Source organism: Panthera pardus, unplaced genomic scaffold (genome assembly GCF_024362965.1).
Source record: "Panthera pardus isolate Hobbes unplaced genomic scaffold, ASM2436296v1 HiC_scaffold_13, whole genome shotgun sequence".
In the NCBI taxonomy this organism is placed as follows: domain Eukaryota; kingdom Metazoa; phylum Chordata; class Mammalia; order Carnivora; family Felidae; genus Panthera; species Panthera pardus.
Genome location: NW_026526688.1, coordinates 150,075,328 through 150,219,506, shown reverse-complemented (window position 1 = coordinate 150,219,506; position 144,179 = coordinate 150,075,328). Strand labels below are relative to the sequence as shown.

General features: G+C 37.1%; 1 long non-coding RNA gene and 1 pseudogene across 2 annotated transcripts; one reads left to right on the top strand and one right to left on the bottom strand.

The window, feature by feature from the left end:
- Window positions 1-58,695: 58,695 nt before the first annotated feature.
- LOC109278327 (uncharacterized) lies at window positions 58,696-110,797 on the bottom strand. Of its 2 annotated transcripts, XR_002085610.2 has the most exons (6): window positions 110,683-110,797; window positions 79,484-79,579; window positions 78,273-78,348; window positions 77,639-77,729; window positions 66,145-66,235; window positions 58,696-58,919 (listed from the first exon to the last, which is right to left on the bottom strand). It is a non-coding gene; the product is annotated as an uncharacterized LOC109278327 (long non-coding RNA). The 2 variants fall into 2 exon arrangements; XR_008421759.1 differs by lacking the exon at window positions 78,273-78,348.
- Window positions 110,798-112,936: 2,139 nt separating this feature from the next.
- On the top strand, window positions 112,937-119,594 carry LOC109275104 (Y-box-binding protein 1-like; annotated as a pseudogene).
- Window positions 119,595-144,179: the final 24,585 nt, after the last annotated feature.

The following is a 144,179-nucleotide window of genomic DNA, read 5'->3' as shown; positions in this document are numbered from 1 at the left end:
CATTCAAAAATATTTATAGATGAAATGTTATGAGGTTATTAGATTACTTCAAAATAATTTAAAGGGAAAGAGAAAAATTAGCAAGTATAAAAATAAGTTAGCCATAAAATGATAATTTTTTTAAGCCAGTGATACATTCATGGTGGTCTATTTTCCTATTCTGTCTACATTTGTGTATGTTTGATATGTCCCCAAATGAAATATTTTTCAAAAATATATATGTAATATATGAACTATAAATTCAATAATGAGGACAAAAAGCTAATCAATAAAGTCCAAAAACAAATTAATGGCTGAAAGATTAGATTGAGGAACTTTTCAGAAGATACTGGGAAGAAAGAAAGTGACACAAATAGAAATGTTGAGAGGTGTGAAGGATGAAAGAATTTTCAGCATTTATATAAGAGAAGTCCCAAGAGTGAAGATAAAATGACTGATATTTGAATAAATAATGACTAAGAACTAAAGATGTGAAACACAAAATTTAAAAGAAAAATGGAATACCAGATAGAAGAGATTATTAAACAAATTTTCAAACAATAAAAATATCCATATTTAGACACATTATATGAAATGTAACAGTATCAAAAAGGAAGAAAAAATTGAAAAGCTTTTAAAGAAAGATCACTCATAAAAGATGATTATGGATTAAACTTTTTAATAATAACAGTCAATAAGACATTTGAGCAACATGTTAAAGTTTTGAAAGACAATAAATTTCAACATAAAATTTTATATTGCAGTTAAACTATTATTTAAATTTTGTGTCTATAGATTTATCTCAATGTAATCATATAGTATGTGATCTTCACATAAGTGACATTCTTCTTTCGATTAGCAAAATATTTTCAAGGTCCATCCATGCCTTAGTATAGTTCAGTATTTTATTTCTTTTTATGGCCAAATAATATTCTACTGTATAGATTCACCACATTGTGTTTATCTGTTCATTGGTTGACGGACATTAGGTTGGTTCCACATTTTGGTTATTATAAATAATAAATTTACACTTAATTACATATTTTGATGATGATGATGATGATGATGATGATGATGATGATGATAAATGCTGCTGTGGACACTTATGTTCAAGTTGTTGTATGGAAATATGCTTCCATTTGGCTTGGATAAATGCCACAGAGTTGAGTTTCTGGATCAAATGGTAACTCTATGTTTAACTTTTTTTGAGAGAGAGAGAGAAAGAAAGAGACAGAGTGTGAGCTGGGGAAGAGCAGAGAGAGAGACAGAATCTGAAGCAGGCTCCTCTGAGCTGTTAGCACAGAGCCCGACACAGGGCTCAAACTCATGAACATGACATGACCTGAGCCGAAATCAGATGGTTAACCCACTGAGCCACCCAGGCACCCCACTATGTTTAACTTTTTGAGGAATTAACATGGTTTTCCGAAGTGACAGCACAATTTTACATTCCCACCAGTCAGGGTGTGAGGGTTTTAATTTCTCCAAATCCTGACCATGTCTTTCATATTATCTCTTTTCCATTGTAGCCATCCTAGTGGGTTTGAAGTGTTATCTCACATAGGTTTGATTTCCAAATCCTTGATAGTTAATGATATTAAGAATCTTTTCATTTATCTATTTGTCATTTGTATATCTTCTTCAGAGAAATTTCTAAGCAAATGTTTTGCCTAAATTTTATGTCACTTGTTTTTTTGATTTTGAGTTCTAAGAGTTCTTTGAATATTTTAGAGACAAGTCTCTTATCAGATACAAGATTTGCAAATATTGCCTCCCATTCTATAACTTATCTTTTCACTGTCTTGTTGCTCTTTGATGCACATTAATGTTAATTTTAGTAAACCTCGATTTATCTATTTTTGTGTCATATTGCTTGTAGTTTTGATGTTATATCTAGAAGCCATTGCCAAATCTAAAGTCACAAAGATTTACACATATAATTTTCTCCTAAGAGTTTTATAATTTTAGTTCTCATGCTTAAGTCTGTAATCCAGTTTTAGTTAATTTTTGTATTCAGGATGAGGCAGGAGTCCAACTTCATTCTTTTGCATGTGGATAGCCATTAGTCCCAGGATGATTTGTTGAAAAGACTATTCTTTCTCCTTTGAATTGTTTATGCACCTCTATTGAAAATCAATTGACCTTAAATGTAAAGGACTCTATATTCCACTGATCTTAATGTCTATCCTTATGCCACTACCACACTGTGTTGATTACTGTTGTTTTGCAGTAAGGTTTGAAATTAGTAATGTAAGTCCATCAAATTTGCTCCATTTTTCCAGATCATTTTGCCTCTTGGATCCTTGAATTTCAAAATGAATTTTAAGATCAGTGTGTCAGTCTCTACAAAGAATAAAGTTGGGATACTGACTGAAATTGCATTGAATCTGTAGATCAATTTAGGGAGTATTTTCAGCTTAAAAGTATCAATCCTCTATAAACATGAGATGTATTTCCATTTACTTAGATGTTCTTGCATTTATTTCAGCAATGTTTTATCACCTTCAGAGTATAAATTTAACATTTCCTCTTTTAAGTTTATCCATAAGTGTTTGTTTTAGATGCTATTTTATTTTTTTAATTTTTCTATTTGAGTGTAGTTGGCACACAATGTTACATTAGCTTTGGGTATACAACATAGTGATTCAACTTCTCCATATGTTATCTATGCTCACCACAAGTGTGGCTATCATCTGTCACCATACAATACTATTAACTAGCACTGACCATATTCCTTTTGCTGTAAAAACCTATTCTCAAACAATTCCAGGAAGAAGAAGAAGAAGAAGAAGAAGAAGAAGAAGAAAGAGGAGGAGGAGGAAGAGAGCTTCCAAATACCTTCTACAAGGCCAGCATTGCCCTGACACCAAAACCAAAGACATCACAAAAACAAAACAAAACAAACAAACAAACAAAAACACTACAGGCAAAAATCGCTGAGAAACATAGATGCAAAAGTCCTCAACAAAATATTATCAAACTGCATTCAACAAAACACTGAAAGAATCATTCACCAAGATCAGGTGGCATTTATTCCAGGGATGCAAGATAGATCAGTATTCACAAATCAATCAACGTGATATACTACATCAACAAAATAAAGGATAAAAATCATATGATCATCTCAATACATGCAGAAAAAAGAATTTAACAAAATTCAACATCCATTCATGATAAAAACTCTCAACAAAGCATGTTTAGAAGAAACATAATAAAGGCCATATATACAAAATCCACAGCTAACATCATATTCAATGGCGAAAAACTGAAAGGATTTCCCCTGAGATAAAGAACAAGGTAAGAGTAAGTGTTCATTCTCACAATTTCTATTTCGCATAGTACTGGAAGTCATACCCACAGCAATCAAACAAGTAAAAGAAAAAAGAAGGATCCATACTGGTAAAGAAGAAGTTAAACTGTCACTATTTGCAGATGACATGATACTATAAATAAAAAACACTAAAGACTCCATCAAAAATATATCAGAATAAATGAATTCAGTAAAGTTTCACAATACAAAATTAATACCCAGAAGTTGTTAGTGTTTCTGGGGCACCTGGGTGGCTCAGTTGGTTAAGCATCTGAGTTTGGCCCAGTTCATGATCTCATGGTTCATGAGTTTGAGCCCCATGTCAGGCTCTAGATTAACAGCTCAGACAGAGCCTGGAGCCTGCTTCACATTCTGTGTCTCCCTCTCTTCTCTGCCCCTCACCACTCATGCTCTGTCTCTCTCTCAAAAGTAAACAAACATTAAAACAGATATTTTTAAAGAAAAAAATTATTAGTGTTTCTCTACACTAATAATGAAGTAGCAAAAAAGAAAAATTAAGAAATCCATTTACAATTATACTAAATAGAATAAAATACCTAGCAATAAACTTAACCAAGGAGCTAAAAGACCTGTACTCTGAAAATTATATGCTATTTTAATTAAATTATGTTCTCAGTTTCACTTTTGGGATTGTTCATTGTTAGTGTATAGAAATACAGTTGACTTTTGTATATCGATCTTGAATCCTCTAAACTTGGGGGACCCATTTATTACTACTAAAAGTTTTAATGAATTCCTTATATTCAATATCATGCCATCTTTGATTAGAGAAAATTTTACTTCTTCTGTTCTAATTTGAGTGCCTGTCATTTCATTTTGTTGTCTAAAATTTCTCTGCTAAAATCTCTAGAACAATATTGCATAGAGGTGGCAGGAGCATACATCTTTGTCTTGCTTCTTATCTTAGGGGTAAGATATTCAGTCTTTTACCATTCTGTATGATCTTAGCTGTGGGTTTTTCACAGATAGCTTTTATCAGGTTAAGGAAATTCTCTTATATGCCTAGCTTGTTGAAATAGTGTTGGATTTTGAGAAATGTTTTTCTGCATTTAATAAAATTATCAAGTTGTTGTTTTTTTATTCTTTATCTACTGATATGATGTATTACATTCAGATGCTAAACCAACTTTGCTTTCCTGGGATAAATCCCACCTGGTCTTGGTGTATAATTACTTTTCCTATATTCCCAGATTCTTTTGCTGGCATTTTGTTGAGCATTGTTTCATCTATATTCAAAAGAGATATGGATCTACAGTTTTCCTTTTTGTTGTTGCTTTTGACTGTTTTCTTATCAGAACAACTTATATTCTTAATACAAAACTTTAGATGCCTTCCCATTAAGATAAGGCAAATACCATATGTCCTCAAATAGCATTACTATTTAACATAACATTCGAGGGCTTAGGCAACTCTTTATTATAATAAAAGGGTGAAAGAATTTTATGAATTAAAAGAAAATAAATTTAACTTTTGTTGTTTGCAGATGTTATCATCATTTATGTAGACACTGAAGTATGCCAACTGTTAAAACTAATATGAATGCTCAATAATATTGCAAGCTGCAAATCCAACCTAAAAATAATACTATTCCTACATACTAGTAACGGCTAACTGGAAAATCTTGTGCAATCTGAAATATCATCCAAAATAGCAACATAAAATTTAAATAATCTAATAATTATGTAACAGTCTTTTAAATCAATCAGGGGAGCCTGGGTGGCTCAGTCAGTTGAGCGTCCAGCTTTGGCTCAGGTCATGATCTCGCAGTCTGTGAGTTCAAGCCCCATGTCAGGCTCTGTGCTGACAGCTCAGAGCCTGAAGCCTGCTTCGGATTCTGTGTCCCCCTCTCTCTCTGCCCCTCCCCCACTCATGCTCTGTCTCTCTCTGTCTCAGAAATAAATAAACATTAAAAAATTTTTTTAATAAATAAATAAATAAATCAAAACTCTATTAAAACACATGAAATTAGCCTACACTTTGATTTAAAAAGCATATCATCTACAGATACATACCACATACATAGAGAGAATGACTTAACACTTATTAGGTCAATTATCTCAGATTAGTTCACATATTCATTGCAATTTTGATCAGTATTATAGTCAGATCTTTGGAGGAATTTGGCAAACCTATTCTTAAATTTATATGGAAGGACAAATGCTATTAAATAACTAATTCAACTTAGAAAAAGAAAAATACATAGATGAAACATTTTACCAAATATCAAGGCAGACAATAAATGCCATAATAATAAAAACAATTATCATGCTTACTCAGGAACCAACAAAACAAACAATGGTACAAAATAAAGTTTAGAAATACAATCATAAATTTTACTTCCACATTTAGATATTTTATTTTTAGTTATTTTATTTATTTATTTATTTATTTATTTATTTGAGAGACAGAGAGAGAGAGAAAGAGAGAGAGAGAAAGAGAGAGAGAGATGAGAGGGGCAGAGGAAGACAGAGAAAGAATCTTAAGCGGGCTTCCTGCTAAGCCTGGAGACCATCATTGGGCTAGATTCCACAAGCCTGGGATCATGCTGACTTGAAATCAGGAGTCAGACACTCAAATTACTGAGCCACCAGTTGCCTCCTACATTTAGATCTTTAATCAAACTGGAAGACTTTATTTAGGGTGCCAAGTAGGCATTTAGCTTTATTTCTCTGCATTTATTGAGAAGGTTTGCCCTACACCATCCATCAAACAATCTGTCTTTCTCCTACTGGCAACTGTGTCATATATCAGACTTTTACATACACATGGAATATTAACATATAATCAATTTGTAAACAGGAAAAGATGAAACATTTGTAAGGTAATGACAGCTTTCTGAGGTTTGATATTTTTACTTCAAGGGCTCTATCTCTGTAAAAAGTTTATTAAAATATTCAAGTATGTACAATATGAGCAGAGGAACTGAAAACAGACATTTTTCCAAAGAAGACAGGTATATAAAAGATGCAATAGGCATCTTGCAATATGCAAGATGCAATATGCAATAGGCGACAGGTATATAAAAGATGGTCAACATCACTAAACATCAGGTAAGTGCAAACTAAAAACATAATGAGTTATCTCCTCACACTTATTTGAATGGTTATCATCAAAAAGACAAGAGAAAACAAGTGTTAGTGAGGATATAGAGAAAAGAGAATACTTGTGGACCATGGGAGGAACACAAATTAGGGCAGCCAGTGTGGAAAACAGTATGGAGATTCCTCAAAAACATTAAAACCAGAACTACTATATGATCCAGCAATTCCACTTCCAGATATATATTTTAAAAATACTAAAATAAGAATTCAGAGATAGATCTACATTCTCATGTTCACTGCATTATTTATAATAGACAAGATATAGAAACCACCTAAGTGTCTATCAATGGGTGAATGGAGAAAAAAGATGCAGTATATATAATGAAAGACCTTTCAACCATGAGAAAGAAGGAAATCTTGCCATTTGTGACAATATGGATAGATCTTAGAGGCATTATGCTAAATGAAATAAGCCAGACAGAGAAAGACAAATACTGCATGGCATCACTTACATGTGGAAACTTAAAAAAAAAAAAAAAAAAGTGTCAAAGTCTTAGAAACAGTGGTTGCCAGGGACTGTGGGGTGGAGGGAATAGAAAGGTCGGTTAAAGGGTACAAAATTTTAGCTATAAGATAAATATAATCTAGGAATCTAATATAAAACATGGTGACTATAATTGATAACACTGTATTATATAATCAAAATTTGCTAAGAAAGTAGAACTTAAATATTCTTAGCAAAAAAAAAAAGATAAATATGTGAGGTGATGGGTAAGTTAATTAACTAGATGGTGGGACTCCTTTCACAATATATATATATCTAGTTACCATATGTACACTTTAAATATCTTACAATTTTATTTGTCAATGATACCTCTATAGAGCTGGAAAAAAAATTTCAAGCAAGGATAGCATTGGGATCACACACACACACACGCACACACACACAACCAGTAAAATGAGGTAAAATGATACCAGAAACTGAAAAGATAATATTGTTAGAAGTGGAGGAGAGACACTGAAGTATTCCCCAAACTGAGAAGCCATTTTGAGACCAGTTTTATTCAGGGTAACTAAGTGACAGGAGTGGGGGTTGGTATCAGCTGGAGGACAGTCCATGGCAGCTGCAGTTATTTTCCACAAAGCCCAGACCTTAGTCCACACATTTTATAAAGAGGACATGCATGGTAGTGAGGGCAAGGGTTTCCACATGCACCTCAAAGGACTTGCATGCACCTAATAGATGGCTAATCTTTAATTAGATCCTGTGGCACCACCTGTGCATCAGGAAGGGGCAACACTACATTATCTCTAACAGATTCATGGGAGGCCAGAGCAAGCCTTCTTTGTCCCATTCTTAGCAGGCATTTCTAAGGTACATATAATAATCTTCAAGGACCCTGGAACACGGAGCCCCGAGAGAGGTGACCAAGCAAACATGAACAAGATTGAGGGCCAGAGATGGAGTCAGTATTATTACAACCCTACGATTGTCAAGAGAGTACTTCCAATTCATTTATTCAAAGTTCTTGTTAAGGAAAACTATATATAAACCTTTTAGGATTTGATTTTTTAAAAAGATCTTGAATTAGATACAAGTGAAAGTAACGTCTTTTATTGAAACATCTAACCTCTAACATCTACCACAAGAGAAGAAAATCTGTTCTTGCATTCAGTAGCATGTATCAAGTATATTAGCTGAATCACTATATTCTATTCCTGAAACCATCATTATACTGTATGTTAACTAACTTGGCTTTAAATAAAATTTAAAAAATTAAAAATTAAAAAAAGAAAAAAAAATGTCCTAGCTTTAATTGATTCAGCTCTAAAATACCAGAGTATCAGTAACAAGATGGTGCAAGGAAAGGAAGTTACAGATGAATGGTGTCAATATAAAACAATTGATAAGCATGGAAGACTAGATTTCAGGAGAGATCCAAAATAGCATCCAAACTGTACAGTGAACTCAAATTCAATATCTGCAGGGGTCTATAATTCAATATAGTGGGTGGGAAGCAGAGGAAATTTTCAAGAAATGGCAACATTTAGAGCTGAGCAAGTAACAATAGGACCCAGAAACCACAGAAAATGAAGAAATGGTGACAAAAGAAAACTATACAGTGTCACAGCCCTAACCTAGCGTAGTGACATCCTGCCAGAAGTGAATGAAAAAATAACAAAATCAAAGCAGAAAGCCAACCACGTGAATTTGGAAAATACAATGGAGATTACAAAAGCCTTCCTATCAGAGACTATAGGGTCCCAGGATTAACTTTATGCACTATAAACACCAGGCCTATTACAGCACGATGAATAACAGCCTCCACTTATGTCTGGCCACGGACTTCCTAAAGCACAGACTGCCATCAGGGGTGGAGAGAATTGGCAACACTAGGTCTGCAAGCCAAAAACAGCAAGGACTGCAAAGCCTAAGGAAGGTAGAATTCTATAACAAGGTAAACCATACCAACTGTATTTCAGTGAAAGGTTTATCTATCCAGATATTTTATTCTACCTGAACAAACACATAGAATAACCCTGAAATGTGCATTAGTTCAAGTCACATGTTTCTAAATATATATGACATAAAGGTGACCAATAGCCAAACGATAGATTGAAACTTCACTGTTGGTTATGGACATCTTGGTGCTATGGGAAAAGATAATTGTGACTGTCTTACATATACTGTGTTGTACTCAAATAATCTGTAAGTGCCTCCTCCAAATATAAAAAAACAGTCCACCTAGGAAAGAATAAAAGTGGTGTACCATCTACTTTTGGAAATTCATTTTCAATTATTTTATAGTGTCTTTGTGCTGTAACATTTTTTATATTAATTCTGAATGAAATCAGAGTGAACAACAGGACTGTTTTAAAAAAGTTAATGTACAACCTACCAAAGGTGATTCTCATGTAATTGACTTTGTCTTTCTAGGGAGGAAATATTTTACTCATTTAAAAATTCTGATTTGAGCCCCATTTCCAACTCAACCGGAAGATCACAATTTGGAAATGACAAGACCACCCATCAGAAAACCTCCCTTTGAATACTTGTTCCACAGGCTTCTGCTCATTGAGTTAGAAAAAGGAAGCCTAGGAGTACAGTGACCTTAACTTCTAGAGAAGGGGGTTCTGAAGCCTTTGAGCACATACTAAGTTGTCAGTTCGCTGAATCTTAAGTGAATCTATATCTCCGTATCTTTGCAATAGACTTATTTAATATTGTAAAAAGAGGAATCATGAAAACATTTTGGGAATGAGATAGAAAGAAGGACTACTATCTACCTGCTTTAAAAAGGGGGTTCTGGGGGCACCTGGGTGGCTCAGTCGTTTGAGCATCTGACTCCGGCTCAGGTCAGGATCTCTCAGTTTGTGAGTTCGAGCCCTACATCAGGCTTGCTGCTGTCAGCCTGTCAGTGCAGAGTCTATTTCCGATCCTCTGTCCTCCTCTGTCTGCCCCTCCCCTGGTTGTGCTCTCCCCCAAAATAAATTAAAAAATTTTAAAAAGGGGGAGGTTTGATAAGAAGATCAATACAGATTTAGAAAACTATTAAAACTTCAGCTACAAAGGAAATGAAAAACGTGAATTGTCTGTATTCCTGCCATCTCCTCATCCATCCATCTTATAATAGCCTTATTGCAACTAGACATAGGGTGATGAATGCAGAAATGTCAGACAAAAAGGAACATATAAAGATAAAAGACTAAAGGGGGAGGAAAAAAACCCACACAACAAAGAAGTGACTGCATGTTGCTTTTGTCATCATTTTGTTTCCAAAAGCTGCCTGGGTACGAGTTAAAAGCCAGAATTCCATAAAGACAGAAGCAATCCACAAAAGAACCCTAATGTGTCTGAAAAAAAAATTATAATACAGAAAAAAAAAATGGATAAAGCTACCACCAAAAGGTTCTCTCTCTGTCCCTTTAAAGTAAAGCTCTAAACTCACACACTGAAAGCTTTTATTTAAGGATCTCAAAGCACTTTACCAGCAAGTAATTATCCTAGCATTTCCTACTAACAGTTGAAAACTTGGAAATCTTGAGACAAGTTCAGTAGTGTCTTCAAGTCCTATAATGCAGAAATATAGAGTATAAGTTACTTACTTGAGCACCGCAACCATCAATAAAAAAACCTATTGTTGCTTTGCTTCCCTCTGCTTTAACCACTCTTTTCTTCCAAAAAATTGCTCATTGCAATCTGCCAGAGATTGGGGGGGGGGGGGACTCACCTCCTAAAGAGTCTTTTCTCTGCCAAGACATTAACCTTACACACCAAATATGTATCATCTGTTATACTATAGATTTTAGTTGAACCAAATTGCACAGAGAAGAATTTCTCACTGCTAAAAAAAAAAAAAAAAAAGTCCTAAAGCTCATTAGCGATGTTTGTAAGGACTCTGCTCCTTCCAAATTTTCATTGATCCATAATACAAATATTTAAATAGGCTTTCTTTTCCGATTTTACTCCTCCTAATTACACAAGAATTATCTTATGTAAAAAAAAAATAATAATAATAATAATAATAATAATAATAACACTGTTCCATTTTTTCCCCAAGTAGTACAACATATCCTCTTAAAGGGAATTTTTTTTAGGAAAAATTCATCGATTTGTAATATTAATAGAGAGTCTTCCACAAGAGACTGAATATAATTAGTTGAAGTAAAAGTTCAATAGTAAGGGGATACATCTCTGCACAACAGAAAGAGAAGTCTCTGGAGCTTCTGGAGAATATCTAGGACTGAAGTGTAAGAAGGGAAAAGGGAGAGAAAAGAAGGGGAAAAGAAACCAAGCTGGGGACAACAGTCTGTGGATTATGAATTGTTACTCATTCCTAAAATCTCACTACTCAAAATAACTTCACCAAAGTCAATTTGATTGTCCACTCTAAGAAGTAAATGAAGGCACTTGTCATTGATCCCCGCCACTGCACCAAACCCATCAGATTAAGAATCAGAATCAAGATGAAGCATGTTTGGGGCAGTGGGGAGAGAAGAATGGAATTAAAACTGAAACTGAATTGAGGTTGTTGCTTTTCATTGATGGGAAAAAATAAATACAACTATGGATCTTAAATATAGTGGTAATGAATAGACAAAAAAGAGAATGCACTCTTTCCACCCAAGGATCCAGGAAATAAAAACAAATCTGAACAAAGGAAATTTTATCTCCAATCAAAAGTGGGAAAGAAAGAAAGCACGGTAAGTATGAATACAAAATAAAGTGTTAGAAATAAGTCCTGACTTACATTAATTATAATAAGTAGAGTTAAGCTCACTTTTTTTTCATTTTTTTTAATTTTTACTTATTTTTGAGAGACAGAGAGAGAGATAAACAAAGAAAGAAAGTGTGAGCAGGAAGGGTCAGAGAGAGTGAGGGAGACACAGAATCTGAAACAGGCTCCAGGCCCTGAGCTGTCAGCACAGAGCCCAACACATGGCTAGAATGCAGGAACCATGAGATCATAACCCGAGTTGATGTCAGATGGTCAACTGACTGAGCTACCCAAGTGCCCTGAGTTAAACTCACTTTTTATGAAATAAAAACTTTCAAAATAAATTTTTTACAAATAAATCCAACAATGTTATTCTAGAAATCTCAATAGCAAAGAAATAGATGTAAAAAGATGGAAAACAAATGGATTAAAATATACGTTAAGCAACATGTACCAGCCAAAATATAATTTAAGGTAAAAAATTCCATAAAAGATAAAGATGAGCATTTCACCCTGGAAAAAGAAAAAACACGCTAATAACTTAATAATCATAAATACAGACACTCAATAATAGGGCCTCAAAACATGCAAAGCAAAAACTTAAATACCAGGAATAAATTAATCTTTAGTTTTAGTAGAAATTCAAACACATTCATCTAGAAATAACAGATTGGGATGCCTGGGTGGCTCAGTCGGTTAAGTGTCCGACTTCGGCTCAGGTCATGATCTCGAGGTCTGTGAGTTCGAGCCCTGCGTCAGGCTCTGTGCTGACAGCTCAGAGCCTGGAGCCTGCTTCGGATTCTGTGTCTCCCTCTCTCTCTCTGACCCTCCTCCATTCATGCTCGGTATCTCTCTGTCTCAAAAATAAATAAACATTAAAAGGTTTTTTTTTTTTTAATTTTTTTAATGTTTATTTTTACTTTTGAGACAGAGAGAGACAGAGGATGAACGGGGGAGGGTCAGAGAGAGGGAGACACAGAATCTGAAACAGGCTCCAGGCTCTGAGCTGTCAGCACAGAGCCCGACGCAGGGCTCGAACTCACGAGCCGTGAGATCATGACCTGAGCCGAAGTCGGACGCTTAACCGACTGAGCCACCCAGCCCCAAACATTAAAAAGTTTTAAAAAAATAAAATAAAATAAAAACTAACAGATCAAGCAAAGAAAAAAAAAAGATTAGAAGCATAACTTTATGATTTTTTGTTGAAGTATAGTTGACACAATGTTACATTAGCTTTAGGTGTTAGAATTATATTTTCAACTTTGAGCTAATGAATATATCAAAAAAAGTAGGTCCAGTAAACATAGAATGTACATTCTTTTCACATACATAGAATATACTCAAAAATCCATCATGAATCAGGTTAAAAAGTAATCTGATGAGGTAAGCATTACCTAATACTAAAACAAGACAGAAAAGAAATCTATAGACCAATATCTCTCATAAAGAGAGATGCAAAAATTACCAACAAAATATTAGCAAATTGAGTCCAACATGTATAAAAAGAATCATGCATCATGATCAAGTGGGATTTGTCTCAGGTATACAAGGCTGGTTCAATATTCAAAATTTAATTACTATCATTCATTACATCAATAGGCTAAAAAAGAAATGTCACCATATAAATAGATGCAAAAAAAGCATTTGACAAAATCCAATACCCACTCATGATAAAAACTTTCATGATATGAACTAGGAATAGAGGCGAAATCCTCAATTTGATAAAGAATATCCACAAAAACCTATAGTTAACATCATACTTAGTGGTGAGAAAATCAGAGCTTTCCCGCTAGATAAAGAACAAGGCAAAAAATGTCCTCTCTCATCAATCCTTTACAACACCATACTGAAAGTTCTGACTAATGCAACAAAACAACAAAAGGAAATAAAAGATATACAACTTGGCAAAGAAGAAATAAAACCAGCATTGTTTTCTGCAACTATCACTACAGATGACATGAGAATATATGTAGAAAATGTGAAGAGATCAATAAGAAACTATCGGAACTAATAAGCGATTATAGCAAGAAGTGAAGGATACAACATTAATGTACAAAAGTCAATCACTTTCCTATTTGCCAGCAATGACCAATGGAATTTGAAATTAAAAACACAGGGGCGCCTGGGTGGCGCAGTCGGTTAAGCGTCCGACTTCAGCCAGGTCACGATCTCGCGGACCGTGAGTTCGAGCCCCGCGTCAGGCTATGGGCTGATGGCTCGGAGCCTGGAGCCTGTTTCCGATTCTGTGTCTCCCTCTCTCTCTGCCCCTCCCCCGTTCATGCTCTGTCTCTCTCTGTCCCAAAAATAAATAAAAAACGTTGAAAAAAATAAATAAATAAATAAAAATAAATAAATAAAAACACAAGGGGCGCCTGGGTGGCTCAGGCGGTTAAGTGCCAACTTTGGCTCAGGTCATGATCTCGAGGTTCATGAGTTCAAGCCCCACATTGGACTCTGTGCTGACAGCTCAGAGCCTGGAGCCTGCTTCAGACCCTGTGTCTCCTTCTCTCTCTCTCTGCCCCTCCCCCATTCTCTCTCTCTCTCTCTCTGTCTCTCTCTCTCAAAAATAAAATAAACTTTAAAAAAAATTAAAAACACAATACCATTTACATTAGTACCCACAAAAATACTTAGGTATAAATCTAACCAAATATGTACAGTATCTGAGGGCAACTACAAAACTGATAAACAAAATCAAAGAATTAAATACATGGAGAGCTATTCCATGTTCACAAATAGGAAGACTCAATATTATCAAGACATCAGTTCTCTTCAACTTCATCTTGGGATTCAATGAAATCCCAATCAAACTCTCAGCAAGTTATTTTGTGAATATTGACAAGCTAAGTCTAAAGTTTACAAGGAGAGGCAAAAACCCAGAATAGTCAACACAGTGTTGAAGGAGAAAAAGAGGACTGAGGCTACCTGACATCAGCATTTACTATAAACCTACAGTAATTAAGACAGTGTGGTTTTGGTGCAAGAACACACAAACAGATCAGTGGAACAGAATAGAATACTGAGAAATAGACACACATAAATGCAGTCAACTGATCTTTGACAAAGGAGCAAAAGAAATATAATGGAAAAAAAATTGGCTTTTAAATAAATGATGCAGGAACAACTAGACATGAACATTAATTAAAAAAAATGAATCTAGACACAGACACTACACTCTTCGTAAAAATTAGTTCAAAAACAGATCACAGGCCTAAATGTAAAAATAAAAAAACTATAAAACTCTTAAAAGACAAATAGGAGAAACCTAGATGTCCATGCATAATCCGTGAAAGAAATCACTGATTGGCTGGACTTCATTAAAATTAAAAACTTCTGCTCTTTGAAAGACACTGTAAAAAGAATGAAAAGACAAGCCATGGACTGGCAGAAAATATTTGCAAAGAGCACATCTGACAAAGGACTGTTACCCAAAACATATAAAGACCTTGTAAAACTCAACAAGAAAACAAATAACCCAATTAAAAATGAGCCAAAGACCTTAACATATACCCCACCAAAGAAGATAGACAGATAACAATGAGTACGTGAAAAGGCCAACCACATCACATGTCAACAGGGAAACCCAAATCAAAACAAGAAAACAGCCAAAATCTGGAATATTGACCAACCCTAAAAGTTGGTGAAGAAACAGAATAACAGACACTCTCATTCATTGCTGGTGGGAGTTACAAAATGGCACAATTTGGAGGACAGGTTGTTTCTAACAAAACTAAATAACTTTTACCATGATATGGCAGTTGTGTTCCTTGCAGTCACTGAAAATTTTGAAAAGTTATATCCGCACAAAAACCTGGTCATTGATGTTTGCAGCCACTTATTCATAACTGCCAAAACTCAGAAGCAACCAAGATGTCCTTCGGTGAATGGATAAACTATGGTGCATCCACACAGTGGAATACTACTCAGCACTAAAGGGAAATGAGCTCTCCTTTGAAGAACACATGGAGGAATTAATAAGTGAAAAAACAATCTGAACAGGCTACATACTGCCTGAATCCAACTATATGACATTTCTGGAAAAGGCAAAACTATGGACACCACAAAAAGGTTATTACCTGCCAGGAGTTAAGGGGTGAAGGGAAGACTAGGCACAGCATAATTTTCAAGGTAGTGAAACCATTCTCTATGATACTACATAGATACATGCCATGGCACATCTGTCCACACCCATGGAAGGTACAACACCAAGAGTGTACCCTAATGTAAACTATGGACCTTAGTTGATAATAACGTGTCAATGTAGGTTCATCAGTTCTAACAAACGTTCCACTGCAGTGAATCCTAGAGGCCCAATCCTCCAAATGCCGATGTCCAAAGCTGCATGCAGAAACGTGATGTGCAATGCCATCCTGAAATCATCAGATAAGGTATGTCAGGCCAGCAGAGGACCAGAATGGCAGCTTACCTGATAACACCCGGGGTCTGGAAGCTTCGGCCACCTTCCAAGGTCAGTCAGCATTCTCCTCTTTCTCGTCTTCGTGCAGCCCTGTGTATGGTCCCCTCCAAACCCCATTTGCTCTACATCCACACAAACCACAGGCAATGGAGGCAGGTTGGGCTGAGGTCTGGTCCCGGTGAGTGGAGGGTGAGGTTTCCCCGGGAGGCAAACAGGATGTAGTTGGAGCCAGCGGGGTCTGCATTGTGGCTCTGGGTATGTGAGAGGCAGTAAGTGTGATTCCAGATGGAAGGGCAAGGAGAGGAAAAGCTGAAATGAGCAGAGCAATAGAGGCAGCTTACAGAATGGCAGGAGAGGGCCCCAGCCACTGCTGCCGACACCACTCTTCCCAGAGGAAGCCTAATCTCACGGGATCTCAGAAGATCTGTGGGGACTGGATAAGAAACACCTGAGTGCCACAGGTGCCAGAGGTCTCTCATCACAGACTCATAGTTGAGGAGTTCGACACATGGCACCTATCAAGCAAACCCCAGTCCTCATGGACACCTCCCCAAATGCCCTAATCAGAGTCACGATGCGGTGGTGTCTCGCCCCACGGGCCCAGTCAAGCGTAAGGGACCAAGCTCTAGCCCAAAAGCAGTTCAGGGGCAGGACTACCAGAAATCGGAATGGGGGAGTGAACTGTTCATACTTGCAGCGCAAGCCTCTCACCTTCCAGAGACCAAAGGCACCGGGATGGTAACCCAGGCTGCTGGCACTGAACCCTGGGTCCCCAATCCCATGTCTGCGAAGGTCCAAGGCCACAGAAACCTGAATGCACAGTGCCAATCTGAAATCGGGAACGTCAGGCCGGCAAAGGTCCTGAATGGAAGCTCATCTGGTAATACCCGGTACTGTCATGGCTTTGGCCGCCTACCTCAGTCTCCAAAGCTCCTCCTCCTTCTCCTCTTCCTGCAGACCTGAGAATGGTGCCTTCCAAACGCGACCTGCCCCTACCACAGACTGTGTCACCCTCGCCTGTTAAGGCCTCCAATAGCTACTACAGTTTAAAACAATTAGAAATCAAAAGGATAGCAAAAGAAAATGAAATACCATATAATTGAAAACCCATTATCCTACATCCCAAAATCAATGGGTCAGAGTAAATAGCTCATATTATGAAATACTTAAAGTATCATGAAAGGACTGCACACCATAATTTTGAAAGCAAAGTTACATATATAAAGTAAAATGTAGATGAAAACATCTAACAGGGAATAAAATGTCTAAAATTAGTTGAGCACTCAACTCAAAAATTAGAAAATAAGCAATGGAAGATTTTTTGCAATAATACTTTTTAAAACTATGTACGAAACCAATAATTAAGATAAGAGCAAAAATCAATGAAATGGAAAAAGAAGAGAAAGGATTAACAAAACTAAATCTATTTTTAAAAGGCAACTAATAAGGCAATTCTCTACTAAGATTCATGAAGAAAAAATAAAACACTGATAAATAAGCAAGATTCAGAATGAAAGAGGGAAACTCACTGCTTATAAAGCAGAGATTTTTTTTTATTATTATTATTATCAATCTTTTGATTGCCAAGATTGGCCAGGAAATATTTCCTAAGAAAAAGGACTAGACAAGGTAAGTAACAATTAAAAGTAATAGGATGATTGGGGCACCTAGGTGGCTCAGTCGGTTAAGTGTCTGACTTTGGTTCAGGTCATGATCTCATGGTTTGTGAGTGCAAGCCCTCCATCATGCTCTGTGCTGACAGCTCAGAGCCTGGAGCCTGCTTCAGATTCTGTGTCTCTTTCTCTCTGTTCCTCTCCTGCTTGCACTCTGTCTCTCTCTCTCTCTCTCAAAAATAAATAAAGACTAAAAAAATTTGTTTTAAAAAAAGGTAATAGGATGATAGATGAAAACACCTCTTCAAAAGTCTCCACCCAGATAGTTTATCCAGGCAGTTTTTACTAACCATTCAAGGAACACATAATAACCTAGCAGCTTCTATAATTTTTTTCTAGAGTACAGAAATAGAGACAAAGTGGCCTCTAATTTTTATAAGACCAGTATAACATATATGACAAAATTAGACATTTAAAAAATTAACATTTTAAATCATTTCCATTTGTGAATATATTTATAAAACTTCTATGTAAGGATTACCTAAATGAGTCCAACAGTATTTTGTAGACACTATAAGTTCCATTGCTTTTATAAATTTTTTGTATTTTGTATAATATTGTTTTATAAATTATACTAATTTTACAAATTTAAAGATGCTCCAAAATTAGGTAACTTATTAGTTACAGTAAATGATTAAAGGGGAATAATATGTCATTTCAAATAATGTAAAAATGAAAATATTCAATAAAATGTAACTTTTACTTATTTTTACTTATTTTACTTATTTTTTAAAAACTCTTAGCAAAATAGACAAAGAGGAAATCTTTAACTGTGTTCAGGTGCCTAGAAAAACATACTGCAAACATCATGCATACTTCATGGAGACCAATACAATCAAACAAGATAAAAAGAGTCTTAAATATTCAAATAAAGGATCAAAATGTCATTTCAAAAAGATAGGATCATGAATATAGAAAAAAAGGAGAATCAATGGATAAACTTCTACAACTAACAACAATGTAGCAATAAGAAACTTAACGTCATACACAAAAAAGCAAAGTTATTCTATGCCAATAGTTACTATTTAGAGTAATATGCCAGTCATAATAACAATAAGATCTGTAAGGGTCGGATTTAACCTAACAAAAGCTTTTACAAAGCCATTCTGGAAAACAGGTAAATGGCGTTAAATGGCATTTAATATACATCCAGATAGACCAAAATAGGTGGAGAGATATCCCATACACATGAATCAATGAATGAATGAATGAATGAATAGAAATTCATTCAGCAATTATTTATTGAGTTCCTGCTGTGTCAGACTCTCATCTAGGTTGCAGCAGTGAAAAAGAAAATGAAGGAAAATTTGTATCTTCATAGATTATATATAAATATATAACTACATGAAGCCTATAATAAAATAAATATGTCTATTTCTGCCAAGTTAGCCTTCACATTCAGTGGCAAATGCAGTCAAAACATTTAGAGTTTAAAGGAATTTACCATATTGTCACAGGACCATATTGTCATAGTTTGTATTCCACATGAATGGTGACCCTTGGACTCATGCGATGTAGCAGTCATAATTTGCAAATTTTAAAATAAAAAAGAAAGTTCTAAAAATAACTGTATAATTCTGAATAAGTAGAGAAAATAGCAGATCTTAAATCAACAAGATATTAAGATATTTCACAAGGCTATAGTAATTAGGGCAGTGTTATAATAATAGGAAAGAAGCCAGATCTAGAAACAGATCCATGTGTGTGCAGAGATCCATCCATGTATAGTTATCATATCCACTTTACACCAATGTGACTCACAAATATGATAATTTAGACAACATGAAATGTTAGAAAGGACTGTGGGGTTATGAATTATTGGGATCATTTTGAGGTACACGAGTTTGATAGACTAGTGAAACCAAGTACATGCACACCCTGTGCCCTACTCCACTTTTGGCATCTTTTTTTTAAGTTTTTATTTAAATTCCAGTTAACACACAGTGTAACTCTCACTCAGGTGTAGAGTGTAGTGATTCAACACTTCCACACATCACTGGGTGCTCATCAGGACAAGGGCAGCACTCCTTAATCCCCATCATCTATTTCACGCATCCCCCCCACCCACCTGTCCCCTGGTAACCATCAGTTTGTTCTCTATCACCAAGAGTCTGTTTTTTGGTTTGCCTCTCTCTCTTTTTCCCCTTTGCTTGTTTGTTTTGTTTCATAAATGGAAGCATCTTTAAATATCCAAGTTGAAAGATAAATAAAATGTTGTGTTAGGTATGATTGCTAAAATTACATATATCAACATAGATCTTAGAAACTAAAGTTTTGTGAAAAATATCAGATATAGAATGAGAAGTACATCAAAATGCCACTGTATGAATGTTTTAAATACATAACATATACATTAAACATATTACAAACATAAAGTATATTACATATTACCATACATTTTATGATATGCATTTGTATAAAAATAAGGACACAGAAGGTAGATTCACATGGAAAGTAGATGTGAGTGGGAAATTTTATACAAAAAGATTTTTTTTTAATTTAACGGAGAAACACAAATAAAGTCTATTGTATTCATGAATACTTGCTCGAGTGATATTTTGGCACTGAAAAATCAATTAAAGAGCTAGATTTCACCTTGGAGCGATACACTGAAGAACAAAAACAAAGTAAGAAGAAAAAAAAACTGAAGAATTCCAGGCTGCCTAAGTTTTTCATTGCCCTCTCTACACAAAGAATAAACAGACATACTGATAGAGGCTCTGAATTTCTACAGACCATAGAATCGGAGAATTGAAGTCACCATTCTCAGCTAAGTAACACAAGGCTATAGTAGCTCCCAACTGATGTCACACATTTATAACAATCAACCTTTTATTGAGGGCAAAGGCTGTGTCTTCATTTAGTTAATCTCATGAACTCACAGTATGTTTCTTATGCATAAGATATTGTGCTAGAAGTTGATAGAAAGAACAGAAATGATGTTTTTTTAATTGAATCTGTAGAACTTTAATTTGTAGAATGTTCAAAATTGCCTCACATGCTACGTATCAATCACACTCAGAGAAGTTAAACAATTACCCAATATCCCACAGTTAATAAAGGGAATGAAAATGAGAAGTAGAAATGCCCAAAGTTCTGGGCAATTTACATAAATACTAAGGATAGGATCAGAAGAGTAAATTCATAGCAGTATTCTACTTAACAGCAAAAACAAAATACACAGTATTCATGGACATGAATATATTGAATGATGTGAAAACTGTGGGAAAATATGATATTGGATGGGAACAAAAGATAGACACTGCAGAATTTTTTTAAAAAAAGGAAAAAGACTATAAAGTATGGCAATGACATCTACACTAGGTGACCTATTTTTCTCTATGTCTAATGTAAATAGTTTGATGTCACTGGGCTGCCTTGCTCATACTCAACCTGTCATCACTTGAGTGCTCTTTCAGCACAGGGCCTAAATCAGCATGGTCTTTTCTAAGTCAGAAAACACCACTGTTCTTTATCATGAATCACAGCTTTGAGGTTACTGTGGTGACTTTGTCTGGGCAATAGTAATTACATTATCAGTGCCAGCAATAATTATTCAATTAATCATCTAATTGTCAAGGAACCCAAATTTGGGATCAATAGTAACATGAGGTGCTATTTTTCAACTTTCCACCAGGAGTTTGGAAACTATGGATTTATTGGTGAGGAGGTGAGCACCAATTGAGAATGAACAGTAGTCTCAGCTTTCATCATGAGCAGACTCTGGGGCAGCATTTCCATCCTTTGGATGGGAAATAGAAAATTTTATTCTCATTTCCAGCTCTGCCCAGGGCCACAGGCAGAAATGTGAAGATTATTGTTCTCCAAAAAAGAGACATGAATATAACCACAGGCCAACAACATCATTAGCCTCCCATTCAATACCCCGGTAATGATTGATGGGAAAAGGGAAGCTTTAGTCTCCTGGGATTGTCCAGAGTGGCTCATGACAGGAACAGCATTATATCAGCCAGCCATAAATCACCAATGTTACTACAGTTCTCTTGAAAACCTGTATAGCCATGGTCTCAAGAGTTTGCACAGTGAGTCTGCGTTGCATTTTAATATTGGCATTTTGATTCAATCTCTGAAAGAGGTCCTGGTACAATAGGAATTACTTTAACTTCCTTATTATCCATAAAAGTTTATTCAACTTGATGTCTTTAAAGTTTGATGTGTTTAAAGTTCTAAGCCAGGAGTTTTCATATTTACTTTAAAGGGATCTTTATTTACTTCTTTTCCTGTATTTGACTTCTTATCATGGTGTTCTACAGCCCAAATTAGAAGTAAAGTTTACTTCTGAAGAATATATTTAGGATATATAGGACCTAAATTAGAGTATAGGGTACTTGTCTTAAATGAAGTAACTTTTTTTTTAATTTCCCAAAAAAGAAACAAATAACAAATTTTCTATAATGTCAGAGGTGAAAAGTATAATTTGTGAGTAGTAAACATATTTTTCCCCACTAAGATGCTACAAAAGTGATAGGAGAACTGATGGCCTCATGGATGGTAATTTTGTTTGTTCTGAGGAACAAGAAAAATATGATGGCTTAGTGGAGCCCCTAAAGTTGTTAACTGAATAAATGGGGGGAATCATATAAGAAAGAAAGACATTTAGTACAAGAAGGAGGTAAGAGTAAATGTGTTTGCTTCCCTTCCTTCCCAAAATCCCACTGAAATGACAGAAAACATAACGAAAATTAATTCAAATGCTCTTTAAAATATAATTACCCAGGAAAGTAGTTATGAGAACTTTCTGGAAGAGAGAGACAGAGCTTCTGGCAGTAGGTAGATGGAGAAATAAGAACCCTGAAAAATGTAGGCCAAAGACATAAAAGATCTGAAAAAAATAAGAGCTATTCTTTCCAACAGACTTCTGGATTAACTTCTCACAGAGTCATCAAGTACAGAAGGTGAAAGCAAATTGTGGGTAATTAATAACTGTACCAATGGAAATTCTGAACTAGTAGTTCTACTTCTCATGTAGGGGAGATGGATGGAGATGTGAACCGCAGTTTCGCCCTGGACAAATACAAAAGAAAAGGTCTATAAATAAGTAAAGCTGATGGATCAGTTATTTCCTAGCATGAATATATATTAACACACACACACACACACACACACACACACACACACACACATACTCATATACTTATAAAAGAGGAGTTTGTCATTCTCTGTTTTATAAAATGGGACAATATTGTACAAAATTTTCTGAAGCATTGAAATAAAAAGTAGTTCTATTTTAGGATATAAGATGCCTGGCATGTGCCATAATTCAGAATATGTGAAAGAATTTCTAGTGAATAAAAGTTTTTATGTAATTAGTTCAAGTAAAATGAAGAACTACTATTCTAACCATTACATCTATTTAACAGGACTCACTGGTTGATTTTTAAGAGAAGCTTTTTAACTAACTGTGACATGCCATTCGATTAAGAAAAAATTAAAACTGCAAGTTTTACCAAAGAATAAACCTTGAGATTACTAAATGTGAATATCATATAATTGTAAGCTTGTTATAATGCTCAAGATTGCAACTGTGAGCTAAGAAAAAACTCTGGGTCACCGTGATGGCATAACTGCCAATGTCTCACTCTTCCATTGCAATGGTTGAAGAATATAGTTTGAAATTATACAGCTAAATCCGTGATGTATATCACATAGCCTTCATTTAGGTACAAATAACATAATCCCAGCTAATGGTAGGCAAAGTGATAAAGACATTTAACTATCTCACACAACAAGTCTTCAAGTAGACAATACAAGGGCTAATGCAGAACTCAATGACTTTAAATGACAATTTTTTGTATAAATGTATGCTACTATAGAAATACATGATGACACTATTACATAAAAGTAGCTGAAGCGATCATCAAATAAATAACTTCAACCATCACTAAGGTCTGCATCAACTTGGCTGTATTTATTTTTCTACCTTCTGTTTCACAATTTACGAGCTTTTGTTATTGATTAAATTTTGTATGCCAATTTCTGTATTTTAAAATGTGAAAGAATTTGACCTTACATATAAAGAAGGAAAAACAAATGGATAAATACAGTACATTATACCTTAGTTCAACATAATACTTTCAGATATTCAAGGACCCAGAAAGTTCACCATCCACATACTCCTTCTAAAAAGGTTTATTCCTGGACAAAGTCCAGCAAAATAAAAACGCAATCCACAAGACAAACATAGGATCCAAGAAATGGTGAAATCACCTAATGCATCAGTCAGCCTGGGCTGCCATACAAAATACTATAGACTGGGTGGCTTAAACAACAGAAATTTATTTTCTCACAGCTCTGGAGGCTGGAAATCTGAGATCAGGGTTGTCAGTTTCTAGTGAGAACTCTTCCTAGCTCACAGATGGCCACCATATCCCTGTAACTTCTTTGAACACTGTGGAAAGAATGAGCTTTCTATGGTCCCTTCTTATAAGGACACTAATCCTATCTGATAAGTAACCCACCTTGAAGACCTAATTTAACCTTACTTATCTCCTAAGGTTCTATATCCAAAAATAGTAACATTGGGAATCAGGGCTTCAACATCCGAATTGGTTGGGGGGTGGAGGGGCAGGGAAGGACACAATTCAGTCCATAGCACCTAAGAAATGCAATTTAAAAAAGAAATCTCTGTAGGAACACTGTGTCAGTGCAAAAAATGGTTCCAACCAGAGCAGGAAGTCTGAGAACTTTGTGAAAACTGCCTTCAAGATTAGACTAGATACTACTATACAAATTTTTGAGGAAGAGTGTATAAATTATAACATGCCCTTAATGAGAAAGTATTTCTCTTCTTAATTCACAAAGAAAGTTTTTAATTATCAACAAATAAACATAAAAAGTTATGATCCAAAGTAATACATGGTATAATTTTGAGCAGCTAAGATGATAAGAACTTTCAGAAATAATGAAGCCACGTAGTCATGTAACTCAGAAAGACAAATAAGACCAAGCTGATACTCACAATGTATAGTTCTTTGTATGTTTCCTAAAAGTGATTTGTCATTTTACCATACATTTTTCTTACAGATCAGTCTTTTCATATTAATTTCCCTTAAAGAGTGATCCTAAAAGTAGTCTTAAATTTTAAACTTGTTTTTAAATTAACGAAGGATTATCTGATTTTTATTAATAACTGATAGTACCTTAAGTTTTATTATCTGGAAACTTCAGTCTGTGCTAAAAAATGCGTAGTTCCAAGTCTCACTAATAACCACCACCACAACGGGGGTGCCTGGGCGGCTCAGTCAGTTAAGCGTCCAACTCTTGGTTTTGGCTTAGGTCCTGTTCTCACGGGTTGGTGAGTTCAAGCCCTGAGTCAGGCTCCACGCTGGTAGCAGGATTCATGCTAGTAGTGGGCTTCAAGCTGTTAGCATGTAGCTGGAAGCCTGCTTGCGATTTTCTCCCTCCCTCCCTCTCTGCCCCTCCCCCACTCATGCTCGCTCACATGTGTGTGCTCTCTCTCCCTCAAAATAAGTAAATAAACTTAAAAAATTTTAATAAACACCACCACAACAATAAAACTTTATCTAAAATCTTTTCATTTTTTTCTTAGTATTTTAGTTTAACTTTAGTGGAACTTCTAGCAACTGATAATACATATCTTTTCAAGTAATTAAAGCTTGTTATCCCCTTCAGTTACATTGTAGTATCTTTTTCCTTCTGTCAAATCCAAGTAAAGTTAAACTTAGTGTTTTTAGTTTAAAACGTAAACTATCATTCTTTAGATAGACTATGAATGATTTCAATTTTATCCTTTTTCTTTTTTTATTTCCAAATCTCCCACCATAAACATATTACTCTTTAAATCAGAACAGTCTAAGGAATGCTATTCTATTTAAAGCATTAAAAAATATGGATATTAAAAATGAAATATCTGAGGGGGTATGATGTGGTCATCGATTTAAATCAACTCTGAACCAGAGACAAGAAGAGCAGAATTTAAAGAAATAAGAAAGAGAGATCCCTGAACTAAATGTTTCCCACTGTTGGAAACAACTGAGTAGACTAGAATCCAACCTCCAAAATGTGTGAACATCGATCATTTTGGTAAGTAAAACATAACTGCCATAAATGCTTTTATACTTTGGAAGATATCTGGACCATTTCCTCATCAATTTTATCTTTTTTGCTTGTTTGTCTTCTTTGATATTTCCTAGAAACAATTTGGATTATTTTTAGCAAAAAAATGTAAGTAGAGTGGCCAAGGTCAGTCCCTGAGGTTTATCCTAAGTAATAATAGTAACAATCGCAACTGACATTTGCTGAGCACTGACTATATGACAGGGACTATTCTAAGTATTTTATATTCTTTAGCTTATTTACTCCTCCCAGGTCTGCCCTGAGGTCAGTGTGACTACCCTCACCTTACAGATGAGAGAATGGACACATAAAAATTTGTCACTTGCCCCAGGTCACTCAGATCAAGTGGGAGCTGGACTCTAATCCAGACAGTCTGACTCCTGAGGCTAGCTCTAAACGACTACGACCTCGCTAAACTGTCCCTTTCAGGACAAAGAAGACTGATCAATACTTGCTCCAAGATGAATCAAGAGCCACATGAGAGTGAAAGGAAAGCTCAGTTTTCCATTTTCAATTTGGTTTATTAAAAAGACACAAAGCTTCTCTGTGTGAATAAACTTGCTACAAGGAAAATGAAATTGGTTAACACTGGAAAAGCATTTTACGCTTTACAAAGAAGTATTACATGCTAGAACTCATTTAATGGGCCTCAAGATTGGGGAGCATTAGTAGGATCATTATTTTGGAGCTGAGAAATATGAGCATCCAAAAGCCAAGATCATTCTACTGATTATAACAGAGTCAGAACAAAAGCGTGCTTTCTAACCTGGATCTTCGGCTCCTTCCGTCATTATTTCCAAGATGAATGCCAATTTTTTAAAAAAATGACACAATACTTCAAAGTCCATCTTTGTTTGAGAAGTGCCAGGAGGAAACATAGAATTCCTTTTATTTGTTTCTGTGATATATTTCCCCATTCATCTTTGCTCTCCACTCCTGTCCCCACCACCCACACTCCTGCCCCTCAGGCACCTGTTTACTGCGTTCAACATCTGTCCTTAACCTAGCATGTTTGCTTACAAAATGATGCATGGAAAAAACTCCCGTATTTCTCTTCAACTACTCACAATACTTCTGGCCACCAAATGTGTGGGTTTTTGCCCCACCCCAACCAATTCTCTGACACCGGGTGGGTGCCCTCCGATTCAATTAAGTTCTGACACTGTCTAGCTAGAGAGAGTTAATGTCAGATCCCACAAGGATCGTACAAGAGCACTCCCACTTCAGATGCCAGTTGCAAGACACAGGTTGTCACTTGTACTTCTAAACAACTGGCTATAAATTAAAGTTCTCATGATGCCCTCTTCTAGTCTGATCATTTGTTAAGATGACTCCTAAAACTCAGGGGAATACATACTATGTTTACTAGTTTGTTCATAATAAAGGATGTCATAAAGGATACAGATGAACAGCCATATAAAGTGATACATGCTGTAACGGCCAGAAGGGTTCTGAGCATAGGAGCTTCTGTCCCTGGGGAGCTGGGGTACGACACCCTCCCAGCATGTGGATGTGTTCACCACCCTGGAAGCTCTCCAAACCCCGTGGTTCAGGGATTTCTATAGAGGCTTCATCACATAGGCACAACTAATTCTTAATTCGATATCCAGCCTTTCTTTCCTCTCCAGAGGATGAGGGATGGGGCTTGAAGCTCCAAGCTTCTAAACATGACTTGGTCTTCCTGATGACCAGCCCCCATCCTAAAGTTCTCCAGGAGCCCACCAAGAGCAACCTTGCTAGAAAAAAGAGATGCTCCCAACACCTAGGAAATTCCAAGAGATTTAGAAACTTTGTCTTGGGAACAAGGGCCAATACCAAATATTAGAACAAAAGATACTCCCAGCACCTATATCACTTAAGAAGTTACAAAGGTTTTAGGAGCTCTGGCCAGGAGCCAAAGACAAAGATTAAATATATATTTCTTTTTATAAATCAAAATATCACAAATGGGTTTCTATGTCATGCATTAACTTTTTTTAAATTTTTATTTAAATTCCAATTAGTTAACATAGAGTGTAATATTAGTTTCAGGTGTACAATTTAGTGATTCAGCACTCACCTACAACACCCAGGTGCTCACAAAAAGGCATGTATTAATTTATAAAAATGCACTTATTCTGTGACTCTTATTCTGCTTCCTTATCTTTGTTTTGTCCGTATCTTGTTCGAGATTTGCACGTACACCTAGTTCACCGTTTGCAGTTGTTATGAGATTTTCCTTACTGTGCAGCCACCAGATTACTCATTTATCTCCTAGTGATAGATGCCTACTCTACCTTTATCTCCCCACTACCACAAAACTCCTATACAAGTTTCCTTAGTGACCTGTGAAAAAATTTCCTGGCATTTATCCATGGGGGTGAAGGGGTCCTGAAACATGCATATTCTTAATCTTACTAAGGACCGGCACTCTGCTTCCAGGAAAAAAAAAAAATGCACCATTTGCATTCTCAAGCATAGCACAATAAAAATTGTAGTCTCCTACATCCTCTCCAACCTTGGCAGCATACTTCCTTCTAATGATGACTAAACCAATGTATATGTAAAATTGTATCTCAGTGTGTTAATTTCCATTTCTTGGATTACTACTTTGTATACTCAGTGGCAAATCAGGCTTTCCCTTATGTAAATTGCTAATTCTTATCCTTTGCCTATTTTTCCATTTGATTCCCTGCCTTTTTAAAAGAATTTTATTTTTTAGGGGTGCTTAGGTGGCTCAGCGGTTTGGCATCCCGCTCTCAGTTTGGGCTCAGGTCATGATCACAGATTTCATGAGTTCAAGCCCTGCGTCAGGCTCTGTGCTGATGGTGCAAAGCCTGCTTGGGATTCTCTGTCTTCTTCCTCTCTGTTTGCCCCTTCCCCACTCACTCTGTCTCTGTATCTCTCTAAATAAATAAATAAATAAATTTTAAAAAAGGAATTTTATTTTTTTAAAGAATTGTTTTCTAAAGAATTCACTTTATAGTCTAGAAATTGAGCCCTTCTTCATCTTACAAAATTCAGATGTTGTCTCCTGAGGAGCAATTTATCACTTTATTTGGTCAATGGCATCCTTTACTGAGCAAAAATATTTCACTTCAATGTAACTATATCTGACCATTTCCCATCTTAGAACTTGTGCTTTGAGAATCTCATTTAAAAATTTTTCCCTTCCCCTAAATTACAAAATATTTCCTATGTTTCCCTATAAGTGATACTTAGCCTTTCATAATAGTTTCAATCCATCAGATTTACTGTTGGATTGGTAAAACAGGGATCAGATTTATTTTTTTCCCATATGGGAAATCAGATTTTTCTAATGCCATTTGTAACTGTCCCTTCCCCTTGCTTTCTGGTCATTTTCATTATCCATCATATTCCCAAAATACACAGATTTCATAGTGGGGGAGGAGTTCATAATGGTAAAAGGTTTTCACCGAGCCACTAGCCTTAGCCCTAGCCTTGGCTATTGCATCGTATGTAAAGGAAATTAATTAGCCTACATTTCGTCTCCTCATTTGGGACTCAACCTTCACTTAAGCTATAGAAACTACATTTAATATGTGTTGTTTAATTAGTAGCTACCTGTTCCCCTCCTCAAATTCACTCATCTTTTCATATGTCCAAACTTCTTCCCCTTGGAAAATGCTTCTACTTCAGGGCTTCCTAAAACCCTATGGATTTTTTGGCACAGCTTGCCATTATATGCCCTGTCTATGCAAAACATTGGTCTTCCTTAGCTAAATTGTGAGACTTTCTTATTTAAGAAGAGCTGCATGAAGTGACAGTCAAAAACACTACACAGCATGCATAATAATAATATATGGGTAATCAAATCTCATGCTTCAAGAAATAAAGTAATTACTGTGGGATTTAGGAACCAGAGCCTACCACTTCCATAAATAGCTCTGTCCAAATCACTGGAGGCTTTGTGTATAAATGTGTGTGTGTTTAAATATGAGTGCTTATGTGTGTTTGTGTGAAGGAGAAAGACAAGCCATGTATATTAACAGAGGCCTTGGAGTGAAACTTTCCCCCTTCTTCCCCCTAAACTTCTGGTATTAGTCAGTAAAAGAAATCGGAGTCTAGAACACATAGAGTTATATTCTACCTGACTGTAATAAATCTCAGATTTTCACTGTTCATCTCTGCTGCATTGCTCACTAGAGAATACTCTCCCCTGAGGCTGTGCCCAGGTAAAAAATGCCAACCAGCATTCACAAAAGAGATTGCTTCTAGAATTCCTCTTGCAAAACAGTAGTTTCTCCCTCCTGTGGTTTGGGTACATTCGACAGACTGGGAGCAAATCTAATATTTTCAACTGTATCACCACTGCATGAAATACTGTATAAAACAAACAAAAACTGCTTTTCCAGTGTTTTCCCCATAATGCAAACCTACTTCATCTAATGATAATTCATCACCGTGTGGCTAGTAACAACCCATTCAAAAACAGACATGAAGAGCTTTGACCTAATTTCAAGAATTTAATGAAAATCAAATTTATCTAATAAAAGGCTATAGAACATCTTAAAACTAATGAGTTTACTTTGGGACTACATTGTATGAACTCAGAGTACATTGATGTATATCTTTCCCACTAGATTATAAACTCCTTGAAGGAAGGAATATGCTTTATTCACCTTTACATTCTCAGTGCCTGACATGTGACAAAAACATAATAAATTAAACTGCTATTCAATCTGGTTATTAAGATTGATCAGAAGTTCTGCTTGGAAGTTTGCTATTTTATTAATGATAAAAATATGGGACTACAAATTAATTATTAGTTTATAAAGACAGTTCATCTGAGAGATAGAGTCCACAGAGGAGGATTTATTTTTTTTTAAGTTGGAAATCATGGAATTATACTAATCCCTGAATCACCCCAACTTTGGATTTCTCAAATGTGAGAGATGAATGTTGAATACCACAAGAACATAAAATGAATCTATGAATAAAACTATAATGAATGTGGGTCCTCAAATAGGTGGACTTATTTTCTTGGTAATTCATCTTTAATGTAGTTATGAGCATATGTGTAGAGACCGTGAAGTAACAATACAATAAGAAAATAATATGCAACCTTGGGCAGAACTAATGGCACCCAGAAATACTTTGCCAGGAATTAAATCTGCTTTCTACCACCACCAACTATGCTGCTAGACTTTTAAATTTCTATTAAAGAGGCAGAAATACTCAGGGAAATGTGAATGCACATGGCAGACCAGATGAGATAGAAATGACAAAAGAATATGCTAGGATCAATTTCATAAATAATTCAGGAGGGAATGGGGCATAGTATGTATAGAAAAATCACTCCATCCACTCCATCATGGAAGACAATATCAGATAGGAATCCAGGGTAATCTAATTAGCTAGTGCTCTCAGATGATAGATGATGATAGATGATAGATAGATAGATGATAGATAGATAGACAGATACATAGATAGATAATTATGTTCTTGAAGATATTATATTCTTGAATGTTTTTGCTTATTCCTGTTCCAAAGTTCTAGTTTAGTCAAGATTAGGAGAGTAGAATCCATGTGGGAAAAAAACAATATTCATTTGCCAATCTCAGTTTCCAGGTACTAAAAAATGTCAAAAGCAATAATCAAATGGCTAGAACATGATGATTTTGGAAGCATCCTTCTTCACAAATTCTCAAAAAAAGGAATACAATCATTGTCATATATGGAAGCAAGTCAACAAATACTTATTAAGATATAAGGTCGAAATTGGTGAAAGCTCTTAATCTGTTAGCAGAGTGTCCTCTTTTTACCTAGATTTCTAAAAATAACATACCGTTTGCCAAGCAGAGAACAAAGTCAAGCAGGAGGAATACATAAGAGGATGGAGGTCCCTGTCCCCAAACCATCACTAGTTTCTACCCTTTCCTACCTTCTTTCAGCAAATTCCATTTAGAAAGAGTTTCCTCCAGGCTCAGACTTTTTGATATTTGGACTTCGTCAGGTACATAATGGCATTTATGCTCCTTCAAGTTTTTCTTACTGGTTTTTTTAGGGAAAAAAAAAAATCTTTGAGATGACTATGTTAAGACATGGGCCATTCAGCCCACATCTTGACGTCTTTATTCTAGGAACTCAGAACTGAATCTGTGGCCAAGAAAGGAAAGAGAGCCTACACTGAAGGCCTAATTGAAGATAGTGCTATACAAACTTTTTTTTTTTAAGTTTATTTACTTTTGAGAGAGAGAGAGAGAGAGAAAGTGCAAGTTGAGGAGGGGCAGAGAGGGAGAGAGAGAGAGCATTCCAAGCAGGCTCCACACTGTCAGCACAGAACCTGTTCAAGGACTCAAACCCACAACCTGTGAGATCAGATTTTAGCCGAAGTCGGACACTTAATCAACTGACCAACCCAGACACCACCAAACTTATTATGTTGGTGGACACATACTTATTGGCTGAAGTAAAGCATTCACAACCTACAAGTGGGTGGATCGACTTAAGTTTTCAAGCTCATGCCTTACACAGGGACAGAGACTATATTTTCCTTATAAATGGAATCAGAACACACCTGACTCAGGAATTTTGTACAGCTTCCTGATGGGATAGGCAGTATAGCAAATGTTATTTGGATGCTTAGGACATTTCAGTGATTTGTGAACCTGCAGGAAAAATTGGGACAGTTTTTGAAAGTCTGGGATATATGATCTTTACAACTGTGGGAAATTGCAAAGCTAGATACCATGGCAAGGAGAGGCATAAGGAAAAAAGAAAATTCAAGAGTCAGAGAACTGACTAGGAAAATGATATTATTTTAATTCAAAAGCTTTGGAACATCAGTAGTTAGATACTGAACGTCTTCTAATGTTCTGAAAATGTGTTACCTTGGGAAACCTGCAATTAACCAAATCAATTACTGAAATATCTCTTGTGCCACAAATGGGCAGAGGGATTTTTATCTAGGAACACTAACATGATTTTATGGATGAAGCATTTGTCTAACTAATCCACTAAAGCAAGGCTGTGTCACCTAGAGAAGAAAAGAAAATGGCTAATGACAGAAAATGTAAACTAGCTAAGACAAGGCTTAAAATGGAGTTTGCACATTCTCAAACCAAATACACCTTTTCTCATTGCCCTTTCTCTCTGAAAAAAAAAATGAATAGAAAAAACAGATTCTTTAAGAAAGGCACCCTCACAAGCTCACTTGTGTGTGTGCAGCCAGAGAGCTATGGTCGTCAATGTCATTTCAGTCATGCCACCAATATATGCTTTCTCTGCCTCACACTGATTGGAAGGGCTTTCTAATTTCAGTCACCAGTTAGTCTGCTCATTCAGGCATCCTCCTTCCATACGCGAATTCTTCCTTATTACAAGGTCACTTTCACCTTCCATTTCTGCCTTCATTTTGGATGTGAAATGTCCAGGTGTTCTGGATTATTAAAACATACACACTGCTTACCCTGCTTGAGAAAGATTATATTCATTTTCCATGGAGTTTTACATCTCATAATAAGCTACTTGTGTGATGATCCATTTTCATTTTTAATTAGGATGTCCTCTGAATTCCCTTTTGCTCCTGCAGACAAAAAAAAATCAATCAAGAAATATCTGGAAGCTCAGAAACAATTAAAATGCAATTCTTGTAGGGGTGTTATCAAATCAAGAGAATCTGGAATTAGTTGTTTGGTGTTATCATAATCAAAGCCAAACTTTCACTCTAAATGTAAAACATGTCTAGATAAGCCTTATTACATAGTTAGAACAGTGTAGTTAGAATAGTGTTTTTAAGAAAGAAAATAGATCCCTGAATCTGGTTATGGGTATCCACTATCAATTTAACAGGGTATCTATTACCAACGAGTGATTATAAGTGCTGTCTTGGAAGGGAGCAAATCCTGAAAAGTAATTGGATTTGCTAAATCCAGACTTGCTTTGGCTTTGGTTCTGGCACCTGCAACAAAAGAGGACAGCTGTTCTGGATACCCACCAAGTAAATACTATTAAGCTCATTAACACAAACCTTTTGGCTATGATCAAGTGAAGTATCAGTTTAATCCATTATATGTCTTCTGTCAAGGGACTCACTCAGTCTTGCCCGGCTAGTTTGAGAGGTGGTGGGGTGGGATTTGGCAAGCCAACAAAACCTTTTCTGTCTTTATCAACCATGAGTTTTATTTATGATCAAAGTAGAATGGCATGATAATGATAATAATACCTCGGATGGATAAACACCTCAATCCTAAAGAGCCCAGAGGGCTCTGCTGATATTTATCTAATTAATCCTCACCACATGCTTGTGAGTAGGCATGTGGCATTACCCTGGTTCACAAATAAGGAAAATGGGGTAAAAGTGACTAGCCTGGGATCACCAAGTAAACTACTTTGGAGAAAATAATATAGCCAAGACTTCCTATCACTCAATGCAATCCTGTGATTAAAAGAGCAATTGTTAGGGGCACCTGGGTGACTCAGTAGGTTAAGCATCCAACTTCAGCTCAGGTCAAGATCTCACAGCTTGTGGGTTCGAGCCCCACATCGGGCTCTGTGGTGACAGCTCAGAGCCTAGAGCCTGCTTCTGATTCTGTGTCTCCCCCTCTCTGCCCCTCCTCTGCTCACGCTCTCTTTCAAAAATAAATAAATGTTAAAAAAAAATTGTAAAGAAAATAGCAATTGTTAAAATTTGAAGATTTGTGGTAATGCCTGTATATGAAACTGCGAAATATTCCTAGTTGGTAATTGCATGAGATTGTTCAGGGAGCAGTAATCAGTTGGAATCAACTAATAAACAAGATAATGGGGAAAGTGGATGTATCATATCTTCAGATGATCTATAAATTCCTTTTTATCCACTTGGTTGACCATTGTTTTTGGACCAAATTCCAACTTTGAATTCAAAGGGTAAAATGCAGTAATAACTTAGGAAGGCTTTTGAGAATTACTACAAAAGATTTGAGAGACAACAAATAAACCAATACAGGTAACCCCAGCACTTTTCAAAACTTCGCATTATGCCGCTTCACTTTTTATGAAAGACCTAACATTTGTACCTGTTTTCTCTGACTGAATGAAATCAGAAGAGGATTTTCACTTTTATGAAAAAAGGCAGAAAGTGAAATAGCATCCATCACTGGTTTTGGAGCAAGCTCCTCCAGAAGCAATGCACATTCACTAGGCTCCTTTCCAGGAACTACGCTCAGCATCTCAGCATCCAGCCATCATTGTTCTGAACTGTGTCTGTGAGTATCTGGGCTTTATCTTTATTTTTGTGTGTCCATTAGCAAGATGTGTCCTAAGGTATCACAAAAGCTTAAGAGAGGTTATTTTGGGGGGTTCTGAGAAGGCTCAAAAAATTTGCCATATAATTAGTGTGAATTGCTACTTCACTTTCTGCCATCTTGGCTTATGAGAGAGGTTTCATATGAAAGCTCTGTGTTCAGAGAGCAGGGGAAACCTGTCTGTTCTATGACCTATTTTATGTTTATTGTTTAAGCCTCAGGATTTTACCACTTTAAAACTATGTGAAGCAAAACAACAATTGTGTCTGCATTACTAAAACATTATCATAAATAAAACAATCTGGTACATGCCATGAGTCTAAGATTCTCTTAAGTCTCAAAGAAAAGCGACCATATAGACTGAGCGCTGAAAATCAGATACAGAAAGTTTCAGAGCCTCGATTCGAGGAATCAGCTTTTCCTCATCCTTTTAGGGTCAACTGAGCATTCAGTAACAGCCACTGGAGCTAATCAACTGAACATTCACCATGACACTGACAGCCCTTTAAACCAATTGAAATTTGACCGTTTGCAAACTATAAGAAACCTATGCATATCTTTAGGAAGCTATTTGTCCTTCGTTTTTGCAGCAATGAAGAGATTTCAGTTTTTACCCTCTTGCAGCCGGCACATCAAACAATACTATAAAGTAAGCAGAAAGAGCAGAATTGGGTTGAAGTTCAGAAAGAGGATTTTCTTCACAATCCAGAAGCCAGATGGCCCACAATTTAACTTTGTTGGAGGCCTCTGTTTCTGAAGGAGATAGTGACTAAAATATAGAATGAACAGAAAATAGACACATTTTTATAACAGAAGATGTAGTATCTCAGCAAAGGCCCAGTAGCTGATTCATCTGTTAGGGGAGTATTTTTAGTTTTGGTACTCAGAACTCCTAGAGTCCCTAAACTATCTACTCCAAGTTAACTTTCAATCAGAATAAGACTCTAAAAAATATAATTATTAGTTAAATGTTGGTCCTTTTTCGATTCTAATGCCACGAAAATATGTATCACTTTTCATCTGACAGGCATTACATTAGACATTTACACATTCCTGGGTTATTTAATCCCCACCACAAACTTAATCTTTTCATAGGTAAACATCCAACAAATGTTGATGGAGTAAATAAATGAGACAGATGTTACTTTCATTTTGCAGACAGAGGTCCATAATAATAAAGTGATTTGCCTAATGTTATACTGCTACTAAATGGCCAGCCCAGTGTGCAAATCCTGACTCTCTTACATTGAGTGCATAGTTGCAAAATCTCATTTATGCAATTGTCTCCCCAAACAGGCAACTCATTTTTTAAAAATACTAAGGGAATTCTGGGACTATCAGAGATGCTACTTGAATTTCATTTCTGAGCCCTAACAATTATAAGTGGGAGACAGGTAACACGCAATCTCATAGAGTCATAACTAAGTCCCAGAAAAGGAGTTCAATTAATAGCTTAATTCCTGTCTCCTCTATTCCTTTCAAAATAGACATTTTGTTCAATAAGTGTGGTGTTAGGAGAACAAAGATAATGACATTTATCCCCAGATCCATCTCCATGGCCATTGGAATACCACTGAGTCTCCTCATGCCTCCTCCTGTCCCTAGTAAGTATCCAGAAAATATAACTGCAACCTGCATCTGACCTCTGGCGGAGGCTGGCAAATTGGAGATCGCCCCCCCACAAAAAATGGTCACTACAATAAACAAATAGAAAAGAACTAAAAATGAAATAAGGAAAAAGAAAACCAGAGAAACCAATGAGCAATGTTGATGTTTTGTTTCATTTTAAACCACCATTAATGGGCAACCCTTTCAGAAATGGTCTTTGAAAAACCAAAGGCAAAATGTTTGAATGGAAATGCCATATCTAATCTCAACACAAAAAAGTTTCAAAATTCAGTATGTATGTTTGTTTTACTAGTACATGAGCAATATAAGTAATATCAAATGCAAACTTCAAAACATTGTCCATTCTACTAATGAAATACTTGAAAAACACATGAATTTCACAATCACCTTGAACTTAAAAAGATAACTTATGTGTGGTATTTAATTAGAAATTGATGATCTGCTTGTGCATAATTCTAGAACAACTATACAGAAACACTAAATATTGCCATAATTCACACAGAAATATTAACAATTGAACAAATCCTGTGTTTACTCATCAAATTTATGCTCTCATATTGCAATGTCTTGGTCCTTTTTGGTAAGATTTAGAGCTGACATTATAGGATTTGGTGTGGTGTTAAAAATCTCCATGAATTAACTAATTGTGCAGCCATGGAGCATAGTCAACCCTCCACAGCATGTCTAACGTAAGCCCCTCAGGCATAAAAAGGATTCAGTTTTAATAGACTCCTGAGTGCTGACAATGGACCCAACAGAAATATTAAAACTAAATTATTATAAGATTTTTTAATGTGACCTTGATATGGATTATCATCCTATGCATTCTTTAAACATCATCTAAACAGTATCCTAACAAAATACCATAGACTATGTGATTTAAACAACAAAAATTTAGTTTTCCATGGTTTGGAAGCTAGATATTCAAATAGGGCACCAGTGTGGTCAGCTTCTGGCACGTAGCTAGCTTCTGGATGTGCACCTTCTCACTGTGCCCTGATATGGTGAGGAGAGAGAAAGAGTGAGTGCATGAAAGCTCTCTGGTATTTCTTCTTATAAGGACACTAATCCTATCATAAGGGTCCACCTTCATGACTTCATCTAAACATAATTATCTTCCAAAAGTCCCATCTCCATATACCACCACACTGAGGATTAGGGCTTTAACATATGAATTTGGAAGAGATACAATTCAGTCCATAGCAGAGCCCTGAATGATAGCAATAAGGCAAGCTCAGGTGGAGGAAATATTCCACGTGGAGGGCATAGAAAATGCCTATGTTATAAAGCAAAGCAAGGACCAGCTTAGAGTGTCTAAGTAACAAGAAGGCCAGTATAGCTAAAATAGAATGATCAAGTGAGAGAGTGGTAGGATGAGGCTGGAGAGACAGACAGGAGCCAGATCATATAAGATATTATCAGAGCAATAAGAAATTTAGAGGTTATTCTGAATATAATGTAAAGATACAGAAGGGCTTTAAGAGAGAAACTTACTTGATCTAATTTATGTTTAAAAGAAAATCACTCTGTCTTCTATGTGGAGAAGGGACTGTGGGGATAAAAATGATGCAGGTATACATGTTGGGATACATGAATGGTGGTACCATTTACTCAAAGTAATTCAACATGGAGAGGTGAAGTGATAAGGTGGAAATTAAGAGTTCAATTTAACACATAACATTCGAGATGCCTATTAGACATTCAAGCAGAGGTTGAATATAGAGCAAGCCAAAGGAAAAGCTAAAGATGGACATATAGTTCAGAAGTCACCAGCAGAGACATGAAATTTAAAGCTACAGAACTGAATGAGATGACCTAGGAGAGAGTCTAGGAAAAGAAGAGACCTATAGCTGATTATGGCACTGCACATTTAGAGACTGTAACAGGAGAATTACCAAAGAGGCTGATAAAAGGCTGGCAGAACCATAGAGAGAAAATGTGGAGTGATTCTATACCTTCTATAGAAGAACTTTATTTGACCATGTCATAGTCTGCTGAGACCTTATGTAGGAAAAGGACAGCGAATGGGTCATTGGACTTGACAAGATGGCAGTCAATAGTTATGTCCAGTTTCAGTGGACTTTTAGTGAAGACAAAATACTGACTGGAATGGGCTAGAGAGATGACTAGAAATTAGGAAGTGAAGAAAGTAAGTAGAGACAATTCCTTCAGGATTTTTGCTTTAGAAGAAATCAGAGGCATGTGACAGTCACGGGAAGGACAATGGATCGAGGAAGGATTTCCTTAATGGAAGACGATAGCAAGTCTGTGTACTAATGAGAATTCTTCAGGAGAAGAGAAACTGATTAAGGGAGGAGATGGAAAGGGAGAAGAACTACCAGAGCAGAGGCCTTAAGTAGGCAAGAGTGACGAAATCCCATGACCAAGCAGAGACGCTGGTCACAGGCAATAACAAAGAGAATTCATTGAATCTGATATGAAGAAAGCCAGGGTGTGGGTTCATAAGCAGGTGTACTTTGGAAATTTCTTGGAGAAAATATGGGGTAGTTCTGAGTAAAGGGAGAAAAGATTGAATTGGAGGTTTGAGGTAATTATCACAGTGATGAGAAAGTAAAATTTTATTTTATGATACAATAAAAATGAGTTTCTCTTGGGACCAAGTTCTCATTTGCAATATTGTTTGCATGGATAATTATTTCAAATAATGCCATTTATAACAAAGCCCAAAATTTCCAGGAAATATAACCCTGGTATTACTCAAGTAAGTGGAGTATTCCCTTCTCACAAAACTAATAATACTACGCTAATGAAATTTTGCTAACAAAGTCCACGTTGCTCATTATGACCTATTAAGAAAGACATTTTTACAACTAATACTCTCTCTTTTTATTAAGGAACTAAAGCTAAAGCCCTGTTAAACCATGATAACTTTTTATTCGGGATGACAAAAGTTCTGATTTTTCAAGCAAGAGGCAATTCCTTCATAGAAAATAAGGTTGGTAACGAAAGATCTCAAATAGTTGAAAAAACAACTTCTCACCATATCCTAATATCACATGAAAGAGTGTGGATGGCAAGTGACAGGCGCCACCTTATTCTCTGAGGACAAACATTTAAAGATCAGCACAGGGCATCAACTACAAGTTCGAGGACGACCAGGCTAACACCTCTACTGCACCCCGTAAGAGTTACTAACCTGGTGATGTCTCTTGGAAACAGAGAACTCTGAGAATTATCAGAGTAGGACTCCTCTGTTCATAATCTAGGAAATGGGACTCCAATAGTAATAATGGTGGCAACAGTAATAGTAACAGTACTTATAGTAGCAGAGGCAGTAAAGCCACTTACCAAGTAATAAACACTTTCTATGTGCCAGATATTGTGTTAGGAACCCTAGCTGGATTACAAAAAGTATGACAACTTCTAAGCGTCCTGCTAATAAAGAGCAAAACCTAGATTTGGATATCCATCTATCTAACTGCAAAATATTCTTTTTGCTACATAAATAAATGTCTAGAGAAAAGGTTACAATCTCACATACCTAAGAAAGTCACAGAAATAATACTGAGTGAAGGAGACTGCATACAATTTGTAATGCATAATATATTGGATGAGTAATAGAAGCCCAGATAGATCAGACAAAGGGGATAGTTAATATTCAATTCCATTCAAATGTTATCGTTTGGAAATGTGAGTTCAATGTGGCCAAACATGCCATTTTTTCAAGAAAAACAAAAAATCCTTAGTATTTTGTGTATTTGTCAAATGTCTGTAGTGTTGGATTAATTTTTCAAATGCATAAATAATGCCTTGTGAGTCAAACAAAACATATCTGGAACAAGTTTCATCTACTTCTGAATCAAAAGAATTTGTCAAAATCAAAAAAGAATTTTAATGTTTATTTATTTATTTATTTATTTTTGAGAGAGAGAGGGAGAGACAGAGCATGAGCGGGGAGGGACAGAGAGAGACACACACACAACCCAAAGCAGGCTCCAGTCTCCGAGCTGTCAGCACAGAGCCTGATGTGGGGCTCAAATCCACGAACCGCTGGATCATGACCTGAGCCAAAGTCTGACACTTAACCAACTGAGCCACCGGGTGCCCTGGTGCCAATCTATTCTTGATTAGCTTGGTAGAATTATAACCCTAGAACAAGCATTTTGCACATCTATTTGTATGCACACCAATGGAATGAAGGCAAAAGGAAAGGAGGACTGACAAGAAGCATCAGTGTTAAACCTGGAGTAAAAGCAAAACCACTGATTAGACCTCAGTGGGTGGCAAACATTACTAGTCAACCAGCATCAACATCAATGAATTTAGCTTAAAAATGGACAATATCAGTTCGGCACCAATGAGGTTAGAGCATAGTGAACACTGGGGCAGGAGTTTTTGGACTTGAAAGACTTTTCATATCTATCGTTAAAGGATATTGCCCATGAGAAGAAAAAAAGTTTCCAGAGTAGATAAGATCACATGAGGATTTGGCAGCTTTGAATATTGCCCTAGAAATTAGTAGGAATTGACAGCTGGGTTGTTGCCTTTTGAGTTAAAACAATCAGGCAGACAAGATCCCGGAGCAGCTGCCATTTGGAAATTTCATTAAGCAATCTAACATAGGGGGAAAGCCTGGGCTTTGAACCCAGATAAATACCAGCTGATCACAGCTAACTTGCCGGGTCGTTACAGGGTTAGAAACAAATGTGTGTAAAGCTTCTTGAATGGAGCTTGAACAGGCTAGCACTTGGCCAGAATTCAGTAAGCAGTGTAAGATGGGGCACACGCAAGAAAGAAAGGAGGCCAGCCTGAGAAAGAAGAGAGGGGTAAAAGTATTTCTACTGACTCATACCCCAAGACTTGAAATGATAAAGTCCTGATCATAAACATAAACAAGTCTAAGCATTATTATAAAGGAAAAGCAACAAATTCGCTGATTAAAATGTTATCAGAGGTTAATGTACATTGCCTGGTAACTACACTTGGCTACAAACTGTTGGGCACTTCCAGAAAAAATAAGAGACGGACACATTTTAAGTGGGCAAGATGGTCAAGAAGCAAGGTTTTTGTCCCAGGAGCAGAAGATCTTAACCATTCTGGTTATACAATGAAGACACTAGGAATTTGGGCTTAGTGAAGGGTTAGAGGGAGGCTGAAAAACTGAAAGGAGAACACTAATGGCCAAATTTTCATATTGATAATATTGTCTGACGATAGTCCAAATAATTGCTTTTAATAGATCAAAGAGTGCAGGAATTACCCAGGGATGTCACCTTTATTAAGAAATTCTACCTCTAAAAGACATACTGATATATAATGGAGATAGCCCTAGACTGAATATGAGGATACCCAAATTCTAGTCCTTAGTGACCACTCACTAGTCTTGTGGCTTTGGACAATTAGCTTAACCACTTTATCTTGAGTATTTTTTTCATATAAACATGGAGATAATTACACCTGCTTGTCTTTATCACACAATTATTAATGAGGATTTTGATAAATTATAAATTCAATCACTCGGAAAACATGCAATCCTGTACCAACGTATATAACAGTTATGTTCCTTTAAAATCAATTTTCTTTGATCCTATCACTCATGCTTTGTAAATTCAAGGATTGTCCATTGTCTGGAGAAAAAAAAAAAGCATCTTGAACACACCTATTCACATTTTTAGCTCCAACTATTCACTTCTGAATTCTCCATACCAGCATACAAAGTACTTTCACCAGTGCTTTTGCTCAGTCTGACTTCAGAGAAAAAAATCCTCAGGCTTTGCCTGCCTTCTCAGATGAACGCAGTCTTAATCTCCTTACATGTGAACTCCAACATCCTTTACTATTGATACCATCAATTTAGTAATTAATAGTATTCTTGGTTTTTTAACCATGTTTCTAATGCTGTTGTGCATTTTTATCCCATATGGAATTAAAATCTTCCCTTGCTTATGTCTGATCTCCCCACCTATACTATCCATAAATGGAAGATAGCAGGGACTGTGGCTTTGGGGTGTTTGCATTTCCTTCATCACTGGGTGGTAGAAGGCTCTGTTAAACAACTGAATCGATCTCCCTGCTACTGCTGTGATCACCACACCGTTGTAAAGGCTCTCAGCTTCATGGTCAAGGCTCTCAGCTTCATGGTCACAACCCACTGCAGCTCAGCTTGGCCTCCCAAGTGCAAAAGAAGTTAATCACAATAACATTCTGACCTGGGCTTCTTCCAGGACTCACTTCGTTCTTCGTGGCCCTACCTGTGTTGTCACCACAGTTAATATTACAGGGTTACCCATGATCACTGAGCTTGCTTGCGTTACTAATGTTCCTGCTTCCACCTTCCAAGGAGAGACTCTCAAGGCAGGAGATCTGGCCCAAACAACAAACGTTGCCATGAAATTCAACTTCTCTTGCCATCTTTTCCAATAGTTGGTCGACGCAGATGGTTGTCAAGGAGCAACCACTTAATTCTTTTCTTTCTTTCTTTTTTCGTTTTCTGTTTTTTGTTGTTTTTTCTTTTCTCCATGAGTAGGAAAAGTAGAGCAGAGACAAGTGAGCAGCTAAGGCTTTTAATGAAACTAAACAGGTGAAGGCTGAGGTCCACAGGCTCTGGGCACCTACTTTCTAGCCCTGAGATGTCCAATACCATTACCTACCAGCCACATGTGGCTATTGGGCACTTGAAATGCACCTAGTGCAACTAGAAACTGAACTTTTGATCTTATTTAGTTTTAATTCATTTTAATTTATAAACTGAAGCAGAGCAAAATAGTTTTTCATTAAATATGACTTTACTGTTTTGCCAGGACTACTTTTTACTCTGTTGAAAATTTACCATTCAAATTGAGATGTGCTGTACGTATACAACACATATGGGATTGTGAAGACTTGGTAATAAGGGACGGAAAAGTAAAACAGCTCTTTAATAATTTTCTTATCGATTACATGTTGAAATGATGTTTGGACATAGTGGAGTCCATAAAATATATAATTAAAATTAATTTTACCTATTTCTTTTTTACTTTTTAATGCAGTTACTGGAAAATTTTAAATGTGTGCCTTGTATTATATTTCTACCAGACACAGCTGTTCTAGCCCATCACCTAATATGTTTTAAAGTGTTAATAGCTAAGAATATTATGTACATTATTTCATTTTGTGCTCAACACAGATTCTTGAGGTACCATCCCTACTTTACAGATGACAAAACTGAGGTGTAGCAAGATTAAATTACTTGTCCAATAACCACAGCTAGCAAGTGATAGAGCTGAGATTCATACTTAGATAGGACGTGCACCAAAGCCCATATTGAATAATTGATTGGGATACTTACCTCCCTTGAATTACAAAATTACTGATCAAATATGCTCAAAAATTTATTTTTTAACATAGTCCAAGTCATCTAACCAATTACAAACAATGAAAAACTTCAAGCAGAAGTTGAGCAAAATCCAGTCTCATTTGTTTCCGAAACAGAACCCAGACTGGGCCAGCCGAGTATGATAATGGCAAAACAGTGGGAAATAACCGGCAGGGTCACAGAGCAACCAAAATCTCAAATTAGCATAGGTTTGAATATTTCCCAAAGCACTGTGTCACAAACATGTACCAAAACAATGAATACAAATTACTCATTTCTCACAGTTTCTTCATTTCATTCCGGGAGGAATTTTTCCAAGCAATTCAAAGTCTTGGCCAATTGGCCTTCGTCAAAATAACAGGGAGAGTACAGGAATACTTTTTGAAGGTGAAGAATTGCTCCACAGGAGGCTAATTATTTGAAACTTGAATTTACACTCACTGCACGTTAATTTCTGCACTTTACCAGGCTCGCAAATTGCCTTTAGAAAACAATAGTGACAGTGAAATCCAACCAGATTCCCTGATGCTGCTTTAGAGACCCATTAGTGTCTAGAAGTGGAATATGATTCTGTCACCCATTTTGTAAATCTGAACTGTTTTCTATAGCTATTTAAAAGTGAGAGTAAGACTAATACATGAGATTGGTTGATATTGATTGGTTGATAAATGAGATTGGTGGTTCATCATGTCATTGGAGGTGCTGACCCTCCAGGTTTACTTCCTGGGTAAATAATATAGTATGGTAATGTGGCAGTGTCTGAAACTCTGTATCTGGGCTCTGTGAGTTATTGGTGAACTTTTTCCCCAACTACACACACACACAGAAACTCGTTTTCATGTATATCTTTGCATATATATGTACCTTTGCTTGTATAGGTTGCACTTTGCTCTAGGACAAAAATACTTCTATGGAATGAATCAGACGTAGCATTTGAAATAAGGTTACAGGTCTCTTTCTGTAGTGACAGCAGGTGAGACCAGATTCTTTTTGTCCATGCTAGCTGTATCCAGACTGTAAAATGGGAGTAGCTGCTCCTAACTCTTCTGAGTTGGACTGAAATCGACACTCCTCTTGAAATCTGAAGTATACCTACCCAGATATCCCATCTGTGTCCCTTTCCAAAATGGCCCTGCGCATAACTAGTTCTCAGCCAAACATACAGTTAAGTGCATTCCGTCACAAGAGTTATTTACATTTTTTATAAGAAACTCTTGAAGTCTGAAGAGGTTTATGCCATTTGGGAATAAATATGTAACAGTGGAAGTTTCACAGGCAGGTATTGTGGAGAAAATGAAGAAACAGTTTACTTCCTCAGATGTTCCCATTTTGCCTGCAACCTACTCACTACACCAGTCTTGGTCTCCTGAGTACTACTTAGCTGGAAATTTACACATAAGTTCTACCCTCCATCCAAATTTCCCTCCCATTTTCCTTCTTTCCTTCCTTCAGCAGATATTTATGGTGAATGCCAAGTATTTATTATCTATACCAGGCCCATGGAAACACATACCTTTCAGGGGTGGGTTTAGGTGGTGTGTATAAGCATAAGGAATAGTCAGAGCCGGCAAACGGTAAGCCCTTTAAAAATAGTGGCAGAGATAGAAAACTGTAGGCCCACGCCTTTCCTGTCGGAAAGGGAACATAAAGCTGGAATCTTTCAGCTCTCTTTGAAGCCACTGCTGCTTGTTTTGCTCCTATAGCTTTCTCCAGCTGCTGTCACATCTGTCTGAGATCACAGTGAGCTCGGCTGCTTTAATACCCTGGTATCTGTTAACTCCTGCTGGAACCTGGCACCTCAACTCTTCTATCAGCCCAGATCATCATCATTACCACCCAGGCTGACCTCAGGCCCAGCCAGCAGCTCTCATGCGACTCCCTGTCAGAGGCACACCTCAGGCAGCAGACAGTCACCGTCACAAACTACTCCCCATGGCTGTGGGAAGAGGTGACAAGCTGCTAAGCTCAGTCATATTTTATCAAAGCCTTTGATCTCCGGCTTGATCTTTGCCAAGATCTGTGACACAAACAGGTCTCTACCCCCATGGCAACCGGTGCTTACTAACTCAGTTCCTCTTTTCGTTTTGAGCACCCTACTGCCTATATATTAATGCTGCCTAACAGGAACCGGGTTCAAAGTAAATAAAGTAAAAATAGGCACTTTGTAAGAGAGAACATTTTTCCATTCACCCTATTGGCTCATTTCAGAGCCCCACATTTGTACAAGGCTTTTATTTGTACTTTCCTGAAAGGCATCATTAGGTCATTTTCTGTCAGGTCCTTTTTGGCTTGAACTAAGTAAGTTCTAAGAGGAGCCATGAGGTAAGATAATTCTAGCTGTGCTGCACATTAACTTTATTAGATAAAATTTAACACATTAAACACATATCGTAACAGATTATACTTCAGCAAGAGATGACAAAAATCATCTTGTTTTTCTTGTATTTCCAGTGGCTCTTTAAAAAAAAAAATAGGCCTGATGAAAGGAAAATTCAAAATAATTGTGAACAAAAGAATTCTGAAAACCTAGGAAAAGTGAAAGAAGTCAGACATGTTGAATGGGACGAGAGAAAGGAAATCATTCAGAGCTCCAACACCTGACAGGGCAAAGACTGTGAACTTAATTCTTTAGGGAATGGGAAGCCGCTGTGGGATTTAAGAGTAAGAATGGAAATGCCAGAACCTCAGAAAGAATCATTTGAACACTGGCAGTAGGCAGGAATGGAACAGATGGACTGCTTACAAGCAAAGTGTTTCAGTGAAGAGAATCATTCAGGTAGAGAGCTGGGCAGCAGTAGAGGGAGAGAAAAAAGCTACAAATATAAAGGGAAGCAGTGAGATTTGGCAATCAATGCAACAAGTAAAGGGCAAAGATATATAAAGCTATAGCTGAGGTTTGGGGTTTGGATGTCAGAAAGACTAAAACTCGAAGCTGCTGCCTCCTGTGAAATACTATTAAGGAGATAATTACAGTGGGAAGGACAGGAAGAAGGAAAAAAATCACAACTTACCCTGGTTCCAAACATCACCAGATTGACCATCACCAGGCCTTAATAGGCACATCAAAAATAGACCAGAAGGCACTCCAAATTCAAGAAATCTAGTTTCAAATATGTGACAAAAATATGACCAAAGTCACACCCTCACCTACCCTACCGCCGCAACCGCCTGCAGCACCTGTCACAGGGCCTGTACCCCACCGAGGAGATCCAGATCGCCATGAAGCATGATGAGGTGGATATCTTGGGCCTGGATGGACATATTTACAAGGGACGGATAGATACAAGGCTGCCGGGCGTCCCGAGCAAAGACACCCCGGTCTCATCAGGCAAAAACAAGCACATCAGGCATTAACACCGGGCAAGAGATTAAGTTCGATTTAGACACTGATTGCCTCAGCTTCTCACTTTTTATTTTGCAGTAAAATATTAGCCATAAATAAGAATTAGGAAAAGGGCAGCATGGCATTATAGACACGACTTGTCTAAAAGTTAGGTAACCTAGGATTTAATGCCTGCCCGTGGACCTCCTTGACATTACCTCACCTGTTTTTCTTTCTACCTCAGTGTCTGTTGTTCCTCAGCCTTTATTCCTGTCTATTCCCTCTTTCCAAAATCTGAATTTTGGAGGGGCCCAGGACTTAGCTTTCAGTCTTCTACTCCATCTGCTCTCCTTCCTTAAGAGACCCTATCTTGCCCCAGGGTTTCCGATACCCTCAGCACGCAGATGATTCCCAAATTTCTCTCTGCTGTGCTGACCTCATTCAGCTCCAGACTTACACTCTAATAGCCCAATAGCCTACTGAAAATCTCTATGGACATATCTCACAGGCATCTCATAGTTCATGTGTCCACAAGAGAATTGTCAGTGTCTTCCCCAATACATCTATTCTTTCCCCAGTGTACCTATCTCAGCTTACCAGCATCCCCATCAGCCTAGATAATCAAGCAAAAAACTAGGAGGTAACCTAATTTCCCTCTTTTGACTCACCTTGATATTCAAAATATATGATAACCATGCTCTTCTCCCAAATCCACATCTCCCACTATCATTATCACCTTTCACTTAGCCATACAGTTGACCGACGCAGGGGTTAGGGGCACCAGTCCCCACACAGTTGAAAGTCCATGTATATAACTTTTGACTCCCCCAAAACTGAACTCCTAATAGCCTCCCTTTAACTGGAATCCTTACTGAGAACATAAACGGTTGATTAGCGCATATTTAGTTTGTTATATGTGCTCTTACAGTAAACTAAGGTAAAGAAAGCCTTAAGAAAATCATAAGAAAAAATACATTTATAGTACTGTACTATATTTATCTGAAAATAAAAAATCTGTCTATAAAGGGACCCAGGCAGTTCAAACCCATGTTGTTCAAGGGTCAACCATAATAACCTACTAGGTGATCTTCCCTCTGCCAGAATGGTATTTCAGAAATATACAGTAGATTTTATTCTCACACCATGCATGTGTCCATACACATGCTGTGTATAGTATGCAATAAATGTGAGCATAAATATAAACAAATTTCCACAATTAAAAATCAAACTAGTCACTACTACTTGAAAGGCCTCAGCGATCCGGCCCTTCCCATCTCTTCAACTTCTTCACACTCCAGAGACACAGGCCTTATTTCTGTTTCTCCTGCATGGCAAACTCTAGTCTCTACCCTTGCTGTCCCTCTGATTTAAGTGTTCTGCCTCATATCTTTGGAAGCATGGCTTCTCCTCTTTTGGGTCTCAGTTTGTCACCTCCTCAGGGAGAATTCCTTAAACACTAACTCTCAAGTGGCCAATCCCCAACTACAGTCACTTTATTTCCACTATTTCCTCTCCTTCTTGGCTCTCATCACTCTCTGAAATCTTGCCTTCTGTTTTTTCCTCTCTCTGCTCCTAAATATAGGCTCTGTGAGAGGACGGGTTCTTCCCGTGTTTCATTAGTTCCCCACTCTACCCCTAGCACCTAAGAAAGTGCTTAGTCCATGGTAGATGCTCAAGAAATATTTGTTACTTAATCAATCTGGGCCTCAGTTTCTTCATTTGTAAAATAAAAGGACTTTATTAGATGACCTTCAAATTTCTTTCCACCTCCATCATTTCTTTTGAATAAAATGGAGTATGTAACGGGAAAACTTTAATAGATAGACTCCCAGGTTAACAATATATAGTTATTTAATAGGTGTTTGCTAAACAACTAAAATGATTTCCAAGCTGTTCCTTTATATGCGTGCAACGATGCAAGCACCAGAGCCTCTGACATACTGCTCCTCTGTGTGCAAAAGGACAGTTTGATTTGCTTCCCATTAATCTAATCTTTTCTTATTCTCCTGAGGAAATGCCACCTCAAGGCAAAATCTAACAAACACCAGACAATGAGAGCTGACATCCAGCTGGTATGCACCAGAGCGCCATATTCGTATTATGGCTGGTCCTTCTCCATTCCATACGGCTATTGAATATATTGCCACTCACCCATCTCACTATTCTCCAGTCCAAGGCTTTTTTTAAGCATGTAAATACCCAGCGCTTTCAAATAAGGGTCTTAGTTAAAGACTTTCAGTTAATATACTAGGAAACAATAGACACTAAGCCAATTTACTATTCTAAACCAAGGACCAGAAAGATTGCGTACAGAATGTTGGTCATATTTGTTTATAGCATATTCAACAATAAAATCAACAAAGTCTTTCCCCAAAGTTCTTATTTGATTCCTCATAGATTGTTTTTGAGTTTGTGGACTTTCTTTTTCTTTCTGTTTTGTTTTGCATTTTTCTGAATTGAATTTTGATGAGCCTGTTCTTCCTCCTAGAAATACTCTTCCCAGTTATTACACATCCAGTGGTGTAATGTGTATTCGTCGAAGCCGCAGCTGAGAAGCACTTGAGAAAGTGATTTAAAGATGTTATTGCTGCCATTTGTTTATGAGTTTACTGAGGAAAGCCTGGGCCTCATATGGATTTCTGCCATATCAAGAATTACTTTGTCTTTAACAAGTTCAAATGCTGTAGGTGCATAATGGACCATTTTTTGTGATCTGTTCTCAGTCTCTCACAAAGATATTGGAAATAAATAAAATCTAATTAGAACAAAAAGACGGAGCAATATGTAGGCTCAGCTTTTTCAGTACAGCAATGAGTCAGCTTTATAATTATTTTAAAGTGTCAGAACAATTTGTCTTCATTTCATTATAATAACTTAACAATTAGTGCTCATTGGCCATTCTCCACCTCTCTAAATTTCATCATAAGTGAAAATTCTGTTTCATAATGAAATTTCTACTTAAATATCTGGGTTTGTTAAAATAAAACAAAATGGATATTTAAGATATAAGAGAAGCTGTTCAATTTTTTAAACAAAGCTTAATGTGTTAAGGTCTCCATACTTACAATATTCAACCCCAGGAAAACATTGAAAGTATTTTCAAAATCACTCATAATTCACTGGATTGTTTTTTATGTTATTTCCTGGTGAACACAAATGTAAGGTAACACTTCCCATTGTAATTATCTGTCCATATCTTATATATATATAATAGATTGTGAGTTTTGGGGGGAAAAGGACTTGTGCTCTGTGTCCTCCAGAGTACATGGTAACTTGTATATGATGGGCACTCCATTTAAATTAAAGTATGAAATTTCACAATATTCTTCTTTTGCTTGGGCAAGCAAAAATCAATGAGACTGTTTTGATTAGTTTTTTCCAGCCATGACATTCAAGAGACATTGGCCAAACAAATCTACTTCCCTAATGGGTATTCATATTCATGTTGCAAGAATTGTTGCTGTTACAGGCAGCAACAACTTCAGAAACATCAGAAACAAATTATAGCAAGGCCAAAAACTTACCTGCAGCTTAGATTCACTGGGTCACAGTTTGGTCTGAAAAAAACTTTTCCTTAGTTTAAAAAATAACCTATTAGGAAGCCCCCAGATTGGCCAATCCCTAGGATCTTTTGTAGTTTGAGTTAGTATAAAACTAGACTTCTTGGACCTCTTCAGACAAGTGTTGACCCCCTGGCTCAATAACAGATTCAAAAGGGTCCTCCGTCAGGGAACATCAACAGAAGCTACCCAAAGTGCCCATTTTAAATTTCAAATTCAAAAAAAAAAAACTTACATATCTTTGATGATAATGAAGTTTTATTTGTTTTGCTTTGTTATAGTTTTGTTATTGCTTCCTGATATAAAGTCTGTTTGGAGCAAGTAAAAATGTACTTTGTTATCCTTGACCATTTTTATTAAGCCCACCAATCAAATAGGCATCTCTAAAGCACATAGAAAGAAATCTTTGATCTAATATTTAAATGTTATTAAGGTGATAATGATGGGAGATATTAATTGTCCCCAATAAGATGAGCTCTGGAACCTCTTTGTTCAATTTCAATCACCTCATTACTAGATATTTGCAGACTTCTATAAATAGCAGTCAGAAGGGCTGAAGGCTAACGTGATTCATTCACATGAAAAGGTCAAAAGAACATCAGGGAAGGCATACAATTAATCCTCATTAATCTGGCCTCAGATTATTCAAAATCAGGGCTTTGCAGAAGTCAGAGAAAACCTAGACTTTTACATAGTTTAGGCATGAATGATTTTGTATTAAATGATGATCAAGGGTTACTGAGTATGGTTAAGATGGATAATTTGTAAAAGGCAAGATAGTCTATTCTGGATAATTTGGGGACAGAATAATAAATTAGTTGTGTCTTGGTACATTTATTCCTCAATTTCACACATACAAAACAAAAACAAAAACAAAAGCCTGTATTGTAATCATTTCACTCAGGGATGATTTGATGTCTAGAAAACCGGTTAATGCTAAGCACGTTCAAAATTGGATAACATATAAAACATAATGCTAAGATTTACATTTTCACTAAGAAGATTTTCAAAAAAATTGAAATAGATCATACACACATATATAATAAGAGGTCAACATTCAAAATATATAAAGAACTCATACAACTCAATTGCAAATAAAAAACACTCACAAATAATCCAATTTAAAAATGGATAAAGGACCCGAATAGACAATTGACTGCAAACAGTCAATAGGTATATGAAAATGTGCTCAAAGTCACTAGTCATCAGAGAAATGCAAATCAAAAGTCATAATGAGATATTACACCTGTTATGATGACTATTATCTAAAAAACACAGATTAGCAAATGTTAGCAAGGATATGGAGAAAAAGAAACACTTGTATACTGTTGATCAGAATGTAAATCTGTGGAGCTACTATGGAAAAAAGTATGGAGGTTCCTCAAAAAGTTAAAGAGAGAATCACCATCTGATCCAGCAATCCCACTTCTGAGTATGTATTCTGAATTGAAATCAGAATCTCAAATAAATACCTGCACACCCATGTTCATTGGAGAATTAGTCACAATAGGGAAGATATGGAAACAACCCAATGTCCGTGAATGAACACATGAAGAAAGAAAAGTGCTATGTACATACAATGAAATACTTCTCAGCCTTAAAAAAAGGAGGAAATCCTACCACTGGCAACAACATGCATGGACATTATGCGCCAGTGAAATAAGTCAGACACAGAAAGCCAAATACTGCATGATCCCACTTACATGTGAAATCTAGAACAGTCAACCACATGGGACACCTGGGTGGCTCAGTCAATTAAGTGTCAGACTCTTGATTTCAGCTCAGGTCAGAATCTTCCAGCTGTGAGATCAAGCCCCACATTGGGCTCCATGCTGAGCATGGAGCCTGCTTAAGATTCTCTCTCTCTCCCTCTCCCTCTGCCCGTCCCTCACTTGCACTCTCTCTCTCTCTCTCTCTCTCTCTCTCTCTCTCTCTCTCTCTCTCTCAAAAATAAAATAGTCAAACATATTGAAGCAGAAAGTAGAATGGTGGTTGTCAGTGGCTGGAAAGAGAGGGATGTGGGGAGGTGACGATCCAAGGGTATAAAGTGTCAGTTATGCAAAATAAGTAAGTTCTAGAGTTCTATGGGACAACACAGGGCACATGATTAATAATATTGTATTATATAGCTATGAATTTGCCAAGAGGGTATGTAGATCTTATGTTAAGTGCTCTTACCATGAAAGGAAACAAAAACCAAGGGGTGTGTGAGGAAACTGGACATGACAGATAGGTTTATGGCATTGATAGTGATGATAGTTTCATGGGTATATACTTATCTCTAAAAATATTGAGTAGTATACATTCACTATCTACAGCTTTTGGTTTTTTTTTCCTTTTTTTTTCCTTTTCTTTATATGAAATTTATTGTCAAATTGGTTTCCATACAACACCCAGTGCTCATCCCCACAGGTGCCTTCCTCAGTGCCCATCACCGACCCTCCCCTCCCTCCTACCCCCCATCAACCCTCAGTTTATTCTCAGTTTTTATCTACAGATTTTTGTATGTCAGTCATATCTCATTAAAGTGGTTAAAAATAAAATTACATAAATAAAATTAAGTAAATAAATAAAATAATAAAAAAACTGGATTCATAATCAGAGGACTGCTTGGTAAAACTATAGTTAGAATACAGGCAAGACTGTGTTTCATTAAAGTAAGGATAATTTGACCTACATTGCAACAAAAGTCAGGTTACAATTAGTTCCATCCATTAGGCATTGATTCTTGTTAACATTAGTTAAGGCATTTTCTTACCTTGGCCCTAAATATTAAGATGCATAGTTTACTTGCAGGTCATATCATCACTTATTCAAATTACACATTGAGCAAAGGTACGTTTTAAGCAATAAAGTTCTCCATCTTCAAGCATGATCGATGATTTCAGTGGCATAACGTACTGTTTTCTGCTATGTAGCTGTATATAGGCTTAAATAAGACTTTAAAGTGGTAATTATTTAAGTTTTAAGAAGGAATAATAAGAATGGATATATTTTGGTTTTCATGAAGTAATATCTTTGTTTTGCTTTGGTATTGAGTAATTAAATAATTTATTCTTTCAACTCTACTACTCGTCAAGCACTGTGCTAGGGCTAGGCACTGGGAATTTTAGAGTGAATGTGTAGAAGTAGTCTTTGCCTTCATAGATCATTCTGCACTTAATGGCGGAATAATATAGCTCACATTTTTGAAAACAGTGTTAAGTTTCCTCCACTTAGTGAATTTCTCTGAATACCTGGTATAACTCATGTGGTTACTTAGAAACGCAAGTCTCATAAAGTCAGTGAGAACTCCCAAGGAAGTGGAAATTGTATAATGTGTTTTAATATATGGGTGTTTAAAGAAAATGTAAATTAATTGTCTACTTGATTATTTTCCTGCTATAGGGGAGAATAATTGCCCACTGATTGTGGGCACTGATAATTGCCACTAGCAGAAAGTTATTTGAAACAGATATTTGTTGTTCTTCACCATGTCTTTGAGTCCAAATATATTGATGAGACTCCTACTATGAAATTATAATAAAAGTCAATAGGAAAATAAAAATTTATATTGAATTTCTACTTTGCGAACCTCTCAAATATATATGTAACACAAAAACACATTAAAAATATAGTTTTAATGATTAAAAAAGGGGGAGAAGAGAAAGAAAGGGTAGCAAAAAACTAATTTCAAAAGCAACATGTAAAATAATGGAAGAGACGAGAAAAGGCTAACATGATTATAAGTAGCTAGGACAAGGAGACCTGATTTCAATTCACTTTCACCAACATTTACTGAGCTCTCCTAGGTGCACGGCACTGTGCTAGTTTGGAAGGAAATACAAGAGAAGTAAGAAATAGCTGTGCTCCCCAGGGTTGCACAATTTTGTGGGGATTTATTTTCTTCTCGTTCTAATTTCTCTAACTCAGGATGCATAAAGAGTATCTGATTCTAAACGAATATCCAGCCCTCCCCCCATATTACTGGATTGTCTGAGAGTTAATGAGAGGTTTAAGAGGAGAAATTAAAACATTCACAAGAGTCCTCCTTTGGTCAGACCCCCTTGCACAGTGATTGAGCTTTTTTGATGCATTTTCATAGCAATACCTCTCTGGGTTGTTTGTGAGTTTGCCTCATCAGTAAGAAGAATCTCATTGTGCCACCCACCAAGCACGCACTTGCTAATCACTGTTAATTGCCTACAATTGAGATCAGCAGACTGTTCACTGAGTACAGTGATGGGCACTTAACTTATTGGCACTGAGGTTTCCTGTGTGCCCATTTCTACTAATGGATCATTTGTCCTCAAAATTGGAAGTCCCAGCATCAATCACATAAACAGGCTCAGTAGGCAGAAGTGCTTACCTTCCTCTTCACCTCCAGAAGGAGGGCAATACAGACAGGAGCATACATCTGGCCAGAAGATGCACAGCCTTTGTGGAAAGCCAAAGTCCTTTGCACCACTGGTAAAGCTCAAAATAAGGAACTCCTAGAGAGGCAAAACATTCTGACACAGAGATGATGAGGATGATGAGAAGCAGAATCTTTCCCTGTCATCTCTTTGTTTTCAGACTCCCTGTCAACATGCCACAGCACTACAGGAAAAGTCAAAGAATGCCTCTGGAGATTACTGAAATGGCAGGCTTCACAACTGCCTCAAAAGTTGCTTCCTTTTAAGAGGCTACTATCATTGTACATATGGAGACAAAATCATGGTGATCAGAGACTACTGACAGCATATGCTTCTGATGCACAAGGAATGAGGAAACAGTGCTTTCCATCACCAGTCATGCCTAGATGTCTTCCTCCAGAGGTCAGAGGGGGTAGAACTACACCTGTGTTTGATGTGATTTATATTTCCTTATAGCTGTAGCATGTATGGCTTCATACTGGCACCCTTTAAAGAGGGGCATTTGCCTGGAGTTTGTTAGATCCTTTGCATACAGTAAACAATAAAATCTTATCCTCTACATTCCCAAGACACCCTACCCTCCCTTCCCATGATTACTATTTACCATTAAATCTTCTTGTTTCAGGTCGTTAAAGAAAAAATTGCTCTGACACTTGTTAAAATGGCAAGGAAGCCTTTATTCAAGACTATTGTGATAGATGTCAAGACTCTCAAAATAGGGGAGAGAGATCAGGCTCAATTCTGAATACAGCAAAAAAGCTGGGGATTTATAGCCAGTGAGGGTGTCCATGGATGGAAAATTACTAAGAGGAGACAAGTAGGGTAGGGAGAATCCTACTAAACTGACATAACAGGATAATTGCTGACGGCAGGCCAGGGTAATCAGGGATCAAGGGTGAGCAGGTTCTCACTAAACTGACTTAATGGCATTCACCCTAAAAGTGGACTCAGTAGACTGAAGGGAGGGCCCAAGGATGAGACCTAGTAAAAAAAAAAAAAAAAAAGGCTCAGAAGAGCATGCCAAATGTTTGGTCAAGGAAAAAGTCTTTGTCAAGGGGAGGCAGTGACCCTTATAATAGGCTACCCTCTGTTCAGAGGCTACAAAGTTTTAAAACATATTTCTTAGGCCAGTTATTGGCCTGATTGTCACTATCCGTTCTTGAATTTTGTTCCTTGTTCCTGTGTGAGCTAATGTGGAATTTTTCAAAACCCTCCATACACATATCCTTTCACCTAGATAAAGTCCACCAAGATCATCTGTAGGATAAGATTCTTCTATTTCCTTGATTCAAAACAGCTGTGAGCTTTGAAACCATGGGTACTCTTGCATGGTCATGGAGGCTATGGAAAAGAAAAAGAACTCCTCTTTTGGGGGCTCAGTCGGTTGAGTGTCCAACTTCGGCTCAGGTCATGATCTCATGGTCTGTGAGTTTGAGCCCCGCGTCAGGCTCTGTGCTGACAGCTCAGAGCCTGGAGCCTGCTTTGGATTCCGTGTCTCCCTCTCTCTCTGCCCCCCACCCCCGCTCACGCTCTGTCTCTCTCTCCAATAAATAAACATTAAATAAAACATTTTTAAAAATTTAAAAAAAGAAAAAGAACTCTTTAAAATGAGGGTCTAGAATCTGCAAAATTCTTGTAGAGAGTAGGCCCTATGAGAACTTTTGCACTCTTAGGATTATAAAATATCATTTGTGTCATGTTATTTTCAATAATCAATTAACGTTCTTTTTTTATGTTTTCATTTCTTTCATCTCCACAGCCACAATTTCCCATCTTATTCCTTTCCCCACTCCAAGAACCTGAACTTGAGAATTAAATTTACCGAAATGGTATTGTACTACACATCTATTATAATGTTAGCCATTCAAGTTTTCTCCCTGTGAATTATCCATTCATACACTTTGTTCACTTTTTAAAAAAAACTTTTTTATGTTTATTTATTTTTTGACAGAAAGAGACTAGAGTGTGAGTGGGGGAGGGACAGAGAGGGAGACAGAATCTGAAGCAGGCTCCAGGCTCTGAGCTGTCAGCACAGAGCCCGACACAGGGCTCAAGCCCACAGACCTTGAGATCATGACCTGAGCCAAAGCCAGACGCTTAACCGACTGAGCCACCCAGATGCCCCACTTTGTTCACTTTTATACTGGGTTGCCTGACAGTTTTCTTCTTGACTTGCAGGTTCTTTACACTTTACACTATTAATCCCCTTTCATTCACATATTTAAAAAAATATTCTCCAGTTGTTTTTTAATGTTTATATTTGCTTCCCATTGTTAAACAGAAGTCTTTAATATTACTATAATCAAATCTATTACTTTTCCCCTATTTGTGATCAATCCATTTGTTTCTTATTTAAAAAATATCTCCCAGGCCCAAGGTCATAATGAGATTCTGAATTTTGTTCTAATGGTTGTAAATATTTCCTTTTATGCACAGGTCTTTAATCAATTTTGACATTAATTTTTTTATAGGCGCAAGGATGAAGTCTATTTCCCAATAGTATTTGTTAAGTAATCATTTTTCTACTTACATCACTACTGTGGATGTGCCAATATACATACATATGAGTGTTTGATACATATATGTATATGTACGTGTATGTGTATATTTATACATATACACAATCTGATTATCTATCTGGCAAAATAATATTATTATTTGATCAGGTAAATCCTCTCTCTTTACTTTGGTGGGTATGAAGGGTCTTAACTATCAACTGACATTTGCTCCTCCATAAATTTTAGTGTTACTTTGTTTAATTCTCAAAACTATCACATTAGAATTTTAAGTAGAATTTCACTATGCTTATAGATTAGTTTTGGAAGAACTAACATCTTTACAATGTTAAGCTTTCTCATTCACAAACATGTTAATTTTTTCTTCAAATAGCAGAAATAGGAAACAATATCCCACATCTACCCCCAAAAATTTTTAGATAATGACAAAATGGTCTAATTAGGTTTTACATAGGTGCTGGATACTTGAATAAAGATTAAAGATTTATTTGGAGGAAATTAAGACCTATTTCATTTAGTTTTCTCATTTATAAAGCAAAAACTACTATCTCAGTGCTAGTCAAAATAGCTGGTCATGACTTGATTCCACTGATAAAGGGAGATGAGATACCTATACCAGAGTTCTTATTTCATCAAGGAAGTCTTCTAAGAAGAAAACACATCCACATAATTATTGGAAATGATTTCTAGATTCCCTTTTAACTGTTTCTATTAAAAAGCTATTTCTATTAATTTTTCAAATTTCTGAAAGTGCTTTGATTCTTTATGGGTTATTTTAACAATTTTGTTTTCCTCTAGTCTTTCACATATCAATACTTTCATTGATTATAAGTCATCTTTACAGAAGAGGAAAGAAGAAAGAAGATATAAGTTAGAGAAAATAAAGCACATTATCATTTCTGTGTCCCAGTGGCACAGGGAAGCCAGTTAAAAACAAACAGTAGTATTAGTTGATTAATTGAAGAACCCAGAAAATCAGCACAACTTTATTTTACTTAAGCATGTTGTTCTAATAGGTGTTTTCTGGAGAAACACTTTATAGGGAAAAGTGGTCTGTCCTCAAGATACCTTCTTCATCCATAAGCTTCTGAATTCCTTTTTCCTTCCTCTTAGACAATTTCAGTAGTTGATATTTTTCTTCTCAATCCAAGCCTCTTTGTTTAAATGCCTGTATCATTATTGTCTTCTGTAGGGGAGAACTGGAATCAACACGTGATTAGACAATGTTTACCACCAAAGTAAGGGGGGCAAAAGGGATGAAATAGTCAATGGTATTTGTATTTCAGAATTATGGCAAGAGTAAAGAAAGGTGTGAAACACTTTTTTAATGCTCCTTTGTATCCTTCTCCAGCCAACTCTGACTGATCTGCAAATTTACGTATGGAATTTCTTCAACATATAGAAATAATTCTATAGAAATAAGATATAGAATAATTCTGACTATACAATGTGGCTGGAGTGGAACACAGATGTGTATACCTGTTTTAAAACTCTACAGATAGTGACATGGAACTGTAATTATGGTTTGTGATGGGAGCTCATGTGCCTAATTATATATCTAATTCTTAAATCAAATCAATAACACCCTATCAAGCTGTCCAGCATATTATTGAACCCCCTCAATGACAATGAACACATTTTCCAAAGCAACCTTATGCAACTTTAGATATTTCAGGATCCAAGAAATTCCTCCAAAATCAGTCTCATGGCGACTTTCAGAAATTGGTCTGATGTCTTTCCATTGAAGCTATTAAAAATAAGTCCAATTCACTTCACCCAAGATGGCCTTTCAAATTTTTCAACTAGATTCACTTCCGACACACCCTTTTCCAGGCTCAACACCTTCATCTCTTTAAGCTTTTCCTATATTACAACATTTGCAATCCATCTCACCAGCTCTGTTCTTGCTATCTGAACACATTATGGTTTGTCTGTATCTGCTCTTAAAAGGCATCCTCAGAACAGATGAAATCCTTCAAATGAAATCTCAGAACCTGGGAGATCAAAACTAGTTTTCACTCAATTTAGATGCTATACTTAAATGACTGTATTTTAATATTTTATTTGTACTGCTCTTTGCGGCATCTATATCACACAAATAGCTCACGTTTAACCTAGGTAACCTAAAATTCCTAAATGGACAACTCGCTTTCCACAAATTTATACTTGGTGCCAACTTTTGGCTCTTAGAAAAGGACATTGCATTTGTTACTAGAAATATCTATCAAATTAGAGTTGATCTACTGTTCTTGCATTACCATTTTGGATTTTGCTTCTGTCATCATTTCTAGTCCTCTCTGCTTCTGTACCTTCTCTATATTCATTCACGTCACTAATAAAAGTGCTCAAGAGAAGAAAGACTCGGACGGAGCTCTGGCACTGACAGCAGGAATTGTCCTCCAGACAATGACATGGGTTCATTGGTTGAGCAGCCCTGATTGTATCCTTTGAGTACGTTTCTTTCAATAGCAATTAATTTATTTAGTTGTATTAGGTTCTAGTCCATATTTCCAAATGATTTCCAAACAGGCATAGCAAGAGCTTTCCAAACATTCTGGTCCAAACATTCTAAGCTTACCATACTATCCTTATAACTCTTACTGTAAAAAAAGCAAATGAGGATTCAACTTCGGCCCACTGACAATTGACAGCTTTTACAAATGCTGCTTTTCTACTCACGGTGCACCAAACTATCCGTTTAATAATCTCGCCTAGAGTCATGCCCAAATTTGATGATAAAAACCTACCCCTGTCAACATCAGGCATACCTAGGCTCTCCCCATGTTTCTTACAGTTTCTTCTCACTATGTTATAATTATTCATGTATCTGTGATTGAAGGCAAGAGCTGTATCTAAGGACCGTGCCTGACATATGAAGTATTTGTTGAATGAAAAAGTGAAAAACCCTCAGTCATTTATAGTAATTAAAAATGGAGGCATTGAAAAGATTTTATATATTTTTTTAATATTTATTTATTTGGTGGGAGAGTGCACAACTGGGCAGGGGCAGAGAGAGGGAGACAGAGGATCTGAAGCAGGCTTTGTGTTGACAGGCTGACAGCAGCTAGCCCAATGTAGGGCTTGAAATCACGAATCGCAAGATCATGACCTGAGCTGAAGTCAGATGCTCAGTCGACTGAGCCACCCAGGTGCCCCAACAAGATTTTAGATAACAGGTGTAGTGGAAAGACTAGACTAAGGTGGCACCTATGATTCCTACCATCTGGTATTTACACCATGATATAAGTGGAAGCTGTGACTTATGTCTAACCAAGTGAATACAGCAAAGGTGTCGGGATATGTTTGTTTACAAGCATATAAATATATTACATAACACTGCAATGCCCATCTTGTGAGGAGACTCCCCCTTCATTGATGGTTTTGAGGAAGAAATCATTGGGATAGAACTACATGGCAAGAAACTGAGGGCAGCTCCTAATCAACAGTCATCAAGAAATTGAGGTTCTCAAGCCAATAATACACACACACACACACACACACACACACACACACACAAATGAATACTGCCAATATCATGTGAGCTTGGAAGCAAACCCTTCCCCAATCAAACCTTAGATGAGATCTCACCAATTGGCCCCTTGACTTCAGTCTTAGAAGTGACTCTGCTAAGCCGTGCCTTGACTTCTAAGCCACAGAAACTGTATATCCAAATCATCCAGGAAGCTTTGTAATCATATACATGTTCCAACCTCAATTTTTAGAGTATTATGAAAAAGCCCCTTGGGAATTCTGATGTTTACCACTGTGATGAACCCCTGACCTAAACTAACCACCAATTTTATTATAAAAATTAAAACTAAAATTATGTAAGAGTAGTACCTTTCTTGTTATCACAGTGCTAATGACTAGAAGTCAGGACTTACTTTTCCCCTTTCACATTAACACCTTCATACATACCCTATGTACTGACTACTCTGTCCTTAAACACACAAAGGATCCCACATTAACAACAACAACAACAAAAAAAAGGTGGGAGAAGACTTTGTCACACCTTCCCTCTGTTTCCATTCCATTCATTCTTTTTAAAGGAAGTTCTAGGCCTGTTACTGCCATTTCACCACTCACTCCCATGCTCTACAACTTTTGATCTTACTAAATCCACTCACTAAGATACCTGTAACCTCTTATAATCCACAGGATACCATGCTCACCCTGTTCTTTTTCTTCTATTATGGAGGCACAGCCCTAAGTGATAATAAATAAAGGACAGAAGCAAAGATCAAGAACAAAGATTACTGCCCTACATCTTCCTTGGGTTGGGCTGGTTTATGCCTTCTCAATTTCAGCAATAGCATGCCATTGAAGATGGCAGGAACTACCATCAATCCCAGGGTTTATTTAATAGTTGACTTCACCAACCAGCCCCCTTGCCTTCTAGTGATTAGAGAAAACTTTGTTTTACATTCTCAGACTTACCAAAGAGTAAGTAAGCCAGAAGCTATTTGGGTATCAGTCTTTTAGTCCTAAGAAACTATGAACACTATAAAAACAATACTGTTAGAGGGACCAGCCCAGGGACAAATATTCTGGAATTCTCTTCCCCAGCAGGCCAGGCCCTTATTTTCCTGTCTTCAAGCATCCCTGTGGCCTGAGGCCTGCAGCAGTGAGAGGTGAAGGATGGTTCAGACACGGACAGCAGTCCGCTCAACCCATGTGAAGACAATAGTCCTATTGGTACAATTTCTTTCCTTGGCTACAAAGGTAATCTCCTCTTAAGTGGTTAGTGGTAGAAATTTTGGTTTGGTAATACTACATTAATTGGAAGGGAGGAGTAAATCAGATCTAAGATTGTAACTGGATCCCTCCCACAGCCAGGCAGAAACCAAGAGAAAAGGTACTGCCTAATGAATAGGTGCTCTAAATGAATATAAAGGAGACAAGAGATTCTGATTCCAGCAATGTCCAAGCAGGGTATTCAAGGTATGCTTTATTCTTCAGCAACTGTGCATTTAGTCTTTGCTTTTCCCTAAACACTCTGCAAGTTGTGTTAAAGTATGCCTATCAGTATTCCACTAAAAGACACATGTCTCCACATTTTTGCTATTTTGTTCATATTTATCATAAGAATCTTGGTCTCCTAGGCCCATCTGTGACCTCTTGGTCTTGATTCCAGAACCACCTTTCTTATCTGAGATTATAGATTTTGAGTGCATCTAGGTCATACCTGCTTATCGTATAATATCCTTGCCTCTGGCATGCATCTGCCTTCCTTGTAAAACAATCTTTTCTGGACTTTCCTTAGGTCTCTTTTACATGCCCCCATTTTTAAACAATTCATGCCATGCATGCTAACTTCATCTTACCACCTCAACTCATACTCTTCAATGCTCCCTCTGTAAAAGCCCCTTTCTTATCCTGAAGCAAGAGGCTCAGAAGTTACAGTGACAAAGTTTCTGGTACATCAGTGTCCATGGCTGCAGTGATACATTCTTTACCTAATCTAACTTATATCTGTCCTCTCAGCTCCTCTGAAAGAGATAAGCTATTCTATTAACAAACAGGTCAGACTGTGTTCTCCTGGCTATCCCCAGATTGAACTATAGTTCCACTAATGAAATTGTGCTCCTTCACTTGGAGAACCAGAGCTCGAACTTGAGAGGTTTCCTTTCAAACTTATAATCACTCTTTCCCTATAAATCTGCTCAGAACTGACCTCAAAACTATAATTTCCCTCTCGGGCCTCTGGATTCTTTCTTCCCTGAATCCATTTTGGTTGCGCTCTTTGTGTCAATATTTGTATACACCCCAAAGTTTTGACAGAACCCAAATTTGTCTCTAAATGGATCCCTCCAGTATAACATCAACTTTCCCTAGATACATCTGATTTTTCCTTCATATAGTCATTTGGAAAGACATCCAACTCTTCTCTGTCTCTCCATTTTTACTAGGAAAAGAAAACTACTTTATTATAATTTATTTAAACCATCATGTATAACCATTTGCAACAGATTTTTAGAACGGCATACCAGATTAAATATATATATTTTCTTCAGATTAAACATGTTAAAATATAATCTTCCAATAGGTAAAAAATAAGTAACATGAGATTTCCATTTCAAATTAAGTCTTTTAACAAGCCAAAGGCTTCTAATCCAAGACCATGGATACCATAAAGAATCAACAACTTCATAATGAAGAGAGACCCTGTGCCTACACAATAGTGATGAGCACTGTCCATTTACCCAGCTTCTGCTGAAAAAACAGGTATGCAGTGAGAATAAGAGGGAACAAAAGAGTTTGCATCCCCTGATTCTCCTTCTCTACCCTTCAGGTGATCCCAGGAGTCACATCATTGATAGCATTTCCATCAGGATGAGACTCTCCTGTTTGGGAATGTGACATACAAGGGAAAAGTTAGAGAGCTGCACCTAATAGCAAAACAAATCCAATTATGTACCAGCGATTTTAATGCCTTTCTGAGATTGAAGTGGCTCACTAAAGCTCAGACTGTAAAGATCCAGGGAGCATGTTTATTTATTTATACCATGACTCCCTCCAAATAGGATTTGAGGCAGCTCAGTGAGCATGTTAATAATGCTTATTCTCAAGACCCTATTTACCGTGTTGTGCTGCAGGAGATATCATTACCCCTGTTTGCTCTTAGAAAATCTGACTTTTTGGAGGGTTTTTTGTGGAACTTTCTGGAATTCAGAAGGGACCTTGAGGACTGCCTTCCTCTGATCCTGCAGGATTGTGAACATGGGAGGGAAAGAACCCAAATACTGGGGTGGAGCCATCACAGAAGGCAGGATTAAAATGAGCATGCAGGGTTTGAGGATGCCCAGGTAAGTCTTGGTGCACAGAAGTCAGTGCCCACATGAGGTCCCCATCTGGAAAGGGAACTTCAAGAATTAGTGAATGTGTTCCTGACACCAGAGGATGAGGCTTGTTATGGGTATTAAAATTTTCTTCTTGATATATGTGATGAGAGCACTGTATAGTTTGGAAGCCTCTGCTGTCTAGAAATGAATGTTTCTCATATTTCTGGCTGGGAAAACAGGTCAAGAGAGAAAAAGTGCTGACTGAGAGCTCACTAGGTACCTGGTACTATGCTTGGTGTCTTCCATATGAAGTTTCAACTGAGCTGTATAAGAAATCTGCCAGATTGGAGCTGTTGTTCCCCTTTGTGTAGTTGAGTTCCAGAGAAGGGTATCTCCTTTGCCAAAGGAGAGGCAGCTGAGAAGTGATGAGGCTGGAAGTCAGGCTTGAATCCATTTGTGACCCATAGATGTCTTATCTTTGTGCTAAGCTGACTGATACCCAACACTGTGCCTAGCATACAGCAGGCATAAGACATGTTTGCTTGCAGGAATGACACAAAAATATAAAAACTACTCATTCCACAGATATTGACGGAGTGCCTACTATGTGCCAGACACTATGAGTCAACATAGGATAAATTCAGCACTAAAATTGCAATTCTAATGTAAATCAGCTTTAATATGAAAATGAAATTAGGCCAGCAGGGAGGCCATAAATGAGCCTATTATAATACATCCCATAAGAGGAAGAGCAGCCAGGAAAAATGAGGTGAAGGGATGATGAGATAATGTAATTTTAAAATTGGCTTCTGTTCTCCTGAAATACTTTTAAGATTTTACTGCAAAATTACACAGTCATCAGGAATATGCCATTTTTAAAAGACTTTCTCACTTGGGTCAGTGCATAAATAATAATACATGTTTAAAAATGCATGACTATTCATTAAACCATTGACCACTTCCAGCCTATTGAGTACATAAGTATTTTAAAAATTACTTTAATACATATTTACCCAATAGACCAGAAAAGTTCCTTTGGTACATGATGTGCATTTAAAAAGCTGCCTGCATAAGGAGTTATCGGATCTAAACCAGAGTTGGCTGCCGACTACATAATATGCATTTTAAAGAACAACCTAATTATGTGCTTACCCAAGAGAACAAAGTTAATACTGAGGGTCAATAATTATTACCTTCCTTTACTACCTTTTATTTTTTTCTGTCAAATAAAATAGAGAAAAAGAAGTTTATATCTGCCCTCTCGTATGTTTTATCTTGACAACTACTGCCTCAATGCCTCTCTCACCCCCACTTTCAAAAAACAAAAACAGAGCGGGGGGGGGGGGCAGTGGGAGGAGAAGAGACAGAGAGGGGAGGGGACAGAAGGGAAGAAGGGAGAGGTGGTTGTTGTTTTCTTTTCTTTTTTTAAGAAAACTATGTGTAATTAAAAGTAAGTACCTTTATAGCAAATGCAGATGGTCAAAAATCCATCTTTTAATGTTTGCTATTTTCTTCCCTTCTGTACTAAAAGATTATACTATTAACCACAATTTACTAGTGTTCCCTGTGTACTTTTACAGAAACATGACTATCTCTCCCCTTTCTCTTTGGTAAGACACAATGATAGAGATTTCTTTCTCACCTTGCACAAATGTAAAAGTCCTCTGTTATTTAGTCATGGAATCTGTGTCTACCAGCACGATGTGGGAGAGTTCTCAGCACAAAATCTATTCCTGTTCACAAACATGTAAAAATTAAAAGGTGTATTTTCAACAAATATACTAATTCACTAGTTTCTCTGCTCACTGCTCTTATTGTCCTACACTGATGTGAGGAGTGTCACCCCACCAGTAAATGGTGCTGACAGACCAGATAGCAACCTTCACAACCTCATTCTAGAGACAACACTCCCCCTTAATTTCTAGTAATGTAGAATCACCCCGTTAGCTCTAAAGAGCACACCCAACATGCAACTACCACTTTGTATTTATTTTTTTTGATTTAACGTTATTTTTTTATTTTTTAAAATTTACATCCAAATTAGTTAGTATATAGTGCAACAATGATTTTGGTAGATTCCTTAATCCCCCTTACCCATTTAGCCATCCCCCCTCCCACAACCCCTCCAGCAACCCTCAGTTTGTTCTCCATATTTATGAGTCTCTTTTGTTTTGTCCCCCTCCCTGTTTTTATATTATTTTTGTTTCCCTTCCCTTATGTTCATCTGTTTTGTCTCTTAAAGTCCTCATATGAGGGAAGTCATATGATTTTTGTCTTTCTCTGACTGACTAATTTCACTTAGCATAATACCCTCCAGTTCCATCCACATAGTTGCAAATGGCAAGATTTCATTTTTTTTGATTGCTGAGTAATACTCCATTGTATATATATACCACATCTTCTTTATCCATTCATCCATCAATGGACATTTGGGCTCTTTCCATACTTTGGCTATTGTTGATAGTGCTGCTATAAACATGGGGGTGCATGTGTCCCTTTGAAACAGCACACCTGTATCCTGTGGATAAATGCCTAGTAGTGTAATTGCTGGGTCGTAGGGTAGTTCTATTTTTAGTTTTTTGAGAAACCTCCATACTGTTTTCCAGAGTGGCTGCGCCAGCTTGCATTCCCAACAATGCAAAAGAGATCCTCTTTCTCTGCATCCTCGCCAACATCTGTTGTTGCCAGAGTTGTTAATGTTAGCCATTCTGACAGGTGTGCAGTGATATCTCTGTGTGGTTTTGATTTGTATTTCCCTGATGATGAGTGATGTTGAGCATTTTTTCATGTACTGGTTGGCCATCTGGATGTCTTCTTTGGAGAAGTGTCTATTCATGTCTTTTGCCCATTTCTTCACTGGACTCTGTTTTTTGGGTGTTGAGTTTGAGAAGTTCTTTGTAGATTTTGGATACTAACCCTTTATCTGATATGTCATTTGGAAATATCTTCTCCCATTCTGTCAGTTGTATTTTAGTTTTGCTGATTGTTTCCTTCACTGTACAGAACTTTCTATTTTGATGAGGTCCCAGTAGTTCATTTTTGCTTTTGTTTCCCTTGCTTCCAGAGACGTGTTGAGTAAGAAATTGCTGTGGGCAAGATCAAAGAGGTTTTTGCCTGCTTTCTCCTCGAGGATTTTGAAGGCTTCCTGTCTTACATTGAGGTCTTTCATCCACTTTGAGTTTATTTTTGTGTATGGTGTAAGAAAGTGGTCCAGGTTCATCCTTCTGCATGTCGCTGTCCAGTTTTTCCAGCACCACTTGCTGAAGAGACTGTCTTTATTCCATTGGATATTCTTTCCTGCTTTGTCAAAGATTAGTTGGCCATACGTTTTTGGGTCCATTTCCAGGTTCTCTATTCTATTCCATTGATCTGAGTGTCTGTTCTTGTGCCACACTTTGTATTTAGGTATTAGATGTCAACTTGTTGTAGAACAGTGAGTCATACGTCTATGAGTACAGATGGTTCCTATACATACTATTCCTAAGTGTTATTCTTTATCACTCAATGGTATTTTGTTTCTAAAAATCTATTTTGAATAGGTTTACTTCCTCTCTTTACCACCATTCCCCCATTGCTAAATCAATTACATTCTATCTACAATAATTAACACAGAAATCTTTCACAAATTCTATTTGAGCCTTAAGAATTGTCTACTTTCTATTCTAGATGTGTTTATTTCAATCAGTCCAGAGAGATGAATTCAGGTTTGTTAAAGACGGATAAAAAGACTAAAGTCAACTTATTTTTTAAAATTTATCCCAATAATTTATAATTTATTCTTCCTTCTTTTCATTTTTTAATCATTGTTTCATACCTGAAGAATACCCCAGAGATTTAAAAGCTGGTGTGAGTTTCTTAAATACACTTGGTAATTTTATAGAGGAGGGGAGAAGTCTTAGAAGAAGCTAAGTGGACCATAATTAAAGCAAAGTTTATTTTATATCAGCACAGTAATTAAAATATAATTAATATTTAAAGAAACAACTCTAATACTAAAAACATATATCTAAACTCCCAAGCAACTATACTAATGAGCTCAATGATTCAACTTCATGTACTCATGCTTCTTACTCTCCAGTTGACAAGAATAACAAGCATAATTGGAAACATTTTGTAAATATAAAGTCATTATTTTTATTGTGGATATGGATATAGATGTATAACAAAGAACTAAATAAAATTTAAAAATAAGGTCAACATCATAAAGCTAAACCACCTCCTATTACTCAGATTGGCTTATTTTAGACACATCACTCTCTATGAGCAGTAAACTCTACTCAAGGGTCAGGTTCACTTTCTCCTTTTAAAACAGCTATAAGATACATACTAAAAATTAGAACAAACTAGAAGACTTTAGAGTCTCTAGGCTGTTTGCCGTGTGTAGTATTTTTCTAAGCCTCTGAGAAATACATCAGTACCTGTTTGTTTGAGAGCATGCTCTCCTTCTGTTCTAATAATTTTTAAATACATTTTGCATTATTTTTAAATTCCTTTGGCCATTAGATTCACTGACAAAACAAAACACACCTTAGTCTAATGGCATGAATTTTCTCTGTCACCATCTGGGTTGAATTGCGGTATTAGGAAAATCAGTTTAAATGCACATCACACAATCTTTTTGCATGTTCTTTCTCTAGGAGTTTTCTTCACAAAGTTGCACTTTCTCTTGCCCAACCACATTCCTCCCTCAGGCATGATATGGTGCCCTCTCTTCACAGAACTGGAAAAGCATGACTCAAAAAGGAAACCAGATTTATTTTTTAAAGGTGAGATTACACCACTTTGTTTCTAAAACCTAATGAGTGAGTGAATGAGTGTTTAATTGAGAAAGACAGGAAAAAGAAAGAATATGGATGCTCAAGATAGTATTTAAGAGCTTCCCTTCTTATTCTAAGTTGGATTTCCAGATTTAGAAAATAAAAATATAAGACTACAAGTTAAATTTGGATTTCAGATAAATAATGAATATTTTTATGTCGGTCCCATGCAGTATTCATATATACTTTATACACTACAAAAAAAAAATTTTTATTACCTAAAACTCAAATTTAAGTAGGTTACCTATATTTTATCTGGCAATCTATCTCCCAGCTTCTCCTTAGTGTAATACTCAACTTATTTTATTATAAACAAGTACTTTGGGGATGGGCTCAAGCTAAGTACTCCCCTAAAATTGGTCCAAGTTTAGCAACTTTTTTCCTTGAATTGGAAAAAAATTTTTTAAACAAGAAAGGCAATCTTGAGCTGCAAAATTGAGAAATTGCATGGATTCAGACTGCCCAAGAGCTCATCATTTCTCAGAAAATTAAGAGAATGAGAAATGAAACCATTCCATTTTTCATCCTCCACCTACAAATTATCTATAATTACACCCATTCTTATCTACTACCTTCAGTTTTAGAAGTGTCTCTCTTTCTATAAGTCCTTCAGATCTTATGCTAACCCATTGTGTTTGATTTTCAATCAAATGTCCCTCTCTTCCCTAAACTCTCAAACTTTGACTTTCATCTACTTCTATCCTCATTCTACATACATATTCATCTCATATTCAGACCTAATCTCCACTAGTTGCATCTTCATTAATCACCATCTTTTCACAGACAAAAGTAGGCAACAGTGTTGACTTCCCTTCTTCTTCCCATCACTCATCATTAAGTGCTGAACCAGGGAAATAGATGAGAGCCCATAAATCCTTTGTATGCCAAAATAACATTCCTAAACTTCACTGTAATGTTCCCACACAAGCACCAACCAAAATATTGTATTTCAACTGTCAGAAAAAAGATAAAACTTCAAAAAGACATGAGATTTACTGTATGAAATTATAAAATTTATGTTATATTCCATTTAGTTCTACAACTAAAAAAAGAACATATTTTCATCCAAACAGAAAATAAAAAGAAAAACTTCCATCACGATATAATGAAAAGACATATAATTATTACATCCAACATTTCTGAGCTTCATCTTACAAATTCCTTTTTCATACATGTCTGTGCTTCAACTCACTCCATTCTCATTTCTGCCCTCACCACCCCATTGAAGCTACTCTCAGTTAAGGCCATCAATCTCTTCTTATTCTTATACGAAAGGAACATCTGTTAGCCTTTATTTTATAGTCTCTGATGTGATTGAACACTAGATTTTCCCATTCATGAAATCCCCTTCTCCACTGGTATATTATAAAGACACCCTTCCTGTCCATTTTCCTACCTATTCAACACTTCCTTGTAGCCATGAATTCCCTCCTTAAATATGTGTGCTCCTTTACATTCTATACATTTTCCTGGACAAGTCCTAAATCTATGGTTTCAATTGCCACTTACAAGCTGATGACTTCCAAATGTTTATTCCCAATCCAAAACTCACTCTTTTTTTTAATGTTTATTTATTTTTGAAAGAGAGAAAGTGTGTGAGCAGGGGAGGGGCAGAGAGAGGAAGACAGAGAATCCCAAACAGGCTCCGCACTGTCAGTACAGAGCTCGACATGGGGCTCGAACCCACAAACCATGAGATCATGACCTGAGCCAAAATCAGGAGTCAGACACTTAATCTGAGCCACCCAGGCACGCTTCTAACACAAAACTCACTTGTAAGTTCCTTCTTGATATGTCCACCTGGATATCCCCAAATTCAAACAAATTGAAAAGTAAACTCATCCTCTTTAAACTTAAATCTACTCTTCGTCTTTTACTTAATCTTTCAAAAATAACATCTTCCTTCCTTCCTTCCTTCCTTCCTTCCTTCCTTCCTTCCTTCCTTCCTTCCTTCCCGCCTGCCTGCCTTCCTCATTTCTCAGAAAATTAAGAGAATGAGAAGTGAATCCATTCAATTTCTCATCCTCCACCTACAAATTATCTATAATTATACCCATTCTTCCTCTCTCCCTTCCTTCCTTCCTTCCTTCCTTCCTTCCCTTTCCTTCCTTCCTTCCTTTGTTTGCAGAAATAGCATCTATTTAGTCACAAAAGTCAGGAATACCTAACAGAGGGCCATAACAGATTAAGGACCTCTTGCTTATAATGATATTTGTCTTATAGTAATTTGTGTGCTGATTTTTATTTCTCATGTGATATAGTAAGTTTATCATTGATTTCCTAGAAATAGCATCCAATAAAGGTTTGGTGGATGAATAATGAAAAATTTAATTTATCTAGAAAAACACTGATGACTAGTATTATCAGCTGGGATTACATAGATCATGCCTAGTCTACAGGGATTTGTGTCTGTGTCCACAGGTTCAGCCCAGCCTCCAAAACTGCTGGCACATAATAGGTTCTCCATAAATATTTGTTGAATGGAAGAATTAAAGTGTGTTTTGATAGAGACTATACTTTCCACATTTTTCGGAAGAAGTCTATGACTATAAGAGTGTCCTAATCACAATGCACATTATTTACCTATTACTAGATAATGTTACCCCAAAAACTTAGTGGCTCGAAAAGACACAGAATCCTGTGATTCAAGAACCTGGGTGACAGCTGAGTTGTCTGGCTCTGAGTTTCTCACAAGGCTGCAGCCATCTAAAGGCTCAACTGAGAAGGGTCTCTTACTCTCTCAGATGGTTGTTAGCAAGATCTAATTTCTTTCAGCTTGTTTGAGACCTCAGTTTTTAATGAGCTTTTGGCCAGAGACCTCCTTCACTGTTATTTTGTTGTTACTGTTTTTGCACATGGTCAACATGGTAGTTTACTTCATCAAACCAAGATCACCTGTTGTAATCTAATCACACATGTGATATGCATCACTTTTGTCACATTCTGTTCATTAGAAGCAAGTCATGAGGGACCAACCACACTCAAGGGGAGGGGATTTCATGAGGGCATGCCCCTTACTTGAAACAGTTATGGAGACAGAGTCGGGGAGAAGTGTTCATTGAGAGCTGTGTCACAAGCTGCCTACCACATCGTACATAAATACTCTTCTAGGAAATAGGAAATCACTGTAAGCAGAAACACTCTGGCTTATGACCACAACTAGAACTACATTTATATAACTATTTCAGCCATGTAAAGAAATAGCCTTTCCACCAATATTAGTAAATAAACAGAATTTTTCCCTAGAGACAAAGAAGAAACCTTTCTTCTCTCCATTCAAGAATGTCTTCAAGAATGAGATCAGATCAAGTTACAAGCATATTTTTAAGCCCTGTTGTCCACATCCAGACTTCCCCTTTCCTTCTGTGCACAGGCCAACCACCTATATAAAATGGCAATGAGATGCTAGACTATCATCAATTTGGTCAGTCTGACTTGAGCTGGACTCAAAGTTGAGGACCAGAGGTAGATACAAAGGTCAATATCTGTCTGGTTACAACTTCTCCCAGACAAATGACCTATTGACTAACTCTTAGGTAAATGCCCATCAATAGTTTCAAATTCCACATAACCTCAAAGGACATTAAATCTATTCATTTCTGTACTGCTGAGTATCCACAGTAGATGCAGAAGGATTTAGAAATGATTAGATAAATGGTGGTTGGTTGTAGGAGTCAATTCTATTATTTGGTAGAATTTGGACAACACATCAAGTTTGGAAGTTAATAGAATCATGTGCAGGAATTTAGAGTATTGAGAGGATTCTTTTGGATATGGACAGTTAAAGCTGCCTGGTTAAAAAGATTTCACAGGCTTCCCTGTATAGCTTCTAAAGCAAAAGCAGATTCTCTGCATATTTAACACCTACTACTGTCTATTCATTTTCCATTCATACTCTAAAATCAAAACCTTGCCAGAAATTGAGAACAAAGAAGATTTTGAATTTTTATTGGAAGACAATCATTTGAGGTGACTGATTATGAGTTAATTGCCTCTGAGCATTTCTGGAATTGCTGCTTATGCATTTTCTTACTGCTGACAGGATCCCTAATACTGACAGTGGGAACTGTTTCAAGTAAGATCATGCAACATAGTTTTGCATCCTTTTTTTAGATCTGTTTGTGTGGCAGTAAATGAGTCTCTTTTGAGCAGGTCCTGGGGTAAAAATTTATATATTAATGGCCTTGGATTTGGGGACACCCAGAAGTAGGAGAAATTGGGAACTAAAGAGCAATTCAGTGCTTTATGTGTCAGAGAAACCTTGAAGGAAATGAGGAAAGAGAGGTACATGACTCAGACTCCAAAATAGGGAAGGAGGGTGAATGCATTAAGATTCAAAGGCTATAGCTTGACAACAACCTAGTATGGCAGCCTTATAATGGGAAGGACTCTGATCTGTGATTGTAATCCTACCTCTACCTCTATTCCCGCTGTGTGATCTTGGGGCTAGGCTTTGTAATCTACAAAATAAGAGTATTGAAGTGCTTGATCTGTAAGAACCATTCAAGCTGTAAATTTCTCTACCGTGACCTGATAGAGGAAACTCAATCAATTTCTGGCCTACAACCTCCCTATCAGTTTATATTTCTCTCCTCTTGGCACATTCCTCCCAGAATTCTCTCCAGCCTCCAGATCTTATCCTGGGTGAATATTTTCACTCTTCAGCAGTCAAACTCTCTGGTAATTAATGCTGCATAGTTGACTAGTAATAAAGATGTGAGTTGATAATGGCTGAATGAATGACCCACAAGTAATAGCATTTTAAACATAAATGGACTCTCAAAGACTAACACATTATGACCCAAAAGATTGAAATTATAATGATGAACTGAAAGGAAGTAGAGTTAATTTTTTTGAGCTTAAGCAATCATCTACCCTGATTACTCATAAAGCTGTCCTGGCTGATTTGTCCAGAGTGAGTAGTTCAAGGTAGAAGAGTTGAAAGAATGCCATATTAGCACAGACTTTGAAAGCAGACAGATGTGGAGTTAAGCCACTGTTCTACAATTTGCTAGCTGTTTGACTTTGAGCAATTTACTCATCTGATCTTAAATTTTCTCCTATAAGTGGAATTAATAGCGCCTATGTCCCACAATTATTTTAAAGAATAAAAAAGATAATATATCTGGGACACAGTACCCATGTAACAAATGCTAACTATCATTATTACTACCTCTTCTTTGGGAACTTAATGATAAACTTCATTTTTAAAATCAAATGATGCTAGTTCCACTCTCAAATGGAGACTACAAAAAGCTTTGCTGTTTTAAAAAATGAATATACAATATAATATCTCTGCCTATTAAAAAAAGTGACACTGGCCCAGTATAAGAAAATCAGTCCGATTATTTTATAGTTACTTGTAATTAAATCTTTGAATACCGCTTTACCTCACGAAATCAAACCTTTCCACTTTCAATGGAAACCTTGAAGTCCCTCATTAATGATGGATAATTTCCCTAAGTTTTCAAAATTCTCTGTCCTACTTAGATAATGTTTAAATGATGGAAATCAATTTAATTTAAACAGAAAAGGACTGACCTCATGCTATGGATCAAATAAGTACAAATGAGAAACTAATCCAAAACATAAGCTCCCTGGATCTGCATACTTTATTAGTCCTTGGACACTGACTATTCAATATTATTATTGTAGCATTACTTCACTACATAAATCCCTTTATGTTTTATTCAGATCTAAAGCTTTTGCCTTTAACACCAAGTGCTGAGGAACTATGGAGCAATGGGCTGGGGGAGAGCTCCCTCCACCAACAGGGGTCAAGAGGGAGGCTTGCACAGAGAGACCTTCATGTTCAAAGTAAGGTCGCCCTCTGGCCTCCCCAAGCTTTTTATCTACAGGGTCCAGAGGGGTCCCCAAGTGCTAATAGTAAGCCTAACACCCCTGATCTTTTACACCTTCACTGCTTAGTGTCAAGTTAAAGCACCAAAACTTTACAACTCCAGGTAAGACTGCCATTTTTTTGTCCTGCCTCAACACTGATGGTCCAATCTAGTCTTGGGACTAATTTCAAAATGCCTTTCATTACATTCTTTGTCTTCATCACAGGAAACCCTGTACTCTTTGGTCATTTTTCTTCCCTGAACTATCTTCTTATTTTCCCCTGAGAAAAAGGAAACAATCAGATGAGTTTCACAAGTTTCACTACTATATCCTCCCACCTATCTCTCTTTCTTCTCTCATTACAGTGAGCTAACGTCAATGTCCCTGGCTAAGCTTAACTGTTCTACTTAGCAAGGAGTATCATCAGATCTTGCCTGCTTGAGAATATTGGTATGGCTGATTTCTTCTCTCTATTGCATTTTGAAGGCTACTTTTTCTGGTACCTCTCTTCTATCAACACACAGGCATGGTATTATTTCTCCCATTAAAATACACAAAAATTGTCCCTGGACTTCACCTCCCCTGCCAACCACAGACCACTTTCTCTCCTTCCCGCTACAGCAAATACCTATACAGAAGTCCCTGTGCCTACTTGTGTCCTGTTTCTCTCTCCCTTTTTTCTTTTAAATTCTTTCCAATAATGTTTTTGCCTCCACGACTCCATGGAAAGGCCTCTTTTTCTTATGGTTGTCAACACATTTTCATCATTACTAAATCCAAGAGTCAATTTTCAATCCTCATCGTACTTCACCAAGCATTTAACATATTTGATCATTTACTCCTCCTTGTCATGGTTTCCAAAACCCCACACTCCCCTGACTTTCTCATCACTCACCAGGCACTCCTTTCACTCTCTAAGGTAGTTTCTCCTCAGCTCACCAAGCTCTTAACAATGGAATAACCCAGGACTTGGTGATCCCTAAACCTCACCTATTTTCCCCCTACACCTATTCCTTGGTGATTCCATCCAAGGCTTTAATTATTCCCTCGATGCTGATGGCTCCCAAATTTAATCTCCAGCCTGCATCTTACCTTTCCACTTCAAACTGCCACTCCGTGCCTCTACATGCATGTCTAATAAGCATCTCCAGCATAAAATACCTCAACTGAATTCCCAAACTGGTTCTTTTCCCCAAACCTTCCACCACACACTTTCTCAGGGGTGAGCAATTCCTTTCTTCCAGTTGCTCAGGCCAATGCCTTGGAGTCACTCTTGACTCTTCTTCTCACACATATACACTCTTATATTTTATCCCATCCAACACCAAATCTTATTAACTCTGTCTTCAAGATATATCCAGAGTATTACCACTTTTCACCACCTCCACCGCTATTATTCTGGTCCAAGCCATCATTACATTTTGCCTACATTTTTGCAAAGGCCTCCTGGCTTCCCTCCCTGTTTCTTTCCATGAATTCGCAACACTGTAGCCACAGGAATCCCAGGAAAACATGTATAAATTGGACAGATCATTTCACTCTTCTGCTGGAAGTCTTCGATATCTCAGTCAAATTAAGAACCAGTGTTTCTGGGGGCGCCTGGGTGGCTTAGTCAGTTAAGCATCCGACTTCTGCTCAGGCCATGATCTTGCGGTTGGCAGGTTTGAGCCCCACGTCGGTCTCTGTGCTGACAGCTCTGAGACTCAAGCCTGCTTGGGATTCTATGTCTCCCTCTCTCTCTGCCCCTCCCCAATCCATGTGCATTTTCTCTCTCTCTCTCTCTCTCTCTCTCTCTCTCTCTCTCTCCCTCTCTCTAAAATAAATAAAAACATTTTTAAAGCTAAAAACAAACAAACAAACAAAAACAATGTTTCTGAGATTTCTGGGAGGCTCAGTTGGTTAAACATCCAACTCTTGATTTTGGCTCAGGTCATGATCTCATGGTTTGTGACTTCGAGCCCCACAATGTGTTCTGTACTGACAGTGCAGAGCCTACTTGAGATTCTGTCTCCCTCTCTCTCTCTCTCTCTCTCTGCCCCTCACCCACTCACTCTCTCTCTCTCAAAATAAACACATAAACTTAAAAAAAAAAAAAACCAACCAATGTTTCTACAATAGCTTCCATAGCCCTATAGGATCTGCTCCCTGCTCACTCTTTTGTCCTGTAATCTCTCACTCTCCCTATGTTCCATCCTGCTGGGCACCTTGCTCCCCCTCAGACTTGCCAGGTGCGCTTTCACATCGGAGTGTTCACACTTGCTGCCCTCATGTCCTGGAATGTTCCTCCCCCAGATATCCACATGACTCAGTCCTCCACCTCTTTATGTATATATAGTCTTTTTCAGGTACTGTCTTCTCAGAAAGATTTTCCCTGATCACAATACTTAAAATTATAAACCCCAACTTTCATATTCCGTCCTCCTCCACAGCTTTTTTCTTTTGCATTTTCACCATATAACATGCTATTATTTTACTTACATTCTTCATTAACTGTCCATCTCTATTAGGATGAAGCTTCTTGAGAAGAAGAATTTTTTAGTTTCATTTTATTCTCTGCTATCTCAGGTGCCTAAAGCAAAGCAATTATTAAAACATGAAAAATTCATAGATATTCAGGAAATATATAACATAGTCTATTATAGTGTTGTTAATAATAATAATAATAATAATAATAATAATAATAATAATAACAAGCACTGTATAATGCTTATTATGTGCCAAGCACTATATTAAGGGCTTTATGTATGTCTATTCATGTCATTGACTCATTTCATCTCCATTTCCACATGAATCTACAAGTAGGTAAGACTTTTGTCTATATTTTAGAGTTGAAGAAATTACAGCCCAAAGAGGCTAAGAAACTCTTATACTGAGAGTATGTGGGAAATTAGAATCTGAACATGGAATGTATACATTACTTCTCTAGGTTCTGATTCCTCTATTAAAATCAGGAAAATAAGAATTTTCTTGTGGAAATTATAGATAACATATACAAAATATAAAGACAATAGCACAGTGTCTAACTCTGGCAAGTCAGTATGTACGTGGAAGCAATAATTATACCGCAACTATTCATACAGAGTAAACTTCAGTATAAGGAATCTTAAAATACCTTTCTAAATGGAAGTGCTGTGTTATTCAATCTCCCAATTTGTGTTTTGATTGGTGGTACCAGACTTAAGGCAGTCCTTCAAAATCACACAAATGAGAATTAGTCTTTTCTGTCTATCTATGGAAAAAATAATTGGGGCTTCATTTTTGTTTTTGTTTGTTTCCTTAGCTTACCAGCTGTATTATATAAGCCTATATCAATGTACATACAGTCTAACAATGCAAGCATATTTGTTTTTCAAATCAAAGGGGGAAGACTTTATAAGCCAGTCAGTATTCATCTTATTTGTGTAAGACTCTAATCTGCTCTTCATTTAAGCTTACAGAGCTCCAGTATGAAGAAATCTTTAAACCCCAGGCCTACTGATTAGCACGAGCTCTGTTCCAGTACCACAAAGAAGTAAGAAATAAGGCTTCATATAGGGGCTCCAAAATGCAGTGGGTAGATTGATGTCCCCACTTGTGTTTCAGTGCCCCCAAAATACCTTCACAGCATGTGCAACAGTATGGGGGCTCTACTGAATTTGTATTCTGGAAAACAAACTAAAAGGTCAACACGCATGTATATTTATAATGGAATTGGTATTTGTTAATCAATGAGGGGAAATGTTTCTTCCTTTGTAGCAAGTTCTCAAACTTTTCTGGGGAGAGCCTGCAGCTAGCCTTAGAAAGCTCTTACAAATTACACATCAATATTTTCTAAGATACTTGGGACAAAGCACTGTTAAACTAATAGTCTACTGGCTTTATAATTTCAATACTAAAACTAAGATGCAATATTAGACTGGTACATTTTTCATGTTCTTTAAAGGGAGAAAATATACGAGGGTAAAAGTGGAGTAGAAAATTTTAAAAAATAATAATATTTTTTTTGAAACCACACCATAGTGTAAATACCCTCAGATTGGCAAATATTCTTTAGCTGGAAACTATGGGTGAAGCATGTCAATATCACAGGGGACAATAATCGTCAACCAGCTTTATCAAAATAGAGATCATACCTTAATGTAAGTCTTCTCTAATAAGAATGGTAAAAGCAGCATTTCACCCCTAACTCCCAATTTTATACTTATAATTGATTAGTCATTTTTTTTACCCCAGGTTAACTAGTTCTGAAAACATTTGTTTGTATGACTCATAGAGATATCTAGAAAAATAATTAATCATGAAAGCATCACTTCGGGAATATAAAATGAGAGTTTCTCAGTATACCTCCATTTGGTTATTCAGGTCAAGTTGTCTGATAAGATCATTTCTCCCAAATCCATATCCTTCATACCAGGTGACTCCTGTTACCGAACACAGCACCTGCACCAGACAAAGTAGTGGGAATAGTGGACCATGAGTTCTCCACCTCTATTCCCTCTATTGTTTGCTATAGTCATTACATCATCTCTCTTTTTGAGTCCACCAACTGTCATAATCCTTTACAATTTCACCTTTGGAGATTATTTCATATACTTTTAGTTCTAATTTTCTAAGTCCTAGCAACATAGAAGAGAATCCCTTGCAATTATTAGTCACATTATCCAAGCCACATTCTCACTTCTAGGAACATCTGGCAACCTTCAAGATTAATGTCTTCTTGCAAAACTTAATCACTGAAGTCAGTACTTCCTTGCCTGACCTCAGCCCCCTGCTCATTTATTTATTCTTTCTCAGATAGTACTTAGCACCCACTACTTTGCATATGATACTCAATAAATATCAGATTAAATTGAGATTCATCCAGGGGCACCTGGGTGGCTTAGTCAGTTAAGCGTCTGACTCTTGGTTTCAGCTCAGGTCATGATCTCACAGTTCGTGGGGTCAGCACGGAGCCTGCTTGGGATTCTCTCTCTCTCCCTATCTCTCTCTCTGCTCCTCCCTCACTTATGTACTCTCTCTCTCAAAATAAATAAATAATTTTTTAAATTAGATTTATCCTTTTGTTTATTACAGTTCCAGTAACTTTGTATTATAAGTGAACTTCTGGGTTGTAAATGGGTTTTAGTTTCAGACATGAGTGGCTTGGAAATCAGTGGATGGAGTAATTAAGCAGCAAACTTAGGTTAGTAGAGAAAAACTACAGTAACTGAATAGGAGGTAAAATTAAAAGGTGATAGGAACACACTCAGAGAAGACAAAGCTGATACTAAAGTGAGTCTGGGAGAAGATTTATAACTCATACAGTATAATAATAATAAATTTAAAAGTTTTGCTAGCACATATATGTAAAATGTGAGCTATAGTGGAAGAAGGTTGATGAGCAGGGTGATATGATATTATGAAGAGACAATGGGCAAAAGAGAACTTGAAAGGGGGATTGTTATGAGGTTACAGTTGCAGTTAACATGTGTTATCCAGGTACAGTGATATTCTGTCATGAGTAAGACATTGTAAGTTTAAATTTTTCCTCCTAATAAGAGGTTTTTGTTTACTAACAAAGCAAAATTGCTTTGTTGTTTCAAATAAGGAGTTACTAGTCATAGTAAGAGAGCTTATACAATTACTTGATAATGTCTCAATACATTGTGACTGCCTTCATCCCATAGTTCTATTGACTTGCTTTTGAGGGAAATGGAAGAACTAGCGATCCCATCTCTTAGATTGACAAATAATGCAAAAAAAAAAAAAAAAACAAGTTCCCTTAAATTTGTGCAAACAAAATTCAAATGGAAGTTAACCAATTTGTGTACATTATTATAATAACCCTGCTGGGAAGCAGCTGCATATAATATTTTAAAGCATAGGCTTTGGTGTTGAATGAACCTGGGCCAGCCATTGCCCCACTATTCATTAGTTGTGTACCTTTGGGAGATTCGTGGCACCTCTCTGGGCCTCAATTTTCTCATCTGTAAAATGAAGATAACTCCTATGCCACAGGGTTAGTTTGGAAATTAAATGGTGTGGTACATGTAAGATAACAGCTATGTAAATTGAACTATTTATGACAATAACAATGATGGTGACAGTATCATATTGTGACATAAGCATCAAAGCAGCATGAGTCATTCCTTTTTCTCTCCCCTTTGATGTGCAACTAATCCAACGTTCATAACTGAAAAAAGAAAAGTCCCTCTGTACAACATACCAGGACACCTCAAAGATCCATTCATCTGTTCACCAAAAGTGGGTGGGTTGGACAGCAGAGGAACAGCAGAGCAAGGGAGGTGGTGACAGAGGTGGTGATGGCAAAGAAGGCTACAGCCCATCTGGCAGCAAGCAGGCATGATCTTTCTGCAAAGAGGTTGGAAGGTGAAGGCCATGAGTGGGGATCTGCCCTGCCATACATACTGTAGCTGGAGATACCAGTCGCTATCTCTGAGGAGAGGCCACAGTGATGCCAGGAGAGAAAGGAAAGGAAAAAAGCAAAAAAAGCTGAAAACAAGAGTCTTCTACTGGAGATAGATGTCTCCTTCTAGAGACAAGAGGGCTAACTCTAGACCTCTGGGACCCTTCCTGCACCTTCAGGATAACTGTAGCAGGCAGTAGGCACACCCAAAGCCTCAAGTGCTAAGCATATGCCTCCTTGCACACCTCTGTTCCAACTCTGCCATCACTCTTTGCCCCTTTGTGGTGTGTATGTGTGTTTGTTTTAATCCAATCTTAGCAGTGAGTCACATTGTCAGGGAAACTAAAACCTTCTGCTATATCGCCACCTTCTGGAAAACAAAAATAAGGCTTCTAATTACCAACCTGGTAAATTGATTCTGAATCAAAGTAAAGAAAAATCTTGCCTAAATTATAAAGGTCTTTCTTGCTTCAAATGTAGTGGCAGAGGCACTTTTCATCAATACCATGAAACATCAGAATATGGTATCGCAAAAAGAAAATGAAAATTTTCTAGTAACTGGATGCAAAGTCATGGAATATTACAATCCAACTGATAATTTAAAATAGTTGCTATGAATAAATCTAATGAGCTACAAGGAAACTCAGAAAGTCAATACAATGCTCATAGATCTAAAATCAGTGAAAAGGAGGAGTACTTTACCAAACAGACTGGAATTCTAAAACTTAACCAAACAAATACTGGAGCTGAATAACTCAATAAATGAAATGGAGAGTGCATCAGATGCATTGGAAATAGGGAAGATAACATGGAAGAGAGAATGAGTGACCTGGAAGGTAGAAATATAGAAGTAATTCAGGTGGGAGAGCAGAACCAAGATTTTTAAGAAGTGAAGAAACTCTACAAGAACTGACTTCGTTTAAAAAGACAACATAAGAATAATGGGTATTCCAGAAGGAGAAGCAAGGGAGGAGGGAAGAGAGGGTTATTTTTTAAAAGAATAGGTGATAACTTCCCAAACCTGGGGAAAGAACCAGATATACAAGTCCACGAAACTAATAGAACACCTTATTATCCCAACACAAAAATACCTCTCCAAGACACATTATATTAAAATTGTCAAAAATCAACTATAAAGAAAAAACTTAAAGGCAGCCAGGGAGATTTAAAAAAAGAAGAGAAGAAAGCAATCTACAAACAAATCAGTATGCCACTATTAGGCTATTGGCAGATTGGCAGATTTCTCATCAGAAACCCTATAGGACAGGAGAGAGTAGAATGACATACTCAGAATATTTAAAGATAAAAACTGCTAGTCATGAATACTCTATTGAGCAAAAGCAATCTTTAGATATGAAGGGTAGGGGCTCCTGGATGGCTCAGTCAGTTGAGCGTTCGACTTTGGCTCATGGTTCATGGGTTCAAGCCTTGCATCAGACTCTATGCTGACAGGTCAGAGCCTGTAGCCTGCTACCGATTCTGTGTCTCCCTCTCTCTCTCTGTCCCTTCCCTACTTGCATTCTCTCTCCCTCTCTCTCTCTCTCTCTCAAAACTAAACATTAAAAAAAAATTAGACATGAAGGGTAAATAAAGGCTTTCTCAGACAAACAACAGCTGAAGGAGTTCACCACCACTAGACCTGCCTTACAAAGAATGTTTAAAGCACTTCTTCATGCTGAAACAAAAAAACAAAAGTATACAAAATTCTGATTTTGTGATTAAGGTAATAGTCAGGGGGTTCCTGGGTGGCTCAGTCAGTTGAGTGTCCATCTCTTGATTTCGGCTTGGGTCATAATCCCAGAGTCATGGGATGGAGCCCCTTGTCAGACTACACACTGATCATGGAGCCTGCTTAGGATTCTCTCTCTCCCTCTGCCTCTCTCCCCAACTTATGTGCTCTCTCTCTCTCTCTAAAATTAAAAAAAATATGATAGAATTAGAATACTCTGACTCTTTTTTAGAATAGTGTATTAAACTCTTAACTATAGAATAAAATTAAAGGAAAAGAGTATTAAAAATAGCTACCTACTATAATTTGCTAACACAATCACAGCATAAAAAGAATATCTGACCTCAAAAATATAAAAGGGGAAAAGTAAAAGGATGAAAACCTTAAAGGCAAATGAAGATAAATTGCTATCTACAGAAAAATACTATTTTATCTATGAGATGTTTTATGCAAACCCCATGGTAACCACAATGCAAAACTATAGAGCAGACACACGAAACATAAGAAAGGAGGGAGGATTAGCAAATCACCATGGACAATCACCAACTTACAAAGATAGACAGAAACAGAAGGAAAAAGAAACAATGGAGAGACAAAACAACCTGAAAGCAAAGATAAAATAGCAGTGCATTTTATCTCTGTACATTACATATCAATGTGCATATCATTGTACATAACATTACATATCAATAATCAAAATGTAAGTGGATTTTACTCACCAGTCAAAAGGCAGGGTAGCTAGATGGGTTAAAAAAAAAAAATAGACCCAACTATATGCTGCCTACAGGAGACTCATTTCAGCTCTAAATACACATAAAGGCTCAAGATGAAAGGATGGAAGATGATTTCCAAGCAAACAAAAATGAAAAGAAGGTAGACTTAGCCATACTTATATCAGACAAAATAGACTTCAAGCCAAAAAGGGTGATAAGTCACAAAGAAGGTCATTTTATAATGATAAAGGGGTCATTATATCAAGAAGATATAGCAATCATAAGTATATACACTCCAAACACACAAGCACCAAAATATATTAAGCAAGTAATAATAGATCTTAAGGGAGAAATAGAAAACAATAAAATAGTTGTAGGAACTTCAATATCCCCATTATCAGCAATGGATAGATCATCCAGATAAAATCAAAAAGAAAACAGTGGAACTGAACCACACTTTGGAACAAATGGACCTAATGCAGGAATTCCATCCACAGCAGCAGAATACACATTCTTCTCAATTGTACAGGGGACATTCTCCAGGATAGATTATATAATAGGCAAAAAGAAAAAAAATTCTTAGCAAATTTAAGAAGATTGAAATCATACCAACTATCTTCTCTGACCACAATGGCATGAAACTAGAAATTAACAAGAGGAAAATGAGAAGATCTACAAATACGTGGAAACTAAACAACACACTTTTAAGCAACCACTGGATCAAAGAAAACATAATGAAAAGGAAAATAAAAACATTATCTCAAAACAAATGAAAATCGGAGTGCATCAAATATTGTGGCATATAGCAAGAGCAATTCTTGGAAAAAGTTTATAAAAACAAATGCATATATTAAGAAATTAGAAAATTCTCAAATTAAAAAACCTAACTTTACACTTTAAGGAACAAGAAAAGAGCAAACTAAGCCCATAGTTAGCAGAAGAAAGGAAATACTGTGGATCAGAGTGGAAATAAATGAAAGAGCCCAAACAACAGAAAGGATTATCAAAACTAAGATGTCCTTTGGAAAGATAAAAATTGACAAACCTTTAGCTAGACTAAGAAAAAAAAAGAAAACTCAAATAAATACAATTATAAGTAAAAGAGGTAACATTGCAACTTATACAAGATGGTGAGACTGCTATAATTATATGCCAACAAATTACATAAAATTTATCCTCAAAGAAATGGATACATTTCTAAAAACACACAAACTATCAAAACTGAGACAGGAAGAAATAGAAAATCTGAACAGAGAAATAACTAGTAAAGAGATTGAATTAGTAATCAAAAAGCTCTTGTACACTCACTTGCCATGAGTATTTATTATGTAACAAATACAAAAGTAGAAAATTTTAAAGGATAAAATAAAAAATAAGTTAAAAATCAAAGGAGTACCTAAAATTTAAGCCTATTTAACCACCAGGCCACAGACTTTATCTTCTAGGCTACACTTAGGGAATGTTCTCAAAGGGAGGGCAGTACAGGGCTTGACATATAGGCATTGAGGTAGTACACTATTCAAAAGTACTACCTCCCTACATGTTAGACTTTTGCTAACTTGCATGAGTGTGGAAGAGAAGGAATAGAGATCCTGAGGCTTCCAAATGAGTCTTGGAAAGAGGAAAAGAAACCTTCCTACATAAGCACTGACCCTTAAAGTTTGCACATAGGATCTCATACACATGCTCAAACACACACCACACACACACACACACACACACACACACACACACACACACACACGGCTAAGTCCTGGCCAGTCCTCACCTGCCCTAAAGGTCACAGAACTCAATTCCTGACCTCCAAAGAAGGTGGCAGGAGGGGTGTCAGGAATGTGTGCAGTGCTAGTGGCAGGTACACACGGAAGTTAGAAGGGCATGAATGGGTAAGGGAGTGGGTGTGTGCACACAACCAGCTACTCCCACATAGGGCTCTGCAGATTGGATAATAAAATTGTCAAAGAAATTGGACTTAAAAAAACGAATCTCTTCTAATTCAAACAGAGGTGTTCATGGGTGAGTGGGGGGTCCTAACCCTGAGGCCAGACCTGGAAATACGACACAACACAAGAAGGAAGGAAGAGGAAAACATATGACAAACGAAGCAGGCAAATCAGGCACTAGCTCACAAAATGACTCAGGCCAGTGGGACAAGAGAAGGCAGGAGACAAGGAGCAGAGAAGGGATACTCGGGTGTCTCTGAAGAATGTTGCCTCTTGTTGCTGCTTTCCTAGACTGCCTCAGCTCAAATTCCTATGTAGCCACTCACTGTACTGTGACCATGGACAAGTTAAACTCCAAGTGTCTCAATTTCCTCATCTGCAAAATGGACATGAAGATACTACATTTGTCATAAGGTTTATGTGTGGTAATATGTGTGTTAAATAAATTAATGCATGTAAAGCACATAGAAATAACATTCAAGAAATGATATCATCAGGATCATTTTTATTATTATTCACAGTTTATTAGCAAGTTCTCAAGGCTGTGGATTGCTTTGTACCAAAGCCAGTCCTTCTGCCTGGCTCCTGTCCATGCCATGAGAAATCAGTAAGCACCACTACATCCTTCCAAATCTGTATGTCCTAAGTGATCTTCCAGCAGGACCAGAGCACATTGGAGAGGGACAGGCCCTGACAGACACCTGGGGCTCAAAAGAAAACTCTGTGCTGTTTTTCATCTCCATTTTCTAAGTCAGCAGGCAAAGGACAATATCCAAAACCATGAAGCCACTCACCTAGGAACTTGGCCAGGTGCACAAAAGAGAGTGCATGACGTGCAATTAATCATGCACAATATTACAGTTGAATACAGTAGTATGAACTGCCAGTTAGGTATTTCATACCATAACACATTAAGGGAATTGTCCATAGAAGCTAAAATTTTTATTAAAACCCAATGCAAAACACTGTCCCTAAATTCTAAGCTTCTGGGCAAAACACTTTCCAGTGGTATCATGATTTAAAAATTTGTGTTAAGTAAACGCTTTTGTTAAAAAGTGAATCTGGTAACATCAATATATCCCAAACTAAACCCAAGACAATGTTTCCGGTTTAGGAGATCCGGATCCACCATCAATAACACAAAAAGCTTCTCGAACTCCTCCAAATCATAATGAACCTAACGTAGAAGCACAAGATTATGAGTATTAACAAGCTTACCAGGACAAATGTGATACACATCATAGCAAAACCCCCATGGCATCAAAACTAATGATGAAGCTACACATAGTTGAGCAGGGTGCTGCAGCAGCTGGCAGAGCAGCATGGTATACAGATATAAGCCACAGAGTAATTGTGTTCAAGTAGAGTTACCATGCACACTATGCACCTAGGGATTGTGCAGGCATCTCCGATCGCATTTTTAATGACTGTTCAGATGAAGACAGGATGATTAATGATATACGTTCTCATTTTTTTTCAATATATGAAGTTTATTGTCAAATTGGTTTCCATACAACACCCAGTGCTCATCCCAAAAGGTGCCCTCCTCAATACCCATCACCCACCCTCCCCTCCCTCCCACCCCCATCAACCCTCAGTTTGTTCTCAGTTTTTAACAGTCTCTTATGCTTTGGCTCTCTCCCACTCTAACCTCTTTTTTTTTTTTCTTCCCCTCCCCCATGGGTTTCTGTTAAGTTTCTCAGGATCCACATAAGAGTGAAACCATATGGTATCTGTCTTTCTCTGTATGGCTTATTTCACTTAGCATCACACTCTCCAGTTCCATCCACGTTGCTACAAAGGGCCATATTTCGTTCTTTCTCATTGCCATGTAGTACTCCATTGTGTATATAAACCACAATTTCTTTATCCATTCATCAGCTGATGGACATTTAGGCTCTTTCCATAATTTGGCTATTGTTGAGAGTGCTGCTATAAACATTGGGGTACAAGTGCCCCTATGCATCAGTACTCCTCTATCCCTTGGGTAAATTCCTAGCAGTGCTATTGCTGGGTCATAGGGTAGGTCTATTTTTAATTTTCTGAGGAACCTCCACACTGTTTTCCAGAGTGGCTGCACCAATTTGCATTCCCACCAACAGTGCAAGAGGGTTCCCATTTCTCCACATCCTCTCCAGCATCTATAGTCTCCTGATTTGTTCATTTTGGCCACTCTGACTGGCGTGAGGTGATATCTGAGTGTGGTTTTGATTTGTATTTCCCTGATGAGGAGCGATGTTGAGCATCTTTTTATGTGCCTGTTGGCCATCCAGATGTCTTCTTTAGAGAAGTGTCTATTCATGTTTTCTGCCCATTTCTTCACTGGGTTGTTTTTCGGGTGTGAAGTTTGGTGAGCTCTTTATAGATTTTAGATACTAGCCCTTTGTCCGATATGTCATTTGCAAATATCTTTTCCCATTCCGTTCGTTGCCTTTTAGTTTTGTTGGTTGTTTCCTTTGCTGTGCAGAAGCTTTTTATCTTCATAAGGTCCCCGTAGTTCATTTTTGCTTTTAATTCCCTTGCCTTTGGGGATGTCTCAAGTAAGAGATTGCTACGGCTGAGGTCAGAGAGGTCTTTTCCTGCTTTCTCCTCTAAGGTTTTGATGGTTTCCTGTCTCACATTCAGGTCCTTTATCCATTTTGAGTTTATTTTTGTGAATGGTGTAAGAAAGTGGTCTAGTTTCAATCTTCTGCATGTTGCTGTCCAGTTCTCCCAGCACCATTTGTTAAAGAGACTGTCTTTTTTCCATTGGATGTTCTTTCCTGCTTTGTCAAAGATGAGTTGGCCATACGTTTGTGGGTCTAGTTCTGGGGTTTCTATTCTATTCCATTGGTCTATGTGTCTGTTTTTGTGCCAATACCATGCTGTCTTGATGATTATAGCTTTGTAGTAGAGGTTAAAGTCTGGGATTGTGATGCCTCCTGCTTTGGTCTTCTTCAAAATTACTTTGGCTATTCGGGGCCTTTTGTGGTTCCATATGAATTTTAGGATTGCTTGTTCTAGTTTCGAGAAGAATGCTGGTGCAATTTTGATTGGGATTGCATTGAATGTGTAGATAGCTTTGGGTAGTATTGACAGTTTGACAATATTTATTCTTCCAATCCATGAGCATGGAATGTTTTTCCATTTCTTTATATCTTCTTCAATTTCCTTCATAAGCTTTCTATAGTTTTCAGCGTACAGATCTTTTACATCTTTGGTTAGATTTATTCCTAGGTATTTTATGCTTCTTGGTGTAATTGTGAATGGGATCAGTTTCTTTATTTGTCTTTCTGTTGCTTCATTATTAGTGTATAAGAATGCAACTGATTTCTGTACATTGATTTTGTATCCTGCAACTTTGCTGAATTCATGCATCAGTTCTAGCAGACTTCTGGTGGAGTCTATGGGATTTTCCATGTATAATATCATGTCATCTACAAAAAGTGAAAGCTTAACTTCATCTTTGCCAATTTTGAAGCCTTTGATTTCCTTTTGTTGTCTGATTGTCGATGCTAGAACTTCCAACAGTATGTTAAACAACAGCAGTGAGAGTGGACATCCCTGTCGTGTTCCTGATCTCAGGGAAAAAACTCTCGGTTTTTCCTCATTGAGTATGATGTTAGCTGTGGGCTTTTCATAAATGGCTTTTATGATCTTTAAGTATATTCCTTCTATCCCAACTTTCTCAAGGGTTTTTATTAAGAAAGGGTGCTGAATTTTGTCAAAAGCCTTTTCTGCATCGATTGACAGGATCATATGGTTCTTACTTTTTTTTTTTTTTTTATTAATGTGATGTATCACATTGATTGATTTGCAAATGTTGAACCAGCCCTGCATCCCAGGAATGAATCCCACTTGATCATGGTGAATAATTCTTTTTATATGCTGTTGAATTCGATTTGCTAGTATCTTATTAAGAATTTTTGCATCCATATTCATCAGGGATATTGGCCTGTAGTTCTCTTTTTTTACTGGGTCTCTGTCTGGTTTAGGAATCAAAGTAATACTGGCTTCATAGAATGAGTCTGGAAGTTTTCCTTCCCTTTCTATTTCTTGGAATAGCTTGAGAAGGATAGGTATTATCTCTACTTTAAACGTCTGGTAGAACTCCTCTGGGAAGCCATCTGCTCCTGGACTCTTATATGTTGGGAGATTTTTGATGACTGATTCAATTTCTTTGCTGGTTATGGGTCTGTTCAAGCTTTCTATTTCCTCCTGATTGAGTTTTGGAAGGGTGTGGGTGTTTAGGAATTTGTCCATTTCTTCCAGGTTGTCCAGGTTGTTGCCATATAATTTTTCATAGTATTCCCTGATAATTGCTTGTATCTCTGAGGGATTGGTTGTAATAATTCCATTTTCATTCATGATTTTATCTATTTGGGTCATCTCCCTTTTCTTTTTGAGAAGCCTGGCTAGAGGTTTGTCAATTTTGTTTATTTTTTCAAAAAACCAACTCTTGGTTTCGTTGATCTGCTCTACCGTTTTTTTAGATTCTATATTGTTTATTTCTGCTCTGATCTTTATGATTTCTCTTCTTCTGCTGGATTTAGGTTGTCTTTCCTGTTCTGCTTCTATTTCCTTTAGGTGTGCTGTTAGATTATGTATTTGGGATTTTTCTTGTTTCTGGAGATAGGCCTGGATTGCAATGTATTTTCCTCTCAGGACTGCCTTCGCTGCATCCCAAAGGATTTGGATTGTTGTATTTTCATTTCCATTTGTTTCCATATATTTTTTAATTTCTTCTCTAATTGCCTGGTTGACCCATTCATTCTTTAGTAGGGTGTTCTTTAACCTCCATGCTTTTGGAGGTTTTCCAGACTTTTTCCTATGGTTGATTTCAAGCTTCATAGCATTGTGCTCTGAAAGTATGCATGGTATGATTTCAATTCTTGTATACTTATGAAGGGCTGTTTTGTGACCCAGTATGTGATCTATCTTGGAGAATGTTCCATGTGCACTCGAGAAGAAAGTCTATTCTGTTGCTTTGGGATGCAGAGTTCTAAATATATCTGTCAAGTCCATCTGATCCAATGTATCATTCAGGGCCCTTGTTTCTTTATTGACCATGTGTCTAGATGATCTACCCATTTCTGTAAGTGGAGTTTTAAAGTCCCCTGCAATTACCACATTCTTATCAATAAGGTTGCTTATGTTTGTGAGTAATTGTTTTATATATTTGGGGGCTCCCGTATTCGGCGCATAGACATTTATAATTGTTAGCTCTTCCTGATGGATAGACCCTGTGATTATTATATAATGCCCTTCTTCATCTCTTGTTACAGCCTTTAATTTAAAGTCTAGTTTGTCTGATAGAAGTATGGCTACTCCAGCTTTCTTTTGACTTCCAGTGGCATGATAAATAGTTCTCCATCCCCTCACTCTCAATCTGAAGGTGTCCTCAGGTTTCAAATGAGTCTCCTGTAGACAGCAAATAGATGGGTCTTGTTTTTTTACCCATTCTGATACCCTATGTCTTTTGGTTGGCGCATTTAGCCCATTTACATTCAGTGTTATTATAGAAAGATATGGGTTTAGAGTCATTGTGATGTCCGTAGGTTTCATGTTTGTAGCGATGTCTCTGGTACTTTGTCTCACAGGATCCCCCTTAGGATCTTTGTAGGGCTGGTTTAGTGGTGACTAATTCCTTCAGTTTTTGTTTGTTTGGGAAGACCTTTATCTCTCCTTCTATTCTAAACGACAGACGCTGGATAAAGGATTCTCGGCTGCATATTTTTTTCTGTTCATCACATTGAAGATCTCTTGCCATTCCTTTCTGGCCTGCCAAGTTTCAGAAGAGAGATCGGTCACGAGTCTTATAGGTCTCCCTTTATATGTTAGAGCACGTTTATCTCTAGCTGCTTTCAGAATTTTCTCTTTTTCCTTGTATCTTGCCAGTTTCACTATACGTCGTGCAGAAGATCGATTCAAGTTACGTCTGAAGGGAGTTCTCTGTGCCTCTTGGATTTCAATGCCTTTTTCCTTCCCCAGATCCAGGAAGTTCTCAGCTATTATTTCTTCAAGTACACCTTCAGCACCTTTCCCTCTCTCTTCCTCCTCTGGAATACCAATTATGCGTATATTATTTCTCTTTAGTGCATCACTTAGTTCTCTAATTTTCCCCTCATACTCCTGGATTTTTTTATCTCTCTTTTTCTCAGCTTCTTCTTTTTCCATAATTTTATCTTCTAGTTCAACGATTCTCTCCTCTGCCTCTTCAATCCGAGCCGTAGTTGTCTCCATTTTATTTTGCAGCTCATTGATAGCCTTTTTTAGCTCCTCCTGGCTGTTCCTTAGTCCCTTGATCTCTGTAGCAAGAGATTCTCTGCTTTTCTTTATACTGTCTTCAAGCCCAGCGATTCATTTTATGACTATTATTCTAAATTCACTTTCTGTTATATTGTTTAAATCATTTTTGATCAGTTCGTTAGCTGTTGTTATTTCCTGGACATTTTTCTGAGGGGAATTCCTCCGTTTCGTCATTTTGGATAGTCCCTGGAGTGGTGCGGAACTGTGGGGCACTTCCCCTGTGCTGTCTTGAACAACTTGCGTTGGTGGGCGGGGCCACAGTCAGACCTGATGTCTGCCTCCAGCCCACCGCTGGGGCCACATTCAGACTGGTGTGTGCCTTCTCTTCCCCTCTCCTAGGGGTGGGATTCACTGCGGGGTGGCGTGGCTTGCACACTGCCAGGCTTGTGGTGCTGGGGATCTGGCGTATTAGCTGGGGTGGATTGGCAGCGTGCACAGGGGTGGGAGGGGCAGGCTCAGCTCACTTTTCCTTCAGAGATCGGCTTCGGGAGGTGCCCTGCAGCACCAGGAGGGAGTCAGACCCGCCAGAGGGATGGATCCGCAGAAGCACAGTGTTGGGTGTTTGCGAGGTGCAAGCAAGTTCCCTGGCAGGAAGTGGTTCCCTTTGGGATTTTGGCTGGGGAATGGGCGAGGGAGATGGCGCTGGAGAGCGCCTTTGTTCCCCACCAAGCTGAGCTCTGTCTTCAGGGGCTCAACAACTCTCCCTCCCTTTGTCCTCAAGCCTTCCTGCTCTCTGAGCAGAGCTGTTAACTTATGATCCTCCCAGATGCTAAGTCCTGCTTGCTGTCGGAACACACTCTGTCCGGCCCCTCTGCTTTTGCCAGCCAGACTCGGGGGCTCTGCTTGGCTGGCGGGCTGCCCCTCCGCCCCGGCTCCCTCTCGCCAGTCCGTGTAGCGCTTACTGCCTCGCTGCCCTTCCTATCCTCTTCCGTGGGCCTCTAGTCTGTGCTTGGCTCCGGAGACTCTGTTCTGCTAGTCTTCTGGCGGTTTTCTGGATTATTTAGGCAGGTGTAGGTGGAATCTAAGTGATCAGTAGGACGCGCGGTGAACCCAGTGTCCTCCTACGCCACCATCTTCCCAGGATCCTCCCATTCTCATTTTTTTAAGTGCCAAATATGAAGCCAATCCTACATAAATCCTGTTACCTTACAGAGAGAGCAATACTCTCTCATTACCATATACTCCCATAAATCACATGGGATTGCATGGTAGGAACAGCATAGCTGGGCCTTTAATTCTCTTTTTGTGTGTGCATGTGAGTGTGCACTGACACATGCATATGAGGAAAAGACAGAAAGAGAAATGGGGCTTCCATCCACCTTATAAAGTCCTTTCAAGTAAAAGTAACTAGTGTTATAAGTGTTCAATGGTATGTCTTTCTTCAGAAACAATGTAGTATTTACAGGCTAGCACAATGCCTACCACAGAGTACCTCTTCCATAAGTGTTTGTATAAGAGAAAAGGAATAAAAGGATAAGGAAGCAGAAAGTAAGAAAGAAGAAAAGGGAAGGGAAAAGGAAAGAAAAATGACCAGAAATGTTTTCAGATCAGTCTGACCAGCTGAAAGGTCAGCTCTGTGTGCATTTCACATGGGGTATGGCTCAAAGAGTATTGGTGGGAAAACTGTAGCTATTATCACATAGTTCCCTGGTGAATTATATGAGCTATGTGAAGATCCAAAAGGTCCCCGAACTGGTCAATGGCAGAGCTAGACCTAAATTCCAAGTATCCAAGTTCCTAAATGCTTTGAGACACTAAGGTGAAAGTTTATGTATTACACACCATCTAACCCTTTCCAAGAGCCTCCCACCAATCTGATGTGGTATCAGAGGGCAAGACATCAAATATCAAGTCTAATTGTTTCCATTAGACAGTTATACTGAGTTGGTTTCAAATATAAAAAACAACTGAACTATTTCTGTCTCTTTAATTTCCACCATTTTCCCTTATAATTCAGGAAACTTTCTGAATTCACAGACTTCAGTTCTCTTGAGTTAGAAACAGCTCTTTACTTCCACGAGGTGCTTCACAGATGTGTCTTGCGACCCTTTCAGCTTTGCTGTTTACTGCTAACCACAGTGTTCTCCCCAATCAGCAAGTCTTTGTAATGTGTTAAACCATTAGGGTGACTGAACTGGGTTACAGAGTGAACTAAAGTGGATATAGAAAAAAAATTAGTGTCACAAGTCATTTGCATCCATTATTCTAATGGATTTTAAAACAATGAAATTATTTCTTATCAAAGCATATTGAAAATGTGTGCAGTTTAGAAGCCACTTGATTTTCATATACTCTATATTTTAACATTTAACAATGTGACAGTCTAAAAATGGCACATTGTCACAGTTGAAAACCACTTTAGAAATTCTGAGATACTAAATTAAGTGTGGGGTAGGCCACATACAATTATCTTTGGAATTTCAGGGCAATATTGGTTCTCAAGGACTTTGATGACAATATAGTGATCACATGACCCATATAACTGTTCTTTTCTCAAAATGTTTTTCTTAAAGTGTAAACTTCTTATGAATGTATTTTCAAACCAAAAGCTTACAATTGAGGCCACATTGATTAAAGAAAGTTAAATACTAGATTCTAATTCTCTAGTGTTTAGCCAACCTATAGGTTTCAAGTTTTTATTTTCACGTGTCTGTTTATCTCCTCAAAGTGAAACTTCAAAAATATTTCACTCTTCATGAATTCAAGAAATGAAACTTCCCTAGGGTCACTGAGAAGGGGAGAAAATAAGTTCTAGAAAGCAAGACCAAATGATACAAGGAAACTCAATAAAGGAAAGACTAAAATAGAGAATGATAGAATTTAAGGAATAAGAATGATGAAAAAGATTGAATTTGAAAATAATAAATTAAAATAAGTGAACATTAGTATGTTTTTTAATCTGAAATGGGGAGAGGGGCAGAGGAAGAGAGAGAGAGAACCCCAAGCATGCTCCACACTCAGTGCAGAGCCCTACATGGGGCTTGATCCCATGACCCTGGGATCATGATCTGAGCCAAAATCAAGAGTCAGATGCTTAACCAACTGAGCCACTCAGGCACCCCAGTTTATATATATATATATATATATATATATATATATATATATATATATGAAGAAAAGAATTAGAAAATACAGAATAGGGGCGCCTGGGTGGCTCAGTCAGTTGAGCATCCTACTTCAGCTCAGGTCATGATCTCACAGTTTGTGAGTTTGAGCCCCACATCAGGCTCTGTGCTGACAGCTCAGAACCTGGAGCCTGCTTTGGATTCTGTGTCTCCCTCTCTCTCTACCCCTTTCCCGTTCACACTCTGTCTCTCTCTCTCCCTCTCAAAAATAAACATAAAAAAAAAAATAAAATACAGAATAGAAATACAAGCATGGAGGAAATCCTGAGAACAAAGTACTACTGAGCTACGAATTGTATCACTCTTGTGAACCACATTGAAAACTTCCCACCTTACCCCTGTGTATTATATTCTAATGGATCTGTCCATCCCTTGAAGTCCCCAAACCAACCTCAGTGCACAAATTTGAGAAGCCATAACATTTGATCTTTGGCAAAGTGATGGCCAGCTGATCCTTCCTTACTTATATAATTACTATATTCCTAAGTCAATACCCTAATATAAGCCCATCCAGCCATTTATATTCACTATACATTCATCCAGATTCTGCTGGGTACTTGTCTTCTGTAACAGTCTTTTACTACCCCTCTCCAATCCCATCTACTATGTACCCCGGAACTTGCATTCCATGATTAACAAACTTCCTAAAATCTTTCACCCCTTGAATGAATTTTCCTTTTATTACATGGTTTTAACTGAAACCTTTGTTTACCACTTGAAGTAGACATTACTAATGATCATCAACATTTCCTATTTTCTTCTCCTCCCTGAATGTTTATGTATGGGCACCCCCTTGAAGTTAGGTATAGACCATGTAATTTTTGCGGTCCAGTGAAATGTGAATCAAAGAGACATTGCATTTCTTTGGATGAGCATTTAAAAGCCAGTATGTGACTCTCTCTATTCTCTTCTTTTAGTGTGGTATTTGTGGAAGCTTATCTTGATGTTCAGGTTACATAACATGAAAACATGCAGGAATACTGAGCCACCCCATGAAGCACAGCTGTCCTAGAGAGTCACTCAACCTGACAGTGAGTTTTCTGTGCTAAACTCTTGTTATGTAAAACCTAAGACCTAGATGTTGTGTGTTTCAGCAGCATAACCTAGCCTATCCTGACTAATACACTTTTGAATAAAAACATCTCTTATTGAGTTCTCTCATGAGCAGTGTGTTCATTTATGTATCCATAAATGCCTCAGAATTGAGATCCCAAATCTATCATCCCCTCCTTCCTCCTCATATACCATACTCATTTGAGAATCATGCCATTTGATGACACAAGCCCTGGAATTTCATCTCTTACATGACCTATATTCAACCTGGATGTTTTCAGTGTTCATATGTATCATCAATTCACCAATTTATCCAGTGAGTTGTTTCACTGTCCCACTTCAGTGATCTCAATACCATTTCATCCTCACATTCCATAAGTGTACACACATATTTTCATCACCTGGATCAGGGTTTCCACTGATAATGGATTCATTTATCTCACTTTCTAAACACAGCCTCTTACCCTCCAAGTTCATTCACTTAATCATTTCCTATGATATCAATTCTTTAATCTCATCAGCACTCCTAAGATACTGACCTTTATCTTTTATCTTTTATCTATTTATCATAGTGACTATTGACCCTATGGGCTTTTTTTTGTCCTTAGTAATTCTAATTTTTATAATTTTGCAAATATTCTCAGTGTCCTTTCTTTGTTTTCCTTTCCTTCCTTATGCCCCCACCCCAAAACACTTTACATTGAATTAACAAAAATGTCTGTCTTCTCTGTATCTTCACCTTAGAAAATATCTATAACTGGATAAACTGATTCAAGTATAAATTTGTGCTCAACAAACATCACAAACCAACATCAACTGGATCCTCCTTTACTGCTTAGAAATATTAATGTTCTTTTTAACTCACTCTTTCATTCTTCACAAAAGTTCACCATTCTCCTGAAATCTCAACTTGACCCTTTCTTATTTTTATCATACAAATGATAAGAAAAGAACCCCCACCATGTTCCCAAACAAAAAACCTACAAAGTATAAGCATTAATAATCAGTCATCCTTTTCTTTGTCATTTACTCTGTTGCTTTTCTCTCCTCCTCCTTGTATCTCCAAACTCTCCCTTTTCTAACTCCTCCTTAGCATTTAACTATGATCACAATTCTTTCCTACTTTATAATTACCTAACCACTAAAATTATCTCTTATAATTCCACCTAAATTACTTTCATCCATGTCTTGAGTGCTGTTAAATGCAACAAACTTCATCATCCAACAGTATTTTTATACAGGTGACCACTTTTTTTCTTGGCTTCAATTGTCCCACACTTTCTTGATTTTCCTTTAATATTTCTGCCTGTGTTATCTCAGCCCAGTTTACAAAATCATCTTCTACTTCCAGTTCTTTAATTGTCAATATACATGTAGATTTCATTCTGAATGCAAAATTTCTTAATCCACACACTCTTTCTGGGTGGTCACATTATACATTAATGACCTCTACTATCTACATAGATTATATGTTAATGGTTAACAAATACTTACCTAGAGAACAGACCTCACTCCTAAGCCCCCTCTAACTGCTTACTACACAGCTCCATGCAGGTGTCTCATAGGAATATCATATACAACCTAAACAGATTAAACTTCTGGAATAAACCAAAATGATCCAAGAAACAAAAAATAGAGCACATTAAGTCATAAGGAATTTTCAGGTTGATGGTAAGGAAGTGCATAAGATGAATCTGTGCAACAAACAGAGGTCAGCCTACCCAACTGAAATGGGAAGACAGAGGCAGAAGGAAAGGTCTCCAAGATGAAAATGAAACTGGTAAAATATGAACTGTGTTTAAAGAACTTTAGAAGAAGGCTTTATAAATAAAGTGCAGATTAATTACCAAAGAATACATAGAAAATGAGATAAATTCCAACATTAGAAAGTAACTCCAGGAAAAGCAAAAAATTAACAAGAAATATAATTATAGAATACTTTTTGAGTCATCAGTAAATAATGGTTATGTTATTATAAAAATGTAAATACTGAATGTTGATATAAGCAAATATTGTAACGTAACTATATTGAATAAATGAGAGAAATAGAAGGCTAATAAATAATATGTAAAACCGAATAATCAAGAAATATCAATATAAACAGAGGGCATTTCTCAGAATAATTAACTAAACAGATGTGAGCATGGCTATCAAAAGGTAGTAGAAACCAGGAGAGAAGAGAATAAGGCACATGACCATTATTAAATACTAGTCTTCTTGGAGTGCCTGGGTGGCTTAGTCGGTTAAGTGTCCAACTTTGACTCAGGTCATGATTTCACAGTCCATGAGTTCAAGCCCAGCATCAGGCTCTATGCTGAGCAGTTGGAGCCTGGAGCCTGCTTCAGATTCTGTGTCTCCCTCTCTCTCTCTCTCTCTGCCCATCCTCTGCTTGTGCTCTGTCTCTCTGTCTCTCAAAAATAAATAAATGTTAAATTTTTTTTAAAAAATATTAGCCTACTAGGTTTACTTGTTAAATAATGTACAGGTACTATTTTGATAAAATTTTTTAAGTGGTAATAAAATTTTAAAACTATGTGTCTTGCTTTTGTCTAGATACAGGTGGTATGAGGGGCAAATCATTGCCTAGGTAGGAAAAAATAAAATACTAGAAAAAAAGTAAATAAGTTGATAAAAAGGAGATTGTAGCACATTGGTGCATATAAAGTAAGAGAGCATTTGGTTGGTTGATTGGGTAGTTTGGAAAACTAGGAAACAAGAAACAAAATAAACATCTACATAGAAATTGTTGCTAAACTCCTTGACAGTAAATAATATGTATAATTTGCTTTGTTTACAGTAAGTAGTCTGAAACTAATATGAAATCAAATATATTTTGAAAAATAAATATATTATGAAAAGAGATATATTTTACATTAGTAAAATATATGAAAAGTAGTTGAAAGGACATTTAGAGCAAACTTTAATAATGATGATGAAACCCCTATAATGGTAACTGAAAACTTATTTTCTGAATGTTTTGAAAGTGTTGGGATGGAAGATAAACTACCATTGCAATATAAAATGTAGAATGCCCAGTTAAATTTTAATTTCAGATGAGCAACAGACTTCTATCTTGATGTCCCAAACACTGCATGAACTTAGTTAGCCACAGCAATTAGACAAGAAAAAGAAACAAGAAGTATCAATATTGGTAAAGAAGTTAAACCGTCACTATTTGTAGATGACATGACACTATGCAAGGAAAATCCTAAAGATTCAACAAAAAAAAACTAACAAACAAATTCAGTAAAGTGGCAGGATACAAAATTAACTCAGAAATCAGTACTGTTTCTACATGCTAACAACTAACTCACAAAAAGAGAAATTTAAAAAACACCATTTACAATTGCACTAAAAGTAATAAAATACCTAAGAATAAACTTAACAAAAGAGGCGAAAGACTTTTACTCTGAAAACTATAAAACACTGATGAAATAAATTGAAGATGACTCAAACAAATAAAAAGATGTCCCATGTTTACAGATTGGAAGAATTAATATTATCAAAATATTCATATTAACTAAAGCAATCTATAGATTCAATGCAATTGCTATCAATATACCAACAGCATTTTTTGCAAAACTAGAACAAATACTAAAATTTGCATGGAACCAGAGAAGATCCCAAATAGTCAAAGAAACCCTGAGAAAAAAGAACAAAGCTGGAAGTATAACAATTCCGTATTTCAAGACATACTATACAGTTGTAGTATAGTTGTAGTTATCAAAACAGTATGATGGCACAAAAATAGACACGTGGACCAACAGAACAGGGTAGAGATCATGGAAATATACCCACAAATATATGTCGAATTAATCTCTGACAAAGGAGAGGATAATATACAATGGGGAAAATTAGTCTTTTTAATAAATGGTGCTGTAAAAACTGGACAATTATATGTAAAAAAGAATGAAACTGAAGTGCTTTTCAACACCATATACAAAAATAAACTGAGAGTAGATTGAAGAACTAAATTTGACACCTGAATCCACAAAAATCTTAGGAGAGAATACAGATGGTAATCTCTGACATCAGCCATAGCAACGTTTTTCTAGATACACCCCCTAAGGCAAGGAAAACTATTTTGCCCCTAAGGCAAAAATAAACTATTAGGACTACATCTAAATAAAAAGCTTTTGCACAGCAAACAAAAACATCAACAAAACAAAAAGACAATCTACTGAATGGGAGAAGATACTTGCAAATGATATATCTGATAAGGAGTTAATATCCTAAATAGATAATACATACAACTTGACATCAAAAAACAAAACAAAAAAAGAAATCTGATTAAAAAATGGGCAGAGGACCTGAGTCAACATTTTTCCAAAGAAGACACACAAATGGCCAACAGACACATGAAAAGATGCTCAACATCACTAACCATCAGGGAAATGCAAGTCAAAAACCACAATGAGACCATCTCACATCTGTCAGAATGGTTAAAATCAAGAAAACAAGAAACAACAAGTGTTGTCAAGGAAGTAGAGAAAAAGAAACCCTCATGCACTGATGGTGGAAATGTAAATCAGTACAGCTACTATGGAAAACAATATGGAAATTTCTCAAAAAAATTACAAATGGAAATACCACATGATCTAGTAATTCTACTACTGGATATTTACCCAGGGCAAATGAAAACACTAACTCTGAAAGATATATGTATCCTTATGTTTATTGCAGCATTATTTACAATAGTCAAGATATGGGAGCAACCTAAGTGTCCATCAATAGACAAATGGATAAGGAAAATGTGGTAGATATATACAATGGAATATTACACAGTCATAAAAAAGGCTGAGACTATGCCATTTCAGACAACATGGATTGGACCTAGAGGGTATTGTACTAAGTAAAATAAGTCAGACTGAGAAAGACAAATACCATATGATTCCACTCATAAATGGAATCTAAAAAAATAAACAAACAAAAAGCAGAATCAGAACTATAAAACAGAGAAGTGATGGTTGCCAGAGGGGAGGATGGTAAGGGGTTGGGCAAAACAGGTGAAAGGGAGAGGAAAATACAGGCCTCCAGTTATGAAATGAATAAGTCACAGAAATAAAAATCAGGGCATAAGGAATACAGTCAATCATATTGTAATAACAATGTAATGGGACACATGATAGTTATACTTGTGGTGAGCATAGCATAATGTATAAACCCACCAAATCACTAAGTTTTACACCTGAAACTAATGTAACAAATAAAAATAAATAACTTTAAAATACCCCAAAAAATTATTTGTTGTTTACCTAAAATTTAAATTTAACTGATAATCCTATATTGCTATTTGCTAAATATGGCAACCCAGGTATAAATCAATTGTTAAAGACCTGAAAGATAAATACAAAATACAAACATTCTGGGCAAAAGTAAGAAATTATAATTGCTAAAGTTTTTAAAGTTCACTTAATAACCTAAAATGAAGAACAGGGTGACAAACATTCTAAAGGAAATACCCTGATAGAAGAGTTCCCCTTACTCTTGGTGAACACCAAAAAACAGTTTGTTTTTATATAGTGATGGTAGTTTTCCTGACTGGATGAACATCATCATGAGGCCAACTTCCTGTCTCATATTCAAAGGAATCAACTTTCTCCCTAATAGACACATCTAAGTTTCTAGCAAAGAGCAATTTAGAATAGAGAGGAAAAAAAAAAAACTACCTGATCCTTTATAGAAAAAAGTTTGCCAACTGTTACTCTGAAGGCTACTTTGACCAGCAGAACACAAAAGAATTAGGAAACAAGAAAGTCTGAGCAGGCCTAAAACTAACTCTTCTTTCAATAGCCAAAATTTCAATCTGAGTTCTCATCAGATTGAGAAGCCATCAAAGTTAGAATGAGTTAATTGGTGGTTATTAAAAGCATTTACAGAGGGCCACCTGGCTGGCTCAGTTGGTAGAGTTGCCTGACTCAGGGTTGTGAGTTTGAGCCCCACATTGAGTGTGGAGCCTACTTAAAGTAAAATTTTTTAAAATTTATTTAAAAAAACATTTGCAGATTAAAGAGTTTATTTCAGATCATCTTTCTTCAAGTGATATTTTCTCTTATTTTTAATATCTACTACTTTAATTATTTGATTTTATTAAAAATGTATTCAACTAGATCATACACTCTTTTCAAGTCTTCGTTTGGTCTTTCTTGGCAAAGAACCTGCTCTTGAGTTCATATTCAAGACACTTTTACCTGGCCGCAGTGGCTGACACAAAACCATAGGTCAAATGATCTTGGAATGGAAATGATGGGTAAGATTTAAAAAAATTACAAATCCAACATATTTCAATAATAGCAAGCATCATATTATATAAGAATTATAATTTATATTTTCATTTTTAACATTGAGTCGATTTCAGCTTTTGTAAAAACATAGCCTTGGTACTGAAAATTATAAAGCTGTTTATAGGATGAAAGTTACTCGCTTGCTCAAAAAAAATTTTTCTTATGAAATCTTTTCACTGAAATGTCTTAGGTAAAGAGAAAAATCTGTTTTCTACCAAGTTGCACAGATGTAGATGCATCTTTAAAAATTCCTATACAGGGGTGCCTGAGTGGCTCAGTTAAGCATCTGACTTTGGCTCAGGTCATGATCTTATGGGTCATGGGTTCAAATCCCACATCTAACAGTGCAGAGCCTGTTTGGGATTCTCTCTCTCCCTCTCCCTCTCTTTCTCTCTCTCTCTCTCTCTCTCTGCTCCTCCCAACTCATGCTTTATCTCTGTCTCTCTCTCAAAATAAATAAACTATTAAAAATAATAATAAATTAATTAAATAAATAAAAATTCGTATACAATAAAAATGGATTTATTTTCTTCCATACATTTACCACGAACTTACTTTCTCATTAAAATATGAAATATGCCAAAGGAGGAAACATGTTAGGTTCTAATTAACTTCTTTAAGTTAAATAGTATAATGACTTTAAATTATTTCTTGGAGTCAAAGGCTTTGCCTTTTTTTCTTGTAAGAAAAACATAATTATCAAAAAGTACATCAATTTCAAAAGCTTAAGTGTTTTTACATAAATGTTTTTAAATGCTCACCTTTTTACTTGTTTGAAAAGCTTTCTTGAGATATAATTAACATACAATTTGTCCATTGTAAGTATACCATTTGATATTTATTTACTACAGTAGTCACAGGGTTATGCAGCCACATCACAATCTAATTTTAGATCAAGTTTGTCTCCTTCAAAAACAAAACAAAAAATGCCTTTGCCCTTATTCCCCTCCTCCCCACTCCATCCCAGCCTTCGGCAACCACTTACCCATTTTCAGTCCCTGTAGATTTACCAGTGGTGGACAGTTTATATAAATAGGATCATACAACATGAGGTCTTTGCGACTGGCTTTTTCACTTAGCATGTTTTCAAGTTTTATCTATTCTGTAGCATGATCAGTACCTCATTTCTTTTTATTACTGAGTAATATTCCATTACATGGTTCTACCACATTTTCTTTTGCCATTCACCGGTGACTGCACATTTGGCTTATTTCTACTTTTGGCTATTTTGAGTAATGTTGTTCTGAGCTTTTGTGTACAGGTGTGTGTGTGTGTGTGTGTAGATATATGTTTTTATCTATCTTGGGTAGATACTTAAAAGTAGAACTGCTAGGTCATATGAAAACTCTGTGCTTAATATTTTGAGGAAATGCCAAGCTTTTTAAATTCCAACTAGCAACATAAAAGACTTCCAGTTTCTCATGTTCTTATTAATATTTGCAATTGTCTTTTTTTATTAGATCTATCTATTGAATATGAATTATTACCTCACTGGAGTTTTGATTTGCAGGTCTGTAATGATCAATGATGCTGAGCATCATTTCAAGTGCTTACTGGTTATGAATCTTCTTTGAAGAAATGACTATTCAAATTCTATGTCATTTTTCTTAAATTGAGTTATTGAGTGTTTTTATCATTGAATTATAATATAGATAGATAGATAGATAAAATACAAGTGCTTTATCAGATATATGATGTGCAAAAATTTTCTCTCATTTTGTGTATTATCTTTTCACTTCTTTGATACATTGATTTCAGCAGAAAAGTTTTAAATTTTGATGTATCCAATTTACCTGTTTTTTTTTCTTTTGTAGCTTATATTCTTGCTGTTGTATATAAGAAAACATTGCCTAAAGCAAAATCATGAAGATTTTTTTCTTCTAAGAGTTTTAAAGCATTAATTCTTACATTTAAGTTTATAATCCATTTTGTACTATTTTTGGACATAGTATGAGGTAGGGATCTAACTTCATTCTTCTGATTTGGATACTCATTTTCCCAGTACTATTTGCTGAAACATTATTCTTTCTTGACTGACTGTCTTAGCACCCCGGTCAAAAATCGAGTGATTGTAAATGCGAGTTTCTTTCTGGACTCTCAATGCTATACCATTGATCTATATGTCTGTCCATATACCAGTACCACACTGTCTTGAATACTATAGGCTTGTGGTAAGCTTTTAAATCACCAACTGTGAATTCTCCCATACTCCTTTTCAAAATTGTTTTGGCTATTCAGGTTCTCTTATATTTCCATAAGATTATTAGGATCAGATTGGAGTGGAGCTCTTGCCCTTTGAGCAGTGGCTAGGTAGAAAAAGGGACATCCAATTCTGTCTGGGAGGGATGAGAAATGGCAACCTGTCCCTCCAGAAGTGAAACTTTAACCCTAGACTGGGAGCTAGAGGGAGTTAAAGCCATAATTTTTTATCATTTTCATCAATAAATTGTTGTTTCTTAAGAAGAGAGTCTACCAAGATCCATATTCTGCCATTCTAAAAGTCCCTGCCCCCTTTGCATAAACTTTAAAAATCTACTTGATTATAACTTTGCTTTGAGTTGAGGAGTAGCTGATATTATTCCCATTTTTCAAATAAGATGAAACAGGTTAAATGTAGAAATGGAAATTGTATAGCAAAAAATAGAATACATGTCCCCCAACCAACTGGTCTCAACAGTTCAAGCTGCCTCTGTGGTAGAGTAAGTCTGGAGAAAGAGTTCAATGAATTTCATATACTTTCTAAAATCCTGTGATCCTGTGTTTTTACTCTGCCATGGAAATGTTCAAGAACTTTGCAAACATGGCCAGAACTAGCCAGGTAGCAATTTTATCAAATATTTTGTCAAAGGTGTAACAGTTTACATGTTTAGAAAGACTCCTCCTTAATAGAGAATATGTCAGAAACAGATAAATTAGTAGTAATCAACTAAGTTGAAGAGACAGGAAAGATTTCTAATGGTTTTTCTGTTGGATACTTGTTACAATTAAAAGAAAGCAATGACAGAAAATCACAGATGCATATAGACAGCTAAACTCATAGGGCAACCTACTACTTGGAGAAAAATTATAGGGTCAATCCAAGACAAAATTGTGATATAGGCAATTTTTCTTCTTCAATGCCTTTTTCCTTTTGCTCTGATAACAATTCCATTTCCCCAGCTCCAAGTGTTTGATGAATTTGTATTCTTCTCCATGATCTCAAAACGCATGGCAGCCATTTGATCTTAACACAATACCTATTTAAGTTATCCACATCCCTACTTAAGCTTGAATTAAAGACTATAGTTTCATCTTTGTCATTTTGGGCATCATCAAGGGAATAAGAGAGAGCTTTTGGAATACACTGAAGCCGTCTCCCCTTAGAGCTGAAACCAATCACATGTGGGTGGTTTCCGCTCTACTTACGCATAAGGATTGCTCTACAAGAAAGATACCATTTCTGTTTGTATAACAGAATCACTCTCCTGAATTTACAGCTTCAATCCCCCTATCAGTCATTGTGACAGCACTTCACAGCAATACAACAGGAGAGATTGAAGACAAAGACAACTGGTCTGCCTACCAGTCAGATGTGATTACAGCTCTGAACATCAATGTTTAGACTACAAGGCAATGCGTATCATCTTTATCACAATGTAAAATCAGATAAACTATTTGTTGTTCTTCATTATCTGGGGAAAGCCCAGAAGAGAACACATAGTGCCAACCATATTATGTGCCACCTTTCTTCCAATAAAAAGTAAAATTGGAAGACATAAACAAAAATTTACCAATTCAGCAGAGCAGAAATCTACTTCATTCTGCAACTAAACATTAGAGACCTATACGCTTCTATTTCAGTTCTTTGAATATAAGATCTATCTAAGAATACGGGGCAAAGGACCCTGACAATGCCTCTAAATTTGTTTCCATCTCTGGTCAAGTTCAATATCAGATAGGAAATACTGAAATGCAATAGAAAGTTGCCTTCACTTAGCATTTTATGACTCTTTCTGGAAGATTCAACCTAACAGAATCCTATTTGAAACCTACCTGCCTTATTATGTAAAAATCCCACAAAGAAGAAAATAAAGCTAGTGGAGGATAGAAATAGAGTCTGTAATGTAATTTGACTCAATCCTATTGCCCATCTACCCAGGAATCTACTACAACTGTGTCACAAACAGAAGTGTTATAAGAAAGCATGGCGGTCTTTTAGAACTCCATGAGATATTTTATCTTCAAATTTCTAACGATATACTTTTCCATGTCAATGCGGGATAATTAATTGCATACATTATATACCTTTCTGACTTTTAAAGGTAATGGTACTGAATGACTAATGTGATATTTTGCATGTTTTAATAAATTTAAGTCAATTAAGTTTTTAGTCTAGTTTTATAATTGATAATTAGTACCACACTCCATATATTTCCTCAAGCTCAAAACCTAGGAGTCATCTTGTTTGTTCTCATGCCTATGCACCCACATATAATCCATCAGTAAGTCCTGAGAGTTCAACCTTTAAAAAATATCACAAGTACAGCACATATCACCACAGAGCCACCTTCAAAACTCAGGCTATTCCAGGAACCTCTTATTGCTTCTCCTTGCTTCCACTTTTGTTGTGCTTCAGGCAATTTTCTACACAGTAGCCAAAGTGAACATTTTAAAATAAAAATCAGATAGTTTCACTCCTTTGCTTAAAATCTGCCAACGTCTTTCTTCTTCTCAACTTATGCAAAAGAAAATTCAAACTCCTAATCATGACCTAAATGCCTTATATATTTCAACCTCTCCCACTTCTATTCAAGCCACACTGGCTTCTTGCTCCTCTTTGAACATAGCCTTTGCATTAACAAAATGGGATTTATGTTTTACAAACTAAATACCACAGCGCTTTTGTGTGAAGTCATGTGCTATAGAATTCTTTTGTATGATACTCTCTTTGAACAACAACATCAAGTAACACTTCTTCAGGCATAAGTAGTACATAAAAGAGTGATAAGTCCTCTTATTAGATGATAGAAAAATGAATGAGAATCTCCTACAAATAAACAAAATCACCAAAGAGGAAAAATGCTATAAAACAACATTGAATGCACAATTCTGCATACCCACTGGCATCCAATTGGATCACAGAAGTTGTTTTTCAGAAGATATTGGTCTTGGCAATGAGTTTTTGTAGCTGATTCCAAAAGCAAAAATAAACAAGTGGGATTACATCAAACTAAAAATAAATGAATGAATTAATTAATACATAAATAAATCCATAAATCTGCACAACAAAGGAAACAATCAACAAAATGAAAAGTCAACCTACTAAATAAGATAAAATATTTATGAATCATATATCTGAGAAAGGGTGACTATCCAAATTATATAAAGAAACTCATACAACTCAATAGCAAAAAACAACAACAACAACAACAACAACAACAAACCACAATCTCATTTAAAAAATGGGCAGAGGACCTGAACAGACATTTTTCCAAAAAAACATACAGATAGTCAACAGCTTCCTCAAAAAACCTGAAAACAGAACCACCATATGATCCAGGAATCCCAATTCTGGGTATTTATTCAAAGAAAACACTAACTTGAAAAGATACATGTATCTTATGTCCACTGCAGCATTATAATAGCCAAGACATGGAAACGAACTAAGTATCCACTGACAGATGAATAAAGAAAATGTGAGATACACACACACACACACACACACACACACTAGAATATTATTCAGCCATAAAGAAGAATGGAATCTTGCCATTTGTGACATTAATGCACTTTGAAGACATTATGCTAAGTGAAATAAGTCAGACAGAAAAAGAAAATACCATATAATCTCACTTATATGTGGAATCTAAAAACAAAAACAAAAACACCAAGCTCGTAGATACAGAGAACATAAAAAAACAAAATGGTGATAGCCAGAGGTGAAGGGTGGGCTGGGAGGTGAAATGGGTAAAGGAAGTCAAAAGGTGCAAACTTTCAGTTATAAAATAAATAAATCATGGCAATGTAATGCACTGTATGGTGACTACAATTAATAATACTGTATTGCATATTTCAAAGTATTACATATTTAAAAGTTGCTAAGAGAATAGATCTTAAAAGTTCTCATTATGAGAAAAAATTCTGTAACTGTGTATGGTGATGAATGTTAGCTACATATTTTGTGGTAATCATTTTGCATTATATACAAATATCAAATCATTATGGTTTCTGTTTGGTTTTGAAGCAAAAAGTTTTATTATCAGAAGGGAAGCCTAATGAGAAGGCTGGAGAGCATTCCCAAATCTGCCTTCTAGATTTTTTATAATCATAGAGATTGACATTACATACAAATTGATGAAAAGGTCAGGAATATATGACTATTCATGAGTTCAACAGGAAAAACAGAACATACACATTGAGCAACCATATATGCAACATACATCTTACTTTCACTTTGGGGTGCAAACTTACCATCAGAAAAAAGCAAAATTCAGGAGGTTATCTTAAAACAAGGAGGCGGGGCTCTCAGCATAAACTGGATAGGGTCTTGGGCTCTTATTTCAGGTAAGGTACGCAGGGCCTTGGGGCGCCTGGGTGGCTCAGTCAGTTAAGCAGCCAACTTGGGCTCAGGTCATGATCTCACAGTCCCTGAGTCTGAGCCCCCATTGCGCTCTGTGCTGACAGCTGGAAGCCTGGAGCCTGCTTCGGATTCTGTGTCTCCCTCTCTCTCTCTGCCCCTCCCCCACTCACACTGTGCCTCTCTCTCTCTTTCTAAAAAATAAATAAAAATTAAAAAAATAAAAAAGGTATTCAAGGCCTTGTGTATTTGTAGACTTGAGTCCTGGCTTATGCAGAGACAGCTAGTGTATTCATTAGTGGGCTCAAGGAGGTGCCTATGGCCCTACTTGGAAAACCAGTGACACACTCCCCATAAATGCTGTGACAGAGTGCTGGGTGGGAAGCCATCCTCAGTTTGAATGAAATACCGTAAACCTTTGTCCAGGATCCCCACCAGAATCTCACACTGAAAACTGGAGAAAATGTGCTTCACCTCCGGCAGATGAGGGGAAAAGTAATAGGCCCAAAGTATTCTGTTCATCTCAGTGAGGCCTGTCCACAAGAGAAACTATTTTATCAAGCCCTCAAATCATTATGTCATATACCTGAAACTAATGTAATGTCGTATGTCAATTATATCTCAATCTTTAAAAAAAGAAAAAAAGATACTAATACTAGTATTAAAATCCCTAAAAAAAGAAAATATGAATATTCATCTCAATCTTACATCAGAGAAGGAAATTAGACATTTTAAATACGTATTTATCACACATTATCTATTTGGGTAGATACTTTGAAGTCCAATGGATTTCCATATATAAGGAAAGGATTCCCTTGTGAGTATTAAATAGAAGTTGCTTAAAGTCTGTTGCATATTACATGTAAATAGAGTGTTTAACACATATATTTTACTCCTTACAGATGCTCAAAAGTTTTTAATCTGGGGATTTACTACCATAACAGTAAACCCTCTTGGTATATATTTATAAAATATTACCTAGTTATTATAGTTCTATCCCCACTCTGACTAATGTTTTAAGAGTAAAATGGTTACTTTACAACACAAAAGTTAAACTTCAAAAAACTTAAGTATATAATATTTCCTAGAGAAAAGAACTATAATTCTCAAGCTGATAGGAACTGGGGAGATTTAGTGATACTCAATCCAGCTTAAAATAAAGTTGCTGTCCTGTCCTTTCCTACGGCTTAGGTCTCTGACAGCAAACATAATTAAAGCTATAGAGAGAGAAATCACCAGTTGTTCTGAATCAGTGAAACGTGACAGCCAAGAAAATAATGCTAAGGTTTTTTTTTAAGTCCCAAGTACTGATTCTACCCACAGTCCCCTTTTTTCTGTGTCATTCTTAACAGCAGAAATAAATACAGAACAAACATGAATCAATAGAAAAGGCTGGGGAGAGAGAGAACAATTTAGGGAATTTCTGTGATGTATTATAGTTCATACCCATGCAGTCATCCAGTGAGCCTGGCGTTCCCCTCAGCTCTGCCCGGCTGGCACCTGCTCACTCTTATAGTCAGCCCCATGGCTTCTCCATGTCACTTCCCTCCCGTAGACTGTCCGTTCGGGTGCCAGAAAAAGTAGGGTTAGTACTTCCACATCTGTTTCCTACTAAAGTCACAGAAGTCTCTTGTCAATGACCTACTCCTTGGACTTGTTAGTAAAAGGTGGATATGAGGTAGAAGATTGGTACGATGAAAAGAGGCTATTTTAAATCGCTGTCATCGTGATTAAATGTGATTTTCTCCAAAATTCCCCAGGGGCTTATTTTGAACCAAATCCTCTCCTGCTGGCATGTTTCTGATTCACTGGCATTACCTTCCTGTATGCCAGGGATATGCCATCTTTAAAGGAATTAAAAAGGGTGATCACCATGAATTCAGACTGTGTTGTATTTAACGTGTATATAATACGTATTCTTGAAACTGCTATGAAGACTGTGGTTTTCCTGAAACTAATTTTTGCAGGCTGCATGATTCTTGGCAGTCTCCTAGAAGCAACACAGGAATCATCCGCATAATTCTGCCACTGGCTCTTAAACTCAGAAGTGGGCAATCGGCTAGTACTTATTTTAGAAAGTCTGGCAGGTCCACTGAGTTTGCTCACAACTGTGCACCTCTTAGAAATCTCATGCTAGTGAGCTCAATTATTATTAAAAGACCGAAATATAATTAACACACAACACCATGCCACCTTGTCACCTTTTGGACTAACCATTCCTCACAGTGACATACTACAGAAAGCCTGCTCCTTCGTGATATGGCCATTACACTATAAGAACTGAAATTATGTCGGGGCGCCTGGGTGGCTCTGTCAGTTAAGCGTCCCACTTCGGCTCAGGTCATGATCTCGCAGTTTGTGAGTTCGAGCCCCCGCATCAGGCTCTGTGCTGACAGCTCAGAGCCTGGAGCCTGCTTCGGATTCCTCTCTCTCTACCCTCCCCTGCTCAATCTCTCTCTGTTTCTCAAAAATGTATAAACATTAAAAATTTTAAACAATTTTTTTAAAAAACTGAAATTAGGTCAATTATTTTTATTTCTTAAAACTATGCAAGGTTACAGACATTTTTCCCTACTAGCAGATGATATAAATCCAAAGTTCCAAGACTGATTTGTTTTATCTTGGTATGTTTCATTATGTATGTGTCTGTGGCAGATAAAAAGAATGAGGATTGGACTTCTGGTCTTGGGCCTTTCACTTCCTTACGATGCAGCCTTGCATAAGTCACCTTAGTTTCATGATTTTTATCTGTCAAATGGGAATAACAATACACATCCTACCTATCACACAGAATATAAAATTGTAAAGTGCTAGATAAATGTAAGGTTTGTGCATTGATGAAAATGCCTTGAGTTAATAAACATATGTTTATAAAATATGCATTTTTATTGAAAACATATATATTAGTAAAAGGGCTGTTTGGCAAGAAAACTGGCTGGGAACCAAAGACTCATGCTACAAATTGCCAATTCCAAGTGGCTTGGCAGAAAATCCAGATGGAAATCACATACCTCCCTATGATGATTAACTTTATGTGTCAGTTTGGCTGGGTCCTGGTGTCTAGATATTTGGTCAAACATTTTTTCTAGATGTTTTTATGAACGTGTTTTTTGGATGAGATTAACATTTGTATCACTGGACTTTACAGTTAAGCAGATTGCCCTCTGTAGTGTGGGTGGGCCTCATCCAATCAACTGAAGTCCTGAATAGAAAAAAGACGGCCCTCCCCAGAACAGGAAGGAATTCTGCCAGCAGACAGCCTGTAGACTTCAAGTGCAACCTCAGCTCTTCCCTGGCTGTCCTGCCTGTTGGACTTAGCCTGTTGATTTTGGACCTGCCAGCCTCTATTATAATGTGAGCCAATTCCTTAAAATAAAGTTTGTTCTTTCTCTCTCTCTCTTTTTCTCATTCTCTGTCTCTACACACACACACACACACACACACACACACACACACACACCCTCAGCTGTTTTGTTTCTCTGGAGAACCCTAACTACTATACCCCTTAAATCTATGTGGAGTGATTGACTAATCCTGGCCAATGGATAAGTGAAGCGTGTCACTTCTGCAGTGAGGTATCTAATTACCTGGTGTGCTCTCTCCACTTTGTCTTCTCCTCCTGTGGCATATTTGGAAGCCATATGTGGAGGATAGCTACATGTGGTGCACAAGATGGATGAAGCCTGAAGATTGGCCCAATATGACGCAACAGAGATTTGAGGATTATCTGCTACAGCAGCTGGAACTAGTTACCCTGACTAATACAGGTATATGTTATTGTGTACAAATTGAACTAAAAAGGAAAATTCTGCATTATTTGGAGCATATAAGAAAAAAAAAAGCAGCTCCTGACACCTGGAAACTATCCTGAACACTTTCTCACAGAACACCAACATCGGACAAAGCATTCTCTGACTATGATATCAAGAAAGAAACAAGCCATGGAATGAATAAGTCAGGGGAATCAAAGGTACAGCATAGGGAACACAGTCAATGGTACTCAGTAGTGACGGATGGTGGTTACACTTGTGGTGAGCACAGCGTAACCTACAGAGATGGTGAATCACTATGCTCTACGCATGAAACTAATGTAACATTGTGTGTCAACCATACTCAAATTTACAAACATAAAGACAGAAACCAGACCACTCTGTAATCATGTGTGAAGACAGAGAAAAATGTAAATGTTGTCCAAACAATTCAATTCAACATCTCCCTATCTCGAGTAACATGAATGAATACTGCTCATTTTAGCTTCCCTCTAGTCTCCCCTCCTTCTAAGTCAGATATTCTAAATACCCAATCAGGAGAAGCCCTGCTTCCTGACAGCATGCAATCCAGAAAAAAAAAAGCCTCAGAACAAAGACTTAAAATTCCTTATATCTTCCCCCAAATCACCTAACCAACACTGAAATCCTATTTTAAAAGTCCTTTCCAACACTTACTGAGATGCCCTGTGATTTCCCAGCACCAGTTGTGTGGCCTCCTTCAACTGAAGGACAGTTGACATCTAAATTGACATCTAAGTTGACATCATGTGAAGGACAGCAGAAATCTAAATTGTCCAACGACAGGTGTGTTCCTAGTAGTCTTTAGCTGGAGAGCATCAATACGGGCAATAATTGTACCCTCAGAAAATACAGACTATCTATTTGATTCTAATCTCCTGTAGTCATGCTGATTTTCAGAGTGGGTAGATGAAAACAGTTTTGCTTTAAACCACATTGTGAGACTCTATAATCAGTAACAACATTATATCTGGATTAAATTGTTATTTTAAAAAAAACTTGGGTTTTTTCTGGGGGAATTTTTTAGCTTGAAATATGTCCAATTGCTTATTAAAAACTTGTTACTTTAGGGACACCTGAGTGGCTCAGTCAGTTAAGTATCTGACTTTGGCTCAGGTCATGATCTCGCAGTTTGTGGGTTCAACTCCCACAACTGGATCAGCACTGATCTTGCAGAACCTGCTTGAGATTTTCTCTCTCCCTCTCTCTGTCCCTCCCCCACTTGCTTGCTCTCTCTCTCTCTCTCTCTCTCAAAAATAAATAAACTTAAGAAAAATAAAAAGTAAAAAAAATATAAAATAAATTAGCCACTTTATATTTGATCTTCATTTATTGAAAAGTCTTTAATGGAATACATAGAGAATTACGATTTGTATTTTGACAAATCAATTGTCAACTTTATTTTTCTTTAACAAGAAAGAAAATTTTACTCTCCAGAAAACTATGAATTGCCAAACTTGGAATTAAATGTATGGGGGAAAATTAAAAAGACTTCACCACCGGGCAAACTTTTTAATTGGCTTTAGAACAACTGGAAAGCCTCTTGGCTAAAGACAAAATTAGATCTGCACCTCACACCATGCGCTAAGATAAATTTCAAAAGGATCATATATTTAAAGTAAAAAATAAATTAAAATTTTACAGGGCACCTGGATGGCTCAGTTAGTGGAACGTGCAATGATTTGGGGGTGGTGGGTTCAAGCCCCACATTGGGTGTAAGAAAAATTCTAAATACCACTATTGTGACAAAATATTGCTTGCCTATCAGATTGGCAATATTTAAGTTTGACAATAAATCTGTCAGGGAAAATGTTAGGAATGGGAATGTTTCTCAATTTCTAGTGGAAATGCAAACTGGAACAGCCATTAAGATAACAGTTTGGCGGGGCGCCTGGGTGGCGCAGTCGGTTGAGCGTCCGACTTCAGCCAGGTCACGATCTCGCGGTCCGTGAGTTCGAGCCCCGCGTCGGGCTCTGGGCTGATGGCTCGGAGCCTGGAGCCTGTTTCCGATTCTGTGTCTCCCTCTCTCTCTGCCCCTCCCCCGTTCATGCTCTGACTCTCTCTGTCCCAAAAATAAATAAAAAACGTTGAAAAAAAAATTTAAAAAAAAAAAAAAGATAACAGTTTGGCAATATATAGAAAAAATAGGGAATTAATAAGTGATTATAGCAAGCTTTCAGAATAGAAAGCTAAAAGGTCAACGAACTATAAACAAGTTGAATTTGAAATTACAAACGCATTGTCATTTATATTAGCACCTTCAAAAAACTGAAATACTTAGGTATAAATCTAACAAAATTATGTACAAGATCTATATGAGAAAAACTGCAAAGCTCTGATGAATGAAATTAAAAAACTAAATAAATGGACACCATATTTCATGTTCATGAATAGAAAGATTCAAATATTGTCAAAATGTCAGTTCTTCCCAACTCCAACTACAGATTCAGTACAATCCTAAATTCCATCAAGTTATTGTGTAGATATCAACAAACTGATTCTAAAGTTTAAATGGAGAGGCAAAAGACTCAGAATAGCCAACACAGTATTAAAGGCAAAGAACAAAGTCAAAGGGTTGACACTATGTGACTTCATGATTACTATAAGACTATGTGGTATTGGTGAAAGAACGGACAAATAGATCAATGAAACAGAATAGAGAGCTGAGAAATAGACCCCATAAATACAGCCAGCTGATCTTTGACAAAGGAGCAAAGGCAATACAATGAAGAAAAGATGGTCTTTTAAATAAGTGGTGCTGGAACAACTGGACATCCAAACCAAAAAGAAGAAGGAGAAGGAAAAGAAATAGCTACACACAGACTTTGCACCCTTGTAGAAATCAACCCAAAAAGGATCACAGAGCTGAATGTAAAACACAAAACTACAAAACTCCTAAAAAATCACATTGGAGAAAATCTAGATGACCTTATGTCTGTAATTACTTTTTAAATACAACAGTGAAGGCATGATCCATGAAAGAAATAATTAATAAGCTGCAATTCCTTAAAATTAAAACTTTCTGGGGCGCTTGGGTGGCTCAGTTGGCTAAGCGTCTGACTCTTGATTTCGGCTCAGGTCATGATCTCACGGTTCATCAGATAGAGCCCCATATGGGGATCTGCACTAACAGCTTAGCGCCTACTTGGGATTTTCTCTCTCTCTCTGCCCCTCCCCTGTTCTTGCTGTCTCTCTCTCTCTCTCTCTCACTCTCTCTCTCTCTGTCTCTCTCTCAAAATAAATAAACTTAAAAAAAATTTTTTAACTTTCTGCTCTGCGAAATATACTATCAAAAGAAAGCAAAGACAAGCCACAAATTGAGAGAAAATATTTGCAGAAAACACATGATAAAGGACTGTTACCCAAACTATACGAAGAATACTTAAAACTCAACAATATGAAAACAAACAGCCCAATTAAAAAATGGGCCAAAGACCTCAACAGGCATCTCACCAAGTGAGATATACAGATGGCAAATGAACATATGAAAAAGAGTTTCACATCAGATGTCATTGGGGAAATGCAAATTAAAACAATTGAGATACCACTACACACTTATTAGAAATTATCAAAATCAGTTGATCTAACAATGAAAAAACTGACAATACCAAATGTTGGCAAGGGTGAGGAGCAACAGGAACTCTCATTCATTGTTGGTGGGAATGCAAAATGCTACAGCCACTTTGGAGGATACTTTGGCAGTTTCTTATTAAAGTAAACATACTCTTACCATACAACTCATCAATCTCACTCTTTGATATTTACTCAAAGGAGCTGGAAATGTACGTCTACACAAAAAATCTACATTAAAAATGTGTGTAGCAGCTTTATTAATAATTGCCAAAACTTTGAGGCAATCAAGATGTTCTTCAATAGGTGAATGGATAAACTGTGATACATCCAGACAGTGGATTAATATTTAGCACTAAAAAGAAAGATCTGTTAAGCCATGAAAAGACATGAAATAAAATTAAGTGTATATTACTAGGTAAAAGAAGTACTATTATATGATTCCAATAATATGACATTCTGGAAAAGGCAAAACTATGGATACAATAAAAAGATCAGTGGTCGCTAGGGGCCTGGGGGGCATGGGATGAATAGGCAAAGCACAGAAGATTATTAGGACAGGGAAAATGCCCTGTATACTATAATTATGGATACATGTCATTATACATTTGTCCAAATCCACAGAATGCACAACACCAATTAGACTGTACCCTAATGTAAACTATGGACTTTGGGTCACAATAATGTACCAATGTAGGTTCGTCACTGGCAACAAATGCACCACTCTGGTCAGGGATTTTGATAAAAGGGCAAATTGTGGATGTGTGGAGGCAGGGGGTTTAGGAGAAATCTCTGTACCTTCTGTTCAATATTGTTGTGAATATAAAACCATTCTAAAACTTAAAGTCTGTTAACATATTTACCCAAAAACATGATTTTACCCTTGACATTTCTACCTCTAGGGATTTATCCCAAATATACACTGGAAAAGTATGAAATGATATACAAAATTTATTTATTGTGAAATTATTTATAAAATTAATTACTAGCAACAATAAAAATATCCATCAACAATTTCACTGAAATCCCAGGATACAAAATCAACATATAGACATCAATTGCATTTTTTTACACTAATGATAAAGAATCTGAAAACAAATAAATACAACCATCCCATTCACAACACCATCAAAAACAATAAAGTTCTTAGGAATAAATTTAACACAAGGAAGTAAAAGATATATACAACAAAAACTACAAAATTTAGCTAAAAGAAATCAACACAAAAAGTGGAAAAATATCCTGTGTTCATGGATCAAAAGACTTAATATTGTTAAGATGGGCATAATACCAAAAGCCTTCAACATTCAGCATAACCCCAACCAAAATACCAATAGCATTCTTCACAGAAACAGAAGAGAGAACACTAAAATTTGTGTGGATCCACAAAAGACCCAAAATAGGCAAAATAATTTTGAGAAAAAAGAGCGAAGACAGAGGTACCATGTTTCTGGATTTCAAGCTATACTACAAAGCCATGGTAAAACAAAAACAAAAACAAAAACAAAACAGTACTGGCACAAAAATAGACACAACCTATGGAACAGAGTAGAAACCCCAGAATTAAATACCAGTATATACTGCCAACTAATATTTGCCAAGGAAGCCAAAAACACCCAATAAGGAAAAGATAGTCTTTTCAATACATACTGCTGGGCGAACTAGAGAACCACATGCAGAACAATGAAATTGGACCCCTAATTCACACCACTCACAAAAATTAATTTAAAATGGAGTTCCATCAGAACTAGGAACAGAGAGTGAACCCCAGAGAGCCCTGAGCAGTCCCACTGCCTCCACAGGCCTAGTTATCATCACACCCCAGGAGGAGCCCAGCTACCTAATCTGGCCCCAGTCACCATCACCATAGCTGTAAGCACAGAGGCTGAGACCCAGTAGCCAACCGCAGTCCTTGCCCTCAGCACTGCTGACACCAAGCCCGGTATGATGGGCAGTGGCCTCATTGGGGACACTAGCCAGCAGCCCCAAGATCACTGCAATGGAAGGTTTGGGAACAGTAAAATGGTTCAACGGATATGGAAGAAACAGATATGGTTTCGTCAACTGGAATGACACAGAGGACAATGTACACCAGCTTACCATAAAGAAGAACCCAGGAAGTACCTTCCTAGTGCAGGAGACAGAGAGGCTGGAGTTTGATGTTGTCAAAGGAGAAAAGGGTTCAGAAGCAGCTAATGTGACAGGCCTCAGTGGAGTTCCACTGCAAGGCAGTTAAGAATGCAGCATACCATAACCATTATAGGCGCTATCCGTGTCACAGGGGTCCTTCATGCAGTTACCCACAGAATTACCAAAATAGTGAGAGTAGGAAAAGAAGAAGGGATTGGAGAGTGCTCCCAAAGGCCAGGCCACATAGCATAGGCCCTACCACAGATGGTGGGTTGGATTCCACTTGTGCAGAGGCCCTATGGGCATGGACCACAGTATTCTCAACCTCCCTATCCAAGCAGGCTGCAACAGAACAAGATAAAAAAAGTGAGACAGAATATTACTGGGGCTATAGATCATGATTCCACAAGGGGTCCTCCCTGCCAAAGACAGCCTAGGGGCACCTGGGCGGATCAGTCAGTTGGGCATCCCACTTCGGCTCAAGTTATGATTTCACAGCCCATGGGTGTGAACCGCCATATCGGGCTCTGTGCTGAAGCTCAGAGCCTGGAGCCTGCTTAGGATTCTGTGTCTCCCTCTCTCTCTGCCTCTCCCCCACTCGTGCTCTGTCTTTCTCTCAAAAATAAATATTAACAAAAAAAAATTTTTAAAGACAGTCCAGAGAGGACAACAATGAAGAAGATAAGGAAAAATCAAAGAAATGAGACCCAAAATCACCAGCCACCTCAACCTGGGTACCACAGCAACTTCAATTACAGAGGCAGATGCCCAGAAAACTCTAAACCACAAGATGGCAAAGAGACAAAAGCAGTGGATCCACCAGCTGAGATTTCATCAGCTTCCAAGGCTGAGCACAGTGGGGATGAGTAAATGCGGCTTACCATTGCTACCATGATCAGGTTTAGTCATCCAACAAGAAAAAATCAATATGAAATCCCTGTAATAAGAAATGAGTGGCACCTGGGTGGCTCAGTTGGTTAAGCATGGGAGTCTTGACTTTGGCTAAGGTCATAATCTCATGGTTCCTGAGAGAGAGCCCCACATGGGGCTCTGTGCTGGCAGCACTGAAGCCTGCTTAGGATTCTCTATCTTGCCCTCCACCACTCATACTCTCTCTCTCCCTCTCTCAAATAAATAAACTTAAAAAAAAAAAAAAGATTTAAGAAATGAGCAAAAGATTGGAGCTGAAGACCTTAAGTGCTTGTTTTATCCCATTAAGCAGATAAATAGAACTATCTATTATTATCTATGCAGCATGGGTGGTTTTTTTTAATGTTTATTTATTTATTTTGAGAAAAGGAGAGAGAGAGAGAGAACAGGGAAGGGGCAGAGAGAGAGGAAGAGAGAGAATGCCAAGCAGGCTCCGTGCTATGAGAACCCAATGCCAGGCTCCATCCCACAATCCTGGGATCACGACCTGAGCTGAAGTCAAGAGTAGCATGCTTAATTGACTGAGCCACCCAGACTTTAAAGTTATCTTTAAAGTTAAAGATAAAAGAGAGAATCTTAAAAGCAGCAAGAGAAAAACGACTTGTTACATATAAGAGATCTCCCTCATAAGACTAAGAGCAGAATTCTCAGCATAAACTTTGCAGTCCAGAAGTGAGTGCCATAATATATTCAAAGTATGAAAAGGAAAAAACTCAACCATGAATACACAACCAAGGTTATTATTCAAAATTTAAGGACAGATAAAGAGTTTTACAGAAAAGTAAAAGCTAAAGGAGTTTGTCACCACTAGCCTTACAAGAAATGTTAAAGAGATTTCTTTAAGTTGAAGTATAAGAAAACATATGGGGGATGCCTGGGTGGCTCAGTCGGTTGAGCGTCCAACTTCGGCTCAGGTCATGATCTCGCAGTTCATGAGCTCAAGCCCCGCGTCTGGCTCTGTGCTGACAGCTGGGAGCCTGGAGCCTGCTTTCAAGTCTGTGTCTCCATCTCTCTGCCCCTTCCCCGCTCATGCTCTGTCTCTGTCTCTCAAAGATGAATAAACGTTTAAAAAAAAATTTTTTTTTAATTAAAAAAAGAAAAAGAAAACATATGGAAGGAAAAACCTTGCTGATTAAGGTGTGTGTGTGTGTGTGTGTGTGTGTGTGTGTGTGTGTATGGTATATACTATACTATTTATACTATATATAAAGGTGTGTGTGCATATATATACATGTGTGTGTGTGTGTATATATATATATATATACATATATGTATATATATGTATAGTAAAAGTAGTGGACTAATCACATATAAAGCTAGTATGAAGGTTAAAAGACAAAAGTAGTAAAAATAAAATATAACCATAATAATTAGCTAAGGATACACAAAATAAAAAGATTTAAAATGTGACCTCAGAATACAAGTATTTACCTCTTTGGGTAGGTTTATTCCTAGGTATCTTATGGGTTTTGGTGCAATTATAATGGGATCAATGCCTTGATTTCTCTTTCTGCTGCTTCATTATTGGTGTACACAAATGCAACAGATTTCTGTATGTTGATTTTGTACCCTGCAACTTTACTGAATTCGTGCACCACTCTAGCATTTTTTTGGGGAGTCTTTCAGGTTTTCTACATAGAGTATAATGTCATCTGCAAATAGTGAAAGTTTGACTTTGTCCTTACCAATTTGGATGCCTTTTATTTCTGTTTGTCGTCCGACTACTATGGCTAGGACTTATAGCGCTATGTTAAATAACAGTGGTGACAGTGGACATCCTTCTCTTGTTCGTGACTGTAGAGGAAAAGCTCTCAGTTGTTCCCCACTGAGGATGATATTAGTTCTGGGTTTTTTGTATACAGCCTTTATTTTGTTGAGGTATGTTCCCTTAACTCTACTTTAGTGAGGGTTTTTATCATGAATGGAAGTTTTACTTTGTCAAATGTTGTTTCTGCATCTATTAAAAGGATCATATGGTTCTCATCCTTTCTTTTATTAATGTAGTCAAAAAATAAATAAAATGTGACATAAACAACATTGCAGGGGTGGGGGGGGTAAAAATGCAGAGTCTTAGAATGTTTTCAAATTCAGATTATCAACTTAAAATAGACTCTTATATATAGGCTTTTACCTGTGACCCTCATGGTAACCACAAAGCAAAAACCTATACCAGATACACAAAAGATAACACAAAAGAAATCTAAACATAACACTATAGAAAGTCACCAAACCACAGCAAAGATATCAAGAGAAAAAGAAAGGAACAGAGAGGATCTACAGAAAACAATTAACAAAATAGTAATAAGTATGAAGCTATCAATAATTACTTTAAATGTAAATGGATTAAATGATCCATTCAGAAGACAGAGTGACTGAATGGATTAAATAAACAAAACCCACCTATATCTGCCTATAAGAGATTCACTTAAGCTGGAAGACCACAAAGTGACTAAAAGTGAAGGGAAGGAAAAAGATATTTCAGGCAAATGGAAACCAAAAGAAAGCTGGGGTAACTTTACCTAGACAAAATACTTTAAAACAATGACACTAATAAAAGACAAAGATGGGCATTAATTAATAATAATAAGGGGAATTAGACAAGAAGATATAACATTTGTAAATATTTGCACACCCAGCATAGCAACACCTAAAAATATAAAATAAATATTAACAGATCTAATTGACAGCAATAATAGTAGGAGACATTAAAAACCTATTTACATCAATGAATAGATCATCCAAACAGAAAATCAATAAGGAAACATTTGCCTTAAACAACACATTAAAAGATGGACTTAGTAGATATATACAGAACATTTTATCCAAAACTAGCAGAATACACATTCTTCTCATTTGCACATAGAATACTGTCCAGGATAGATCACATGTTAGGCCAAAAAATGAGTCTTAAATTCAAGAAGACTGAAATTATATCAAGCATCTTTTCCAACTACAATAGTGTGAAATTAGAAATTACAAGAAGAAATGAAAAGCCACAAATATGTGGAGATTAAACAACATGTACTGAACAACTAATGGATCAATGAAAAAATCAAAGGAAAAATCAAAATACACCTTGAGAAAAATAGAAATGAAAATACAACATACCAAAATCTATGGGGTACAGGAAAAGCAGTTCTAAGAGGGAATATTATAGCAATAGAGGTCTACCTCAAAGAACAAGAACATTTTCAAATAAACAATCTAACTGTACACCTAAAAGAACTAGAAAAAGAAGAACAAATGAAGACCAAAGTTAGTAGAAGAAATAAAGATCAGAGCAGAAATAGAATTAACACTAAAAAGGCAATATAAAAGATCAATGAAACTGAGCTGGTTCTTTGAAAAGATTTTTTTTTTTTTTTGAAAAACCTTAGGAGAAGGGCCAAGAAGGTGGAGCAGCATGGAAGGGTTTTTTTGCATCTCTCGTCCTTGAAATGCAGCTTGATCAGACCAAAGCATCTTGAGCACCTAGAAAACTGATCTGAGGATAAACACAACAATCTGCACAACTTGAACCACAGAATTTGGCAGGTATGTGGCACAGAGAAGTGAACTAGGGGAGAGAGAAGCCGCGGAGGGCAGGGAGCTATTTTTGCTTGTGGAGAGAGGACAGAGGCAGGGAAAGAGTACAGGAAAAGTATTCCCCCTGAAAGCAGCTGGAGAGAAAGAGAAAGAGTGGAAACACTTAAAAAGGACTGAACAAGAAAGGGAGAAAGGAGAAAGGAGATGGCTTAAACTCCATTAAGACTCTATAAACAGGAGCACATCATCTGAAACTCTTCAGCTCTTGTGGGAAGGGCAAATCCCCAGGAGCAGACAGTGAGGTCCGAGGGGCCCTCAGGCCACATGGGAAGAGGCGGTTCCCTTGTTGGGAGGACATTTTGTAGAGGCTGTGTGTCCTCCCCACAGGCAAATGTCCCAGTGGACCCTGGAGAACAGCCACATTTGCTGGTGTTGGAACAAGAACATTAAAGGGGAAGCCTGTCACCAGAGGTGTGTTGTGATTTTCCATAATCCTTGAAATGCTGCTGCTAGATGATCATGCAAACTTTTTCTGGAGCAGACTGGTGCCTGGCCAGAGTTCTGGGCATCTGCAGCAGCATGGTGTCATGAACATTCCTGGGGGCAAGTCAGTACCCGGCCATTGCTCAGGGAGATCCTCCCCTAGAGGGTCTGAGTGCTCAGAGCTACACGGCCCTCAGAAGTGAGGGGTTTGGAAACACAGCCCCATCTGAGATAAAACTCAGGAGGGAGGTGCTGCCTGGCAGGCTGACAGCTTGGTCACAGACAGGGTAGACACAGGTAGTGGATGGAAGCCAGAGACAAAGAGCGGTGTTGGATTGCCAGTCAGCAAGAGTACAGAGTTCTGATACTGGAGACTGTGTAAGTGGATGACACCATTTTGACCCCTCCTGCACATGCACATACATGCATACACATGCCACAAAGATCCATTCCAGTCAACTAAGCAGCGCCATCTAGTGGAGAACAGAATTGCTACACCAAGCCCCATCCAACTTCGCTCTAGAAGAACACCACAGTCTCCACCTGCTTAGTTTATGGACTATAAAGTGTTTCATAGTTTGACTTCTAGGGAAAAATGGATGTATTTTTAATCAATTTCATTCTCTTAGCTGGTCCATGTATTCATTTTTTTTCTTTTTCTTCTCTTTTCTTATTCTTGAATACAAAAAGAGAAAAAAAACTAATTTTTATTTTCTGTTTCTATAAGAACAATTTTTCTTTACTTTTTCTACTATATTCTTTACTTTTTTGTAAACTTTTAAAATTATATTTTACTTTCATAATTTCATTTTATTCTATTTTATTATATTCCCTTTTTAACTTTCAAACATTTCCCTTTTTTTCCCTTTTTTTTCTTCTTTCCCTTTTTTCTCTATTTTATCAAGCCTTTTTCAAGAACCAGACCAAACCACACCTAGGATCTAGCATCCTTTATTTAATTTTTTTGTGTTCTTTTTAATTTTTTTTTACTTTTTGTTTTTTTTTTAATTTTATTAATTCTTTTTCTTCCTTCCAAATGATCAAATGAAGGAATTTACCCTAAAAGAAAGAACAAGAAGAAATGACAGCCAAGGACTTATTCAACACAGATACAAGCAAGATGTCTGAACCAGATTTCAGAATCACAATAATAAGAATAATAGCTGAGGTTGAAAACAGATTAGAATCCCTTTCTGCAGAGATAAAAGAAGTAAAATCTAATCAGGATGAAATTAAAAATGCTATAACTAAGATGCAATCTTGAATTGATGCCACAGTGGTAAGGATGGATGAAGCAGAGCAGTGAATTGGTGATACAGAGGACAAACATGGAGAATAATGAAGCCAAAAAAAAAAAGAGGGAAACAAAGGCAAAAGAACATTATATAAGAATTAGAGAACTCAGTGACTCATTAAAAAGGGATAACATCTGAATCATAGGGGTCCCAGAAGATGAAGAGAGAGAAAAAGGGGTAGAAGGTTTATGTGAACAAATCATAGTGGAAAACTTTCCTAACCTGGGGAAAGACACAGGCATCAAAATCCAGGAAGCACAGAGAACTCCCATTAGATTCAACAAAAACCGACCATCAACAAGGCATATTATAGTCAAAATTACAGAATACTCAGGCAAGGAAAGAATCATGAAAGCAGCAAGGGAAAAAAGTCCTTAACCTACAAGGGAAGACAGATCAGGTTCACAGCAGACCTATCCACAGACACTTGCCAGGCCAGAAAGGAGTGGCAGTATCTACTCAATGTGCTGAATCTGAAAAATACGCAGCCATGAATTCTTTATCCAGCAAGGGTGTCATTCAAAACAGAAGGAGAGAGAAAGGGCTTCCCAGGAAAAAAAAAAAAAAAAAACTAAAAGAGTTCATGACCACTAAACCAGCCCCACAAGAAATTTTAAGAGGGACCATGACGGAAGAAAAGATGAAAACCCAAAAAGACCAAAAGCAGCAAAGACTAGAAAGGACCAGAGAACACATAAGAAACTCCAACTTTACAGGCAACACAATGGCAATAAATTCATATCTTTCAGTACTCAATCAAAAGACATAGGGTAACAGAATGGGTAAGAAAACAAGATCCACCTATATGCTGTTTACACGAGACGCACTTTAGACCTAAAGACACCATCAGATTGAAAGGGGATGGAGAACCATCTGTTATGCTAGTGGTCGCCAAAAGAAAGCCAGAGTAGCCATACTTACAGCAGATAATTTAGATTTTAAAATAAAGACTGTAACAAGACATGAAGAAGGGCATTATATCATAACTGAGGTGTCTATCCACCAAGAAGATCTAACAATTGTAAACATTGCTCCAAACATGAAAAACCCAAATATAAAAATCAATTAATCATAAACATACAGAAATTCATTGATAATAATACCATAAGAGTAGGGGACTTCAACATCCCACATAGAGCAATGGACATGATCTAAACAGAAAATCAACAAGGAAATGATGGCTTTGAATGACACACTGGAGTGGATGGACTTAACAGATATATTCAGAACATTTCATTCCAAGAGGCAGAATACACATTCTTCTTGAGTGCACATGGAACATTCTCCAGAGCAGACCACATACTGGGACACAAATCAGCCCTCAACAAGTACAAAAAGATCAAGATTATACCGTGTATATTTTCAGACCACAATGTTATGAAACTCAAAATCAACCACAAGAAAAAATTTGGAAAGACAACAAATACTTGGAGACTAAAGAACATTATACTGAAAAATGAATGGGCTAACCAAGAAGTTAAAGAGGAAATTAAAAAGTACATGGAAGCCAATGAAAATGTTAATACCACAGCCCAAAATCTCTAGGAACAGCAAAGGTGGTCTTAAGAGGGAAGTATATAGCAATTCAGGCCTTCCTAAAGAAGGAAGAAAGGTCTCAGATATACAACCTAACCTTACATCTTAAAGAACTGGAAAAAGAACAGCAAATAAAACCCAAAACCAGCAGAAGACAGGAAACAATAAAGATTACAGCAGAAATTAATGTTATTGAAATGAAAAAAATAGTAGAATAGATCATTGAAACCAGGAGCTGGTTCTTTGAAAGAATTAACAAAATTGATAAGCCACTAGCCAGTTTGATCAAAAAGAAAAAGGAAAGTACCCAAATAAATAAAATCAAGAATGAAAAAGGAGAGATCACAACCAACCCTGCAAAAATACAAACAATAATAAGAGAATATTATGAGCAATTATACACCTATAAATTGGGCAATCAGGAAGAATTGGACAAATTTCTAGAAACATATAAACTACTAAAACTGAAACAAGAAGAAATAGAAAGTTTGAACAGACCCAGAACCAGTAATGAAATAGAATTAGTAATCAAAAATCTCCCAACAAACAAGAGTCCAGGGCTGGATGGCTTTCCAGGGGAATTCTACCAAACATTTAAAGAAGAGTTGACACCTATTCTTTTGAAGCTGATCCAAAAAATAGAAATGGAAGGAAACTTCCAAACTCATTCCATAAAGCCAGTATTTCCTTGATTCCGAAACCAGACAAAGACCCCACTAAAAAGGAGAACTACAGACCAATATCCTTAATGAACATGGATACAAAAATCTTCAACAATATACTAGCTAACTGGATCCAACAATGCATTAAAAGAATTATTCACTGCTACTAAGTGGGATTGATACCTGGGATGCAGGGCTGGTTCAATATTTACAAAACAATCAATATGATACATCATGTCAATAAAAGAAAGGACAAGAACCATATGATCCTCTCAATAGATACAGAGAAAACATTTGACAAAATACAACATCCTTTCTTGATAAAAACCCTCAAGAAAGTAGGGATAGAAGGAACATACCTCGAGATCATAAAAGCCATATATGAATGACCCAATGCTAATATCATCCTCAATGGAGAAAAACTGAGAGCTTTCCCCCTAAGGTCAGGAACACGACAGGGATGTCCATTCTCACCACTGTTATTCAACATAGTATTGGAAGTCCTAGCCTCAGCAACCAGACAACACAAAGAAATGAAAGGCATCTAAATCAGCAAGGAGGAAGTCAAACTTTCACTCTTCACAGATGACATGATATTCTATATGGAAAACCCAAAAGATTTCACCAAAAACCTTCTAGAAATGATCCATGAATTCAGCAAAGTTGTAGGATATAAAATCAATACACACAAATTGGTTGCATTCCTATCCACCAATAATGAAGCAACAGAAAGAGAAATCAAGGAATCAATCCCATCTACAATTGCACCAAAAACTGTAAAATACCTAGGACTAAATCTAACCAAAGAGGTGAAAAATCTATACACTGAAAACTATAGAAAGTTTATGAAAGAAATTGAAGGAGACGTACAAAACAATATGAAAAATATTCCATGCCCATGGATTGGAAGAACAAATATTGTTAAAATGTTGATACAACCCAAAGCAATCTACATATTCAATGCAATCCCTACCAAAATAACACCAGAATTCTTAACAGAGATAGAACAAACAATCCTAAAATTTGTATGGAACCAGAAAAGACCCCAAATAGCCAAAGTAATCCTACAAAAGAAAACCAAGCTGGACACATCACAATCCCAGGCTTCAAGATGTATACAAAGCCATAATCATCAAGACAGTATAGTTCTGTCAAAACAGACACAAAAACAGACACTCAGATCAATGGAACAGAATACAGAACCCAGAAATGGACCCACAAATGTATGGCCAACTAATTTTTGACAAATTAGGAAAGAATAACCAATGGAATAAAGACAGTCTTTTTGGCAAATGGCGCTGGGAAAACTGGACAGCGACATGCAGAAAAATGAACCTGGACCACTTTCTTACACCATACACAAAAATAAATTCAAAAAAGATGAAAGACCTAAATGTAAGACAGGAAGCCATCAAAATCCTAGAGGAGAATTCAGGCAAAAATCTCTTTGACCTTGGATGCAGCAACTTCTTACTCAACACGTCTCCAGAGGCAAAGGAAACAAGCAAAAATGAACTACTGGGACCTCATCAAAACAAAAAGTTTCTGCACAGCAAAGAAAACAATCAGCAAAACTAAAAGGCAACTGACAGAATGGGAGAAGATATTTGCAAATGACACATCAGATAAAGGGTTAGTATCCAAAATCTATAGAGAACTTATCAAACTCAACACCCAAAAAACAAATAATCCAGAGAAGAAATGGGCAAAAGATGTGAACAGACACTTTTGCAAAAAAGACCTCCAGATGGCTAACAGACACATGAAGAAATGTTCAACATTACACATCATCAGGGAAATACAAATTAAAATCACAATGAGACCACCATCTCACACCACCTCAAACCACCTCAAACCACCTCAAACCACTCAGAGTGGCTAAAATTAACAACTCAGGCAACAACAGATGTTGGCAAGGATGCGGAGAAAGAGGATCTCTTTTGCACTGCTGGTGGGAATGCAAACTGGTATAGCCGCTCTGGAAAACAGTATGGAGATTCCTCAAAAAATTAAAAATAGAACTACCCTACAACCCAGAAATTGCACTACTAGGCATTTATCCAAGGGATACAGGTGTGCTGTTTCAAAGGGACACATGCACCCCAATGTTTATAGCAGCTATCAACAATATCCAAAGTATGCAAAGATCCCAAATGTCCATCGATGGATGAATGGATAAAGAAGAGGTGGTATACATATACAATGGAGTATTACTTGGCAATCAAAAAGAATGAAATCTTGCCATTTCCAACAAGGTGGATGAAACTAGAGGGTATTACCCTAAGTGAAATTAGTCTGTCAGAGAAAGACAAATATCATATGACTTCACTTATATGAGGAATTTAAAATACAAAACAGATGAACATAAGGGAAGTTAAGTAAATTTAAAAACAAGGAGGGGGACAAAACATAAGAGACTCTTAAATACAGAGAACAAACTGAGGCTTGCTGGAGGGGTTGTGGGTGGGGGGTTGGGCTACATGGGTAAAGGGCATTAAGGAAGACACTTGTTGGGATGAGCACTGGGTGTTATACATAGAGGATGAATCACTGGAATCTACTCCTGAAATCATTATTGCACTATATGCTGACTAAATTGGATGTAAAATAAATAAATAAATAAATAAATAAATAAATAAACAAACAAACAAACAAACAAATAAACAAACAAATGTTTAAAAAAAGAAACCGCAGTGGCAAGTTTATCATAGATTATCTCTTAGAAGTAATCATTTTACAGATGAGGAAAGGAGACCAAATGAAATTACATTTTGTCTTGGGTTATTTGCCTATTTAAGAATATTTGCCTACATAAGAATAAGAACTCAGCTTTTCTGAATCCCTATCACACTAAAACCATCTACCCATGGATTAGCCAAGTAGTGGTCAAAACTACTTGGGTACACTCTGGGATAGAAGCTGTTAATCCTTCCAGCCCCTCCCAATGGGAAAGGCCTAAGTCCCTAAATTTAAGTAGGCAAAGTATTTTAATGGTTGTTATACTTCTAGAAAATGATGTATTTTACCAGGATTTGGAAAACAACAACTATATACAAGATGCTTCCTACCACCAATAACAATACTGCTGCCATAATATATCAAAATGTGTTGAGATTTTTAAAGTACCTGATATTTTAAGATTACCTGATCACAAGAAGACCAATAATAAAATATAATTTCCACATAGTACTTCATAACTTATAAGTTGTTTCATATACATTATCTTATGAAACCATTTGACATGGGATTTAACTCCTACTCATCCTTCAGTCAGTTTAAAAGCTGCTTCATCTGGAAAGCCCTCTCTAACCTCAATAGACTGAATCAGGGGACACTGTCATATGCTTCTCTAGCAATTAGCTTCCTTGTCTCCTATGTCAACAACATTTGAGTTCTCTGGATACAGAAACTATTTCCATCTCATTTATCACTGTATACTCAAAACCTAGTAGAATCCCTGGCACATATTAAAAGATACATAAGTACTTGCTGATGAATGAATAAATGAGCAAGAGAAATATTTTAACAACTTGGGAGTAAAGGGGAAAAAAGAAGTTTGAAATATCAAGAGTTTACTATAAAAGACAGCTATATAACCTGAGAATCAGGTCCTCTAAGTGGGTGTTTCCCCCATCTCTGTAGCAACAAGTTTACTAAAACTTCCAGACATTATCATAATGGCTTCAGTAGCTGCAGTTCTAACAAAGCAATGAGAATAGAGCTGGACTATATATATATATATATATATATATATATATATATATATATATATATATATATAACTGATCCATCTACAAAATGTTTTTAAGTCAGAAACTGAATGAAAGCTTCCTTTCTAGCAAATGGTACTATTGCTATTCAATAGGAACAATTTGCTTTTGGTACGTTTTGTACCATAGCCGTATACATTAGCTCCCTTTATCAAACATACAGAACACACTAGAAGAAAGATGGTAGAGATTATCTCCTCCCTATGACTTTGTAAACCTCACATAAGGGCTTGAAGGTCTGGGAAGTGACAGATAGGGGATTTTATCTTCAACAAAATAATCACAAATGCAGTTAAACCAACTACACTCTAGAGGCCCATACTGATTTGTAATGGGAAGTAAAAGTCACATGGCCCTGGTCAGAATGTGGCTTTTTCAATCCCAAGATAGCTGATCAATAAAATAATTTTGGCACCACTTAGGCTAGAATAAAATGGCTAACAGAAATGTGTACTATAACTAACATCCAAATTTCTACATCAAATAAATGATACTATTTTCCCCACTTCTTCCCTCCTCCACTCCATCCCTCTCCCTGTTTAAGCCCTCCTAGGAATCGTTTGTCATCCCTGCAAACCCAAATGGCTGACTTTAAAAATACATGTTTATAAAATACTCATACTACGTTCTGCCTCTTAGACTCCCTTGAAATAAAGCAGCCATAATCTCTGTGACAGTTGCCACCATTAATGCCGATCATAAAAGCTGGTAAAGAGGCAGAAATGCTGATTTACCATTCATTGCTACGCTCGTATATCCTCTTTCTAATAAAAATCAGTGGAATTATTAGTTTCTGAGAGCTTAGCACTTCAACATTTGTATTTTGAACCTCCCCCACTGTAAGATTTCCGTGTTCCCCATGCTATTTTTTTCTTCCCAAGGAGCTGCCAGCGAAAATGTGCCACACTTGGGCTCTACAGCATACTAAGCTGAAAGAGCATATGTCCTACATCTATAGTGGAAAATTTGGTGTTTAGGGAGCAATGAAGCAAGCTATAACTCAGACTTTAGAGATGAATGCTGTTTGAGACTCCAGTTCTGTTTATAGATATAATTTGAAAAGCTTAGATATCTTTCCTGTAAGAATTTTTACTCCCAAGACTGGGTAAAAAATAGTAGTGCTACAATGTCTGATATGAAAAATGCATTCTTCTTCATTTCTCCTTTATTTAAGTTTTATCTAACACATTAATGTAAATGAAGTCAAACAGCACTAAAAGTATATGGCAATAAGGTGTACCAAATGCTGAAATCATTGGCATATGCATCTGGATAAGATGTAGGACTCCAAGAACACACGGTATTAATTTGATTTAGCTTGATGCTTTATGTGGTACTTTCACTTAACTCAGAATTATATTGTAGAAACACTGAGAGTTTTTAAATGAGCTTTGACCTAGCCATATTACCAGTTGTAAAAGTGTATCCTCTCCAGAATACCAGAGTCATTCAATGGGAAGTGATCACCAGGTTACAGTTGCACCCCATCTTATCACACACACACACACACACACACACTGAATAATGCCTACACACTCTTGCCTTAAAAGAAACCAAAAGGCAAAGGTCTAAACTGGAACATTGTTTCATATTACTTCAGACCAATCATACCCCTCTCTACAATACAAAGTCATGTCAATTCCACAACTTGTTTACTTATGCTTTCCTTTAGCAAAAGTATATTGAGTACTTACTAGGTAGAAATCACTCAGCTAGATGTTACAGATACAATGTTACTTTCTCTTTTAAGAATAGAGATTTAAAATTTTTGAGAGAGCGTGGGGGGGGAGGGCTAGCACAAGCAGGGGAGGTGCAGAGAGAGAGGGAGACACAGAATCCAAAGCAGGCTCCAGGTTCTGAGCTGTCAGCACAGAGCCCCACATGGGCTCGAACTCACATATTGTGAGATCATGACCTGAGCCGAAGTCGAATGCTTACCTGACTGAGCCACCCAGGAGTCCCAAGAGTAGAAGTTTAGATAAGAAATAAACTACAAAGCAAAGTAACTTGAGACTGTCTTCAGTGTCATAAAGAAAAGTATAGTATGATGTGACAGAGCACATTGTCCTTTTCAGAGATACCTCGCTTCATATTATATTGACATTGTGTGTGCCATTTGTCTCTCCAGTAAATTTACCATCATCACCCATTCCTACTGATTGAAACAGGATTAAGCTATTCTAGTAAAGCTTTTACTCAACTCTGAAATACACTAGAGAGTTAGAAAAATTAAAAAGTTATCAAAATGATAGACACAGAAGACAAGACTGTAAGCACTTTGGAGGGAACAGGAGTGAGCCCTGGGTGATGTCAGGCACACATAGCAGATAATCTCAATGCATGGAGAGATGATGGATGGATGGATGGATGGATGGATGGATGGACGGATGGAAGGATGAAGAAGAAACTCAGAAAAGGAAGGGTCCTTAATTCAACACAAACAACAAACAATTACTAAGTGCTCACTGTGACACAGGCATTGATTTAGAGCTCAAGGACATATAATAATAATAATAGCAATAGTTCACATTTATTGAGCACTTACTAAGTGCCAAGCACTGTGCTAAGAACTTTTATATATTTCCTTGTTTAATGTTCACAACAACCTCAGTGACAGTTATTATTATTTTCATTTTGCAGACGAGAAGCTATGAAGAATTTTTTTTAACTTCCTTGCCCAAGGTCACACAGTTAACAAATATGGGATTACTGTCAGGACATTCACTCCATTCTTCAACCTCTTATTTTTATAGATGTCCTATTTGTATAGATCAGCTTACGATCTACTGAGGGAGGAAGGTTCTAGATAAATATGCTAGTAAAATGTAAGATAAATACCATGAAACACTATAAATGAAATTTGATGTTTTTTTCAAAGTAAATATAATGTCTAGCTGATGCTGTAAAAATCTATAGCCCGAAGACACAATTACCAGACTCAGCAACACATTCTAGGTCTTACTACAGCATAGTGTTTGAAACAAGTTACTCTGCTAACTTCTTCCACTAATTGAAATATGCTATTTCTCTTTATTCATTTTAAAATTTAGCTGATCTTGGGGCACCTGGATGTTTCTGTTGGTTAAGCATCGGACTCTTGGTTTCGGCTGGTGTCATGATCTCACAGGTCGTGAGTTCAAGCTCTGCATCTGGCTCTGTGCTGATCGTGCTGAGCTTATACCGAAGATTCTCTCTCTCTCCCTCTCTCTGCCCCTCCACTGCTTGTGCTATCTCTGTGTCTCTCAAAGTAAACTTTTAAAAAGAAATAAATAAAATAAAATAAAATTAAATTAAATTAAATTAAATTAAATTAAAATTTAGCAATCTTGGGGCATCTGGGTGACTCATTTGGTTAAGTGTCCAACTCTTGATTTTGGCTCAGGTCATCATCTCATGGCTTGTGGGATCGAGCCCCACATCAGGCTCTGCACTGATAGCATGAAGCCTGCTTGGGATTCTCTTTCTCCTTCTCTTTCTTCCCCTTCCCTGCTTGTGCTAGCTCTCTCTCTCTCTCTCTCTCTCTCTCAAAATAAATAAACACTTTTAAAATAATAATAAATAAAATTTAGCTAATCTTTCCTTTACCTGTTTATGGAGTGTTTTGTACATATTTTTTATTTATTTTTAATTTTTTTTAACGTTTATTCATTTTTGAGAGACAGAGAGAGACAGAGTTCAAGAGAGGGAGACACACAATCTGAAGCAGGCTCCAGGCTCCAAGCTATCAGCATAGAGCCTGATGCAGGCCTTAAACTCATGAACTGTGAGATCATGGCATGGGCCAAAATCAGACTCTTAACCAACTGAGCCACTCAGGTACCCCTTGTACATATTTTATATTGTTATCATTTGCTTATAGATCTGCTTTCCCCTATAGATAAAGTCCCTGCAAGTAAGAACTCTCTCCATACTTTCCCCCTAACTCACTGCCTAGAATTGATATGTAGCAAACAGCCAATAAATGTTCATTCAGTAAACAGTAAGGTGCCTTAGCAGCCATCCAGATGTAACACAACAGTATGGCCTCAATTTAAATGCAATAATTGTAATTCAATTCTGGATTAAATGACTTCTTAATGTACAAAGACTTTTGAGATGACATTCAGGCATTATTTAGTATGGTTCCAAATAGACTATTATTGTACTATAATGAATAGAATGCTAGAACACTTAAAACCACTAATATTTTCTCAACATTATGAATAGATCTACCAGGAGGCAGACGAAACATGGCAAGTACATGTCAGGTATGCTACGATACTCCTACCCTACAAGAGACGCTGCTAATCAATCATGACAGTCATTTCTTCTGAGCTTGAGCTGATCCTTAGCCACTTTCCAGCATGACATTCTAGCAGTCAGTGCCGACTGACGGGTGCTTCATTATCACTTGACACTCACTTGTCAGGCTTGACCTGGATCAAGTCACATAATTTTCCTATCTGCAACATTTCACCATTTAGTACTTCTCCTTTCAGTGACGAAAGAAAGCACATGGCTATCTCAGGGAAATCTCAGATAACCAGGGCTCCAGATTTTATTTGAGCCAGCTGTGTCCCGACAACCAGTCTATAGACACTGCTGATCTGCAGTTGATTCTTCACCACTTCATGGCGGGGGGGGGAAGAAGAGAAAAATAGCGTACGTACTGGTCAGGCTAGCTGGGGAGCTTTTTAAATATATAGATCACCAGTCTTGAATCAACATCTCTAGAGATTAAGTCCAAAACTCTGTAAATATACGTACATTGTGAAGTGCAGTCAGGTTTAGGTACTGCTGGGTATTTGTGTCTGTAGGTGTATTTTCAATTGTATATTTTTGAAACAAATTATGTTTTTCTAAAACTGTCATTTTTTATCATTCGTAAGTTTTATCCTTCATTTATGAAAGAATGGATAAATAGTAGTAGTGAGGGTATTTTGGATTACCTTTTTTAATTCCATACTAAGCAAAATAGAGCTGCAACACCTATATAAGTCCATTTTTTTCTGAAATTTTGCTGATCTTTTAAACCAAAAGTTCTAAAAACCACAGAATCTAGTGATACCCACTTCTCAGATTAGATAAGTTTGCACATTCAGGGTGAAATGGTGGGTGGATAATAAGCCTGCCAGAAATCTATTTTCATTCCAAACTGAATAACCTCCCAGGAGACAACACCACAATAGAAACGAAAAAAGAAACGTCAAGAGGACAAGCTAGGCTAAACAGCAGAGGCCTCTTCCAGGAAAGGGGGGCGATGATTCTGGTGCACATCACACGCCTGGCTCTGATACAGCTTCAGGCAAGTCTAGGTGCTGGGCAGCACCGTTATGAGAGTAAAGGGAAAGGGGAGGGGTCACGAAAAGAAGAAGAGCCAGGTGCTTACTAAAACCTCTGTAAGATATTGACGTTTGGAAACACCTTTAACAGTGTAGCACACAAAGGGGCAGAGGCATCCCCCACACTTTTCCATGTGCCACTGGGTAGCTCGGCCACCTCAGAGCCTTCCTCATACCTGTGGCAGTGGCAGCTTGGTGGCAGACAAACAAGGGGCTGCCGCGAGCAGGGAGAAACCACTGTGCTCTGCCCAATAGGGCAGCCGAGCGCAGATCAGGGATCAGCAGTACCTGAGAAACAGCAGATCTGAGGTGTGACAGCAGTGCCCAGCCACGACAATGACACTTAGCAGGCACTGTGGAGCCCAGCAGCCACGTCTTCTGTGGAGCCGAGCTCAGGGAATACCACGTGGTTTTCTTTTCTTTTTTTCTTTCCTTTTGAGAGAGAGGGAGAGAGAGAGAGAGCACATAAGCACGAGCAGGGGAGGGGGCAGAGGCAGAGAGAGAGAGAAACTTAAGCAGACTCCATGCTCAGCACAGAGCCCAATGTGGAGCGTGATCTCACAACCACGAGATCATGACCTGAGCCAAAATCGAGAGTCGGTCACGTACGTGACCGAGCCACCCACGTGCTCCTGCCATGTGGTTTCCAATGAGCATTTATGAGAGACCTCCTAAAAACACTTGAGATAAAGAGGGAGAGGTCTTCACAGGAAGCTTAGGACTGACATTAGAAGTCTCAGGCAAAAGTCCAAGTAGTTTCGATACATAATCTGTTACCCCATTTGGAATCCCAATAGACCCTGGAGTACCTTTCAAATCCCCATGCAGTACAGCCCGCCATGCAGTAGCCTCTGTGAAATGAGAATGTAAGACACATTAGCAAATTTCACAGGAGCATTCTCCCACAATCCTCTGGGTTGTAAGTTTCTCTTTGGTCACATACACAGAAGGTCAAATGAGTGGGAAATTAGAAATGACCCTAGTAAAAAAAAAAAAAAAAAAAAAAAAAAAAACACATCAAAACTAATTCAAACCATGACCCAAATGACCTCGGGGAAAGTATTTTTCACAACTACGAAATTTTTACACTAGAAAATAAAAGGATGGCTGCCTTTGCCACAGTAATTCTCTGTCATATGTGCATTATCCCAATTAGTCTAGCAGAAAGACTTCACGACATAATCGAAGCAATGAGCTGATAAAAACCTTCCTCCCTGGCTGTAGCAATTGGTCCAAGAACGAAATTAGCATTCTTTCCTAGCTTTTTTCCATTCTTTTCCTAGCTGAGAGAGATGACTCTGTTTTTATTGTTTTGTTTTTACAGATGGACCAGAAAGAAACCCATGCCACCAAAAAAAAAAAAGTTCATCTGCAGGATGAACAATGAGCTTGACAGAGAAGGAAGCAAAGAGGAGAAATGGAGAGGGAAGTATACAAGGTTGTTCAAGACCCTAGTTTCCATCTCTGAGTTCCTTAGAACAACCATCGTTCTTGCAGCAATTCATTTGACTTCATAAACTGCCTAAGTAAGTTCCCTGGTTTGAGCTGGGTTTCTGCCACTTGCATCCAAAAGAATTCATGGCTGAACTATTAGTTAAGATACTTTCATCTGCAAGTAAAGAAAAGTTACGGGTGGTATCTTAAACTTTAAGAATATGTGTTGTTAACAGTAGTACCTGGTTGGCTTTGTCAGTGGAGTGTGGACTCTTAATCTCAGGGTTGTGAGTTTGAGCACCATGCTGGGTATACAGATTACTTAAAATCATTTTTAAAAAAAGAATATTTATTGTTAACAAGCCTAAAGTGATCCCATTTTCAAAAATGCCATCAAAGACCAAGTTTCCTCTTCTCCTCCTGTTCTGTCACTCTCAAAGTCCAGGATTTTGCCTCAAGTTTGTATCCTCATTGTCACAAGATGGCTGCCACACCACGAGCCATCATGTCATTATAGTACCTAAAGCAGGAAAAGAAACGAAGCATATAAATGGGCAGTTTTGCTTAACGGGGAAAAAAAATCCCAGAAAAATCCAGAAAATCCCCAGCAAATTTGTTCTTACCTCTCATTGGCTAAAACTGCAAAAGCCATAACTGGCTTATGCCTCATGATTTATACCCATGACTGGGTCCTTTGCTAGCAGCATTCTGTTAGAAAAGAAGGGGCATTGATGTTGGAGTTACCAACCAACAGTATGTATTCCAAATCTGTAGGGAATAGAGGTTCAGGAGTATAATTGTGGTCGTATTTCCATCTAGATTCTTGAATGATGATGATGATGATGATTAATATTTCTAACTCTGGACAAGGCCTTTTTCTAAGAAATATACTTAATTATTTGAAACAATTTACTGCAACCTCACAACATCTGATGAGATAGATATTATTACTACTATCATGTTAGCTATGTGGAAAGAGGTATCTTGGAACTAAGTAATTCACGCAAAACCACTTGGCTGTAAAGTATGGTGTTGAGATTTGAATCCAGGAAGTCAAGTCCTAGAGATGAAGTTCTGTTACATTATGTTACACCAGTCTGTTCTCTCCAAAATCGAATGTAATATAACAGTAAAGAGAAAATATGAAGCTTTGTGCACAGGAAGAGTACTGTTCTTAAAGTATTATTTCTCCCTAAGCTGACCTTGAAATTATAGATGCTATGTTTCCAAAAAGAATACATTAATTCCAAAATGTAGATCATTCCCACTAACCTCCTTTCTGGTTCTTTCTATGCACGCAAATAACAGGGTATAGGATCAGAAAATCCTTTGTACGGGGAAATACAGAACAATTCAATTAATAATTTCAATTTCACTTGGCATTAAAGGTGTTTTAAAAATAGATATCTTTATCTCAATGAAAGCAAGACCATTAAATGAAAAGAAGTCCCTCTGAAGATTGAAAACTCAATGACACTAAATTAGTCAATGGATTTAAAATTACAAAGACTTAAAACCCAGAGAAAAGAAGATTTTATAGCGTCTTTTATCCAGTGACTTTGGATAGTGGGCCTTGAGAGAAAGACAAAATTCATTCTAAAGAGGCATGAGAAGCCAAAACTTAAAAAAAAAAAAAAAAAAAAGTGCTCTTACAACTGTGAAAAGACAGATGACATTGAACAGTGTAATATCATTTTCCAAGCAGAGTACATTAAAAACAGAGGGGAACAAAGTAAATTTAGATTGAGCCAATCTAAAATTTAGGTAAATAGAACTTATTAGAATTTAGGAATCTAAATTTCTGTTCTTATTCTTAATGATTTTGCCTGTTAGTCATACAGGCAAACTTTTTAAAAAGGAGCATAATTCTTGTCTCAACAGCTTCCCTTTAATTAACTCTCTGGTCTAATGTCAGCCAATTGTTTTCAAAGGGTGATTAACTTCTGCTCCACTGTGTGAACAGTGACCAAGCTGTGTCTGTATAGCAGCTGCCATTTCATACCTGAAGAGGCAAAGGAGATGAGTGCCTGCTGGATTGGTATAATAACTGGGGAACATAAAAATGGAAATGACCTTGAAATCTTCAATAGACAATAGCTTAATGACTTCTGCTTAGCCACATAGATTACTTTTTCCCTTCTGTCTAATAGAAAATGATAAGTGAACAAGACTATCAATATAATCCTATACATTAAAGAAAATGAATTGGAAATGTAATGTTCACTAACCCAGGTTGCTCAAGCCACTTTTACTACATACTACAAGTAACTCAGTTCAGTTACTAGAGAGTTAGGCAGAGGAAAGAAGTTTGCTTCAAACAGCAATTTCTTCATTAATATTAAGCACCTTTCTTTGTCCAAGCACTGGACTAGAACCAGGGATAGAAGGAAGTTAGACCTGGACCTTTACATCAGGTACAGCCGTAGAATCCAGAGATCAAGAAACCAGAAAACCATCCATCCCCTAAAACAGATACAAAACTTTACCCTAAATTCAAGAATCTATGCATCTGGGGTGCCTGGGTGGTTCAGTCGGTTAAACATCCAACTCTTGATTTTGGTTCAGGTCGTGATCTCACCGTTCATGATTTTGAGCCCTACATTGGGCTCTGCACTGACAGTGCAGAGCCTGCCTCGGACTCTCTCTCCCTCCCTCTCTCTCTCTGTCTCTCTCTCTGCCCCTCCCCCACTTGTGCTTGCTTGCTCTCTCTCTTTCAAAATAAATAAACTTTAAAAAGAAAAAGAATGGAATTTCACTTTTATCTTCCCAATGCTCCAGTAGACACTCTGATTATTTTTCCTGTGTTAAGACTGGTTGTAATGCCCATGGGCCCCTGCAAAGCTCTCTAAGGGCACATTGCACAATAGTGCTTCAGCAGAGTATAAGGATGAGTTTCTCATAGATCTAAAATATGTCCTAGGGGTGCCTGGGTGGCGCAGTCAGTTGGCCATCCATCTCTTGATTTCAGCTCAGGTCATGATCTCATGGTTCATGAGATTGAGCCCTCCGTCGGGCTCTGTGCTGGCAACTTGGAGGCTGCTTGGGATTCCCCCCCCCTCTCTCTCTCTCTCTCTCTGTCTCCCTCTCTCTCTCTGCCCCTCCCCCATTCTTGCTCACTCTCGCTCTCTCAAAATAAATAAATAAACTTTTTAAAAAAAGAATCTGTGCATCCCATTGACTATGCATATTATTTTTTCTTAATTTTTCTTAGTTATGAAAAAAAGACATTTTCGTATACTCATGAGATTTAAAAAAAAATTTTTTTAATCACAAAATCATCTCCCTAACATTTCCAGCAGAAACTTCAAAAGAAGAGGTCTTTACCGATTTTTCTGTTACCTTGGTTCTATTCAACACTAATGTAAATATGTAATCCACCAACCAATCACCTGGATGTCAATGTAACAGTCCACCTATTATCTAGTATTCCACATATATGTAGAGGTAGCCAGCTCCTTGGCTTGTCATCCCAAAATTTTAGTTTAAAGTACAAACTAAATACCAAGAAATTCTTTTGACTCAAATCCCTCATGCTTTAACTTGATCACCATCTTCTTATTTTGTTGTGATGCAAAAGGAATATGCTTATAATTTTCTACGTCTTCATCTTAAGAGAAGACAATGCTTCTATTGATTGACATTTGTAATTTTTTGAAATTTATGATAGATGGTAAATCTACCATATTATTGAGATTAACATACTTATTTATCCAACAACTTTTCAGAACCTACATGGACTGTGATACTATGTTTCATACTGGGGATGCAATGGTGAGACACAGTCCTATTCTCTTGAAATTTCTACTCTTGTAGGAGAGAAAGAAACATAATCATACAGATGTTATGTAGAACTGTGACAACGGATTTTAAATAGGAAGTGCCTAGCATTATAAAAGCCTAACACAACAGAATACAACCTTTTATAGGGAATAAGAGAAGGCTTCCTAAGGCAAATTATCTTCAAGCTGAGAAAGAGGAAGAATTGATGGAAGAGAAAAATCAGTGTCTCACTCAGAGGTCAGAGTCCATGCAAAGGCCCTATGGCAAGGGAACACATGACGTAAGTCAGCAGTTTTCATAGTGTGGTCAGGAACCCCAGTGAAAATAGTCAAAAGTATTTTCATAATAATATAAGATGTTACTTGCATGTTTCACTATGATTCTGTCATGGATGTGCTGTGAAATTTTCCAACAGCAACATGATATGTGATATCACAACAAATTAAATGTATGAGAAGATACACAATTCCAGCTGTCCTTTATCAAGCCAGATATTAAAGAAGTTTATAGAAATGTAAAACAAAGCTCCTCCTATTACTCAGTTTCTATTTAGAAAAATACAGTTAATCCTTATTTTTAAAATTTAATCATGTAATTGTTACAGCAAATACTCAGTGCCCAGGAAGAGACAAGCCACACGCACTCAGGGGATCAGAAAAGACTGTTTATTGCGTACCGGTGCCGATCCAGCCAAGTCACCTCCAAAGGCTGAGCCCCAAACCTTGGCATCGGGCTTCTTTTACGGCTGGGATGGTAGGGGGTTGAGAGACAAAAGAAAAAGGGGAGGGGGCCCTTGTCAGTGGTACTACATAAGTAGTTGGTGGAGGAAGGAAACAAGTAAGATTACAGGAGCCAAAAGTATGCAAAGGGAGTATCCAGCCTCGGGCATCTGACTGGCCCCTTTTATCTTGTTTTTACTAGCTTTCCTTCTCATAATAGCCAATTAATGATATTTTTAATAGATTAATAAGCTCTTTATAAATTTTTTAATTTTCATTTCTAATTATGGTAAACATTAATAAATGTAATACACAAAGAAAGCTAATTGCCATCCTCAATAAAGTTAAGATATTATAGGGAAGAGTTCCTGTTACCAAAAAGTTTGAAACCTGCTGATATGAAGAAATCAAAAAAAAAAAAAGAAAAAATCTGCAGAAGCTGAGAGAGAAGACCCTCACCAGAACGCTGCTTCCTCTTGCTCTCCCCCTCCCACAGGTATCTACTTCCTTTCAGTTTAGAGAAAGCAACTCCCTTCATCACAAATACATAGATACACACGTACACTTGCATGCATGTACGTGTGTACGTCTATGTGCACGCATATACGAAATATGGAAGATGAACAGAGTTCTTCGGTTCCTGGAATCAAGGCCAGCCACATACTCTGCAAGGTCCCATGCACACTGAAAATGTGGAACCCCTACTCATAAATCATGAAAGTGCTGTAAAGGTACTGAGATGCCATGTTTTGTCATTCTTCAATGAGCTCTCTCTCTCATCTAGTGTTTGTTATTTGCTACTTAAGGCCGTTCTGAGAAAATTCAAAATTTTAATTATTAACATGAATTTTACGGTGCATTTTTATATTGTATGGTGCTGGTTTTAAACGTAAACATGAAAGCATTTACCTCATGTGCAAAGTCACCAAACAACACAATGTATTTCATAGCTCATACATGCAGAAGTATTCCATTCCACACAACAGGGGAACTACTGCCACTATCTTTATTTCAATTCTTGACACACACACAAGCTACCAATACTCATTGGTGAAGAAGGATGGACTGAAAGTGAAAGAAACTGTGGCATCATTTTAAGCCCAAGTAGTTGGCTAATTGCAGGGAAGTGCCATGAACAAGAAATGATAGGGCTGCTCAGTCATCTGTGTTTCTAGAAATTCCACTGGCTTTTTTCTGTGTTGGAAGCAAGTTCTGGTTCAGATGGAAATGGTGGTGTCCTCCCTTAGTGTGGTAGTTAAAAAATACCCCCCAAAGATATCCCCATCCTAATCCCTAAAACCTGTGAGTATGTTACCATACATGACAGGAGGGACTTTGTAGACGTGATCAGTTAAGGATGTTATGACCGGGGATTGTCCTAGATTATCCAGGAAGGTCCAACGTAACTCTTATAAGAGGGCAGGAGGATCACAGATTCAGAGGAGGTAATGTAACAACAGAAGCTGAGAAAGAACTTTGGAAATTCTATACTGCTGGCTTTAAAGACAGCAGAGGACGCAGCCATGAGGCAAAGAATGAAGGCAGCCTCTAGAAGCCAGAAAAATCAAGAGAATAGATTCTCCCCTACAGCTTCTGGAAAGAAGGCAGACTGATTTTAGCTGTCTGACACATACTTCAGATTTCTGACCCCAAAACTGTAAGAAAATAAATCCGTATTGTTTAAGCCACTAAGCTGGTGGTAATTTACCACGGCAGCAAAAGGAAATTGATACACTAGGTCACAGAGGTACTCACTGTGAGTCTTTCAGGATCCCACACATTGTGGCTCCACCAGGATTCTCTGCTCCAGGAGTGTCAGAAAGGCAACGCGTAAATGGGGCTGTGAGGGATGTCAGGCACGCAGACCCTGCCCACACACATTCTCCACGGTCCCACTGGACCTCACTTACAACACTCAAGTTCAAAGATAAAATTAAGAGTTTCAAGACAGAGACAACAGAAAATCAAACCAAGCATGGGCCCTCCAAGTACAGACCTCT